The sequence below is a fragment of the Mesocricetus auratus genome, unplaced genomic scaffold (genome assembly GCF_017639785.1).
Source record: "Mesocricetus auratus isolate SY011 unplaced genomic scaffold, BCM_Maur_2.0 Super-Scaffold_100023, whole genome shotgun sequence".
Classification (NCBI taxonomy): Eukaryota; Metazoa; Chordata; class Mammalia; order Rodentia; family Cricetidae; genus Mesocricetus; species Mesocricetus auratus.
Genome location: NW_024429204.1, coordinates 19,776,020 through 19,920,198, shown reverse-complemented (window position 1 = coordinate 19,920,198; position 144,179 = coordinate 19,776,020). Strand labels below are relative to the sequence as shown.

Genomic DNA, 144,179 nt, shown 5'->3' with positions numbered 1-144,179 from the left:
ACATACACACATACTTCACACACACACACATACCACACATACACAAACACACACTACACACCTACCATACACACATACCATACACACATACCACAGACACACACAGATATGCTCACATCACATACCACACACCACACACACACACAAATACCACATACAGATACACACTCAGACACACATACATGCGTAGACACACATATACGCAGAACATACACATACCACAAACACATACACACACACATAACATAACACATGCCATATACACACATACACGCTACCCGCACACATACCACACCACACACACACACACACACACACACACACGATTCTAACTGTGGGATCCTTAAGGGTATTCTACGATATTTTAAAGCATCTTTGTAGAAGCACGTTTAAGGATTTGGAGCTGACATACCAAACTTTATGAGCTCTACGGAGACTACGACAGGTAGACAATGCCAATGCCAGCTCAGCATCCATGGAGACCTTGGAGTACAGAGTTCCTCTCTAGGGGGACCTGGGAATCAGCCAATCGTCTCCCAGAAGTCTGACCACTATCCTGCTGCTGTGTGACTTTTCCTGGAGAGACTACTTCTCTTCACCTCAGACAGAAGGCAACGACAGAGCACGGAAACAGTACATCCAAGCCCAGTGCCATGAGCCAGAGAGTTTATGGGTTCCTGCAGAAGGACCAGAGAAGGGTATTTCTGGGTGGCTCAGGCTGCATCACCCAAAAGTCCACTCCTCCATGGGTGGTGACTGACTGGTGTCCTCAGACCAGTCTGAGAGCAGTTACACAGGGGGAGAGGACGCTCTCACAGCAGCTACTGACTACTTCCGTAATTCGGGCGAAGGAGCCCAAAGTCCTGTGAGTTTTGTGAGCTTCCAGAGTCATTCAAGTTCACGAATTCTCTGCGTTTCTTGAGGCTCTCTCCTCCAAGAAGGTACGCTACTCATAGTATCGTCTCTTCTACACTTTGGTTCCTAGTCCTTGCAAGCGGGTAGCACGTGTGGTGTTGCAGAAATTCTGGCTTCCAATACCAGGGATCAGGTGCACCTCATAATGGGCTTTGCAAAATCTGCAACATGCAATCCTCAAGGAGCATGCTATAAAAATCATGTCTAAAATGCAGATTTCAGGAGCAAGACATGGGGGAAGGAAAGGGAAGGGGAAGGAAGAGCTTGGATGGGAATGGAAGGGAACGGAAGGGGAGGGGAGGGGAGAGGGGGGAAGGGGATGGGGACATATGCTTATGGTCAGGCAGCATGTTACTGTACACATGTATACATGTACACATGTGCATGCCAGCCCAAGTAACGGCATGCATGGGGTGTTTTGGGTGGCACTGGGAATTGAACCCAGGGTTGTGAGTATGTTTTCCACTCAGCTATGCCCTTGGTCTCACAGGATCTTCATTAGCAGCCAGGAACTTTTGATCAGGCAGGCCTAGAGTACAGCTCTGTTCTTTTCCCATCTTCCCCATCACCATCTGTTGTGGGCATCCACATCAGAGCAGTTAAGTGCAGGTCAGGAGTTCAAATCCTGCCTGTACTGTTGATGATCAGGGGACTTGAGATGATTTGCTTGGTGTCTCTGAGCCCGAATTCCCTCATCTGTGAACCAGGGACGACGCTCATATTCCTCTGGTGGATTCTGCGAGGTTCTGGTAGTTTGAATGTAATTGGCTCCCATAATCTCACAAGGAGTGTGTGAGATTATTACATTATTAGGAGGTGTGGCTTTGTTGGAGTAGGCATGGCCTTGTTGGAGGAAGTGAGTCACTGTGAAGGCAGGCTTTGAGGTTTCCTATGCTCAGGATGCCGCCCAGTGTCTCAGTCGACTTCCTGTTGCCTGAAAGACGTAGGACTCTCGGCTCCAGCTGCTTGCACAGCACCGTGTCTTACCATGATGAGGATGGACTGAACTCTGAAACTGTGAGCCAACCCCAACTAAACGTTTTCCTTGTAAGAGTTGCCATGGTCACGGCAATAAATCTGAATAAAAATGTAGCATTTGCTTTCGAAGCATGTCTTATCATGGACTGAATATTCTTTGTTGATATCTTCTATAGCATGCCTGAGGCTGGGGGGCTTCTGACCCACTTAAGTTTACCTTGTTCCCCCACTGACCTAACCCAAGAAATCTCACTCTGCCCGTGGGAGTCACGCGGGCAGAGGGCCAAACCCTCGGCCTACTGGCCGAGCCTCATGGTGGGGATGCCAGCTGTATCTCAGAGGCTGTCCCTGCTCTTGGATTCAGAATAGCCAATCTAATAGCTTGGCCTGGTGACCTCAGATTTTGCTGTGAGAGTGTATGCTGCAGGCTTTTCCCAGCTGAGGGCTCGATCAGGTTGTTCTCCAGCCAGGAAAATTCTTTCTCTTCTCTAATGCCTAGCATCCTGCCACACATAAAGGAGGCAGAGAGACAGCACAGTTCAGTCCCTTGATTCTGTATTTAGTCATTGCTAAGGGCCTTGGCCATCCCATGGGGGGGCAGTTTAATGTGCACCCTGGACACTCCCACAGTTGGCAGGTAGGACTGGAGGATGGGTAGGTCTCTACGGGGTCCTTGCCATACCAAGGAGATTTCTAAGAAAGGAGTTTAGCACATGAACCCTGTTGTGGCGAACGTCTCTCCCTCCTTCACAAGGGAGAAAGGGGACCCCAGATGACACAGAGAGATCCCCTGATACTGTTGTCTGAAGGGTAAATTTCCTGTGCCTACCCACTGCTGGCAGCAACAAATTATGACTGAGCCCTGTCTAAGTGACTCACCTAGCTCTGGAGACCCTGTTTCTTTTGCCTTCTTGCTGGTTTGATCCCATGATGTAGCCTGTTGGTGAGATCCTCCGGGTTTGGAGTCCGAGTGAACCAGGCTGGAATCCAGGCCCTACCTAGTATTACCTGTGAAATTTAGGCAAAGTGGCCTTGTGTCTCTGAGCCTCTGCGCACAAGCAAGGGGAAGACAATAGCATCCACTTTGTAAGTTCGCGCGATGGTTGAAGTGAGGGGATGTGCGGATGGTTTAAACAGTTGACTGTCAGTGGTTGCTAAAGCTGTCTGGTGTGATGTTTTAAACTTACTCTGACTCTGAGGAGAAAATAAACTAGGTGTTTGCGAACGACGGAAGTCACAACATGGAAGAAGCTGAGAGGAGGTTACTAAACCCCGCGTTTACCGCCCTGGGTAGAGGTGGGTCTGTTGTTAACTATTCATTACCCAGAATGCCTCCGAAGCTCACACAGTGTTGTTCCTGCTTCCGGGCTGCTTCAGGGCTTGGGATATGCTCCTATGTGTCCCACCCATCCCTGCTGACGGAGGCCAAAGCTGTTCCTCTGTTGCATCAGCTGAAAGAAGAATGTTCCAAGGAATTCTTGGCCTCTCTGTCTTAGAATTCCAAACACCAGAGGACAGAGTCTTCCTTAGCGTTGTGGCTGTAGCAACAGCAAGCTCTGTTGCTGTAGCTACCGACGGATCCCAGGCCGGGCGGCACAGATCTCGGTTCTGCTCAGTCCCTGCTCCGGGGCTCCGGGGATTTTGCTGGAGCCCTTTTGTCTGTTTTAATTGTTTCCAAAGAGCGTTTTAGTATCGAAATCATTACAGACGCACAGGAAGTTGCAAAGGTCATTCAGAGGGGACCACGTGACTTCCGTCGGCTTCCTCAGTGATTATATTTTGCATAGCTACTGTACAGCAGTGACACCAGTAACCAAGTGGCCCTAGCCTGGTGTTGTATAGGGTTTGTGTAACCACCACAGTCAAGACCTAGACTATCCCATCATCCGATGATCTCCTTCTTCCTGGCCCTTCCTTCATGGTCACACTCAGCCCTCTCCACGCCATTCTTCCCTTGCCTATTACCAGTCTGCTTCTTACCCCAGGATACTGGTTCGGGTGAGAGGATGTCATTGGCCATCACTTACTATTCAGGAACAACGGGGGCATTTGGGCTCCCAGTTAAATGACTGATTTGGATGATGGGGAGTGGTGGGGTGTGTGTCTGGGGGTGGGGTAGGGGGTGAGGCTCCCAGTCAAGACCTTTAGCTGTCTGTGGGCGAAAGGGGCTGCCAAGCACTGTCTGGGAGACGCTCTCCTGGGTCTGTGGGAGCTTGCCCTGCTGTCTAGGACATGTCCTCAGCGTCCAATCACTGTCCTCTCAGCCCCACTTCTTGTAGGAGCGCTGGCCTTATGCCCTCTGCCCTCCACCGGGTCGCACCATAGGTGGCAATCCCTGGAACCACCTCCGACACATCATTTCCACGTGTTTCTTCTACGCTCTGTACAGATTTTTGTTTGCGCTTTTCTCCCTCAGCCGGTCTGATGGTCCTCAGCATGGATCCGTGCCTGGCTTGCATAATGAGGCCAGAGCTCCAATAACCACCTCGGAGGGAGCCCCAAGGGTCTGGGCTTACCAGCAGGGGCAGGAAAGCTTTGCTCTTTAGTTTGCTTCCTGCATGTTGGATTGGTGCTGTATCCAGACAGGTGCGCCGTGCCTGGAGAAGTTCTCTGTCCCTCTCAAGTCACTGTTTTCTGTTCCTTCTTTCCTTTTTCATGTTTCATTTCAGTTCTCCTGTTGTCCCACTCACTTCAAAAAAATTTTTGTCTGGTATTTCACTGTGGTTTTCCAGGAGGAGTGCCCTGGGCAGCAGGTGGCTATGATGAATGTGTCTGTGCAGGCACTGGGTGGCTAGGATCCTTGAAGTTTTTAGTGACAGCTTTGGAAGCCACATTCTTTGTGGAAGTATTTCTAGTTTCCAAATCAGAATTTTTTGTCAGTTCTCCCAGAATTCACCATTCTTCTCTTTGCTCTGTTTTCCCTCCAGCTCGTGTGCTAGGACACAGACACTGACATACTTACCGCAGTGCCTTTCCTGTGACGGAGGCTCGGGGAAACATTTGTAACGATGACACCGGCAGGATCTCAGGGGAGTGTATTGTCCCTCTCTGGTTGTCCTCGATATCTGCAGTTTCTAAAATGAGGGACTGTACAGTGAAAATCTTTTTTTTTCTTCTTTTGTCTACTCCCCTAGGGACTGATGGGGCCTCATGGGCCCCTGCCCACTCCCATGTGGGGGTCTCAGCAGGACTAATCTTGTACAGGTCTTTTGAAGGCAGCAATCACAGCTTCTATGAGTTCATGGACAGGCTTATCTTTATGAGTCCTTTCAACTCACGATTTCTTCAAAGCACATAGGAAACTCCCTCGCTAGCTCTCCCCCTTCTAGAACTGCTACTTGGAGGCAGGCCAGGTCCTCCCTAGCTTCTAACTTGCCCCGAGAGAGATGTGAAGCAGGTTCCTGTAATGCCACAGGCATGCACGGTCTTTCAAAAAAATTCAATTATATAAGGCTCCTGGACCAACCAACCAAATCAAGCATGTACATACATTCTACATGTAGTACAAACACACAAGCTTTGTTTGTTCAGAAGGAAAGACTGTTCTACTAAGAGAGGAGTGGTGGATAAAGGAGTAAGCCAGCACACAAGTGTGAGTGTGAGCATGTGAGTGTGAGCATGTGAATGTGAGCATGTGGGCGTGAGCATGTGGGTGTGAACATGTGAGTGTGAGCATGTGAGTGTGAGTGTGAGCAGGTGAGTGTGAGCATATGAGTGGGGTGTGAGCATGTGACTGTGAGCGTGTGACTGTGAGTGTGTGAGTGTGAGCCTGTGAGTGTGAGCCTGTGAGTGTGAGCATATGAGTGGGGTGTGACCATGTGAGTGTGCGCCTGTGAGTGTGAATATGCGAGTGTGATCAGGCGAGTGTGATCAGGCGAGTGTGAGCATATGAGTGTGGTGTGAGCGTGCAAGTGTGAGCATGCGGGTGTGAACAATCAAGTGCGAGCAGGTGAATGTGAACAATCAGGTGTGAACAGATGAGTGTGAGTGTGTGAGTGTAGTGTGAGCATGTGAGTGTAGTGTGAGCCTGTGAGTTTAGTGTGAGCATGTGAGTGTGAGCATGTGAGTGTGGTGTGAGCATGTGAGTGTGAGCATGCTGGTGTGAACATATGAGTGTGAACAATCAAGTGTGAGCAGGTGAGTGTGAGCAGGTGAGTGTAGTGCGGGCATGTGAGTGTGAGCATGCAAGTGTGAGCATATGAGTGGTGTGAGCATGTGAGTGTGAGCATGTGAGTGTGAGTGTGAGCATGTGAGTGTAGTGTGGGCATGTGAGTGTGAGCATGCGAGTGTGAGCCTGTGAGTTGAGTGTGAGCCTGTGAGTGTGAGCATGTGAGTGTGAGCATGTGCGTGTGAACGTGTGAGTGTAGTGTGAGCATGTGAGTGTGAGCCTGTGAGTGTGAGCGTGTGAGTGTGAGCGTGTGAGTGTAGTGTGGGCATGTGAGTGTGAGCGTGTGAGTGTGAGCGTGTGAGTGTGAGCGTGTGAGTGTAGTGTGTGTGAATGGACGCTATCATGTGCTGAGTGCTGAGTGTATCTATTTATGTTCCCTGCTTTGAATCCTGCACTCTTTGCAAATGTTAGTTTAATTATGTGCTGCTGCTGTCCCTTGCTCTCCCTTTCTTTGTAGCTTTTCCCCCTTGGTTATTATTTATCATTACAAACATAACTTGGTTGCTAAGGCGCAAGAAATTTTCTATTAAAATTTGGTACAGAAGGACCTCAGGAAGATAAATTTGTTTGCATTTCATTTCCTGAAAAAAGGAAGAAAGAAAAGACATACTGTCCCTCTGACAACATCCCACAGTCTTTCTAAAATGAAGACTTTTTTTCCTAATTATTCCTGAATGGACATCTTGATCTGTTTCATCTGCATGTGAAAGTGTTGATACTAATTAAGGAAAAAGAAAGACACAAGTAATTAGGGAGAATATTAGAAGTCTTCTTAGGTTTGTATAAAGCCTCAGAGTTAAAAAAGAAGTGCCTCGCCACGAGTGGTTTTATTTAGAGATGCAAACAAACCCATTGGAGGAGTTGTACTGTGTCATGGTCCACATCTTATGGAGGAGAAAACGGAGGCTCAGGGAGCTTAAGCTCTGCCAGTTCACTTAGAGCTTACCATTATCGTTACTGAGGTTTTGGTATGGTGCTGAGGGTGCAAGCCAGGGCCTTGCACACCCCTTGCACACCCCTTGCACACCCAACAAATTGCTTTACTATACCCTCAGCCCTAGTCTATTTATTTTTATTTTTTAGTTAAATGAAATGCTCTGTTCTGTGGGAGTCTTTTGCTGTTGTTTTGTTTTATTTGTTTAACAATTTTTTCCTATATTTTGATCCCTGCCCCATCTTCTTCCATCTCCTTCCTACCTTCCCACATATCCAGTTCCACACCTTACTTCTCTTTCTTTAGAAAAAAAGACAGACAGAACAAACAAACAAAAGCACAAGAAACACACACACGCATGCACACGCGCTCACACGTAACCCCATAAAACCACAAAATCGGATATCATAATAGATAAGCAAAAGACCAGTAAGATTAAAAAAATACCCACACAAAGCAATCTCATGTTGTGTTGGCTGTCTAATGCTGGGCGTGGGGCCTACCCTTAAGTGAGGTCTATGTATTCAGTGAGACTCGTTGGTGAAAATGAATATTTCCTTTGTAGGTTGTTGTCATGTGGATCTAGCTTCTGGGCTGGGGATGGAAGCTCACGCCCACTTTCTTCTCTCCGTTCTGAGACTCCCCATGGCTTGGAGCTATGCAGGTCCCGTGCGTGCACGCTGCCGCAGTCGCTGGGAGTTCACATCTGAGTCAGTCTTGTGTCTGGAAGACGCTGTTTCCTTGGAATTCTCCATCCCCTTTGGCTCTCACCATTTTTAATATTTACGACAGCAGGGACAATCTACACGCTCAAGTCTGTGGCTCTCTGGTAGATAAAACGAGCTATTTCTCACATAGACGGTTCTGGTTAAATCCGTGGGTCTCAGAAAGAAAGACAGTGTGGCAGAGGGATTTGTGTGTGAGACAGGAGGGATGAGGGTGGACTAGAGAGAAAAGGGAGTTGCAGGACCCAGAATGTATTCTATGCTTGGATTAATAGTCAAAGAACAGATTCAGTGAAAGTCATAAAAATTAAGCTTCATTTCACCCGATGGAAATCTATTGTTCCTATCTTCTTTAGGCAGCGATTTGGGTAACTCTGTGGGTTCCTAAATCCTCCTGCGCCCTTGACCAGGGTGTCTGGCTGTTGAGTGACGTCACGCTGTGCTTGGTGCACGTCTACAGGTCAGAGGCCAACCTTGGCTGCCAACTCGAATCTTCCACTTTGTTTGAGACAGGTAATTTGTCGCTGTGTGGTTTGGCTACCTATTCCAAGTCTTGCTGTCCCATGAACCCCTGGGGAGTCTCATGTCTCTGCCTCCCATATCCCTGTAGCAGCAGTACTGGAATTATAGAATCTGGCTTTCCCTGGGATCTAGGCTCTGACCTGAGGTTCTCTTGCATGCATGGCAAGGGCTTTTTTCACAGAGCCTGTCCTCAGCACCAGGTATCCATTTCAGGGGCCGTTGTGGCCATTTACCTGCACAGCCCAGCCCTGACAGAGCCTGACGCTCCCTATCCAAAATCACCAGAGAACTGTGTTTGGAGGAATAATAATGTCTTCCTGCACGTGGCCCTGTGAGGCAGCCTGACAGGTAAAGGTCACCACTGCAGTGAGGGAGTTCCCATCTGTTGATAACTCAAATTCTTCAGCCAACCACTCCAAAATTGAAATGCATATTTAATGAGCTGACTCTCTGCAACAAAGCAATTTAATTCGCAGATAATTATGCAGGTCTAGCTTGTTCTCAGGGTGCCAGCTTCAATCACAGTGTCCTCAGTTTGGCACACTGAAGGCCCCTACAGCTGTCTCCAGCATTGATGTTCCCAGAGATACGATCGTCATTTCGGAAATGTCAGGGATCCGGAGTCACCTTTCCACTAGGTTGGCAGTTAAGATGCAGGGTGCCCACTGAAACTTGAGTTCCATGGAATTCAGTGCAGAGCCGTTTAATGTCTGTCCCAAGCATCTCATGGAATATGCTTTTGCCCGTCACTTCACAAACACGAAAGCTTAATTGGTTATCTTGTATTTTTATCTCACAAATCTGGCAGTGACACTTTCCACAGAGAATTATGATTTCTAATTGGTCACAGATTTTGGCTAGATCTTTTGCTGTGGGAGAGGGAGCCTTGGTGATATGTTGTCTTACCATACTCCTGCATGTATGTTAGAACTACACATTTTATAAATAAAGTCTAGTTTATACCGACCTCCATTTTTGGTAATTATGTGTCTCAGGGTTTTTATTGCTGTGAAGAGACACCATGACCTAGGCAACACTTATAAGGAAACATTTAATTGGGGTGGCAGCTTACAGTTTCAGATGTCCAGTCCATCGTCATCATGGTGGGGAGCATGACAGCCTGCAGGCAGACATGTAGCTGAAAGTCCTGCATCTTGCATGCAACAGGAAGTTGACTGAGACACTGGGTGGTATCCTGAGCATAGGGAACCTTAAAACCCACTCCCACAGTAACACACTTCCTCCAACAAGGCCACACCTCCAAATAATGCCACTTCCTATGGGATTGTGGTGGCCAATTACATTCAAGCTGCCACATTCCACTCCCTGGCCCCCATAAGCTTGTAACAATACCATAATGTAACATGCATCAGTCCAAATTCAAAAGTCCCCATAGTCTATCACAGTCTCAACAGTATTTTAAAGTCCAAAGTCTCTTCGGAGATTCATGCAATCTCTTATCGGAAATCCCCTATAAAATTCAAAATCATAAAGCAGATCACATAATTCCAACATACAATGGCACGGGATATACATTACCATTCCAAAACACAGGTAAGGGAGCATAGCAAGGAAATATTGGACCAAAGTAAGACTGAAAACCAGCTGGGCAAACTCCAAACTCTGCATCTCCACGTCTGATGTCAGCCTTGTTGACTACACTTCTTTCCCTCAGGCAGGCTCGAGACCCCTGTTAGCAGCTCTCCTCAGCAGGTGTCCCACGACTCTGGCATCTCCAACATCGTGGGTTCTCCAAGGCAATCCAGGCTTCACCTTCACAGCTTCACACAATGGCTTCTCTACGAGGCCTCCACTCAGGGACTCCCTGACACATGTCTGGCCTCCGCAGCTGTCCCTAGGTGCAGGGGCAAATTCCACAACCGGTTTCTTCTGTCCTAACTCTACAGCCGGACTATGCAAAGCACCTGTGCTTACCCCAGGACACAGGCTCTCTGAAAACTTGACTGAGGTTGAACATGTGAGACAAGTTAGACCAACCAGATTTGTTTCTGAGGAGTGTTAATTTTCAGAAGTGTTTGAAGTTGAGGAGACTGATTGGCAAGACACCCACAAAAGTAGTATGGCTATAAAATGAACAGTTGGAGGAAGAAGAGGAAAAGGTTGAGAAAGGAGGAGGACATTTTGTTTTCACTTACAGTTCTGGTTGAAGGTTGAAGGATCGCATCTGGTAATGGGCCTTCTGAGGCTGGGCCCGACCTCACCTGGCAAGTGAATGCATGGGAGACTTAATTAAGTTCATAGCAGCCCCAGCCCTGCCATAACTCCCTAGCCTATCCGCCCACGACTTCTGTAGTCATGAATAGGTCAATCCATTCATAAGAGCAGAGCCCTAACCGTGTCATAACCGTATCACAATGTCTCATAATGGGGACCGGTTTCAGTGGAGTCTTGGAGGGCACAAACCGCATTGAGACTGCGTGTTGTCCCTTTCTTTGAGCTCAGCTGAGTGGAATTTGGCACTTGACCCTAAGTGGAGTGTGTCTGAGAAAGGGCACTAAGCAGAGACAATGCTTAACAGAGACATAAGGGAACTATTTCCTGGAATAACAGCATCTTCCTTCTCACACCAACCCTCTCCCAAGACAAGATAACTCCCATTGTCCTTGTCTTGTGGAGTCCTGGTTAGTGATTCAGGACATTTAGAAAATTCTGATTTCCATTACAAAGGACTTTTCCCACTGAAATTGGAATTCATAGACACCGGTCAGGTCAGGGCTTCCTCAGAAACTGCACGGGAGACCCCTCTTCAAAACGTCAGTCCTGCTTTCCTCCCAACTCCACTTGGCAGCCCATCTTTTTTTTTTTTTTTGACTGGGGGATCCTTCCAGGATGCTTCCCATAGAGAGCTTGACAAAGAGCATGGCCTGTGATGCAGTAGTTAGCTGCCCGGATGACTTCCTCTTCTCTGTTCTGTGCACGAGTCACTCACAAGGGCAGTTTTGTTACCGCTCCTGTAGCTTTGGCCTGAGCTGCCTCTGAGCAGACTGACTCTCCGTGCATTCCTGCTAGAGCTCGGTTGTTACCTGCAGACTCATGGCTTTGAATGTGTGGTGGCCAGCTGGGGGCACTGTCTCAGCTGTTCGTGGCCACATTTGGGAGGCGGGGCCTCCCAGGAGGAAGTATGTCTTGAGGGTCTAGCCTGGCCCACTTCCGGCCCACCCTTTGCTTCCCATCTACCCTGAGATGGAGAGAGTCTCATTGTGTTGCAAACTCCTGCCGCCAGGGACTGAGAAACCCCAGCTACTGAAAGTAATAATGGGGATGATAACATGTATAGTAATAGCTTCATCACCCATTGAATGCGTACTGTCTGCCAGGTATGAGATGGTCTCTTCATGATGATTGAACACGCTTACGATGCCAGGAAGACATGTAGTACTTACTAGTGATCCTCAGGGGTGAAGTAGTCAAACACAGGCAGGACAATGAACTTGTCCCAGACATGAGTTAGGAGCAGCGGAGCAGGGGTCCATACCGTAGATGGGCACATTTGGGCTGAAGCTTCCAGGAGGACACGTGGGGCATCAGCCAGGAGACGATGGATGGGGAAGCGGGAACAAAGGCATGCTGGGAAACAGTGGGTCTGGCCGATGGAGGCAGGTGGTGTGTGCTGGGACATGGGAAGCTGGAGAGCTTGGCTGGGACCAGGCTGCAGTGCAGTTCATTTGCCTGCTGAGAGCTTTCTTTGGGCTATGGCGACAGAAAGGTGTCCTGCTAAGTAAGCCCAGACAGGACACGCTCGGACCCACACAATAGGACGGAGAAGGAATCGAGATAAATCGAGATAAGAGAGGCAGCTGTGGGGATCCAGTCAGGGGGTGACCACAGCGAGCTTGGCCTCCAACCTGCCCCGCTGCTCACTTCTTCAGTGGGGATGACTGCTAAGTGAGCCAAGCTTTTCTCAGGGATTATGTTTCTCAGCGACTGGCTGCTCTTCCTATAGATAAACCACGCTTGCCGAGCGGCCCACAGACTGTCTCGGTCTATAAATAAGCTGTCTGTCTCCATTTACCCTATCTCGTCTCTGCTTCAGGTGCAGCCTTTTCTAGAATTTAGACAGCCAGGAAGATGGCCCGAAATCCCCGGGGGTGTTGAGGGGCTCCGGGGAAGTTCAGCTGCTATAGAGATGGCTACTGATGTTTTTGGAGGTTGGTGGTGGCTTCCGGTGTTCAAGCTGGCCAGGATCCAAGAAGAAGAAGCTCAGATGATGCAGGGAAATTGAGGCCTGGAGTTGATGTCCTGGGAATACTGACTCACTATTACAAAGTCCTGCTCCTTGCTTACCTATTCCCTTTGCTTAAAGGTATTTATCCAATGACTCACTTGGGCTTTCTGGATCCCTTTAAGAGTTTGTCTCAACCCTTACCTTTGCATGAGCCATACTGAGATACAATTTCTCAGCGCAAACTGCTCCTGCTTGAATTGCCCTCCCTGCCCTGCTTGGTTTCTCGTTGCCGTGATCTTACCCATTTCTCCTATGTCATGCCATCGGCTCGCTGCTTCTGCCTCCGCCCCTTCACCCAGCACGCCAGCTCTCCAAGGACAGGCTGATTGTCTGTCTCCTTATTTATCCCAAGGGTTTTAGAAAGTGTGCTCTGTAAGTCTTTGCCAGATTTTAAAATCTGTGTTCATGTCAAGTGCTTGGCCACATGCATGAGCATATTTGGGTAGTATACATATGTACGCGCGTGCGTGCGTGCGTGTGTGTGTGTGTGTGTGTGTGTGTGTATGTGTGTGGTCAAGTTCACATGTCTGTGTGTGTGTGTGTGTGTGTGTGTGTGTGTGTGTGTGTGTGTGTGTGGTCAAGTTCATGTGTCTTCCCCAGTTGCTCTCCAACCTTCGTTTTTTGAGGCACAGCCTCTCTCTCAGATCCTAGGAGCTTACTGACTCAGGTAGGCTGAGTAGCCCGTGAGCTCCTGCCATCCTCCTCTCTGTCTCCCCAGTGCTGGTGTAACATCTGTGCTCTGCCACACCACGGTTTCACACTGATGTTGGAGAGCGGAACTCATGTTCCCATGCTCGTCCGCCCAGCACTGTACTGACTGAACCATCTCCCCAGACCCTTAATAAGTGTTTAATGCCCGACTTTCTGTCATCATGGGTGACTTTCAATGAAAAATTTCTACTCGTTTCAGAGAAAACAAACCATTAAAAGGAATGTATATATGAAAAACTTGCTGCTGATAATTTTTATTGTTCATGTTTGTTAATTTTCCATTACATTTATTGATATGTGTGTGTGTGTGTGTGTGTGTGTGAGAGAGAGAGAGAGAGAGAGAGAGAGAGAGAGAGGGAGGGAGGGAGGGAGGGATAGAGAGAGAGAGAGAGAGAGGGAGGGAGGGAGGGATAGAGAGAGAGAGAGAGAGGGAGGGAGGGAGGGAGGGGGAGAGAGAGAGAGAGAGGGAGAGGGAGAAAGAGAGAGAGAGCATTGTGCTATAGTGTATGTGTGGGGGTGAGAGGACAGCTTGTAGAAGTCAGTTCTTTCTTTCTACCACAAAGTTCCTGGGATTGAACTCAGGTCACCAGGTTTGGTGGCAAGCACCTTTAGTCCCTGAGTTATCTCATTGGCCCCTGTGTTGTTCTGAGACATGGCTAATTTCTGTAGCTCAAACTCTCACAGATGGTCTTGCCTCAGTCTCCCAAACCCTGAGATTATATATGATCCAGGGCATTGAGCTGTTAATGCTACTGTTGCTAAATTTTAACAAAGGGCCACAGTCAAATTACTATGGAAGAACTCAAGATCCTGATTCTCATGCAATGGGTGAATTGTCTTTCTGAAAATATTGGTGTTGCTGGACGATGGTGGTGCACACCTTTAATCCCAGCACTCAAGGGGCAGAGGCAGGCAGACCTCTGAGTTCAAAGCCAACCTGGACTACAGAGTAAATTCCAGGACAGCCATTGATACACAGAGAAACCCTGTCTCAGAAAAACAAAAACAAAACAAAAATAAATACAAAAAGACACTAGTGTCTACCGCAGGCAGCTCTGTTCACTAGATTTGTGTCATGAGGTCACAGTGACCCTTTACAATTTCTAATGGCAAAAACAAGGAGTGACATGATTTTACTTTTTTATTTTACCTTATAATGAACTTTATTTAATCATATTTAGACATGGTTTTTGTTTTCGGAAGTTTCTGTCCAGCCCAGTTCCACAGCCATTTAGACCCAAATAGACACACAGACGCTTATCTTAATTATAAACTATTTGGCCAGTGGCTCAGGCTTCTTATTGGCTAGCTCTCTCTTAATTATTAACCCATTTCTATGGATCTGTGTATCTCCATGTAGTCTTGGCTTACCGGTGATGTCTAGGCCTCTTCCTTCCTCAGCAGCTACATGGCATCTCCCTAGAGACACACTCTCTATCTTCCTCCCCCATTTCTTCTCACACAGTAGCCCCACCTATACTTTCTGCCTGGCTACATCCTGCCTGTCCATTGGCCGAAACAACATTATTTTTCAACCAATAAGAGAAACTTATATCCACAGCATGTGGTAGGACATCCCTTATCAGGTTTTAACATAGAAATAAGATTAGAGAGGTATTCCCTTTATTTTTCTGCATACTTACTTTGGTCTAGCCACATTAAAAAAGTACTTTTACTTATGGACATGAAGTTCTTCCTGCATGTGTGTTTGGTGCCCGTGGAGGCCAGAAGAGGGCATTGAGTACCCTGGAACTGGAGTTATGGGCAGTAAGGAGGCACCGTGTGGGTGGTAAGCCTCAAAACTGGAAAGGCAGCTAGCAGTCTTATAACATCAAGCTGTCTCTCCAGCCCGTAGTCTAGCCTCATTCAAAGTGATCAGTGGTCCCAGACACTAGCAGAAACAATAGCAGCCAAGGCAGTCATAGGAGGGAAGGCTTGGGGGATTTGTTTTTCTTTTACTTTAGAAGCTTTTGTGTGAGTTGGTAACCAGGACAGTTTAGTGAGACCGGGAAGAGAGGGAAGATGGAGACCAGGGCATGTGTGATTAGCTGGCTTCACAGGGGTGGGGTGGTGAAACTAGCAAAGGCATTAAAATCGTCTTTTCATAGACTATATAACTGGCAGGGAAATATGGGCATGCATTGAACTTTCTCTACTGCCAAAGAAATGAGTGCCCTTTATATGAAGTTTTGTCTTATACAGTTACATTACTAAAAATGCAAGTGAGGTCAGTTCACTCTTGGATGGCTTGTGGCAATGATGGAGCTACAACAATTTTGGAAAGTCTTTTGAGGAAGAGCTCTCGAGCACTGTAGAAGTGTTAATTGCCCGTTTTCTATAGCTGTATTTCTAGAAATTTGTTTTAAAAATAAACTAAAATGAAGGGGAGGGTAACAATATTAACATGGATCTTTTTCACATTACCTTTAAAGCAAAACCTGGAATTCACTTAAACGAAAAATGAAAGAATTGTATCCATTCAGAAGAATTTTCCGAAGAAAATGCATCAGCATGAGAAATGCTATTGTTTCAAAGATAAGGGGAAAGGAGTTGGATGTGGATTTATCTTATTGTATCAATCTTTTTGTTGCTGTTGCTTTTGCTTGCAACATCCTCAGAAAAACAGTGCCAATCCAGGAAGACATTTCAATGTGCTAGCATCCTGCTCTGAAGAGTTTTCCATTGTAGTGTTTGTTTTTGTGCCGTGCCCACCCACAAAGATTCTGATATTTTAATTGATTCTTCGTAAACATCAGATTTCTTATGCATAAAATGGAAGGTAGTCGTGAGGTGTGGGTTTGTTCATTTTGCTGGGATTAAATACCGTGAAGGATTTATTCTGATCCATGGTTTAGGGAGGATACAGCCCATTGTGGTGGGGAAGGCAAGATGGACCAGGTGTGATTGCACACATTTCTGTCTCCTTACTCAGGTCCCTCTTTGGTCAACAGGCCAGGCAGGCAGAGGCAGGCAGACCCCATGTCTTCCATTTTGCGAATTCCAATCCCCTCCTGAAACCTGTTTAGAAATTGCCCCCAAGGTAAAACAGGAGCCCAACTGCCTTTTAGGTAGTGGGAGGAATTTGTATCACAGGCATCTTGGATACTCTCTTCATTTCTGTTTATGACAGAAGTGTACAAATCCAAATAAACTAGCTTAGAACAAAGACTAGCCACACCTCCTGGATGGTCAACAATAATATCATTATAGTTCTACATATATGGAAAAGAGAAAAATGTTACAGTAGTCTACAACCTCACACTTCTTGATTTACTTCTATGTAGTGTATGGCAAGTAGCTTTGTTTTGTCAACTGTTCATTTTTCCAAATCATTTAAATAAATAACAAATAATAAATAGTCATTTAACATCGAGGCATATTCTTCTACGTGGCAATGGCCTATTGCTGGACAGGGAGGCTAATTCTGAGCTTTTGTTTCTGTGAGGCAGAGTTTCCACGGATACCTTGTTAGCTCAGTCTTCGTGCCAGCACGCATAATGATTTCTTCAGCTTTCTTTCCTGTTTCAAGGCAGCGAGAAGGGGACTGCAGAACAAATAGGTGAGTTGAAGTAGGTAGCTCAGGAAGAGAAGAAAGTGCGGATAGCGTACGGAGATTCCAGTGGCAGAGTCCTCTCGCCCTTTCTGTGTGAGCACATGGGGGTTGGTGCAGATGCAGGAAGCAGGCGTGACTGCCTGGCCGGTGAGCCCCACAGACCCACCTGCCTCCACTTGAGTGCTGGGATTACACGTGTGGACCAGCGCTCTTTATGCTTGGCTTCTGGGGATGAATGCATGCTTGGAAGGCAAGCACTTTACTGATGAGCCCCATGCCTCGGGCTCATGGCTTCGCCTAGACTTTTTGCCTTGCCAAGCCATGGCAATCCACAGAGAGATCACTGGAAATGCTATTCCTTTGAAAATAAGCATCCCTTTCTATAAATCCCACCTTCCAATGCCCACTCTCTCAAACATCTGACTGCGAGTGTGTATTTACCTGCCATGAAGTTCCTGTCTTTTTTTTTTTAACCCCTGACCTGGTCCTCATGCGGAGATGCTATTGGGAGGCTTTGTGCCATGTGCTGTGGGATTTCTGCTCATCCCACCCTTTAAGCAATGTCTGATGTCAGGCTGAGCGCTCTCTACATTGTGATATGCTTAGGGAGCAAAGCTGATTCCCAATCATGTTTATTTGACTTTGGACCCTGTGTCTGCCCCCCCCCCCCGGGCTGTACCAACCGCAAGACATATACGGAGAAATTTAGGGGCACTTGTGACTTCTTGAAGAATGGGACAAACGGTCTTTGGTCTTGGCACAACTTCACAATTCTTTGTCACAAAGTCATGTTTGGAAGGAAAGCGAAACATTTTGGAAGAAAGCAGATTACACACCACAGCTTGACACAGAGAGGGCTGGAGCCCGGCAGAGGCAGGGGCTCAGTGGTCCAGAGTATTACGATGTGCTTGTGCCGTTCACCGTTTGATGGGGCACTCTGAGAATGGAAGGGAAGACCAACTTAATGTACGCATTCTTAAACCACACCCGTAGGCGGTTGCCTAAGGAGGATGTGGTGTAAGGGGTCAGACCACGTAGATACGGTGCTGCTGGTGGACTATCTAGTTGGGATCAGGAAGGCAGGCTCTGAGGTTCTGCCACTACTTGATTTTTTTCTTCATCAAGGACTAATATTCTCAACTTTTCTGATCTGTTATGGAACGTAATTAGGATGTCTGGTTTTAAGAAGTGTGGCGTGCTCTCTACTCATTAGATTTTGGGGACCATATTGGCTTGTCTTCATTGTGACAAAATGTTGATGAAAACCAGCTTAGGGGAGGGGAGGCTTATTTTGGCTCATGGTTTCAGAGGTGTCTTCAGTGCATAGACCTTTGGATTAGTGGCTTTGGACTTACAGTGAGCAGAACATCACTGTGGAACCACAGGGGAGAGGAAACATGTTCCCCTTTTCACACAGAGAGAACACCACCCCGCAGACCGACTTCTTGACCAATGCTTTCATATGAGCGACAGAGGAGCCAGCTTTGAGTGGCCATCTTCACGTTTAAAATCTTACTTCAGAAAATCCAGGGGTTGGAGAGTCGGCTTAGCAGTTAAGAGCATGTGCTGATCTTCTAGAGGACCTGAGTTCAATTCCCAGAGCCCACACAGGTGGCTCACAGCTGCTTGTAACTCCAGTTCCAAGGAGATTCAATACCTTTGGCCTCCATGGGCACCTGTACACACACACACACATACACACACACACACACACACAGAGAGAGAGAGAGAGAGAGAGAGAGAGAGAGAGAGAGAGAGAGAGAGAGAGAGAGAGAATCTCCACCAGGATTTTCCCCAAAGCTCCCTGCCTTCATGCTTCCACATTCCTTTCTGTCTGTCTGTCTGTCTGTCTGTCTGTCTGTCTGTCTCTCCTTCTCCTTTCTCCTGCACTTTCTTTCCACACTGCAGTCATTTTAAATCCTGTCCTGCCCCTCTGGAACCACCACTTAAGATTAACACTGAAACCCACCATTTTGCACAATTAATGAACTCTAATGAAAATAGCATGTTGGAATTTAATCACCACTGTGCTGGTAATAAGAGGTGAGACCTTCAAAACATGACCGAGCAATGGGTGCAGAGACCCTGTGAGTGGTGCTGATTTCTTTAAAGAAAAGCTTGGAGGACGTTTTGTACCTTTTCACCATTCGAGGACACAAATAAGGGCACTGTCTTTCAAGAAAGGAGATAAGCCTCTCCCTTTCACTGAGAGTTTGTTTGCTGCCTTGAACTTCTCAGCCTCCAGAGCTGTGAGCGGTCAATTAGTATTTACTCAAGATAAAGCCTCATGAAGCTGAGGCTGGTCTAGCCTTGGTTACATAGCTGAAGATAACCTTGAACTTCTGATGCTTTGGGGTCCACCCTTCCAGTGACGAGACTGTAGTCATGTGCAACCGCACCCCATTTCCGTGGTGCTGATGCCAGAACGAGGGCTTCGCTTACCCAAGGAAGAACTCCATCAATTGAACCACGCCCCAAGCCTAGTTTATAGAACTTATGAGTCACTCACTGTAGAGCGTTTGAACCACGCCCCAAAGCCTAGTTTATAGAACTTATGAGTCACTCACTGTAGAGCGTTTGGTCCTAACCACTTGCTTGGACTGGGATATTTAGAAATAGGCTCTTGCAGATGTAATGCAGCTAAGGGGGTGGTGCCCTTATAAAGAGAAGAAAGGGGCTCGAGTCACACTGCTACCAGTCAAGGAATATCAGCATCCCCCAGAATCTGGAAGAAGAGATGAATTATCCTCGACTGGATAATTTCTGCTGGAGTAAGCAATGATTGGTCCACAGCTGGACCCCAAACTGCCATAGACTGCAAGAGAACAAATTTTTGTTGTTAGCCAGAGGTAACCTAACCCTAGACTATTGGCATAGTGGGTAGATGGTAACTAGTACTACCTCCCAGGGCAAACCAGGCATAGTGGCCGGCATGAAATTAGCTCATCTCATCTCTACAACTCTACTGATGCTACTGCAGATTACAGAGCAGGGTGCTACACTTGAGTAGCTGTAATGATTTGTCCAGGATTCTGTGGTAGGGGCCAGAGTGTGCATCCAGAATTTCAATGCCAAAGTCCTTATCCATGGAAAGAGCATGAACCCTGCTCCCTCTCATAGCCTCAGGACACATGGCCATAGATCCAGCAGCAGGAGTCAGCTTCCTTTGCTGTGGAGGACTCCCTGAAGAATCACTTTTAAAAAAAAGTCTCATATTCCGTGTTCAATTTCAAGCATTTCTGGAAATCACACCATGACTCCCTGAACTTGTAAGAGTGGGACTGTAAGGGAGGAGGTCCTGAGGGTGTAAGTCAGTAGGTTTGGAGTGAGAGGATGGAAACATGGAAGAGAGGTAGCAAGTGGAATTCTACAAAGACATCTAGTACCTTTTGCTTCAGGTGGAGGTCCCATGGAAGGGCTGTTTATAACATCCCGTGATAACACCCAGAAGATGTGGGAATTACACACTAGTCCTAGCTCCAACCTGCTTGTGTCTGTGGGGGGAAGCAGTCAGCTTCTCCAAGTCTCAGTGTCTCCATCGATAGAATGGGATCCGACTCTGTTCTGTTAGCATCACAACACTATTGTGAAGGTCAAGTGGGATTCTACCCATGATAAGCTATTCTACAGAAAGACTTGACAAGAATATGAATGTGTGAAGATATTCATGGCAGCCTTTTCTGTTCCAGCACACACACACACACACACACACACACTCACACAGACTTCCACAAAAGAACCAAACAGCAACAAATATAAAACCAAAATCATCCAATAAGCCTGGAGGAAAATTGTGTCACCATTAATAAGAATAGTTCTGAAACATGTGTAACTCCATAGGAAAGTGCTTGAACAAGTTATATGTGTAAATATATATAGACACACACATATATATGGAATCATATATATATGAGAGGAATCTAAAAATCATATGTGCTCTACCATGTGTAAAGTCATTTATAAACAAACACAAGGCTCCCCTAACAGAAGATAGACTCACAAAGAGCCCAAGGGTTACAGTGAAGATGTTTTGAATAAATAAAGATGTTTTGGTGACATGAAATATTTGGGAAATGCAGCTCAGAGAAAATTCAGATAAGAGACACACGAATGTACACACTGCAGTTCAAAAGGCTGGAGATTTGTCTCGCAGTTCCTGCTGGTGGGGAAGCTCCGAATCGCAGGCAAGTTTGAAGAGACGAAAGCAGTTATGACTATTGGTCAGGTGGTAACAGCTCGGGGCATGAGTTCCTTAGGGATAGGTATTGTGGGGGTCCACACTAGCTGTTGTATAGGAAGTCTTCAGTGAGTCATCTACATGCAACAGACTCATTACCGTCGCTAGCAGCGGGGTCATTTCTGCTTCATGGACTGCAGAGCTGGTGATGAGTCTGAGGTTCCTTGTGTGGGTATCAATGGTGGCAGGCTCCAAATTCTCACTCCACAGGCCAGTGTGTTCCAGACCCCCACATAGTCCTCATCGATGGGAAGGGCCAACTCATGTCCATCAGCCTGGTCTCTCTATCTCTATCAACCAGAGGCTCGCTAGTCCCCAGTGTCTATGATATGTTCAGTCACACGGTGACGGGGAATTAAACTTACCTATGGGGCTCAAACCTGCCAAGCCATCGACATGAACTAGGGTTACTCTTCTGGATTATCCCCGTGGTCCTAATAAAATTTAAAAGAATCCCTGTGAGATGAGGGAGGCTGGTAAAAAGAACAAGAGAGGTCAACATGAGCAAGACAGACTCGTCTTGCTGCTCGTGAAGGTGGAAAAGGGGAACTGAAGAAATGTTAGGGCTTCTAGAAGCCGAAGAAAGAAGAGGAAACGTGTTTTCCCCCAGAGTCTTCAGAACATTCCAGTTCTGCCAACATCTTAATTTAGGCTCGTTGAGACCCAGGTTGTTCTCTGACATCAGAGTTGGGAGATAATATATATGTATGCATTAAGTGACTCATTTGTGGCCGTGAGAATAGCAGCATCCATTACACTGTACACTGGATGTCTCCAGGTTCCTGGCTGGTCACTCTGAAACTCCGACATTGTGGCCTCCTCCAGGGAGGGCAGATGCGTGGGCAAATCCCACCTCAGCTTGAAGTTAGTCACCCGGCTCAGTGTAGCTGCTTGCTAACCCGGTGACTAATGTTTGCATCGGCTGTGACCAACTCTGAAGTCTCTTGTTTAGGTCCCAGATGACGTCCCTAAATAAAGCAGGATTTATACCTACGACGGACAGATACCTGTGTGGATCCTCTGATGTGGGAGTCATCAACCCTGTCTCGTGGCTGAGGAAAACGAGGACCAAGGGTGATGGGAGACAAAGCCCACAGAGAACAGCAGAGCGAGGCTGGAATCCGGGTGCCTGGCCCGGTTCTCCCGAGCTGTGTGCTCAGCTCTGAGGCGCCTTCCTCCGGAAGCCGATGATGGAGGAATGTCATCTTAGAGACTGGTCTCTGCGGCCCTCCACAGTTCTCATCTAGAAGATCACACATGTTGAGTGCTGCTGGCCACTATCTCAGTCCTCATTATATTATACACACTGAGAAGGAGACCCCTCTTCTAAGTTCGTCTAGCAGAGACTTCTTAAATTGCTCAATACTGGAAGTCACTAGAGATGTGTGTTCTTTAATTTGAAGTTAAAAATAAAAAAAATACTTCAACTGTAGAAGTGAGAAATGCTTGCCTGTTTTTGATGTACATAAGAGAAGTCAGCTAGACTTTTGGCAAAGGGATCTCTCTCTCTCTCTCTCTCTCTCTCTCTCTCTCTCTCTCTCTCTCTCTCTCTCACACACACACACCCACGAAGCGCACACCATGCACCCATCTCCCCTTTTTCCCCCTCCTGCTGTACTCCATGACGGTTTTCTATTCCTGGGAGAACCTCTTTACCGCTGCCCCAAACGCCCTGAGAATATTTGTTCTTGTATTTCCGTCAATAAAGTCCTCTAATTACGATCCCCACCCCCTTTATTGCAAATAGTACCACAGAAAGGATCTGCAGCATTGAAGCTGCCCTGTGCTGTAGAAGAAAAGGCTCAATCTTGAAGGCCAAAGACAAGGACTTCCCCAAGGTCACACACCTAACTTCATCCCTTGTTTCGATAAGCCACATACACAGGTGCCCAAACCCCACTTAATGGACAAATTGATGGGCATCCTGGGACTCCCGTTGTTGGTACGATCAACCGCACGCAAAACTGCGAGCATCGAGGGCGTCAGAAGGGCGAGCGTCTGGGATATTTTAATATTTAGTATTTCCAGACTCAGCAGGCAGTGGGCTAAATCTGTCCACTGATGGGCAGGCTCGAATTATGAAACCACTCACGTAGGTGGAGAGGTTGCCCTGAGCCGGGAAATTGTTGCTAAGGGTGTCTGCTCAAGGTGGCTGAGGGAGGGGTTGCTTTGTCTGGGGCAGGACAGGCGACGTGTGGACAGGTGAGGAGTCATAATGGAGATACGGGTCTGGGTCAATCGGGCTGGAAACCTTCCAAATTCTCTGCTCGCCAAGAAGCCAGGAGAAGACCCGTTAGGGAAAGAGGCCCCCCCCCCCAGGATAGGACCAGCCCAGTTTTTTGCAGGGCTGGGGGTGAGACTGCCCCCTGGTGGCTAAGGTTTACAAAGGCGCTGAAGGGAGAGGGGTTTCCGAGCCTACTCCTGCCACAGATTTTGAAATTTCTATTCTCCACAGCGGCCCAGGGTGGTGGTGCTCCCATGAGACCCAAGGCTTGGAGCCAAGCGTGCCCCACAAGGCAAGACAATTCTGCAGACTGGACGTAGGACTGGGGATGGAGTGGGTTTATACTGGGACCGGGGCTGAGAAGGCAGCCAAACTTCCATAGTAAGATTTGACACAGCGCATGAATGATGAGTGTTTGTTAATGCTCTGCCTGTATGTGACATACTAAGCACATCACACATATTTCCTCAATTCTTTGTGTCAGCACTACTTGTTCAGTATCGTTACTCTCAACTTTACAGATGAGAGTCAAAGAGAAGAATTTAAGTAATGTGTTGTCGTTTTAATGTTGGTGGCAGTTTGCAACTGTCACTGCTTAATGCCACACAGGCCCATGACACTTGCTTTAAGAGGCACTATTTTTTAAAAAGATTTATTTAGCTTAGTCTGTGTGATAGTTTCTGATCCCCTGGAACCGGAGTGAAGACAGTTATGAACCGCTGTATGGTTACTGGGAATTGAACTTAGGTCCTCTGGAAGAGCAACCAGGGCTCTTAACCACTGAGCTGTCTCTCCAGCTCCCTGTTTGCTTGTTTTTAATTTCTATTTCCATCATTTCCACTGGGGAAGCTGAGGCTTACAGACATTGTTATCCATTAACTTTTACAGCAGAGAAAACCACACTCAGGAATAGTAACTTAAAACAACCATTGCTTATTTTGTTTTGTTTTGTTTTCCAAGACAGGGTTTCTCTGTGTAACAGCCCTGGCTGTCCCGAAACTCTCTCTGTAGACCAGGTTGGCCTGGAACTCACAGAGATCCGCCTGCCTCTGCCTTCCGAGTGCTGGGATTAAAGAAAGGCATGCGCCACCACACCCATATCCATTATTTGCTTTTTAACGCATGATTGGAGATGTGGCTTGGTTCAGATGCAGGATTCTTCTGGTTGAATGAGTCTGTTGTGTCTTGATGGTCGTGTTTGGTCAGCTAGGCCAAGAGGTGGGGAGTTATGGGGTGCCCATGATTGGTGATGGATCCATGTGCTTTTCATCCATCAGGCCACCTGGGGTCTGTGCTGCCATTTTAAAAAGCAGCACAAGAGAGGACACCATGTGACAAGGCTTGGGCAGATGGCCTTTTGTGGGGGATTGAATGGGAAAAGGGGGTGAAGGAGAGGGGAGACCAGCCTCTGGGGACAGGAGTGGCAGAAGAGCAGAGAGAGGCAGAGAGAGAGAGAGAGAGAGAGAGAGAGAGAGAGAGAGAGAGAGAGAGAGATAGACAGACAGACACATACACACAGAGAGAGATACAGACAGACAGAAACACACACAGAGGCAGACAGAGGGGGGGAGAGGAAGATGAGAGGTGGGCCCTTTTAAAAGGGAACACAGTGAATGTGCACAGGTGGTGGTCTTAGTGGCTGCAGCTGAGGGCGCATCCTGTCAGAACCCCAAGGGCAGGCCAGTTCAGATGCCTGAATACTAACAGTCTGGTCAGGGGAACAGGGGCAGATACACAGCCAAGGCCACTGGGGACTCAGTATGAAGCCATTCCCCTGCCCGATGGTGGCATTATCCCAAGCAGCTCCACCTACACCTGTCTGGACAGTTCCAAGGAGTAGCCCCTTCCAGGCAAAGGAGTGAACCTCTTCCTCCATCGATCCTAAAGTGCCAAAGACGGACCAAATTCATGCCTGGCAGCATGGATGTAGACAAAAATACTTAACAAGGAATAAATTGCATTTGTTTATCGCATGCATCATCGGGGTCCAGATAATAGCTTTCATTAGTCTTGCAAAGGGGAGTAGGGTTAAGCCCAAACAATTTGGCCATGAAAAAAATTACATGACTAAGGCAGTGTTGTTCAGTCCTGACTTCCCAAATGCTCAAGGTGTAAAATATTTAGCAGTGGCTCCAAAGCATCTTCCTTTGAATTCAAGATCTTCTCTAGGTGAGGCATCAAGGTGACAGCGTGTTTGTGATTCCCCTGCATGATGTTTTCTGGATGCCAAAGACATGCTGTGTTTGTGGGAGGATGAGGATGTTCACATGTGATTTGCCCTGGACTGAAAAGGCTCCTTCGTAGGTGGAATGAAATCCATTATTTTTCAAGAGTGAACCAGGTTACTTAAGTTTCTAGGAGGAGGTGAATTTAGGAAAGGACTCTGGTTAGACATCTAAGGCTCAGGTATTCAGAAGGCCTGTGGGTGCCACCAACCAATTCATGACATGATCCAGGACTAATGACCCCACGGTTCTAAACCTTCATTCCAGCATACCGAGTGGGGGGTTGGCAACTGTCAGTGAGGAGTGTGTTGAACTACAATAGTGAGGAATCCAATGGAAGTTTACTTTTGTTGGGAGGTAGAAAACACACAGTTGGTGTCAGTAACTAGAGATTGCTACTTGAGATGGAGAGCTGGCGTCTGTTCCCATGTCCTTGTCCTTGAGCAATAAAGATAGCAGCCACACCTGCAGATGAGGAGAAGAGTGGGTAAAGGGCAGGGTCAAAGGAGAGTGCTGACTAAGATAGTTCTCCCTCATTTTAGGGAAGAAACCCATTTCTTGGGAGTCCTCCATCCCCTATAGTCTTTTCCTTACATGTTATTTTCCAGAACTGAATTATGGTCACCCAGCTGCAAAGAATCCTGGGAAGGTGACCTTTCAGCCCTGGGCGCATTCACTCCTCAATGAAATGAGAAGCCTGTAGATCAAGAAGAACAATAAATAGGATGTGGTCAACAGTCCTGTGTTTTGTGTCCTGGGAGGAATGGGGCTGTCATTTTCTGATCTCCTAGTACTGGGCAAGGAGTGTAAGCTCCCTTGGCTAGTCCTCCCGTTTAATTCCCACAGCATGAATACAAGTAAGCGTGGATTCTATTTGTATACCTAGAGAAAGACACACGGAGGAGAGCAGGCAGATTGCTCACATTGACACGGCGAACTGAACTCAACCTGGTACCTATATCTGCTTGGTCCAAGGGTGAAGGAGGTCTCAAGCCATTGTATCTTATGTTTTTGTTTGCTCGCCCCCTTAGAAGAAGCCCCAAACAATAACTGGTACCCTCTGATACCTTCACCACAGCCCACTGTTAATCCCGACAGCGTATCCCTCCCGGTCTGTACACTGCTTGCCTCTGGGTACAGTTTCCTTGCTGCTTTAGCAAACCTGGTTGAGTGCTCACTCTCAGTTCTTTGGATGAGAGGTCAGGAACCTAGAAACAGCCATCTTAGACCCGAGTGCTGGTCACACCCACACGCTCCTTGTCTGCCTTTCCTTGATGTGAGCTTCGTGACCTAACCTGCCGAAGCCTTCTGTGGCGTGAAACGGACCAAGCCTCTCCATGGTTTCCCTTCCCCTCTAACAAGTGTCTCTGGGGCCCTTTTCAGCGCTTCTGACACTGGAAGACGTGTTTGGGCTCAGGAAGCAGTGTGCCCGGGAGATTTGGGTCTTGACTTATTCTGTTTGAAGACTGCTTTAATTTATTGGTCATGGTGACGATGCTAAAAACAAACCAGGAAAGCAGAGCCTGAAATTCCATTTCCCCCTCCAAATGTGGTGCTTAAATAAAATCCAGTCTCATGGAGCAAACCCAGGGGGGGTAGAAATGGATAGGGTTTCTCCTGCCTTCGAGTCCCAGAGGATGCTGGAAACAGCAGGGTCTCCCTTCAACCAGATGGGCTTCTGGCTCCTAGTGCCAAATAGGCTCAGAAGAGAGAAACTGGCTGCCCAAATCAGGAAAGCCTGCTTGCTGTGACGTCAGCTTATTCTCCCAGATGACTAGAGCTGGGAGACCAGGCAAAGATGGGGAAAACTAACCACGCCGAGAGACTCTCAAATGTGAACCGACCAGACTGGTATTTCAAGTCACAGCTCAAGGTCTGCCAGGAATACAGAACTGGCTGACAGTGGGTCCCCAGGCATAGACAACATGCAATCTCCCTTCAGGGCCTCTGTCGGTTTTTCTGGGCGCTATGAACAGTCTTGAATCTTGTCTGCCACCATTCTTCCTTATAGTGGGACAACCTTGGCTTCTCGAGTGACATCCTGTGCTTGGGTTCTTTTCATTCCCCAACTTGGAGCATCAGTCCCATGGAAGGTCAGGGCAGTGGGGTTAAGGGGTCATGACCTTTGGACTCAGCCTTTTATTGCTCATGACAGCGGGAACCTTCATGCATTTCTTGATCATCAAAAGCTTCCGTTTTTCACCTTTGGGAAGGGCACAGTCATACCTAACATGGCATTTTAGAGAGTCTTAGATGCGGTAGGAAGGTTTCATTTAGTGAACCGGAAAGAAAACGTGCTCACAAAATGATGTTATTCCTTCTTTCCTGCCCTATTGGTCCTATTGTGTATTTATTGTGCCTTAGAATCTGGAGAAACACATGTGCACATGCGCGCACACACGCACACTCTCAAACACACACTCTCTCACACACACGCTCACACACACATGCGTACACACATGCACGCACATGCACATGTGTGTCTGTATGTGCACACATGTGCATACACACACACTCACACACGCTCACACACATGCGCACACATACATGTGTGTCTGCATGTGCACACACACATACACACGCAGGTATATGTGCATGCACGCACACACGCATGCACTCAAGTAAATGTCTAGGACCTATCTCAGCCTCTTTGAATGTACCTGGGCTGAATCTCTGTGAAGCCCAGGGGAACATGATGCCCTCAGACACTACTGAACAAGACTTCTGCTCTGTGCCCAAAGCTGTTGCTGTTCCCACCTCCATGGACATGATGCCCAAAGCCAGCCTATGGTTTGCACTTTACTCTCTCACAGAGTAGACAGTCAAAACGTTTTCACTGGATTCCTCCCATGTGCCTAGATATCCGTTCTCACTGACACCTTGACAGGAGGCGAGCCCCTCTCTGGGCTCGAGGAGAAGGAGGAGGATGAAATGTGCATTCTTCCCACCAGCCTGGTCCCAGAGCCGGGCCAGGGTCAGTCCCAAATGAACACACAGGACGCTATATTAATTATGAAGCTGTTGGCCATTTGCTATGGTTTCTAATCAGCTAACTCTGACTTAATTATTAACCCATAATTACTAATATATATTTTTATAAGGACTCGTCTTTCTGAGGACGCCATCCTGACATGTCCTGTCCCTCTACTCTTTACTACATTTCCCAGAATCCTCCTCGACTCCTAGTCCCACCTATCTTGCTTCCCTATTGGCCAACAGTGCTTTATTGACATATACACAGAAGGACGTCCCCCATCAGGTGGATGAAGTTTTTGTTTTTTTTTCAAGTGAGTTGATTAGAGAACATTGGTGAAGAAGGGCACATCCTTGGGCACCCAAGCTGGGAACCAGAAGGGCCAGGTCAGAGTTGAGAGACTGTCTGCTGGGTTTCTCACTTACCTTTGGCAACGTGGAGGCAGAAAGACAGGTAGCCAGGCTGGGAAGCACCTTCAAGGGACTGGGTGATTCCACGGTGCTGCCAGTACCCCAGACATGCCCATCTGTGGGGTGGGGTGGGACTGGTGCTTTCGGCTATGGCTGTTGGGAGTCTACTGCTTCTCCATCCTACTCGTACCTCACAAAGACCCTCCAACCGTGTCTTCTTGGGCTACCCCAGAGGGCATCTTCAGACCCCTCAGTAGCCTCAGGCTTCCATCGTATCTTTGCAAGAAGGTTGTTCTTTGCGCGTGGAGGCTTAATCTCACACAGAGCAGGTGGTGTCAGGAAGTTGGTGGCATTATTTCCGTCTTCAGCATGGAAGCACGGATGGGGTCCGTTCTGAGGTCATCGTACACTGTTCTCCACAGTGACCGCACACTGGTTTCCCCCACCCTTCCCCCACACCTACTAGAACCACCCTAAAGATAAATCAGCTGGCTCCAAGCCCATGTGTGAGAGTCCAGTTCTGTGGAGAGTGTGTGAGCCTCTGCAGGCTCACCTGGCTGAAGGGAATTTCACACGCATGTCTTTATGGGCATGCGTTATATGAAGTGCCATGGCTAGGATTCTCTGAGAATACATTATGGAGTTCTCTTCTTTATAATTTCATTGTGGGGCCATTCTCTCCTTCTGGAAACTTTGTAGATAGAGAGAAAGAAGTTGTAGTTGAGGACAGTACTTCCTATGCTCAAGTTTTTAGGGAAAAGCATTAAAAACCCATTTTTTTAAAAAAGGAAAGCAATATGACAGGCCAGTGTATCACATGTTTTAAGGGTTTCTTCTGTTACATGAAGCGTTCGCCTCGTGTGTGTGTGTGTGTGTGTGTGTGTGTGTGTGGTGTGTGTGTGTGTGTGTGTGTGTGTGTGTTCACATGGTGGTGAGATGCAGTTCTCAACAGGGTCGTACGGGAAGGTGGCTTCCAGGCCCTGCTGTCGGCAGACCGTTGGGCTCTGTGCTGATGGCAGGTTCATCCTTGCCTCTCTGGCAGCAGATGTCAACATTCCTTTCAAAGGAGGCATGGAGCCGATGCTCCCCACTGCTCCCAGTCCTGGCTGTCATTCTCAATGACCGTGATGGGCCAGTCAGGTGGTTTCTTCAGGGAACTTCAGTTTTAGGTGGAGAAGTGTCAGGTCTGAAAATGCTGAAAATGCTTCACTCCATAGGCTGTTGGGAAGACACCGTGTCTCGGAGACACTGCTCTGCAAGTTTGAACTCTTGATTTTCTTCCCTTCTAAGACCTGGTTGTTCAGTTGTTGGGTTGGTTCTGGGAAATACCTGTGTCCATTCCCTCCCTCCCTTTCTCCTTCTTTCCCTCCCTCCTCCTCTTTCTTATTCCATTCCATTTTTTTTTTGTTATTGCTGGAAACCAAGAGCTCCATTTTAAAGGAATTATCTGAGCCTGATCCTAATACTTTTTGATTTTATGACTGTAGAAAAATCATCTAACTCCAAAGTTTCGGGTTTCTGTCTTACAAGATGAAGTTTGTCCACACACACACTGTGCTAAATACTTGCGTACGGTTTGATTGTATTCATACAGAAAAATATAAAGGTTAGGAATTAAGAGGGTTTGAATGTAGATAGATAGAGTTCTTTGCGGGGTGACAAGACAACTCTGAGTTCTGATTATGACAGTGGCTGTATCACTCTATACACGTGTCAACATTCAGAGAGCATTACATCAAATCATCAGTTTCCCTCATGATAATTTAAAAGCCGCTTCTCATTATGCAGAGTGAGGCTGTGGTTGCCTGTATTTTGACATCCTGTAGACCTGCCCTGTCTAATACAGTAGACATGAGGCACTTATGGGAGGTTTGTGCCAGCTTAAGTGCACCGTGCACACCAGATTTTTAAAATTGAAGGCTTCGTGTGAAAATTAAATATCTCAGCAACACTTTGTGTGTTGGTTACACATGGAACTGCTACTGTTTTGAATATACTGGGCTAAATAACACACGATTGAAGTTAATTTCGCCTTTTTCTTTCTCCTTCTTAACATGTGGTTACAAGAAAATTGTAATTGCAATGTACAGACTATATTTTTTATTAGATGGTATTGCTTAAGTGGCCACCATCAGGGAGGAGTGGGGAGCTCTGGAACATTCTTTGTGCAGGACGCCGTCAGGTGTATCATTAACACCATTCACGACTCAACAAGGGCCACCTGGGCCCGTCTGGCGGCTGCGGCTTCCTCCTCCTCCCCATCTGTCTAGGGAGGTGAAGGCAGCTCTACACCTGCTTATCTGCTGCTGTTCGCCTGGTTTCAGGGAGTCGGGGAAGCAGGTACCGCAGTGGGTCCCTGTGAGGCGGGCTAGGATGCGTTGGGTGTGTAAGTTAGGTGTGTGAGAGCACCCAGGGTCACTGAGGTGTGGGTTAGAGTTTTGTCTTATTGAGATTTGCGTCTGAGAGCTGCTTCACCGTGGATATTTCTTAGCCCGGGGTTTTCATGTGCAAAGCAAAATGAGGTTCATTCCCTCTGCCCCTGTGTCCTCCTGTCCCTCCTTCCCTCCCTCCCCACCTTCTGCTGTAATTTATTTATTTTACCTTGTTGAGTGATTTGTCCCCAGAGCAAACAAGAGTCCGCAAAACACCTGGTAAACCTTCAGGAAACACTTCTGCTATTCCTTCTCCTCAGGTTGCTCCGTGTGGTATTTGTTCTTCAACCTAGAGCTTGGCCTCTCCTCCTCTCCTCCCCTCCTCTACCCTTCCCCTCCCCTCCCTTCCCTGTCCCCTACTTTCCACTCCCCTCCCCTCTCCTCTTCTCCCCCCTTCCTCTCTCCCTCACTCTCTAGGTACCCTGCCCAGCTTTTCTCCCTGATTCAGCACTGAGAAATGCCAAGGCAAGCATTTGCACAAAGGGTGAAGCTGCCTGTCAGCAAACACTCACTCCCGTGTCAGTCTCCCCCGCGTATCAGAAACCCGCCTGGACTCCCCATGTGTCTAAGATGGGCCTGGACTCCACGGAAAGCCCTGAATCCTGTTCAGCTCCCCAGTCTGACTCATACACTGCCGCATGGAAACTCCAGGGCTCTGCTCCCCAGAGGCAACCCCCAGCCCTCAACGGGGGTCCTGGCAATGTTCCTGGATTCAGCTTCAAAGATACAAAAGCCTGTGAGCTCCCAGCACCGAGTCCGTGCAAAAGCTGCCCCTTTCCCTCGCTCTCCTCTGCCTTTAGCTCCGACTGGCTTTTATTAAATTATTCTTGCTGCTTGCTTCCCGCAGCTCAGTGTCGGCATCAAATGCTAGGTAGGCACAGAGAAAATGAATACTTTCCCAGACTTAACAGCTCCGTAAGTTTTCATCAAAGGAACCTATTAAGCGCTTGTCTGGACATGGCCCTGCAGAAAGACATGAGTGGCCTCTCAGGGCTTGTTCATAATGGCGGCCACAGCGGCTACCTGGTAGGGCTGTCTTGATCACCGGTAGGACTTTGGAAGAAACGAGGTCGTGTCATATCTCAAGTCCAGAGGGCCATGTTTCAGAAACAAGCCAAGGGTGCGATCTCCAGCCATCAGAACAGGCCTCTTCAGAGGAGTGGCAGTGTGGCCTGATGGTCAAGCATGCGCATTTCTGAACTGAGCAGTCTAGCTCTGGATTCTTCCGTGTAGGGTCCTCTTGCGTGCATAACAATTCAGATCGCAATACCCACCATCTATCAGTTTGTTTGTGGGAGCCAGGTAGTGGAAGTTTTGAATTGAATTAGAAACAACACCATGCAGCAGAATTGCTCTTACCTTTACTCTCCTCAGTTAAGGGGACCGAGGCTTAGGAAGGATGATAGGTATGATCGGTTTATATAGCAAATGTAGGAGAAGGCATTCAATCTGTCCCCTCTACCCAGCCTGTCTCAGAGACAGGGCAGGGGAATGGAGGCCTGGAGGTGGGGCGTAGGTAGCAGGGAGTCCTCCAGGATGCCTGAAAATGATCGCAGGCAGGATTGTATGAACCCAAACTTGTAGCCCACAGAGTCTATTCCATACAGATACAAGACACCAGCCTCAGGTCAGTAGTTTTTCTTTTGTAGAGATTTAATCTGGAGCCTCCCCACCACCCCATTCAATCTTGTTTGATATTCTTTCTTATTTTAAAAAGTATCTTACTTTATTTTATGCATATGTGTGCATGCGTTTGTGTCGTATATACACGTGAATACAGATTCCCGCAGAAGCCAGAAGAGGCATCAACACCCCCGACCCGGTCTGACCTACAGGCCGTTGCTAACACTTGTCATGGGCAGTGGGAAATAAATCCGGGCATTCTGCAAGGGCCTTAGTGCTCTTAACCACTGAGCCACCCCTCCAGCCCTTCTTTCTTTACTTGAGACAAGGTCTTGCTATCTAACCGGGGCTGGTCTAGACATCTCAGTCCCTTTTGCCCCAGTTTCCTGATTGTTGGAATTACAGACAGAAATATTGTGCCCAGCTTTTCCTAATTGAGAAGTAGTTGCCAGCTTTGTGTGTGTGTGTGTGTGTGTGTGTGTGTGTGTGTGTGTATACTGGCAGCACAGGGGACTTTTCCGTCTTTCGCAAAGCCTCTTGGGACCACTGTCATATGTGCGCCTTGACTGGCGATGCCGCTCTCTGACACAAGACTGTGCTGCATTTCTTAAGTTAGGGATGGCTTCTGCTTACGGATGTGCATGGAAAACCCCAGGGCACCAGCTTAGCTCTAGCGATTCAGGGAAATGGGTGTCTAGATAGCCTGCTTTATAGTCGTCTCTATTTCTTCCATGGCTGCACTAAGGTCATCTGATTTTACAGGGCTCCTTGAGCCCAATGTAAAGAACATTGAACGTCACCTGTCCTTAGGAGGCTGGGCAGTGCTGGGGCCAAGGGCTTCCATCAAGGACCTCAAACACCTGGGCTTATTGACTAATGTTCCTATGATTTCATAGCCATTTGACACTGGAAAAATTACTTAATGCCTTTGAACTGGTTTGGCTGTCTTCAAAACACATACTTAATACATACATTTTAGGATTAAGGATTTTAAATGACAAAAGGAAACCACTCAGCCCAGAGTCTGGTATCTACTCTCCTCTACTAGATATTACCATTGTTATAATATTATGTCATATCTGAGTTTAAGAAGAATAGCCAGCGTTGATGTTTGCCACACACTCTTGTAAGGTTCATGTATGTTTTAGCCTATTCAATCATCTTTACAGGTTTATGTTGCAGGTGCTATTATGTCCATTGTACAGATGACAAAACTGAGACCTGGAACGGCTTCTCATCTGGGTGCTGTGAGCCTAGGGTCAAGCTCCACCTAGCAATCAAAGATTTGCTCTATTACAATGTGCTTGGTGTCCTCCAGCTGGGGGTCGTGTCTGTCATCTTTGAGGACACATGGTATTCTCTTGAGATTACAAATGCTAGGTTGACATGGGTTTCCTGGAGCACCACAATGTGATCGTTTCCAAGGCAAAGCTTGGACTCAGGTAGCAGAGAGAGATGTGATTAATTAGTGATTCTTGCCTTGGGCAAGAGAGTTGGCATTGTTAGCCCAATATATCTGGTAACCCCATTCTATGAAATGCCCAGAGCACAGTGGGTTTAGTCAGTTTGTTAACAAAGGAAGTCGCAGTCAACCAGCACCCCCCACCTTAAAGTATGTTTCCTAGTTTAAAGCCAGACCCTGGTTATGGCAACACACTCCTCTCGTTCAGTTAGCTTTCCTGCCTGGAGATTAAGGTTGGATATATCTCATAAGTCTCTTTGGCAGACATACATTTAGTTGTTAAACCATAAAAATATCAGCTGCAGCAAGTGTCCAGTCTGCCCCACCCACGTTGTCATCCTCAGCTGGGGGTGCAGAGAGAAGTTGGAGGACGGCGCAGCCACGGTGGTAAGAAGGGGCTTCTGATTGTGGAGTTCAATTACTGTGCAAGGAAGAACCCGTCAGCTGGCCCGGGGAGTCAGCCAGCGGGGAACTCAGCTGCTCCATGCACTGTTGATGGAGTTTCCTGCAGGGAAATGCAGAGAGGGTTCCTGGGTCTTGATTTTGTTTCCCCATCCTTGGCCTCCCTTCTCGACTTTCCGTCTTCCATGCACGCATGTCTCCCTATCTTCATACTCTTCTCTCTTTTTTTCTCCCCAGATTCTTTCTCAGACTTTTCTGGCAACATTCTGAATTCGTTCTCTGTGTGGAAGTAGAAATGCCAACTAGGGGGCTTCGAACCTGGAGGGTAAGTCAGTTTCCTGCTCTAGGCTAGCTGTGGCCCGTGGTTCCGGGCTGCTGAGATGCTGAGCTGAGAAGGACTGTGATGAACTTACCGTGTGTGTGTTGGGATCGATTAGTGATGTCTGCTCTGGGTGTGGATAAGGGGCCATGCTTCTGCTGACTCTGTCCACGTGGAAAGCTAGCACCGTTTTCCTGTTTGGTTTGGGGGAGCGAGCATGCTCAGGCTTCACTTCCAGGAGGCACTAGATTCAATCCCATGCTCTTTTGTGTGAATCTTGCATGAGTAACAGCCTGTGTGTCCCAGGGATGTTTTCTCAGTCTGAATGAAATGGGAATTAAAATAATCCTTATGAAGTGGTTGTGAATATTGCAGGCACGATGCCCATTTATTCAGTTACTCATCCTACGAGTATTTGTTGAATTCTGTCTATGTGCTGGTCATAGTGTGACAGGATGCTGGGGGTATAGTGGGGTAATATGGGTGTAGTCTATTCACTTAGAGCTCAGAGTCTAGTAGGGGATATGTGTTAGTTTTCCGTTGTTGACTAAGGAGTTGTGACAAACTTAGAGGCTTTAAAGAGTGGTTTTCTCTCATTCCTGCCTAGCTTTGTTGATGAACAGATACGTGAATGAACTTTACAGGGAGGTGTGTTAACTCTAGCCAGCAGCAGAAAGCGTGGAAAGGTAGGGATGTGAGAAGCCATCACAGTATGTCTGTGCAGGAGAGGGAGAGAGAGAGAGAGAGAGAGAGAGAGAGAGAGAGAGAGAGAGAGAGAGAGAGAGAGAGAGAGAGAGAGAGAGAGAGAGAGAGAGAGAGAGAGGAATGTGAGACAGCCATCACAGTATGTCTGTGCAGGAGAGGGGAGAGAGAGAGAGACAGACAGGGACAGAGACAGAGACAGAGACAGAGAGACAGAGAGAGACAGAGAGAGGCAGAGAGAGAGAGAGGCAGAGAGAGATGGGTGCTAATGTTCACCTCTCTTCCTACCCCTTTCCTCACTATTCAGTCAGATGCCGCTGTTCATATTTAGAGACTCTTTCCTCTTCAGTTAAGCCTTTCTGGAAATCTCCTATAGACAAACCCAGGGGTGTGCTTTTATGGTGATCTCAAGTCCAATCAAGCTGTCAATGAAGATTCACCACCACAGCCGGCTTCCTACTGACAGCATGAAGGTTGCAGGCAAGACGCCTACTGATCTGTGTTCTCCTTTGGAAGCTTGCCTCAAGGAAAGTTGGCTTTGAACCTTGCTTAGCTTGCTGACAGAATTCTCTTCCGACGGGATGGCTGTGGCCCTGGAGTTTGGCTGTCTGTTGGCTAGATTCCACTCTTGGGTTCTGGGAATCACTTAAGTTAGCTGGAAATCCCCCGCCGCCATGCCGTATGGACTTCTCTGGGACCCCCATTTGTTCCTCTAGCTGGCATCAGGGGTGTTTCTCCCTTGTCTGCCAATACAGTATTATGTCACAGAGTGTTAGTACTGAGGGTGACATTCCCTCACCTTGTTGATTAGAAGCAGGTCACAGGTCTTGCTCATTGGCAAGCGAAAGGACACCCTAACAACATGAAGTAAGAGTCATTGGGGTCACTGTAGAGTCTTTCCCACAGGATGAAGTGACAAGAAAACATAACAGTACTGAAAATTGCTATGAGAGGAAAGATTCCGAGACAAGGGAATGTGTGTTGGTTGAGGTGCGTGCAGTCTTGATGATGCCAGGGAGGATGCCCTAGAGGAAATAACTTTTAAGTGGAAACTGATCATATCTATCATTAGCTACAATCCAGATGTTGCTTTATGTTCTTTTTATTAGCATATGGCATTCAGAATGGGAAAAAGCAATTATTTAGATAAAGACTTGCCATTCCTGAACACAGCAGTAGTCCTATCCTTGCTATGGAGACTTCCCCTCAGAGTAGGCTTCTAGTCTCAGGCTTGGAAGTAGAGGCAAAGACCAAGCCTGTGGGGGTGATGGGCGGTTGGGAGTGGGATTTCAGGGATGTCTCTGTCAAGTCAGTGTTGGTGAGGGAAGCTGGTGGTGGCTGTTTGGACAGAGTGGGAAAGCCTCCATCTGCTCCAGATGGTGCCTATGGTTGAATATATAGACTTCCTTCCCCACATGGGCATTTAAGAGCAATAATAGTTATCACTCAAGGTCATGCTACAGTTTGCTGAGCTTTTAATAGGAGCTATTTGCTGTTACTGGGCATCCTGTGCCATGTTTCTGAACATCTGCTATGTGACGGGCACTTGTTCAACCCTAAGTGCTTGGATTTCTCCTTGTCACCTAACAGCATTAGATGACACGGTAGAGAAAGGAAGGCTGTTTTCCTTGTTCCTCACTCTCTGGTTGGTTCTCACTGTCTTGCACACTCTATCCTATCCCTCATAACAGTGGTTCCCAACCCGTGGGCTTTCCCCTTTGGGGTCACATATCCGATACCGTACCCATCGCATATATGTTTACATCACGATGCATAACGGTAGCAAAATTACAGTTACAAGTCGCAATGAAAATCATGTTGTGCTTGGGGGCCGCCACAACATGAGGAACTGTGTTAAAGAGTCGCAGCATTAGGAAGGTTGAGAACCACTGCCTTATAAGAAATTTGCAACGACTGTGGTAGCGGATAGTGTCAGTACCGCTTTGATGGTCAGTACCGCTTTGATAGTACATCAACTGACAGGATGTGGGATTACCCTGGAGACAAATGTCCTGGTGTGTCTGTGGGGATTTTCTGATTGGGTTCCTTAGGTGGGGAGATTCACCGTTAGCTCGGACAGCACCGTTCTACGGCTGGACCCTGGACTAAATGGGGAAGGCAGGCTAAGCACTTGTTTCTCTGTTTCCTGACTGCAATGAAATGACATCAGTTGTCTCATGATTCTGTCTTTACTGCCATAATGTAGCCAGTGTCCCCTTCCTTCCCGGAGTTGCTTTCTTCAGGTATTTTGACACAGAGATGGGAAAAGTAACTGACACAACCACCCACTTTATCCTTGAATTCTCTGCCACCTTCTCTCACTTAATCACGAGAACCAGGGCATTTGGTGACTCTTTACCATATGCGCCTTCCTTCGGCCAGCCTGACAATGTTCAGTCCTGTCTCTCCCTGGAGTCATTTCCTCTACCGTCTGCCTCATGTAGATGGCGCCTAACATACCGGATGGTCCAGCCCAGCTCATACACCGCTGTCTTCATAACTCCACTCTTATGTGTCTACCCCACCTCTCATAAATGAATTTAAATTTTTAAACTTTATTATACAAAGTTACAAATAAAAAACACATACCCAAATTAACCAAATCCAAAGACTATACAACTCAATAAACATATATATATATATATATATATATATATATATATATATATATGAGGCTGGGGGAGCAGACAGATGCTGCTTTGTGGCACGTACATGTCCACTACTGCTTTGCAGACACACGTGTGTTCTGTCTTCTACACAGTCATTTCTAGCCCCGCCTTATCTCCCCACACTGCTAAGACTCTCCATCCATTGACAAGCCTGATTTCTGTCCTAGGAGACAGAAACGACTCTGAGGGCTCTCATGCCTCCCGGCTCCCCTGCCTTCTCCTCCATCACTCTGTGTTACTCTTACCTACATTTCCACGCCCCTTTGGGGGATGGAGTTGTTTTTCTTTGTGCTCTCTCTCCTTTCTAACAGTCCTGCTATCGGTGAGTCTTTGTCTATTCTGTAAACAGTCGCTGCTTGCTCGTTCTCATCATGACTTCATTTGCCTCCTGGAGTCTCTGTGTTTCTGGTTGCCTTCTCCTGCCATCATATTCCAGCAAATACTCACACAGCTTCCCCCTTAAAGGCATTTTATTCTTACACAAATACAGTGTGACCACACTGTTGAAAACTGCAAAACTTCCTCCTTCTTAGTTTCATTTTACTTTTATTTGTAGATTTTGTTGGCTTTATTTAATGAGTATGAGTATATACCTGCATGTATGTACATGTGCCATGTGTGTGCTTGGTGCTGGAGGGTGCTAAAATCCCTTGAAACAGGAGTTACAGACAGGTATAAGCTGCCATGTGGGCTCTGGAACCAAACTTGGATCCTCTGCAAGAGCAATGAGTGTTCTTAATCTCCGAGCCATCTCTCCAGCCCCAAGCGTCATTTTATTTGACTTCATAGTACTGGCCATCACGTGACAAGCCACATACCTATTTTGCTTTCCATTTGATGCTTTGGTGTTATGATATTTCATTTTTTTCATTGCCTTATTCTTTGCATGCATCATGGTTCCAGACCTGTAATAAGCCTGCAGTGAATGTTTGCTTAAAAAATACCACATGCCCTCTCTTTCTCAGCATTCTTTCTTGTTTATTATAGTGATGTGTTTTTCCTTACCAAAAGCAGCCATTCGGAACATCACCATCTCCATCTCTTTCTGGGACTCTTTAGAGCAATGCTTCTTCCGACTTAACGTGTCCCGGGTTAACTGGAGGATCTTGTTAAGGCACAGGTGACAGTTCAGCAGGTCTCTTGTGGTCCTGCCTTTCTCAGAAAGTCCATAAATCATATACATGCAGTGGATGTAACCCACATCTGGAGAAGGAAGTCTAGTTTGCTCATGTTAGACCTCATTCTTCTTTTAAATGGAGCCTAAATATTTACACAGTGCATTTGCATATTTACAGGGTAAACATGGTCCAGAGTCCAAGCAATCCTGTGATAAGTGCCTCTTCAGCCACAGGTTGCATCGTTTGCGTAGACTGCTCCATCCATCTCCACACATACGTGTTCCAAGAGGGACTGTTTCAACGAGGCTGTTTCATGCTCATTACCCATGTTTGGGCAGAATTAATCTACTCTGAGCACATGTGCAGGGATATTGTTATTGACGATAGTGTCTTAGCAGTTTGCCATATTATGATATGAATCAATGAGAAAACAAGTCCTGCTTTTTGCTCCAATTATTGTCCTGTTCCTGGTTCTGTCTATAGAATAATATAGTTGCTGTGATAGGCATGCTAACAATTGGTTTTAAAAGTCAGGGCAGGGTGCTTCCTGCATAGTTTTCGTGGCTTATGCATGTTGGAATGGGGGGGTCTACCTAGCTTATCTTTGCCAAAGGCTTAGGTTGCACAGTTGGTCTCTCCTAGAAAGGGTGCCCTTTTGCAAACCGAGCTAAGGTACCTAATGTTTGATATCCTTGACCATAAAGCTACATGGACCTGCAGAGGAAAATAGAGAGCACCAAACACACTGTTTTCACCTGAAGGATGGAATAAAGACCAGTGTGTATCAGCATCATCAACATGATTGGCATCTAACATTTACTGAGGGATTAGGAGGGGACCCAGGGATAATTGTCTGTCTCATTTGTTCTCCACAAAGGCAGGCAGGTCATAAAGTTATTTTTTTATTTACTTCATTATACTAATATTATCCAGATGTGGAAATCTGGAGAGATAAGAAACATGCTTAGGGTCACAGAGTCTAATTGTAATTTTGTTTTTTTTTTCTTTTTTGTATTTAAATCAGAAACAAGCTTTTTTTTACATGTCAATCCCAGTTCCCTCTCTCTCCCTTCCTCCCCTGATCCCCATCAGCCCCCTACCCCATCCCTTTTTTGCTCCCCAGGGAGGGTGAGGCCTTCCATGGGGGATCTTAGAAGTCTGTCTTATCATTTGGAGCAGGGCCTAGACCCTCCCCTGTGTGTCTAGGCTGAGAGAGTATCCCTCTATGTGGAATGGGCTTCCAAAGACCACTCGTATGCTAGGGATAAATACTGATCCACTACCAGAGGCCCCATAGATTGTCCAGGTCTCCTTACTGACAACCACATTCAGGGGGTGTGGAGCAGTTCCATGCTGGTCTCCCAGCTATGAGTCTGGGGTCCATGAGTTCTCCCTTGTTCAGGTCAGCTGTTTCTGTGGGTTTCACTTGCCTGGTTTGACCCCTTTGCTCATGACTCCTCCCTCTCCGCAACTGGATTCTAGGAGTTTGGCTCAGTGTTTAGCTGTGGGTGTCTGCCTCTGCTTCCATCAGCTACTGGATGAAGACTCTAGGATGGCATATAAGGTAGTTATCGATCTCATTATCGGGGAAGGGCATTTAAGGTAGCCTCTCCACTATTGCTTAGATTCTTAATTGGGGTCATCCTTGTAGATCTCTGGACATTTTCCTAGTGCCAGATTTTTCATTAAACCTATAATGACTCCCTCTTTCATGGTATCTCTTCTCTTGCTCTCCTCTATTCTTCCCTCAACTCAATGTTCCTGCTCCCTCATGTCCTCCTCTCTCCTCCTCTTCTCCCCTTCTCTATTTTCTAACTCTCTTTCCCCTCCCCCATGCTCCTAATTAGCTCAGGAGATCATGTCCCTTTCCCCTTCTCTGAGGGACCATGTATGTCTCTCTTGGGGTCCTCCTTGTTTCCTTGAACTCACAGAGACCCGCCTGCCTCTGCATCCCGAGTGCTGGGATTAAAGGCGTGCGCCACCACCACCCGGCTATCCTTTAGTTTTGTAGTATTACATTGAATGTATATACCAGAATTTGTTCTAACATTCACTTACCAGTTAGTATATACCCTTCAAATATTTTGTAATCATGAACAAAGTAGCTGTTTATATTTGCATATAGGCTTTTAATTGAAAATATGTTAGCATTTCTCTGGGATAAATATGCAATGACTGGGCTGTATAGGAAGTGATTATTTAGTTTCATAAGAAATTGTTAAATTACGTACGATGGTGACTGTAACATTTTATATTCTTATCGGCAGTGTGTGTAAGACCCACTTTCTCTATCTTCATTAGTGTTTACTATTATTTCATTATTTTTTTAAAATTTTCTAAGAGATGGGTAGGTGCATGTTTTTGTGGCTTCTATTTGTGTTTTCTTATTGGCCAGTGACATAACTCTTCCTGTCTTTGCTAGCCTTCTGTCTCCTTGGTGAAGGATCTGCTCATATCTTCTGGCCATTTTAAAATTGGATTGTTTGTTTTCCTGTTGACATCTGAGAATTCTTCGCATGTTTTAGACATATAGCATTTGTCAGATATGTGGCTTCCAAATACTTCCCTACCTGTGGGCTCTCTTTTCACCTTTCAAACTGTCTTTCACAGTCAGCCATAGAATTCTCTCTTTGGAAAAGCCCAGCCTTGCCTTGAGAGTCCTGTGCATAGCTGCTCTGTTGTCTGCTGCTCCTGAGGGTAGGCTGGGGAAATCCTACATGGGTGAGCCCACTCATGGCTCAGCCACCATGGTCTTGGCACCATAGGGGTCACTAGCGAATATGTTTCAGGACATAACAAAAGTGCTCCCCAAAGCCAAAAAGAGTGTCTGCTACTGACAGAATAATTTTAGAATATTCCCAAATGTGCCTTCTTCAGTGTAGAGCCAGATCTACTATTCAAATGTTAGGAAGCTCTCAAGACACTTCATCCCAGCACATGGTAATTGGCAGACTTACATTACCAATCCTGACAGCCACACCACACACCTGGGATTTGAACTCTGAGCAGCCACGAATGCGACTTGTTCAATGCTGCCAGATGAAAGATGGATCCTTTCAGGGACTGCTCAGCCTGTCTGGGCCTGCGTGGTGCTGCCATGGAGATCATAAACATGGGGATTTTGTGACATAGTGCATGGATTGCAATTCTCCATCATATGTAAATTTCCACCACAGGGAACAAGATTAAAAGGAAAATAATTATGCATTAGTTATTTTCATTCTGGGTAACATAAGCCTTTGATTCCTTTTGGGAAAAATAGTCAAGGCTACCCTGTCTCAAACACTCACTTGTACATTTTGCAGGCATTCCAGATTTGCCTGTTTTTTTCTCCCAACACATACACTGAGATATGTTGTCAAGAGACTAACTTTCCTTACACATGCAACATAAGCTAACTGCTCAGACACAAGGAGTTAAGTAAAATTGTGCTAAACTCGGTTTCTGGAAAGGACAGGGGCTCTCATCCTTGCTGCTTTTCCATATCCAGATGGTACCCTGTGTCCTAAGCACACCTGCCTGTGAGCCCAGAGAGAGTTGAAAGTCACATGCATAGATTAGGTCTCTAGAAAGGTGGGAGATAACCAGGAGAGGGTGGCCACCAGAGGGCATTTGATCTCTTGGGAGTGTTGCCAGTGCTCTTGGGTGCTGTCATTTGCCGACGGGGGATGTCCTTCTGTATGTATGTTTCTCTCATTGTTTGCCGAATAAAACACTGTTTGGTCAGTAGAGGCAGGAAGATAGGAGGGGCTAGGAGATAAGGAGGATTCTGAGAAAGGTAGACAGAGAGAGAGATGGAAAAAGAGGCATCATGTGGAGACCAGGAGGATGTGTCAGGTGTTCTCTGGTGTTCCAAGACCACATGGAAATACATAGATTTATAGAAATGGGTCAATAATTAAGACAGAGCTAGCCAATAAGAAGCCCTAGCCATCGGCCAACAGTTTAATAGTTAGTATAGCATCCGTGTGTTTATTTGGGGCTGAGAAGGATGGCAGGAACTGGCAGGATAAGAAACACCAACAACAACCCACCCCGGTTTAAAAACGTGCTTTGTGGCTGTGAGTGAGTGAATACAGCAGGTTCCCTTAGCTCTTCATTTGTCATGGAGTTGAAGGGCATCAGAAACAGAGTTAGAGAGTCCTCAGGAACGTTTGAATGGTATATACCCTGACTCGGATGTTTCTGGTAGCAATATTTACTGTAATTCAATACTCGTTTTTAAAGGTGGCTCCCTCTCCCTTCCTTATCTTCAGAATGGTTTTCCCAGTCCTTCATAGGCTGGGATATCTTACCTTGGTCCCTTTCTTTTTCCGTACCCTCTCTAATCCCTGTTACCTCTTATTCATTCTCTTACGTCATGTGCAGATTTATCTCTGCGCTCTATTTTCCTGTGTGCGCTTTCACCGCCGCCAACTACAGGACCCGCCCAAGTCCTCACTACTCACCCAAAGTGACACCATCACCCCCCAGTGTGTTACCAAGTCAGGGTACCGCACCATTCTGACTCAGTGAGATGCACCTCAGCTGCATTTGGAAGAGTCGCCATCGCCCATGCTTGGTTCCACGTTTCCTTCCTTCCCGTCTGAGGTACCATTTGATTCTTACTTCGTTCTTAACTCTGACCTTCCTTTTCCCACGCTTTCCCATGGTCCCTGGGGTTCTGTCCTCTCATCACCATGCGTCTGTTCCTCAATCCTTCTTACACGAATCCTGCACTTCAGAGCATGAACATTGTAGGGTGCAGCCAAGCCAACTTCTGTTAGCAGTGTCAGGAAGAACGTTGTCTTTTCTTGAAGACAATTGGTTTTAAAATATTTATTGTTATTAATGATTATCGTTCTTATTATTATTTGTACAGGTGTTTAGGCTGGATGTAACCATGTGTGTGTCTGGTTACTCTGGAGGCCAGAAGAGGACTTTGGGTCTCCCGGAACTGGAGTTACAGCCAGTTGTGAACCAACAGGTGAGTGGTAGGAATTGAAACTGGGTCCTCTTGAGGAGCAGCTCAACAAGAGTGCCCTTAACTACTGAGCCATCTGACCAGCCCAGACAGTTGACTTGTAAGCTAATGCTGTCAGAGATCCTGTTCTCTGAGCGAAAAGCCTGTTTGCAAATTAAATGCACAGAATAGAAAGATGGTTCTGGTTTGGATATGGAGTGTCCCCAACAGGCTCATGCTTGGCTTCCAGTGAGTGAGTCTTGGCTTAGTGTCCAGCCAGACAGAAAGTACTCCTCCCCCACTTGCAGCCACAGTTAGAACGCAAGCACTGTGTGTCAGCCAAGCAGAGCACAGTTGCATTTGGATTTAGGCTCCTGCTTCCTTTGTTATCTCTGGCCTAAGCTGCAGGCTCAGGGCTTCTGGACACAACGTCACAGGGTTTTTGAAAGCAGTCCCCTGAAGCATCTGGAGACTTCCTGTATCGGGTCCTCCCATCAGCCTGAATTGGCGCCCATGACTTCTTGCCTGGCTCCCAGGCTTTCGCTCGTCCGGATCCTCCGTGTAGAACCACAGGTCACACCCTGTTTCTGACCTCATCGTCCCCTCACCAAGTCCTTTTGTTCCTCAGTTTCTATCTAAGGCGTGCCTACTCCGGCTTGCTGTGAACGGCTGCAACCTTCTCACCCAGAATGCATGCCAGATCATGTTGACTGCTCACTTGCGACCGACCTCCGTCAATCAAGCCTGAAAATACCCATCCTCCTTTCCCAGCATGCCTCGTCGCTAAGGTCTAGGGACGTGATCTCATTCTGCCCCAAGGAATAATATGGTCACCAGGCAGCAGGATTCTTAAGAAAGCATTTTCCCCATGACAACAAAGGAGCGGTTCTTTTCATTTCTGCCTTGGAATGTAGTTCTCCGAGGACGAGAGGCTTGGTGCTGTAGCAGTCTGCACCCTGGGTGGGGGCTGGTGGGGCAGGAGGGGCGGGGGGAACCTCATGAGGAGAGCAGAGAGTAAGCCACATTGCTGCTGTTCTCAAGTACAGAAACAGCCTAGGAGCCTTTTCTCCAGGTTTCTGGGCATGTGAAATAAGGTAAAACTCCCTTGATGCCTATGTTGTATTTGGACAGGGTATTCTGTCTTGTGCAAGTGAAATACTGTAAATAATTCAGCATGCTATGTTCACATTGCTTATATGCTTTTCCCTTTTATTATTTTATAAGTTATTTGTGGGAGAGTTGACCTTCTTGTCCCCGGTGCTTGCAGCAGAGTCAGAATTCAGTAGACTTTCATTGTAATTTTCCCATCAAGAGCTACAGACCAGGGTATGCCTTAAACGTCTGTCCCACTCTGGAGATAGCCTTGGAGTGTTATGGAGTGGGTACTGCATTAGTGGATCTTAGATGAGAAGCCCACCTTTTATCTAAGATAGAATGTTCTATCATATTAGCATAATTAATCAGTGCTTTTGAAACTGTTTATTCAGACTCTGCATAAAATCTCACTATGAAGCCACGTATACATGTCAGATCAAAGTACGTACGGCACATTGATCAAGGAAGGAAAGGGATGATGAACGCTTGTAGGCCCCTTATCCATGCAGGGAATGTCTCATGTCCTGCTCGGGGCTTTGGGTTACCTTGGTTAATGGGTGCTGAGCCAAAGAGCTGCTTGAATGACCTGTGGCCCATCAAAAGCCATGGCTTTCCTTGGTCCTATCCTCTGCCGAGGACTATTAGCCTCTTTTGATATTCCACATTTATTCGTGTGCTTAGGGACCTGCAGTGGCACTGGCTGAAAACGGTGGGTGCACTGGACTGAAAACTTCAGGCTCCTTTGGAGGATGCACTGGGCAGTCCTGGTGATGTGATCACATGCACTTAAATTTGTGGCTTGTTGCACAAGCCAGCGGAATCTTTGTTGTACCAGTGGGAGCCCTTGCAATCCAGAAAGCCTCTCCCAACCAAGACTAGACAGCTTACACAGGCTTTGGGCTCTTATGTTCTTACTATCTGGGAGGAAAATCACTTTAGATTCGTACAGAGACTTACAGAGAGGCCACCTTCTTCTCAGGTTTCCATGCCCTAGTTACTGAAAGCCCTGCTGTCTTTGGTCTTCTCAACAGTGGTGTTTAGGCAGCAGGCCGGCTCTCAATGTGTTACAGTGTCAGGCCAGGAAGGGAGTCACACAATTGCATTCTGCTCATGGAATGTCTGTGTGAGGTGGCCTGCATTACTAATCATATCCGTATGTGTAATGATCACTCACGGAGGACCAGCGTGTGAGCGTGCTAAGGAGGGCGTGTTGATTAGTCGTCTTTGTTAGCCTGACTAGATTTAAGATCATCTGGGACACACCCCTCTGGGCACATCTGAGGACATTTCCAGCGCCCTTTAAATGAGGCTTAAATGAGGTGGGAAGATGGATCCTGGACATGGGTGGCACCACCCCATGGACTGGGGTCCTTGACTGAACAAAAAGAAAGAAGCAGGTGGAGAGCCACAACTGTCCTTCTGAGGCAGATGGTCACAGGCAGTCTGACTCACACTCCGGCTACCATGCCTTTCCAGCCATGAACCACGCCCCCAATGAATGACCCAGAACAATCCCCTTCTTCCTTAAGTTGCCTTCTCAGGTGCTTAGTTACAGCTAGGATACAAGTAATCAAGACAGGCGAGGATATCTTTCCCTTTGCACAGCGGTCTGCCGTCCACTTTAACTTCAGAGAAGTGAATTTATGCCTCTCAGACTGGAAGGATTGTGACTTAAGACCTCTTATCTGAGTTCCTCTTACCTTTGTGGATTCTTTGAATCTCATCTTTCCCCCCAAGGTAACAGCAGCCTTGAAGCTTTCTCAACTGTGGTCTTTTCTTTCTCCATCCATCCATCCATCCATTCATCCATCCATTCATCATCCATCCATCCATCCATCATCCATCCATCCATCATCCATCCATCCATCCATCCATCATCCATCCATCCATCATCCATCCATCCATCCATCATCCATCCATCCATCCATCCATCCATCCATCATCCATCCATCCATCCATCCATCCATCATCCATCCATCCATCATCCATCCATCCATCCATCATCCACCCATCCATCATCCATCCATCCATCATCCACCCATCCATCCATCCATCCATCCATCCATCATCCATCCATCCATCATCCATCCATCCTCTTTACTTCCAGCTATTGTTCTAGCATCCAAACATACAGAAGCGAGTAAGCAAGCAGGCCTCTTGTGTCATCAAGTTCGCATCTTAGTTCGGGGATAGAATCAAGTAAGTAAGTACAAACACACTGTCTGGGAGTTAAGGAGCAATGAAGAGAATTGTGGGACCACGAAGCTAAGCCTCCCAGATCTCATACTGCTGGTGTGGAGTGACTGGAGATGCAGCCACACAGAGTTATCACTGTTTACTCTTAGGACCATGCTTCTCTGGATGCTCCCTGCCAAATAAAGAGGGAGGCAGGAATATTAGAGCAATCTGCCACTCACTGATGGTGAACATTGGCTTGGGTGTCTTTTGAAAGACATGCTGAAAGTTTTTGTCTTTCTCTCCTTCTCTCTTTCCTGCTCTCACTCCCTTCCCCATCTGCCTGTCTCCCTCTTACTAATTTTCTTTTATTCTGACAGTGCTGGGATCGAACCTAGGACCTCACACATGCAAGACAAGCAGTCCACCACTGAGTTACATGCCCAGCCTTTTCTCTACTTTTTGGTTTGAGACAAGGTCTCACTAAGTTGCACAAGCTAGCCTCAAAAGTGTTTATAGCTCAGTCATGCCTTGAAATTGTGATCCTCCTGCCTCACCTTCTTGAGGACTGGCTTTATAGACCTGTCCCATCAATCCTGGCTTTGCATTATTCTTAGACACATATCTTGGTGCAAGACCCCTCATCTATTCCTCCCCCTTTTGTTCTCCTTACCCACCACCCTTTCCCCTCCCTTGATCCCTCATTCCTGTTCTCCCCTGTCTCTTCATTATTTGGAACTGTTCTCCATTGCAGTTGGACAGCCCCTTACCTCATTTTAACGCTCTCTCTCCCCCTCTTTCCCTGCCCCTCCTAACTCCTCCTGTATTTTCTCTAATATGAGTTTCCACGTTTGTTTTTGAGATGGCACTGCACTGTAGAACACAGGTTGGCCTTGAACTCCAGATCCTTCTAGCTCAGCCATTTTTGAGGGCGGGTCTCACAGGCATGTGCCATCACACTCTAGCGTTTAGTCTTCCTGCTGCCGCCCGGGTCCTGTTACCGCTTTCAGCTCCCAAATAACACACAAGACACAATATTAATTATGAAGCTGTTGGCTGTTTGTTGTGGTATCTAATAGGCTAGCTCTGACTTGGATTATTAACCCATAATTACTAATACATATTTTATAAGGACGTATCTCTTTGAGGACTCACTCCTAAGCGCCCGTTGCTCCCGGGAGATCACATGACGACGACTCTCCTCACTACATTTCCCAGAATCCTCCTAGACGCCTAGTCCTACCTATTTTGCTTCCCTATTGGCCAACAGTGCTTTATTGACATACACACAGAAGGACTTCCCCCCATCAACACTCAGAACATTTTGCATTTCTTATTCCACCTTCGTGTTTGTGTCTCCGAAGGCCTGGACTCATTCTAACTAATGCAGCTCAGAGAGAGAGAGGGTGACAGACAGTAGGGGCCACGTTAGATGAGTGGCCGTGGAGAACGCACGGACGACAACACGTGCTGACTGACCGAATTGAACTGAGGGCATGGGTACCTACGGGAAGACCAGAGGTAACCCTGGCAGCAAAAGAAGGAAAACAGCATACCGGAACCATCGCGATCATAGCTCTGTCTACCCCCAGCCCTAGTTCACACCAGCTCCCTCCTGTCTGAGTCACTGTAACGCTATGTGACTTGCATAAGTAGCTCCATTTAAGTTCCTGTGAACAAAGAGCCCCAGGCTGGACATCAAACTGCTCTTGATGCTTTTCCTCCATCCGTGTGACATCTTGTCTGATGTCTCTGTCAGGCCTCGGCTACGGGGACAACGAGCAGGGCAGAAACAGACTCTGCCTGGAAGCCTAATTGTTCCACAGTGACACTGGATTCGTGTAAGGCAGGTGTAGGGAGGGGGCCTGGAGCTCGTGTGCTGAGGATCTGATGGATTGGGTCTGCGACTGGAGGGGACAGCCTGCTGATGTACAAAGCAAAGCTCTGTGAGCCCGTTTGGACATCAGCCAGAGGAGGGGCTCTGTCTACCACCCAGAGGAGAAGGAGACCAAGGACAGCCATGGCCGCTGACGTTGCACAAGCAGGTTCAAGGGGTGTTTCCCATGTAAAATGGAGTTTTGAACCAGCGGAGGGTAACAGCTGTGCTCAAGGACTTTGGCTTCTGAGTATAGAATATTAATATCGCCCAGGAGAGTGACAGAGTGTGCCCATTACTACTAGAGGTCGACAACTGAACGTAGGCACATTTCCTAGAACTTCTTTTTAGTGGTAAAACAGCATCGCCCTGTTCTAAGTTTTTGGTGGAAACAGGCTGCAGGCTGCCAACAGCAGTGCAGAAACGGAGCTGGACATTGAAGGCTCCCTGTCTTTAAAGGCTGTGCTGGGAACACCCCAACTTCTGGAAGGATATGAATGTACAATGCCCAGAGATGAACATGTGTCCACCCAGTGACCTCGAGGAATCTGTGGAGGTGTGCTTTAGGGTTTAGTCCGCTTATCAGCAAGAGGTCCAAATGCAGTAGCGTAAGCATCCGATGTCCGTAGTAGTCTAAACAGCCTTTGAGCGAGATGCTATAGGACCGCTAAGGTGATTTCGTGAATTATCGAAGATTCGGGAACCTTATGTCTTTCTCTTCTGCGTGCACCTTCCATCTTCATAGGCTGAGTTGGCTGTTAAAACCCCTGCCACAAAGTCAAAGGACACAGAGCAAAGAGAAGAAATGGAAGACACGTGCCGTCCCTGCGGTGAAGTTGTACCCGTGCTTGTCTGTAAGGAAGCCTGAGAAACATAAGCCAATGCCCCTAGCTTGAGTTTTGTTTCTTAAAAGAGGGGAGTGATTTCTGGGAGGCAGCCAACTGCCTGAGCAGACGGAAGTACACACATCGGAAGTACACACATCCAAAGTAAGACGTATTATTCATTTATTCACTCCGTTCACAGCACCAGTCATTAATTCCACAGTTAGTTCTACCATTAACCCCACAGTTCATTCTCTGGTTGGAGAATGAACTTGGCCCTGTGTTGTGTAGAATACGTCCTTCAAATGCAGAGACCCAGATGGCCGTGTGAGAGAAGTTGTCTAGAAGGTGATTTTCTGCACAGTGGCGGTCGCACTCCCTGTGTGACACTCGCTGTGTGACTGTGTGGACTTTGAAGAAAAGGGAACAAGTGAAGCGAGACTTAGAGGTGGGGTAGGATTTCTTCGAGGGCAGCCAGGGCAAGGCCATTGCAAGTACAATGGTTGGCAGCATCTACTGTTTCTTATTTTAGTTTAATTTATTTCAATTAGAAACCAGCCTGCTTCATATGTCAATCCCCACTCCCTCTCCCTCACCTCCTCCCATGCCCCCCACCAGTCCCCCATCTCATCTTCCCTCCAATCTCCAGGGAGGCCTTCCATGTGGGATCTCCAAAGTCTGTTATATCATCTAAAGCAGGGCCCAGGCCCTCCCCCATGTGTCCAGGCCAAGAGCACATCCCTCCACATAGAATGGGCTCCCAAAGTCCATTCATATGCCAGGGATAAATACTGATTCACTACCAGAGGCCCCATAGATTGCCTAGGCCTCCTCACTGATACCCATGTTCAGGGGCTTTGGATCAGTCCCATGCTGGCCTCTCAGCCATCAGTCTGGGGTCCATGAGCTCCCCCTTGTTCAGGTCAGCTGTTTCTGTGGGCTTCATCAGCCTGGTCTTGACCCCCTTGCCCATCACTCCTCCCTCTGTGCAACTGGGTTCCAGGAGTTCAGTGTTTAGCTGTGGGTGTCTGCCTCTGCTTCCATCAGTCACTGGAGGAAGGCTCTAGCATAGCATATAAGGTAGTCATCCATCTTATTATCAGGGATGGGCATTTAAGGTAGCCTCTCCACTATTGCTTAGTTTGCCAGTTGGTGTCATACTTGAAGATCTCTGGAAATCTCACTAGCATCAGATCTCTCCTCAAACCTATAGATACTGTCTCCCTCTATTATGGTATCTCTTATCCTGCTCTCCTCTATTCTTGCTCTGACTCAACCTTCCTGCTCCCCCATTTCTTCCTCTCCTCTCCTCTTCTACCCCTCTCCTTCTCCCAGCTCCCTCTCCCCACCCCGCATGCTCCCAACCTGCTCAGGAGACTCTGTCCCCTTCCCCTTCTCTGGGGAACTATGTATGTCTCTCTTAGGATCCTCACAGTTTCCAGGCTTCTCTGGTGGTGTGGATTGTAGGCTGGCAATCCCCTGCTCCATGCCTAAAACCCATATATGAGTGACTATAAAACATGTTTGTCTTTTTCTGACTGGGTTACCTCACTCAGGATGATTTCTTCTATTGCCATCCATTTGGCTGTGAATTTCAAGATTCCATTGTTTTTTTTCCAATGAGTAGTATTCCAATGTGTAAACCACATTTTCTCTATCCACTCTTCAGTTGAGGGGCATCTAGGCTGCTTCCAGGTTTTAGCTATTACAAATAATGCTGCAATGGACATAGTTGCACAGATGTCCTTGTTGTATGAAAGTGCATCTTTTGGTATATGCCTAAGAGTGAAATTGCTGGATCTTGTGGTAGATTGATTCCCATATTCCTGAGGAATCTCCATACTGATTTCCAAAGTGGCTGTAGGAGTTGGCACCCCTACCAGCAGTGGAGGAGTGTTCCCCTTTCTCCACGTCCTCTCCAGCACAAACTGTCATTGGAGTTTTTGATTTTAGCCATTCTGACAGGAGTGAGATGGTATCTCAGAGTTGTTTTGATTTGCATTTCCCTGATGGCCAAGAATGTTGAACAATTTTCTAAGTGTCTATTGGCCATTTTAGACTCCTCTATTGAGAATTCTTTATTTAGTTCTGTACCCCATTTTTAAATTGTATTATTTTGTCTTTTTGAGACTAACTTCTTGAGTTCTTTGTAAATTTTGGAAATCAGCACTCTGCCAGATGTGGCGTTGGTGAATATCCTTTCCCATTCTGTGGGCTACCATTTTTTCTTGTTGACTGTGTCCTTTGTCTTACAGAAGCTTCTCAGTTTCAAGAGGTCCCTTTTATTAATTGTTGACCTCACTGTCTGTGCTACTGGTGTTACATTCCGGAAGCAGTCTCCTGTACCATTCATTCAAGGGTACTTCCCACTTTCTCTTCTAAGAGGTTCAGTGTGGTTGGATTTATGTTGAGGTCTTTGAACCATTCGGACTTAAGTTTTGTGTATGGTGATAGACATGGATCCATATGCAGTCTTCTACATGCCAGCACCATTTGTTGGAGAGGTTTTCTTTTTTCCATTGTATAATTTTAGCATCTTTGTCAAAAATCAGGTGTTTCTATGTGTGTGGGTTAATATCAGGGTTTTCTATTCGATTCCGTTGGTCTACCTGTCTATTTTTGTGACAATACCAAGCTGTTTTCAGGACTATAGCTCTATATAGCAGTAAGGGATGGTGATGCCTCTGGAAGTTCCTTTATTGTACAGGGTTGTTTTGGCTATCCTGGGTCTTTTGTTTTTCCATATAAAGTTGAGTATTGTTCCTTCAAGGTCTGTGAAGAATTGTGCCGGTACTTTGATAGGCATTGCATTGAATCTGTAGATTACTTTTGGCAAGATTGCCATTTTTACTGTGTTGATCCTACCTATCCAAGAACATGGGAGATCTTTCCATTTTCTGGTATCTTCTTTACTTTCTCTAAAGCTCAAAGTTCTTGCCATACAGGTCTTTCACTTGTTTGGTTAGTGTTACTCCAAGATATTTTATGTTGTTTGTGGCTTTTGTAAAGGGTGATGTTTCTATGATTTCTTTCTCAGCCCATTTATTTTCTGTATATAGTAGGGCTACTGATTTTTTGAGTTAATCTTGTATCCTGCCACTTTACTAAAGGTATTTATCAGCTGTAGGACTTCCCGCGTAGAGTTTTTTTTTTTTTTTGGCCACTTATGTATACTATCCTATCATCTGTAAATAGTGAAAGCTTGACCTCTTCCTTTCCAATTTGTATCCCCTTGATCTTTTGTTGTCGTATTGCTCTAGCTAGAACTTCAAGTACAATATTGAGGACAGCCTTGTCTTGTTCCTGATTTTAATGGAATTGTGTTGAGTTTCTCTCCATTTAGTTTGATGTTGGCTGTTGGTTAACTGTATATTGCTTTTATTATGTTCAGGTATGTTCCTATTATCCCTGATCTCTCCAGGACCTTTATCATGAAGGACTGTTGGATTTTGTCAAAGGCTTTTTCAGCATCTAGTGAGATGATCGTGTGGTTTTTCTTTTGCAGTTTGTTTATATGGTGGATTACATTGATGGATTTATGTATGTTGAACCATCCCTGCATCCCTGGGATGAAGCCTACTTGATCATGGTGGATGATTTCTCTGATGTGTTCTTGGATTTGATTTGCTAGCATTTTATTGAGTATTTTTGCATCAATGTTCATGAGGGAGATTAGTATGTAGTTTTCTTTCTTAGTTGTGCCTTTGTGTGGCTTGAGTACCAAGGTAATTTCAGCTTCATAAAAAGAGTTTGGCAATGACACTTCTGCTTCTATTGTGTGGAATACTTCGAGGAGTATTGGTATTAGCTCTTTTTTGAATTCCTGGTAAATTCTCCACTGAAACTATCTGGCCCTGGACATTTTTTTGGTTGGGAGACTTTTGATGACTGCTTCTATTTCATTAGGGCTTATAGGCTTATTTAAATTGCTTATCTATTCTTGATTTAATTTTGGTAAGTGATAACTACTGAGGAAATTATCCATTTCCTTTAAATTTATGAATTTTGTGGAATATAGGTTTTCAAAGTATGACCTAATGATTCTCTGGATTTCCTCAATGTCTGTTGTTATGTCCCCCTTTTCATTTCTGATTTTGTTAATTAACATGTTCTCTCTCTGCCTTTTGGTTAGTTTGGATAAAGGTTTGTCTTATTGATTTTCTCAAAGAACCAACTCCTTGTTTCATTGATTCTTTGTATTGTTTTCCTAGTTTCTACTTTATTGATTTTAGCCCTCAATTTGATTATTTCCTGGCATCTAATCCTCTGGGGTGAATTTGCTTCTTTTTGTTCTCGAACTTTCAATTGTGCTGTTAATTTTCTAGTGTGACTATTCTCCAGTTTCTTCATGTGGACACCTAGTGCTATGAACTTTCCTCTCAGCACTGCTTTCAAAGTTTCCCATAGGTTTGAGTATATTGCGTCTTCATTCTCATTGAATTCTAGGAAGTCTTTAATTTCTTTTCTTTCTTTCTTTTTATTTTTTTGGTTTTTATGAGACAGGGTTTCTCTGTATTGTTTTGGAGGCTCTCAGTCCAGCTTGGCCTCGAACTCACAGAGATACACCTAATTTCTTTTTTTATTTCTTCCTTGATACAGAAATGGTGCAATTGTGCGTTGTTCAATTTCCATGAGTTTGTAGGGTTTCTGCATTTTGTGTTGCTGTTGAATTCTAACTTTAAACCATAATGATCTGATAGGATGCAGTGGGTTATTCCAAATTTTTTTGTATCTGTTGAGGTTTGCTATGTTGCCAAGTATGTGGTTGATTTTAGAGAAGGTTCCTTGTGGTGCTTAGAAGAAAGTATGTTCTTTTGTGTTTGGATGGAATGTTCTATAGATGTCTGTTAAACCCAATTGGGTCATAACTTCTGTTAGTTCCTCTGTTTCTTTGTTAAGTTTCTGTATGGTGTTCCTGTCTAGTGGTGAGAGTGAGTTGTTGAAGTCCATGACTATAAGTGTGTGGTGTTTAATGTGTGATTTTAGTTTTAGTAATATTTCCTTTACAAATGTGGGTGCCTTTGTATTTGGTGCATAGATATTCAGAATTGAGACTTCATCTTGATAGATTTTCCTGTGATGAATATGAAATGACCTTCTTCATCTCTTTTGATTAATTTTAGTTTGAAGTCTAATTTGTTAGATATTAGGATAGCTACACCAGCTTGCTTCTTAGTGCCATTTGATTGGAAAACCTTTTCTCAACCCTTACCCTGAGGTAATGTCTGTCTTTGAAGTTGAGGTGTGTTCCTTGTATGCAGCAGAAGAATGAATTCTGTCTTTGTATCCATTCTGTTACCTTGTGTCTTTTTATAGGTGAGTTAAGACCTATAAATATTGACGGATATTAATGACCACTGATTGTTGATTCCTGTTTGTTTTGGATTTATTTTCAGGGGTGGTATTGTGTGTGAGGTTTCTGGCTTTTGGTAAAGTGAGATTATCTGTTACCTATGCTTTTCTGAGTGTAGTTGACTTCCTTGGGTTGTTTTCCTTCCAGAACTTTCTGTATGGCTGGATTTGTGGATATGCATTGTGTAAATCTCATTTTGTCATGGAATATCTTGTGTTCTCCATCTATAGTGATTGAGAGTTTTCCTGGGTAAAGTAGTCTGGGATGGCATCCATGGTCTCTTAACAGTTGTCAAACATCTATCCATGACCTTCTGACTTTCAGGGTTTCTATGGAAAAGTTGGGTGTAATTCTGATAGGTCTGTCTTTTTATGTTACATGGTCTATTTCCTTCACTGGTCTTAATATTCTTTCTTTATTCTGTATGTTTGGTGTTTTAATTATTATATGGCAAGGGGAATTTTTTTTTGGTTCAGTCTATTTGGTGTTCTGTAAGCTTCTTGCACTTTCATAAGCATGTCATTCTTCAGATTGGGAAAGTTTTCTTCTATGATTTTGCTGAATATGTTTTCTGCACCTTTGAGTCAGGCTTCTTTGCCTTCTTCTGTACATGTTATTCTTAGGTTTGGTCTTTTCATGGTGTCCCACATTTCCTGGATAGTTTATGTCAAGGATTTGTTGGATTTAAGATTTTGTTTGGTTGGTGAATCCATTTCCTCTAGTTTATCTTCAGCTCCTGGGAGTTTCTCTTCCATCTCTTGTATTCTGCTGGTTATGCTCACATCTGTAGTTCCTGATCATTTACCCAGCTTTTCTATTTCCAGCATTCCCTCAGTTTGTGTTTTCTTTATTGTCTCTATTTCAGTTTTCAGGTTTTGGACTGTTTGAATTGTTTCCACATCTGTTTGATTGTTTTTTTCTTGGTTTTCTTTAAGAGATTTGTTGATTTCTTGTGTTTTTTGGTTTCTCTTTTCCTTCCATTTCTTTAAGAGATTTTCTTATATCCTCTTTGAGGACCTCTATCATTTTCATGAAGTTGCTTTTAAGGTCATTCTCTTCTGTTTCATCTGCGTTGACATGTTCAGATCTTGGCGGTGTAGAGTCCCTATACTCTGATGGTGTAATATAAGACTTTCTGTTGCTGGATGAGTTCTAATTCTGTTGTCTTCCCATCTCTTCTCCCAGTGGGTATAGGTGGGATCTCTCCCTCTTCTGGTGAGTATGGGTCCAAGGGTCTACCCTGTCCTCACTCCTGTATGCACTTGTTCTATGCTGGCTTTCTTGCTTGCTCAATCTACCGGAGCATGGAGGGGAAGGCAGGAATGGCTGCCTCCAGGTCCCTCTGCAGGATTTGGTGGCATCTGCTGTTTGTATCTCATCTCATGGAAACCTGTCTAAGAACCCCCAGAGCTGCTGGAACAATGCTGAAGAGTGCTGAGGGTGAGCCCTTCCCTTTTGCACTCTGCTGAAGACCCATGGGTGCAAACTTTATACATAGCAAGCCTGTTTCTATGAATGGAGATGGATGGTGTAGGGCATTAAGATTTTCCTATGTAGATAACTTGAGGTTCTTGACTAATGGAGCGTGGGCTGACATGACAGTGTTTGATTGACAGTTTGGATTCTCAGGAGACAGCTATGGTATCTGTTGGCCTCTGTGGAACTTCCCTACAATAGGAATCCACCTTTGGGGCCCTCCTTTGTCGGCTACAAAATGAGATGCATGAAGCAATCCTGACTATGACCAAGAACCCAGAGCAGAACTATCCTAAGCACTTCTCAAAGGAGTGAGCAGCAAATAGATCTGGAATTAGCCTGGCCCTGGGATCTTCAGTGGTTACACAATGTCACTATGGCCAACACCTGGTCATCCATCCACAAGGGCAGTGGATCCTTCAGAATTTCAGACCGTGCATGTTGGTCAGGGGAGCATCTAAAACTACCCGTTCCGTACATTGGGTGAACTCAGATGGTGGGAGGGAAATGCCACACATTATGCAGCAGTGTGAGCACTTATCAGGATGGCACAGTTGGCCTCTAGGGAAAATGCCAGAATTGGAATAACTCAGGACCCCCCAGTCTGAGAGCTACTGGCGTTTTGTTGTAAGGGTCTGTCTAGTGGATGGGAATTTAGAAGCATCATTGATTCTGTTGATTCTTATCTGAAAGCCACCTTGCATCTGTGTGTGACAGTTAAAAATGTCCCCAGATGTGGCCAAGTGAATGCTCTCAATTAACCAGGAACCACTAATTTGGTGAGTAAGGCTTCAGTTCTTCTGTCAAGGCTGAAAGTGATAGTGACATCTTTTGTGGCAAATATCATGCTCTAGGCATTGTTGTAAGACTTTTCAGAGTCACTCTGACCTGGAAAGTCCGTGGATGATGAGACTTAGAACAGAGGCGACCTGCTTGGTAACACAGTGTATGATGGAGCAAAGGCCAAGTGTGTGACACCAACATTCTGTTCCCAACAACCATCCCCAGAAACTAGTCCCTGATGTATGTGCAGTGTGCAATGGATTCTCAGAATGTGAGTCTATTTAAACAGTAGAAAACACAGATGTGGACCGGCTTTGACAGGATTCTTGCCTCGCTTACTGATCTGTATTTGAGAAGTGCCTCCTTAACAGTCATGGTCGAGGTACCCCGTCACCTAAAAAGGCTGTATAGCTTTCCCCTCTGCAAGCCTTTCTGGGTGATCCAGCCTGACTCAGCCAAAACGTGTTTCCAGATCTCAGTCTCTCTGATGATAGAGACAGAATGGCTTCAAAAGACTTCTATCTGTTAATTTAGCAATCCCACTTCTTGGAATTTATCCTTAGGAAAGAATCAAATATGTATACAAAGATTCATGCATAGGATATTTGATTTCAGCCTGATTTGCAAGAGCAAACATTGGATAAGATATTGAGCAAATAAATTACAGCATTTCCAGATGGTGGTATGCTCAACTTGCAGATGAATATTTTCTTCCAAGAGAAAAACTTGATGATGTATTATTCTTTGAGGAAAAGATTTGAATACCATGGAACATATGATCCCAATTTGGAAATTGTGTGTGTTTTGCCATCATATCGAACAAGCAGGAAGCTGTGGGATGCAAAGGAAATGAGCTGTAGTTTGGAGCTCCTCGGTGTTCCTGTCAAGCAAGTATGTCCTTCCTTCCTTCCTTCCTTCCTTCCTTCCTTCCTTCCTTCCTTCCTTCCTTCCTCCCTTCCTTTTAAAATCCTGTTTCTTGATAAATGTGACATCAATCAGCGACTTCCCTTTTCACTTCTAGCTGAGAAAAAGCCGTCTTGTCTTTTGGTGCACAAAATCCCCTAACCTTATTTAGTTATGATGGTGTTCACATAGGGGACAAGCCCACCCCCTTCTGGTTTTAATGAAAGGGAGCTTGCGTTTCCATCTTGGCTATACCCATGTGGCCCCTGCTGTGTATGAGGTCGGTGGGCTGCTGGTCCTCAGCTCTCCTCACCCGGGTTTCTGCTCCCTCTTCTGCTTCACAGACTTCCTCTGATGCCTCCAGGATTTAGGAGGGTGAGAAGAGAGGTCACGGATGAATGACTGACCCCATGGGTAGTAGTCTACCTTCTAGATTTGACAGCTGCCTCTCTCATGCAGGAACCTTGGTTGACAATTCCCAGCGCCTCCCTTTCCTGTGACACTGGGGCACACGCGATTTTCTTGAGCTGGGGTGTAAGTCTCTGCTGCCCCTCCACCTGGTCTCCCTCAAGCCCCTGGCATGTGGCAGCACACATCTTGGGCCGCTTCTGGTTTGTGGCAACCGTTAGGCTTCCTTCATCCCTACAAACTTGAGAATCAAGGAGCCTTCATCACTATGCCTTTTGTCTCCCAGGCCTAACAGGCCGCCATCTTCTCTTGACCCTTAGCTTTCTCGTTGTGAGTCAGAAGCCGGACTCCAGAGTCTCTGCCCTGGGGGGCCATGCAGGGGTCTCACCAGGCCTCTGTGCCCACAAGTGAATGGGGAAAAGAGCCTCTCCCCACACTAGAACTGGCTACTCTCTCCCTAGATCCTTGTCTTGCCCCCATGTCTACCTCTCCAACTTCTTTAGCGGTCTGTAGATGAATGCATTGGGATCCTAGAACATATTCTCTACTGTGTCCTTGGTGGCCTCACACCTGGCTCCCAGATAGGGAGCAAATGACTTTTACTACATTGGCGTCTCGGATGACCCCACAAAAAGAAAATAACCTACACACTGTTTATTTTTTAAGGTAATATTTTTTCCTTCCTTTTTTTAAAAATTTAAGTTAGAAACAAGCTTGTTTTACATGTCAATCCCAGCTCCCTCTCCCTCCCCTCCTCCCCACCAATGTGGTGTTTTGCATCAATGCAGACCACAGGCCCCACACAAGCTCATTACTATGGCAGAGGCCTCTGGGGCACAGCAGGGGCGAATGAACCTCATGATCTTCAGGGTAGAGACTGCCCGGTAGCTTGCAGGGGCTGAGAGAAAGCACTCAATATGTTCCCTGGCTGCAGCGGCGAAGGGGCCCGTGAAATGGTATAGGAGCCTGTTGATCTCGTTCTCCATGGTCAAAACACAGCGGCAGTGCAGAGGGTGAAGCCGGCAGGGCCATGCTTGGGAAGAGCTGTGTGTCTCAAGAGCATGCAAGCCTCGGCTTCCTGCCTCAGAGGCAGCCAGAGCAGCACTGGGTGTTCCCAGGAGGAGGCGGCTTGGCTGTCTTGAAGCACCTCCTCTGGGACACTCGGCACCTTATTTGTTCTTTCAAGCTTGACAGGAAGTCACCCCAGCTTTGTGGCCAGTGGGAAACTTGGTCAACACCTCTTTTGGCTCTTTGTCTTAGAACTGGATGAGGCTTCGGGAAGTGAGACCTTCCTTATTCACTCAGGGAAGTGAAGTTTCCCCTCTGTTCTTGATTCCTGGACACGCGCGCGCACATACACACACACACACACACACACACACACACAAACACACACACCACATATACACACACACACACCACATACACACACACACACCACACCACCCACGTGCACCCTTAACCTCCCCCACACCACACACACACACACACACATACACCACTCACACATACACATACCACACCATACCACACACACACACCACACACCACACACCACACCCACACACATGCATGTACATACACACACCAGACACATAGTAACACACACACCACTCACACATACACACACACTACACTATACACACACACAGCACACACACCACACACACACACACACATACCACATACCACACACACACAGCACACAGCACATATACCACATAGATACATACACACACCACACACACACACACAGCATATACAGACACATGCACACCTCGCCCCCTTCCCCCACATACGGCTTGTCCAAGAGGCTAAGGGACATGCTGGTTGTTCAGGGTTAGAGCTTGACTTATAGATTTCAATGGCAGGTCCTTCTCTTCTAACTCCCTTGGTTTCACCAGTGTGTTGGAAAGGAGTTTGCTGGATGTCCCAGGTCTGCTGGAATTTATGATGTGGCATGTGGGCCCAGGTCCACCTTGTGTATTTCAAGTTCGGAGCCTCCTGGAAGAGAAGCGAGTCCTCTCCCAGGCCGGGAAATGCAACTAGGGAGACGGCTGCACCAGGCTCTGATCCTGTTGAGCAAAACCCTTTCCTGTCTAGTTTTAATGGATGTTTGCCCTACAGTCCAGATGTCCTGGACTAAGGTACTAGACATGGAAATGAGCTCCTGAGTTAGTTCTCCAGGAGAAACCGGGAGCCTTGGCCTTAGGCCTGATTAGAACCCCACTTTCCTGTTAATGTGATGCAGGCAAGAAGGCAGCCATGCTGTCATCAGATTCTTACACAGAGACTATCTATCCGAACTCTTTTAGCTTACAGATGGAAAACAAGGCTCAGAGAGGCGACTGATGCCAAACCTCAGACACCCAGATTAGCAGTGGCGTGACCTCTGCCAGGCTTCACAGAGCCACCACACCTGCCCCCTGGGGAGAGGGCTGAAGTCCCTGAAGTCTTGTGTCCATGTTACCGTGTCCTTGGAGCGTCTCTGCTCTTTTGGGTGAACTAGACACTCTGCACTCCACTGTTCTACGGAGTCACGTATCCCTGGAGGGCCAGGAGCATGTCTTTATCAAGCCTGGATCGCAAGAGGACTAATGGTGGGTCTGTAGGGATCCTGTGACCCTGGCATCAGAGACGGGAGTCAGAAGTGCCTTTCCACCCATATTTCTCTTCTCTCTTCCTTTCCATGGCCCCTGAACCCTGAGCGCTTTCTGCTAAGGCTTCTGTTACAGCAGTTATTTTTCCAACTTGACACAATCTACAATCACCCAGGAAGAGCATCTCAATGAGGGACTCCCTAGATCAAGTTAGTCTATGGGCATGCTTGTGAGGCAGTTTTTAAAAATTGGGTTAATACCTATCCTGAACTGAGTAGAACAGCAGTTCTCAACCTATGGGTCATGACCTCTTGGGGTCACATAACAGATATCCTGCATATCAGATACCCTACATAGCAGATACTTACTTTATGACTCATAACGGTAGATTACAGTTATGAAGTAGCAATGAAATAATTTTATGCTTGGGGGGGTCACCACACCACAAGGAACTGTATTAGAGGGTCCCAGCTTCAGGAAGGTTAAGAACCACTGGAATAGAGTAAAAAGAAAACCCATCTGAGCAAGTAGATGTGTGCGCGTGCACTTATTTTCTGTGTGCTCTTCGATACCTGGAGTCCCTGCCTTGATTTCCCCACAATGGTGGGCGGTCACCATCCCAGCAGCAGAAATGAAACCAGGAGTGACATTCTCTTGCTGATCCTGGGAGCTCTTCTGGGCCAGGGGTGTCCAGTTTCCAAATGCAAAAGACAATTGGAGAAGTACCCGGGAGGATTGCTATCTAAGAGAATCCCCAAAAGCAATGAAATTCATCGGTGGCTTGTTTTCAAGCTGGTGTGTCCCTCATACACTCATGGTTTGAATGCGTGTTCATCAGCGGTGGCGCTGTTTGGGGGAGACTGTGGAAACTTCCAAAGGTGGGACTTGGCTGAGGGTTGTGGGTTACTAAGGTCACGACTCCAAATATTGTATGTGTGTTCTCAGCTTCCTGTCTGGTGATGGTATGAAGAGTCTCCACCAAGCTTCGTGCTCCCAGCACCTTGAACAAATCTTTCCCAAGTTGTTTGTGTCAGAAGGTATTTTGGTCACAGGGACACAGAAGTAATGAACACAGCCAGATCCATGTTATCCTACAATTCCTCGTTACTCCATTATAAGGAAGAAACAGAAGGGACTGAAATCAATTTTGATAACATATTGAGTGTAACCAAGATACCCAAGATAAGAACATGTGTACATATTACTGGTAGAAACATTACGAATGAGCTGTTTTGCGTGTTTAGATGAAACGTCAAGAATATGATATGGATTACACTCGCATTTCAATTGGGCCGTACGTTTTCACAGAACACACGTGGTTTTATTTCTGGTGTAAGAACCTTAAGGCTGAAAAATACAAATTCACCCCTGCCCCTTTTTTGTTTCAAACAGACTTCAAGTTCTCCAAAAAGGGAACTTTAGATTAAAAATTTTTCACACTGCAATTAATTAAAAGAAAAGTTCGGTTTCTCAGTGACACCAGCCACCTTTGCAAACACCACACAGGCAAGTTCTAGAAGGTTGGCGGGAATGCAAGGAGGATGCAACTGGACCAGGGAGCAAGCTCCCTGCGGTGTGTGTGCGCGCGCGCGCGTGCATGTGTGCGCGTGTGTGTGCGCGTGTGCGTTTGCGTGTGTGTTTGCGTGTGCGTGTGTGTGCATGTTCTCTCATATTCTCTATGAACGAGGGCAGCATCCTTTATTCATTATTACATTATTCACTATGACCATGTCCAAATACACAACATTCACCTATTTCTTGCAAGGCTTTGAATGCTGAAGACGGGTGACATTCCTGGTCCTGAGTCCTCAGAGAATGTCGCCTTAAAACTGCCGAGGGAGGCCACCCTGCAGCTGGGGTGACGCTGATCTGAGTGGCCTGCATCGCCACCCAGGGCCATGGTGACATCTAGGCCCCAGGCTGCTGCTGAGACCATGTCTGGGTTCATGGCCCTACCGCAGCCAAGGTCTGTGTTGAGGTCCATGACTCCTGTTACCACTGAAGGCAATTTGATTGCCTGGGGTCTGGGCTTCCACCTGGGACCGTATCGGGGTTCAGGGACCACGCTGCTGCTAGGCCCATGCCAATCTGAGAGACCTGCGCTGCTACCAGGGGCCATGGTGACATCCTAGTCAAGCTGCTGCTGCTGGCCATGTCTGGGTCCATGATCCTGCTGTCTCTGGGGTCTACGTTGATGTCCATTGCTGGTGTTACCAAAGGGGCCCTCGGAAATCATGTGTTGAGCATGTGTGAGCGGGCTCCTCCCCTCACTGGCCCGGGGAGAGACCTTGAACCTTGCAGGCCTTGGGATAACAGGTCCTGGTGACCCTGGCATGGGAAAGCTGAGCCCACCCCTTACCATGGCCGTGGGAGAGCCGACTCTGGCCCTCATCCAAGGGGTTAGTCCCTGTGGCCTGGTCAGATCAACTCAGCTCCCACCTGCTCGCACATCTAAGGCTTTGAGTTGACTCGCCCCAACATCTACCCCGTCTATGGCCTGTGGGAGCACGGGAAGGAACTGGTCCTGTGGAACCAGAGTTGTAGGAGCTCCATGATGCAGCGCGAGAGCAGAATTATCAGAGAGGAGTTTCGGCGAGGGTCCAGGATGGATGGAGCAGCAGAAGCCAGAGGCCATGGTGAACCTGACCAACAACACGTTATACCGTGGACATTTGCATGACACACAGCAGCTCCCAATGTCACTAAGACCAGAGAAGGGGCAAGAGAGAGGCCGGACAGATGGAGGAACCGAGTGGTTTTTTTTTTGTTTGTTTGTTTGTTTGTTTTTAAATTAATACTCGTATTTCTTATTTTTATCTCATTTTATTATTCCTTTTATAGTTTGCCTTTGGGGAGGGGACACTAAAAGTGTGAAAAGCGAATATGGAAGGACTGGGAAATAAGTGAAGCTGGGATGCATGTTGTGAAATTTACAAAGAGTCAATAGAAAAAGTATGTTAACAGAACAAAACAAAAAACTGGCAACGGGAGCAGCTGCTCCTCCTACTGGCAGCTGGAGGAATGGCAGTACCGTCCAGTGGAGCGGTGGATGCTCTTGCTCCTGGATGAGGGGTGAGGGTCTGGGAAGGGCTGCTTGGCAGAGCTGTTGACTTTGTCTTATACAAGTGTGAGTACAGAGAAGATCTTAGTGAGAGGAAGGTTATTCAAGAATGTGGTTTCCAGACCCAAGCAAAAGTCATTTGTTTTTCTCTAGACTTCTTTAGCTACCATATACGTGGTATGAATCTGCAATTATCATTTTCAGAAAGCCTTCCCACATAAAATATATATATATAATTTTTAAAATATTTCAAGTATATATATTTATATTGAAATTACATGTGAAATTCCTTCACTGCTCTCTGCTAAATTGTTTATAAGTGAAAATCAGCAATATGCACAGTTAAAAAAAAATCCAAACTTCACCAAATGTACAAGTCCCTGTCTCCCCCCTTGGGTGTGTTTTTCAGGCACTTAAAGCAGTTGGCACACGCTAGCTGTTCAGTAAAGGTTTGTCCCTATATGTGGGTGTTTAAGCACAGGCAGAAACTAACAGCAACTAAGACACAATTAGTTGTGGGGACACAGGACCATGAGTGTGGGTTGAAGAATTTTGTTTGGGAATTTGATTGCCTCGACAGTCATTTAATTTACTCCACTTAATCCTTAGAGAGCTTCTCTGACTGTGTTGCTCTGGGTATGGAGGGGTTGGATTTTGTAGAGGGAGAGCGGAAGGGTTAGGTATGGGTTGTGACGGGTATGTCCCAGCGTAAGGCGGGTAGCTTTGCTTAGAGCTGGGCTCTCAGACAGAATAGACTTGGGGCAATTCAGTTCCGCCCATCAATAATCAGGCTAGTGGGTTGCAATGAAGAAATGCAACCTTTAGTTTTAGGAATTTGCCTCTGGGGATGACCACAAAGGCATGCAGGGAGGTGTCACCGTAGAGCCAGGCAGGGCACATGATGTCTGGAATGTAGATGGGGTCCCCTCTGGTGAGCTCTTCCTAATAAAGTCAGTGGAGACACTGGCCTTTGATGTCTTTGGGAGCCAACGGAGCAGGTCTTGCCTCCTGGGCTTTTGAGCACACCGAAGAAAAGCAAACATTCCTTTGGATAAGGCCCGAGGCTGGGTCCCTGCTAAGAAGTTCAGTAGGGACCTAGCTCTAATTCAGGACAACCGAATTCTTGGATTTGAGCAGGGCGAGTCTGGTTCTTTGTTTTTTCCTCCTCTCGGCTCCTTTCTTTCCAGTTTATGACGTCAGAATCCTCCAGGAGTCAAAAGGCGTCGTACCGTGTCTGTCTGAAACCAGCTCAGGTGGTCACCCTGACTCATCCAGTCTACAGAAGGAGACAGCCATCTTCATTCCTAATGGAGGGCAGGGAGTCCCGGGACGAAATCTGATCGACTTGTCTAGAAGGGTACTACTCCCTGAACAACCTTTCCTCCCACCAAGGACAAAAGACTGGGCAGTCTGATTGGCTAGAGCTGTGTACCCGTCAAGCCCTACCTGGAACAGAAAAGGAAAGGCGTATTTCTTAGAGGGCCGAGGGAAAATAACAAATGGTCCCAGCATGCATTGAAGGGTCAGATGTGTGGAGAGTAGAGGCCAGGGACTACAAGGGGACTGCCACCTTCTCCAAGAAGCCTTTCTGGGCATCCTCACTTACTTACCTTGACTGTAGCCCATGGCGTGAGTATTACTATCTGTCTCCTGGCAGCTTCGAAGGTGAGGGTTCCCGGATTCACTGTTTCCTTCCTTCCTTCGTTCCTTCCTTCGTTCCTTCGTTCCTTCCTTCCTTTGTTCCTTCCTTCCTTCGTTCCTTCCTTCGTTCCTTCCTTCTTTCCTTCCTTCCTTCGTTCCTTCCTTCGTTCCTTCCTTCGTTCCTTCGTTCCTTCCTTCGTTCCTTCGTTCCTTCCTTCGTTCCTTCGTTCCTTCCTTCGTTCCTTCGTTCCTTCGTTCCTTCCTTCCTTCCTTCCTTCGTTCCTTCCTTCCTTCGTTCCTTCCTTCCTTCCTTCCTTCCTTCCTTCCTTCCTTCCTTCCTTCCTTCCTTCCTTCCTTCCTTCCTTCCTTCCTTCCGGTCCTGGGCTTGGATGCACAAACGAAGAAACAGGAGAGATAAAGACGCTGAGAAGGGAAGTCACGGGGAAGATCATGGTTTGCTTGGAATCTTGAATGTGTAATGAAAAATCCAGCAAACCCCAAAATGGTAGTAGAACTCGGTGATGGCAAGGCCTTGAATTTTAGGTTGAGCTTTGGTGGCTGGAAACGGACCCAGAGGAAGCTTTATTTTATTTATTTCACATCCCAACCACAGCCCCCACTCCCTACTCCCTCCTCTCCTGCCACACCACGCCCCTGGCCACACTCTCAATCCTCTCCTCCTCCATATTCGCTCAGAAATGGGCAGGTCTCCCGCGTGCATCAGCAAAGCATGGCTTAGCAAGCTTCTGCAAAACCAAACTCCTCCCCCTGCATTCAGGCTGGGCAAGGCGATCCATCACGGGGAACTGGTTCCCAAGAGCCAGTCAAAGCACCAGGGACGGCCCCTGCTCCCATTGCCAGGAGTCCCACAAGCAGACCAAGCTACACAGCTGTCACATGTATGCAGAGGCACTAGACGGTCCATGGAACCTTTTGCTCCACGCTGTAGGGCTCCGGAACCGGTTCCTCCGAGCCTTGCTTGCTTTGTCATTATTTCCCATTCTGTTTCCTCCACGGTTCTAGGTCAGGCACTCCATCTGACTTGGATTCCTTGGGCTCAGGCTCCGGAGTCTTTCACCAGCCGGTTCTGGGCTCAGTGCACTGGGCGAGGGGGCGTTGACCCTGGTGGTGCCGGCTGGCCCCGGTTGGAAAGTGTCCACTGGAGCAGCTCTTGTCTGCCCTCTTCTGGGCTTTGGTGGATACAGCGCCTGCTCTTCAGAGTCGGGCTGCGCTTACCTCTGTATTCTTACATTGCCATTCAGATTTTCCAGTTATTTATAAATCAGATTTTTATCTGGAGTACTTGTCACGCTTTTGGTTTTTATCAGGTGATATTTTTGTATAGATGGTCTGACATCCCACTGACATAGTTTTCATTCAAGAAATCTAAGCACCAAATAAATGGGGAGACAATTGTTTTAACTGCCTCCCTCCCTCCCTCCCTCCTTCCCTCCCTTATTTCCTTCTTTCATCCCCTCTCCCTACCTCCCTTTCTTCCTTCCTTTCTTCCTTCCTTTCTTCCTTCCTTCCTTTCTTTCTTTCTTTCTTTCTTTCTCTCTCTCTCTCTCTCTCTCTCTCTCTCTCTCTCTCTCTCTTTCTTTCTTTTTTTTTGGTTTTTCGAGACAGGGTTTCTTTGTAGCTTTGGAGGCTGTCCTGGAACTCACTTTGTAGACCAGGCTGGCCTCGAACTCACAGAGATCCGCCTGCCTCTGCCTCCCGAGTGCTGGGATTAAAGGCGTGCGCCACCAATGCCCGGCTCCCTACCTCCCTTTCTTTCACTTGAGTTAAGTTAACTTTTATCTTAGTTGGAAGGCTGTTGGAGAAGCAATGTGTTTGAACTTTCTAACTATGTAATATATATCTGCATTTCCTTGATGGACATCTTCCCCAATGAGTCTTAGCCTGGTGCCTTCATCCCAGTACAGAAATTGACAAGAGCATATTTATTATTTATGACAGAATCTATGCAATGCCCAATTAATTATTTTTCCAGCAAGTAATTGCTATTTCCAGGGAATTTGGGGCTGTCCCATAGATCAGAAACTTCCCCGAGACTTGTTCATGTCACCAAATGATGGACCCAACCTTAGCAGAGCATTTGATTGGAGTTTTGGCTTCACCGTAGGTGACGGAGTTACTTGCTTCTGAATAAGTTGCCTTCTGCAGGTCGTCAGCTAACTGCCTTTGCATTTTGGTAAGCAGATACCCGTGCCTGAAATGCTCGGGTAGACACTACCGTCTTTTCATGGTGCCCTCTTGCTTTCCTGGGTCCACATGTTGAAGCCTCCATGACTGATATTATACATTCAAACCCAGCCACTTTTCTAGACTTTTCCAGACCTCCTTTGCGGAGGTCCCCGCCTCATGGGCTCCCTTTCTCCAAAGCAACACTTCTGTACTTTCACAAAAGTTACAGGCATCATTTTGTAACAGCCTTCAACTTTTTAGCAAAGAAAGGGTATTTATAAATTTGGGCTGCCATCTAACTTCATAGATGTTTATATCCCATATGTTTCCTGGAATAATAAGATCTTAGTGCCAGGATCGTATCATACACTTGTTTTTCCCCAGTTTCCAGAATGTTGAATGTCTATTGCTGTAATCAATAGATGAGCAGCAAGCACCGTTGATTGATAGGCTGTTGTGTCATTTATGTCTCCTATCTCTAATTAGTATATTTGACTGATAAATTATTTACAAAAGACAGATTGGCACAGGCCATCATTAACACTTCCCCGAGATATTTTCATGCCTCTATATGGCTTGCAGAACATGCCACCCAAATGGCTCTCTGTGCATGTGTGCACAGGAAAAAGGGAAGTCACATTAGAATCTGCCTTTTAATTTGTTGTGGATGCAGGATCGTTTCGAAACTTCGTTGCATTTTTTAAAAAATCAAACTCATACATAGCTTTCAGGATCAAGCAATTTCAAAAGGTGAACTGAAAAGTTGTACATCTCAACGTCTCATGCCCCACAATTCCCTGTTTCCTAGAACCAGCGTACTCAACACTTTTAATTGGTTGTTTTGACACGACCTTTGTGTCACTGCCAAGTCTGTGCCTGTCCTTTTTTTCTTTTCTGCTAACTTTAAGGATCATTGCATTTCATCTCCGATTATGTCTGCTAGTGCACAATTACTGATCATTCCCACACCAACACAGTCATTATCCCACTTATACTATGTCTTAATTCTCTCAGGCTAATTCTTAGTCAATATCACATTCCATCTACGTGAACACTATTTGCAAACTACTTCTGTTGTTTTGCATAGCATTCGGGATCTCTCAGAGTTGGTAGTTACTTTACTTTCCCATCTTCTGGTTTGATTTTTGTTATTAGTCAGTCCCAAGATGATTAATAGTTTAAATCTCTCCCCAATACATTAACCCACACCAGACATTCTGTCACCTCTCCTTTGGTCGCCTTTCCGGTGCCCTCTGAGCTGTTGTCACCTGGATTGCTTTTTGATTTCTTTTAATTCTAGTCTGACTTCACAATTATACTGAAACCTTTCTTCCCCTATATCTATGGGACTTCCCATTGTCACTTCCGGGTCCATATTCTTATTCCAAAGCCTCACCATTTTATTTTCCTCCTTGGTTCACCTTTTAATTTTACAAAGATAACTTTTTTTCAGTAGTTCTGGATTCATGTCAGGTGAATGTTTTAAGACTTCATTGGTTCATTCACGTTGGTTGTTACAACAAAGCACCTATGGTTGCATATTTTATTTTAAAAAGAAAGGTCCATCTAACCCACTTTTAGAAGTTCAAGAGCATGGGCACAGGCAGCTGCTCGGCCCTCTTGGTTAAGGCACAGAACAGTGGATGACATTATAATGGCAGCGTGTGTGAGCATACAGCCATATAGGAGGCTCTGCTGGAGTTGGGTCTGCTTTCTTTTATCTACTTACTTATTTATTTGTAACAACTCACCCTTACCAGATCCATGCAATGAGTATTCATTGCTTCTGAGAGCCATTTTCCTCAGAGACTTCATTCGTTCCCACCAGATCTAGTCCATTAGAGGTTCTACCACCTCTTTCTTACACGAGGTGATCCTCAGCTCTTAGGGAACAAAAGAGATCCAAACCATAGCAAGACCCTTCATGTCTGAAACATTTTTTATTCCACCGTACTGTAATTAATGAATTATTTTGATGACCATAGACTCATAGGTTGGAGATGACTTCCTACCGACCTCCAGAGCAATTTTTATCATGTGGTTTCACTTCTAGAGTAGAGGTCTAGACTCATCTTGAATCCCAATAGAAATGTTTAAGACTGTACATTTGTCTTAATTGTCCTGGAAATTAGAGATGACGAGTCTTAACATGCACCTACACCCATGTTAGTGGGCTGTCCTAGATTACACTGGGAAGAAATTTCTAGATTGTTTCTTACCTCTTTCTTTAATCTTAAAAGCTCTCTTTTCTGAAACTTTAATTCTTCAGTCATATTGGATACTTGGGCTGATTTTCTAAGTTCAGGACTTAAGAACTCTAATACACTGTATTCTTTCTAAGGTACAAGCTTATTCCTGCTTAGGTTGGGTTGGACATGACTAGGACTTTGGAAAGTCTCCTTGTGTCTTGATACTCTTTCAACTGATTGTTGGTGAGTAGTTCTAACATCATGTTGATGTCTAGTGGTACCCAGGACCCTGCAGAGCAAACTGGTCAGCTTCTTGAGTTGTTCCCACTGTTGGCTTTGAAGTCAGTATTTTTCCAGGTCTGTTCATTGAGTTCTCATTGGTTTATCTGTTTTCCAGATCTCTAGATTTTAGTCCATCATACTCTTCTCTAACATCTCTGCCATCAGTTCTTAATGTCTTTAGATATATTTCCTTTCACTATGTTTTTATTGAGATGTATGAAGGAACAGAATAAATGCATCCATTCTATCTACCATTGTCACCTGAAACTCTGTAAGCCTCTCCCCTAGCATCGCATGATTTTGTGGCAAGAATGGCGGGGGGGGGGGTGCTGTGGAAATATAAACGCTAAGGAAATATAAACAACATTTGCTGAAGTGGTGACAGGTGTTAGAAGTTGGGCACAGATGCCTACAAGTCTCCTAGATTAAGGCAGAGATCCCTGGAGAGAAGGAGTAAGAGAGACATCTTATGATTGCCAATCAAAGCGTGGCCCCCACTCTAGACACAGAGGAAGAGCGAGGGATGCACTCAGTTATTAGCAAACTGGTGTTGCTTGTGGAAGTCCTCTCTTGGGATCCCTGCTCGTGGAAGTCCTTTCTCGGGAGCCCCGCTAGTGTATATAAGAGAGAATATGGGCAACTGGCCCTTAATCCTCAGGCAGGGGCAATGCCACAGCTCCTGGAAACTTAATGACATCGGGCTTTGACTTTGACACTGTAACCAATGCTCACAGATCTCTTACTTCTCTGGGGAAATCTGGGTAGGGAATTGCAGCTGTAGGAGTTATTGGATCTCTGGGCTGATGCTCATGGGTGTTGGGAATTGTAATTTGTTGAGATAGTTAGGAGAGACTTTTCTTTATATGAAAGCTTCCTGATCAGCCCCCAATGCTGGGAGAGCAAGTTAAACTATCGGTAGTGATCACTGGACTAATATTTTCTTTTAATGCTTAGAATTAAAAACCTCTATGAACTATTACTACCACCCCTGTGGCCATCAAAATGGCTACTATTTATTAAGCACATATTAGATTCCAAGCACCGCACTCAGTGATTGACATGAATCCTCTTATTTCATTCATACATAAAACTGTTTAAAATAGACATTAACATCATTCACACCGGTACTCCAAAAAGACTTAAATGGATAACAGCAGCACAGCAATTCAAGGTTCTTTATCTGCATTGTTCATTCAAGTCTTAAGTTACATGAAGGTGCCTTCCATAAGCTCGTGTGTTTGAACACTTGGTCCCCAGATGGTGGTGCCATTTTGGGAGATTATAGTAGATTTAGGAGGTGTGGCCTATTTGAGGGACATCTGTCACTATAGATGGTGCACGATTTTTTTTAATAGGCCTATCTATCTAGGTTCTATCTAGTTCTTCCCACAGGGTCTAGGCCTACTGACATGGTTTTCAGGAGAATGTGGAAGCATTTGGAGCTCTAGAATGCTGTAGTCAAAGGTCAACGGTCCATTCTACTGGGAAGACCAGAATGCCAAAAGAAATGTGGACAGGGAAGACTATACTTACTAGGTCCCAGGAGGAGGTGGGTGGGAGGGGAGAAGGACTTTAAGGCCATTTATGTTATATTATGGTAGAAAATATGGCTGCATTCTGCTAGTGTCCTGAAAATTCGAATTAGACTGAATTCAAAAATTACGAATTAATTTTGTTGGGTGGAGAGAATTTCAAGGCAGCCTGGTATTCGGGCCGTAGCTTGTTTATTGCTCATTGCATTTGCTGAGATTTGCAACGAGAACTCAAAGCGGAAAGATATGAGATGCGGGCAGTTTGTTAAGGAAAGGGGGGCGGACGTGCCTGGGACCTGAAGTTGCAGGAATGGGTGCCAGCAAGCAGCCTTGGGTGGTGGAGAGATTGGGGCCGTCGAAGAGAAGCTAAGTGCTTTTGCAATGGAAGTACAGGGCAGCTGTCACCGGGGCGGACCCCAGCCACCGGAAGTTGCAGTTGAAAAGAATGGAGATTCCAAACTGACAGTGTCAACGGAGAGGTACCCAGCCGAAAAGGAGACCGATGTCAGGGTGTGATTTCCAGGTTCAGCCGTGAAGGCACAAAGATGCTGCATCCTCGGTGCCTGGAAAAATCCGAAGTCAAGACTTTCATCCTCCACCCCAAGCATCAACAGCCCGCAACCTCGGAGACAGTCATCTAGCAGGATGGGGGTCACTCACTGCTTTGCCCGCTATGGATGTGTGGACTGAAATTTACACAGAATGGCTTTGTCTCTCCTCATCCAGGCTTGAGGCAGAATCTCTGTTAATGGTAGGGCAGGCTGTGAACTTGTTATCCTTTTTAACCACAGAGACACAAGGGAGTCTCGAAAAATAAAAGCGTCTCATTGACTGTCCAGCATCAAGCTCGGGAAATAAAACTCCCTTCCAAGAGGAGAACATTGAATTAAATGAGGAAATTTTATTCCAGGATAACACTCCAAGGGGCTTTCCAAAGCAATAAAGCAGGCAGAAAACTATGAAGTGAGAGAAAGGTGGGGGACAGAGGAGGAAGGGAAATGTGTGTCTGCTAGTGTGGTTTCTGCTTGGCCTCTGGGGCACGAGTGCTGACTCGGGCTGTACTCAGATATACCATGGAGACCTGGGAGGCCAGCTGTCACTCCTGTGGCTCTGCCTCCAGTGCTGGTTAAATCCAGGGCAAGCCAGGTTGGGGTGGCCCCGAAAGCTAAGCTGCGGGGTGTTTCCTATACACTTGGAAGACTTCAGCACCCCCAAAGGTGATTATGACTCTTGTTTCTTACCATCGTGTGCTTCCAGGGAAGCGCGGTATTTTAGATATTTAATAACCGGCAAAGGAAAGGCCTTGAGTCATTGGAACGAGAGCCAGACTAATCAGAACTTCTGAGCCGAGCAGAACCCTCTGCGTCTAAGCAGGAAGAATGGGGACTGTGCCATTGATAGCAGATTAGTTTCATCAGAGAGGGCTCTTGGAATGTGCTATAGCACTAAACGTCTGAACAAGTTACTGTTTTACCGAGCCTCGTTGTCATCACATCCAAACAGAAGAATGTTTCCTTATCGGCGATTTGAAAATGTCTTTCAGCTCTCTATTGCTGGGTAACAAACCCACCAACAGGCTCAACAGGCTTAGGAGATGGTAAAGTTCTCACAGCAGAAGCAAGAGGACTTGAGTTCGGATTCCCAGTGGCTACATAAACAGCTAGGTTAGAAACCAACAGCCCCATGGGAAATCTCCAGTGCTTTGGGGTCCATCCCTGGGGCTCCCTGGTTTCCTGACATAGTGAAATGGAGAGCTCCATGGTCAGTGAGAGACTCTGCCTTAAGAAATAATGCAAATAATAGAGGAAAACACCTGAAGCCTGCTTCTGTCTCCCATTCACGCACACATGTGGACATTCATAGATGTGCATACATCAGACATATGTTCATACACACACACACACAACTTAAAGCAATGATGATTTATATTATAGCTGGATGGGCCAAAAGGCAGACTCGTCAGCCAACTTTTCCACTATAGGTGGCATATGGTGGTTTTCCATAGTCGATGGCTGAACAAATAGAAGAGCAGGCAACAGCTACCAACTTTGATGGAGCAAACAGCAGCTCCCAGACTTGACGGATGGAGACCTACTTATTGTTTTCATGTAGTTGGGTGGCTGGAATAGGATAAAAACCAAAGGTTGCTGGAGTTGAGAAGAGAAGGAACTGAGTGACCAACCAGTGTTTTCCACTTAAACTTCCAGGATGAGAAGAGAAATTGGAGAGAGGCGGAGTAGCAAGTGTTGGAAGTCCATTACAAACTATGAAGAAATAATTAGGGCCAGGAGAAACCAATAGTGAACTGTGATGAAGTTGCGTAAAGTAACTTCAAATGAGTTTGCTTGTTTCACAATGAGTCAAGAAGGAGAAATTGTCCGGAAGAGACAGTGTAGAGGAGCAAATGTCTTTGTTCCAACTCCAGACTGCAAGGCTTAGGGCTATGGAGAGGGAAACAATTTCCTGTGCTTGAGAGCCCTGTGGGACGGAGACTTCTTACACTTCTGGGAGCTGGGGCTGATGTCTGGGGTGTGTAGAGAGGAGATGAGGTTGAAGGGAAACCCTTGTTGGAGAGAGCGTGGCCTCTAGAGGGTTCTGTGCAAAGGCTTTGGTGGAATACAGAATGTGGGGGTGATTGCATTGGAGGTTGCACAGGGACCATGAAGATCTGCTTATGTGACATGGACTCATGAAGATCTGCTTATGTGACATGGACTCATGAAGATCTGCTTATGTGACATGGACTCATGAAGATCTGCTTATGTGACATGGACTCATGAGGAGCCACCATGACCCATCGTGTAAAGATGGTGGAACTGATTCTGCATGAACCTCAGAGGATGCTGTCATCAACTTAGAGTTTTGCCCAGCGTTCACCATAAATCACTCACTATGTGGCTTACGGGGTTGAGATGGGAAGTGGGCCAAGAGACTGGTGGATATCTCACTGTTAGGACTTGTGGGTTGAATGTAGGGTTGTCCTGTCTGTATCTTAGATGGAGCACCAGGGCTGTGTCTAGGGGAGAATCCTATGTGCAGGGCGATCCTCCTCGGTGGGGAGAGAGAGCCTTGTTATTAACCGAAGGGACTCCTCAGTATTCAGGTATTGCTCTCATGGATACTGTGTGACATTGAAGTGCTCTGATTGGAAGCAGTGGACGGTCGGAAGCCATACCAGTGTCAGGATTGTCATGCCCATACCACGACTCTGAAGGAAGTGAGCTGGCCCTATATCCGGATGTCAGAAAGAAAGATGGCTGGAGAAAAACAGAGGAGAAGGGAAGTTGGCAGGCTTGCTAGACACACAAGAGAAGATTTTAGTTATCCTGTGGGAGAAGTGACTCTTGTCTAAGCTTCCCAGGGAGTCCAGGGGAGGCCAGCCTCATTGTAGCACTGGAACAATCAGGGAGAAAGAGAGGAGGGCGGTGCCTCTCCACCAAGTGTTCAGGCAGAATGCTTGGTGCTTGGCAGCCTAAGAACGGAGGAAGGGAGATAAGAGTCCCAATAGTCCCCAGCTGGCCCTTAGGGACTGTAACGAGTTTAACTGTACTATCTAGAAGATATGTCTAAGTCCTAACTACCTAACCCCATGACTGTGACACCAGGTAGAAATAGGGTCTGCATGGGTGTAACTGAGCATGCGTTTCCAAACGAAATCATGAGTTTAGGTTTTATCATTAATTTGGGCTCCAATTCGGATTGTGCTATGGTCTATAGTCAATGCTGTCTTTTAAAAAGAAGCGGGACCAAAAGCTTGGCAGATCAGAAACGTAGGGAGATGGTCCTGTGAGGAGGGGGCAGACACTGGAATAATAAACCCACAAGGCGCCTTCCCAAGGTGGAAGAGGCCAGAAAGGAATATTCCCTACAGCCTCGGACTGCTGGTATTTTGGACTTTTGGCTTCCAGACCAGTGAGAGAATACAGTTCTGTTATTTAAAGCCAGACAGTTTTTGAGAATTTGTTATGATAGCCGAGGAATTTAGTTCAGCGGAGGAGATGTGGAGCCTGTGTTAGCTGCTGGATTAGTGGAGAGCCAGGCTCAAGACAGGCTTCAGTCGGGTGCCAGCTTGTTCGCCACAAAAGATGGGAAGGTTCTCTCTGGGTTCCAGGACTTGCACGTGTACCTGCCTCTCAGAAAAGTCTCTCCTTACCCTTTAAGAACTCATGCATATGATGTCTTGTCAGCAGCTTCCAGGAGATGAAAGCTGTCCTCTTCCCCAGGCAGAAGAGATTCTTAAAAGACTGGGCACTTACCTCCCAGGGACTCAGCTTGAAGGAGGCTCCATTAAACTGGAAAAATTTCCGAGAGTATAGCTGGTGAGCTCCTGCTTGGCCCTGTACCCTCGAGGAGCCGGACTCCCCCAAAAAGTTTAGATCAGATATATAAAATAAAAGAATGACTTTCGGTTCTAATCTATCTCACTTCCTCATCTCAGACAAGCAAAAGGGATTTTCTTTGGAGCCATGCTACAGCTTCCAGCCTGTGAAGAAAGTACACTCAGGCGCCAAAATGTCACGCGTGTGATTAGTTGCTAGGCTGCACGAGCTTGCCTGGGAGAGGTTGAAAGGGAAGCTGCAGACTAGCGGCATCAGGTGGTCTGGGACTCTAGGTCAATTACGTAACTGTCCTTTGCGTTCAGATCCGTTCCGCTTCCACCTGCTACTTTGCTGAAGGGACAAGTGAAATCCCACAGTTCAGTATGCTGGAGTGTGCAAAATGCTAATTGCTTTCCGGAGCCCGCAGAGTGGCACAGAGGGCGTGCCTCTCCGGAGAAGAGATAAGGGAGGTTGCTGCTCAGACTTGGAGTTAGGTGGAGTCCAGCTGACTCAGCGGCCCCCCCCCCCGGCAAATGCATGTCCCTCCTCCGCCCTCTCCCCCTCACCACTCACTGATTCCTAGCGTGGCCTTTCTCAGTGAGCAACGGGAGGATCTTCAGCGGTGGTGTATGTGAGAGCCATAATCAAGAGGATCAAGGTTTGTCTTTGCTGGGAGATGCTAATTTTAACAAGTACCTCCATCTCTCTGTAGACCTGCCATTCTGAGTTCCCCGTTAGACACTGGAGATTGGTCCCTGCACAGTGGCTCTGAGCTTGGCATTCAGCAGATGTTCAGAGGCCTTTGTTAATTGAATTCAGCCCATGCTCCACCCTGCTTATGGCAGGTCTGGGTCTCTAAGATCTAGTCTCTAGACCACTGAACTCTTGCTTTTCTTTCCGTTTCATCTTGCTGCTGGAATCACCAGAGTCCCCTGGAAGGATGCTTTGGCACTCCTGGTAGTTCTCTGGGTGAATGTTGCTATGATACAGTTCTTGTGAAGAGCTGACTGCTCAGAAGTGAGGGCAAGTGCTATTTAAGTTGGGTAAGTAAGAAGGAATGCTGATTTGTTAGATGAAGTTGTTAGATGACCATACTACTTATAAGGCAGATGCCTCGAATATGTTCTGTGTGCATGGAGTGTGTGCAGATTTTAGCTTTGAACAGCTGTGGTAGCCTTTTGCTATTTGATTATGAAGTCTTTCTCTCTTTTTGTTCATATATCTGTTTATCTAATCTCTATCATCTATCATTCTCTTATCTATCTTTCTTTCTATCATCTATTTATTATCTATCTATACTTCTATCATCTATCATCTATTTATCTAATCTCTATCATCTATCATTCTATTATCTATCTTTCCTTCTATCATTTATCTATTACCTATCTATATTTCTATTATCTATCTTCTATGTATCTATATCTACCAAATGAAGAGGGTAAACAGGTGAATATGTATTATATGTCATCTATCTATCTATCTATCTATCTATCTATCTATCTATCTATGTATCTATTTGCCAATAGTGTGTCATATATGCATCTGTCTGCCTGTGTTCACCACTAATCTATTAAAATTAAACTGACTCAGAACTTGAGGGAGTGGATTTTAAGGTATCTCTTCAGATTATGTGAAACTCTGGGGGTGACAGAATGTTGGAATGGAAGCCATAATCTCCAACACTTGTTATACTTGCACCTCTGAGGCTTTGCTACTTATTTTACAGCTTGCCTTCCATTAGTTTTCATGCAGTGTTGTTTTCGAACTCATTAGCTGTTCAAAATATTGTACCTAATTTAGTTCACAGTCACAGGGAGCTTAACCTGGTTATGTTACTGTCCAGTGGACAGTTCAAAGTGAAAGCTTGAACTTCTGAAGTTGGACAGAGAAAGTCATTTGGTCGGGATGAACCCCACTTACTGTTGAAGCCAGTGTGCTGGGCCCAGAACAGACCGAGAGGGATAGAGTGCCTGCCTCCCACACTGTCTCAGTCTTGTTTGTAAAGGTATCTACCATAGCATCACATGAAGAAACAATGAGCAAAGGGGATCCCCAGTAGAAACCAGCATGAAGCTCAGAACACACAGCAGGCTGTAGTGTGACTTTTCCGGGGACATGGGAACAAACATTGCTTCCTTCAGTCCAGCAGCATACAGGTGACAGACCAAAGACATGGTCTTACCCAGGTCTATATTAGTGAACTACAAACAAGTTACAAACAATAGCATGGGTGACTCGAAGGCGGTGTTATCATGGAAAGGTCCATACCAGCTGGAGATGACTCATGAGAGCTGCATCCCGGACTTCCATGCACAAAGTGCAACTTGCAGGCAGTGCAACGGCCATTATTTCTTACATAGCATAGCAGAGGAGCCGTGCGAGCCTTGCTTTCTGAGCCTTGTGAATCTTGTTTGCTTTCCGAGAAGCAATGATTCAATTAGGAGGAAATAGCTACACAACACAGGTATCTTAATATTTAAAAACATCAACACGTTGTTTGGTATGAAATGATTAGATAACATTTATCGTCTTTTTATGTGTAATATGTATCCTGGTGTACATCTTGGGGCACTGATCCATGTATGGTAACAGAGAATTCTGTTATTCAGTTTTGTTCTTTCTTGAAGGCCTGATTTGGGAATTACACTCAGAAAACTAATTCTAAGCTCCAGCGGACTTCTTCTGCCTACTGTTTATGTTTTTAAAGAGACTAACTCAAACTAGGAGGATGAGAAGACATTTTGTGAGCCACTACGCAGCGTAAGACTGTTTTGTGCTTCAGTGGTAATGAAACTCACCAGGTTTGCTGAAGGAAGAAGCCACTGTGAGAATTCTCAGTGAGCTTTTGGTACCACAAGAATCCAAATAACCCTCTGATACAGAGGTCTTGACTTACACTTTTTATCATTAAGGGGAGTCACCATCCTGTTAACATGCCTGCCACATGCATCCTGAAGATACAATACTTGTACTGAATGTAGGATATGGTTTCAATGCCACACTAGATATTATATAATGTAATACTATCATAGGGCTGGTGGAGGGGCAGTCTCCAGATCAGACAGCACGTGCAGGACTTGATAACAGAGTGTTAGAACATTCCTGGGCACTAAGGATTTTGGCTGCTGAAGATGGTTGGCTATACAACAGCCCTATAGTCCTTCTTAACCCAACAACAGAATGTAGAGCATTATTCATGTGGCCTTCTTGACTCTCTCAAAGTTAGAGCATATATAATCCTACTAGAGATGGATAGAGAGAAGTTGATTCATTTTATAGAGTAGACACATTCAGGCTTTAAGGCTAATTCTTTTGCAGAAACTTGACTGCAAATAGATATTAAGAGGAGATGTTCCTCTCAAGTGACTGAGGCCCCATTGATTAATGTGCATCAGTTCAGTCAATCATTCAACCATTCATTACTTTACTTACCAAGCAGATTCACATGGCAGTAGACACTCGCTTAGCATTGGCATGATATTTTAGAATAGAAAATTCATTGAATTATTGTAATATGGAAATGAGAAGTCCAGACATGTGGAATAATTTACTCCAAGGTCTCATTGCTCATTTAAGGCAAGACTTAGTACTGTGACCAAGGTTCCATAAAGAAACAATGGGTCTAGGAAATACAATGACATGCTATCTTATCATAAGGTCAGGAATAGATGACTAATTTCAATTTAAAATTATTAATAAGCTTATTTTTCTCTGCCCACAACCCAAAGGCATAGGTTACAGTCTTCCTATCTGTATTTCTCTAGACAGCTTTATGCCAACAGGAACATTTCAACTGGGAGTTCTTATAGTCCTGGCTTTGGCTTGGTTTGAGCCAAGGGAATAATTTGATCTAGGAAAGTTCCTCTTTCAGCTGTAATTCAAAGTACAAGGACGAGAATGCTGGCCCGTCCCTGGGAAAGGAAAACACTCGCTTGCCATTAGAACCAGCAGTCTGTGAAACTGCTTTTGTCACTATATGTGAAGCCAAACCTTTTGCTAACTCCCCTTCTAAACTGGGACGCCACCACCAAGAGGATACATACCGGGACTCTGGTCCGCTTGGAAGGCTGATTAGAACCCATTCTACCTTCTCTTTCTGCACTAGGACCTCGCAAACTTAATTTTCTCTTTCTGCCGGCACTGAGTTATGCGTCTATTGGGCTGGTACAGTGCCAGGGAGCAATCTGATGACTGACACACACAGCCCAAGTCCATCCCATTTAATTTGGATCTGAGTGATGCCAGTTCTCCATCTTGCAACCCAGTTATTATCACCAAGGTGACATTGCCTGGCATTTGGCTACTGGCATCATGCCAGACATTAATTCCTGTCCCAAGGAAACTCTTCTTCATATTCAGGACAGGGTGTAGAGGAGAATTATTTCCATAGTAACCAGGCTCCAAATTTGCTACCTGTGGATTTAAGCCTTAATTATTTATACTGTCAATTTATGCTTAATTTTTTTTACAGTTTTGCTTTTGTATCAGGTAACAAATCATGGTTGACGGTGGATACTACCCATGATTGCTTATCTATGGGCAGAGGGTTTATTGACCCTGATAAATGGTTTAATTATGGGTATAACAGGCCATAGTGATCATTGGAATCTGGTACTGTGAAGCTCTCAGTGTTGCATCTGGCCTGCATTAGAAGCAAAAGCTTTCTTAATTCTGGTATATCCTTATGCACTCCCTGGCTTTCCCCTGCCCTTTGTAGGGAAGGAAGGTAGGTCATCTCCGATCCTAGACTGAGAGGATAGACAGAGGACTATGTTCAGCTCAGCCTTTTCTTCTTAGAACCCCAGAGAAGATGACTCTTCTTTGTCTCTCCCTGTTTTTCTATACTAGGCAGAAAAGACTGCTAAAATCTGGGTTTCCTTATTGCTTACTTTCCTACAAACAGAATCCATAATCTTTCACCACACCTGTAGCATTATGTCCGTTACCCACATGATCTTCAGATTTCTCAAATGATTTTGAGCCTTGGTAGGGAGAGTAGTATTACTCATTACAATCATTTCACTTCTGACACAAGTCTTTACTGTAGTAGGTGTTTACTGTGTGACTCTGTGTATCAGGTACCCAGAGAAAAGAGATGGTTCCTGCTCTTGAAAAGTCATGGTCTGGGCATACTTGCCTGCTGAGATATCTTCAGGGACTTTTAATAAATCTTTGCTGAGTGAGAAACAATAAAGATCAAACACTATAATATAGAAAATAAGCAGTAGATCTAGAGGCCTTCCCTGTGGACACCTTGTAATGACCAGGTCTGCAGTCTTGCAGTTGCTAGGGATGCTGGATACTGGAGCTCTTGATGACTCTTCAAGAATTGCCAGTGGTGGAAGAAAGCTTCATCCAAGATCCAGTCCCTTCCCCAGGACAGTTTGCAACTGGAACAATATATACTGGGCTGGCTTCTGTGTCTCAATCTGAGAGCCCAGTATGGGCTCAAGTACGGTTTCTGTGACTCCGTGACAGTCCTTCAGTTCAGCCTCCATCCCTGCCCATTCCTGCTTCTCTCATTCTCCTGGGTGTCCACCATGAGGGTAGCCCCTGGCCAACATTCTGATGGGGAGTTTTCATTTCAGGCACCAGTCAAGGAGCGTGATCAGGACACAAGGGCAAACCACTGTGAAGCCACAGGGGAAGAGCCGTGAAAGTAGGGGCAGAAACTGGGGAGTGGAGGAGAGAGTGGAAGGCTGCGTGGATAGGGCTTTCTAGAGAAGGAAGGAAGGAAGGAAGGAAGGATGTAGCTGGAGTGAATGTGGGAATGTGGGATCCTGAAGCAGCAGGGACTTGTGTCTTCTACTGCATGCAAATCTCCCTCCCTTTGTTGTTGACCTCAATTACCCTGACTTCTCCAAGGGTGCAGTGCAGCCAGAGAGGCTGTGTGCCCAACCCAATGGGCTTGAATTGCAGAGCTGGCAGGAAACACTCATATCAATGAGGAAGATTGAGTGTGGAGTTGACAATTGATGGGTTTGAAGACACTGGAGGGGACAGAGTGGAATTTGAGAAGGAATGTCTGTGCAGAGGAAGGGGCAGAATATCACGTCTGACTCTGCCAAAGGCCAGTCTTATCTGGGAAGGGTTTTACGTCCACCTGGGGTTCCCTGACATCATGCCTGGGTATGTATGGAATGCCAGGGGTGAGGGGAGAAGCCACATGCCTGCTGTGGCCAAGCAGACTAGTCAAAACCAGCATCAGCTTCTTCTCCGGAAGGTGCCGGAGCAGAGGGATGAGAGTAAAGCCTGGGAGGAGCAATCTGCCCGGAGGACAAGCGACAGGGAGGATCCTGGTTGGTGAGGTGGCCTGGCTGATATGGGAGCCACTCACTTGATTTTCTTGGTTATTGGTGTAAAATTCTGTCCCACAGCCTGATATGCATAAGAGGAAAAACAAGACATCTTAGCTTTCTAGATGACATCAGTCATGCTCAATGCTTTTCTCTCATACAATTTTGTGAAATAATAACTCAATCCAATGACACTGCCTAGCTGGTACATGGCAGAAGTCATACTGAGTAGTCTGATTGACTTGTTAGTGTTTTACTCCTCAGTATATGTTTTTATTTAAATTAGAAACATGAAAGCTTCACATGTCAATCCCAGTTCCCTCTCCCACCCCTCCTCCCTTGTCCTTCCACCAGCCCTCCCAGCCCCCAACCCAATCCCCACATCATTCCCCAGGGAGGGTGAGACCTTCCTTGGGGTGACCTCCACAGAGTCTGTCATTTCATCCAGGGAAGGACCTATGTCCTTCCCCATGTGTCCAGGCTGAGAGAGCATCCCTCTATTTGGAATAGGCTCCCAAAGATAATTCATACACCATGGTAAACATTGATCTACTACCCAAGGCCCCAGTGATTTCTGTGGCCTCCTCACTGGCACTACATTCATGGAGTCTGGATCAGTCTCCTGTTAGTCTCTCAGCCATCAGTCTGGGATTCAAGAGCTCCCCCTTATCTGGTCAGCTGTCTTTGTGGGTTTCACCATCATGGTCTTGACCCCTTTGCTCATCACTCCTCCATCTCTGTCACTAGGTTCCAGGAATTCAGTTCAGTGTTTAGCTGTGGGTATCTGTCTCTGCTTCCATCAGTCCCTGGATGAAGGTTCTAGGATGGCATCATCAAGGAGGGGCTATTAATGTAGTCTCTCCACTATTGCTTAGTTTGCCAGTTGGTGTTATCCTTGTAGATTTCTGGAAATCTCACTAGTGTCAGCTCCCTCCTCAAGCCTATAATGACTCAATCTATTATGGTATCTCTCATCCTGCTCTCCTCTATTCTTACCTCAACTCAACCTTCCTGCTCCCCCATGCCTTCTTCTCTCCTCCTCTTATTCCCTTCTCTTTTTCTTGATTCCCTCTCCCCTCCCCCGATGTTCCCAATCTGCTCAGGAGATCTTGCCTCATTCCACTTCTCTGGGGTATCATGCATATCTCTTGGGAACCTCCTTGTTTCCCAGACTCACTGGCACTGGGATTGTAGGCTGACACTCCCCTGATCCATATCTAAAATCCATATATGAGTGAGTACATACCATATTTGTCTTTTTGTGTCTGGGTTACCTCACTCAGGATGGTTTCCTCTAGTGCCATCCATTTGCCTGCAAATTTCATGATTCCATTATTTCTTTCCTCTGAGAAGTACTCCATTGTGTAAATTAATACATTTTCTCTATACACTCTTCAGTTGTGGGACATCTAGGTTGCTTCCAGGATCTAGCTATTACATATAATGTTGCTATGAACATAATGGAACAGACATCCTTGTTGTGTGAATGGGCATCTTTTGGGTACATGCCTAAGAGTGGAATTGCTGGGTCTTGTGGTAGACTGAGTCCAATTTTCCTGAGGAATCTCCATACTGATTTCCAAAGTGACTGAATGAGTTGGCACTCCCCCCAGGAATGGAGAAGTGTTCCCCTTTCTCCATATCCTCTCCAGCATAAGCTGTCATTGGTGTTTTTGATTTTAGCCATTCTGACAGGAGTAAGATGGTATCACAGAGTTGCTTTGATTTACATTTCCCTAATGGCTAAGGATATTGAGCACTTTCTTAAGTGTCTTTCAGCCATATTAGACTCCTCTATTGAGAAATCTCTATTTAGTTCAGTCCCCCACTTTTTAATTGGATCCTTTGGTGTTTTGGAGACTTGTTTTTTGAGTTCTTTATAAATTTTGGAGATCAGTCCTCTGTCAGATGTGGTGTTAATGAATATCTTTTCCCATTCTGTTCTCTGCCTTTTTGTCTTGCTGACTGTGTCCTTTGCCTTACAGAAGCTTCTCAGTTTCAGGAGGTCCCATTTGTTAATTGTCGATCTCAGTGTTTGTGCTACTGGAGTTTTGTTCAGAAAGCGGTCTCCTGTACTAATTCATTCAAGCGTACCTCCCACTTTCTCTTCTAACAGGTTCAGTGTGGCTGGATTTATGTTGAGGTCTTTGATCCATTTAGACTTAAGTTTTGTGTATGGCAATAGACATGGATCTATCTGCAGTCTTCTACGTGCCAATATCCAGTTATGCCAGCACCATTTGTTGAACATGCTATCTTTTTCCATTGTATAATTTTAGCTCCTTTGTCGAAAATCAGGTGTTCATATGTTTGTGGATTAATCTCAGGGTTTTCAATTCGATTCCATTGGTCTACCTGTCAATTTTTGTGCCAATACCAAGCTGTCTTCAGGACTATACCGGTTCTTAAAACCCTTCTTTTGTGTAGGAGAAGAATCAGCACAACACCTTGGGTTATTCAGTTGACTGCAACTAAGTTTTGTTCTAAGTAATTTTGGAAATGACCAGAAACAAAGTTTAAACTCGCTTAGGCAATGCCAAAGAAGGGTGGTTCTCCTGGTCTCACAGGAAACCTCTGCCTCCTATCTGTAGAAGGAACAGTTGGAATTCTCACTTCCAACTCCAGTTTTCCTACTTGGGCTGCATCTGTGGGATGATGGGACTGCTTGTTGCCACCTTCAAGATATCACCTATAATAGAGAAAATTTGAGGGCGGTCTTGTGGTGAACTTGTAACAGTGGCCACACCTCCTTCGATGTGGCCTTGGGCAGACAGAAGGGGAAAGAGGGAAGCTTGAGGCTTGGCTTTCCTTGGTGCTTTCTTTCTGGCGGGTCAGCCCATCTGGTAGGAAGGGTAGAAAAATACTCCCATGGTTCTTTGTGTTTTCTGTGTAAATGTTCCCCAATAAACACCCATTTATTATCTATCTTGGGTCTAGTGAAATAATTAAATCCTCGCTTTCAAGGGCATGTGGAATAAAAATTTCAGGATGCATACATGCATGTTTATTTTGGAAAACAGATGCAAATGACAACAACCTTACATCTTTCATGGCTCAGAATAATCCCTGCCTGGCACCCCCAAAGCTCCCCTTACTTGGATTAGCCTTGGGGTAACCCTCTGCCATCATCTTACCTCACACTTATGGTCTCACTCAGCATCCTGAGTCAGAATCCCACATTTACCTGATAGCTCATAGTCAATTCTGGGTCAGTCACCAAGATGGAATTAAAGTAGCAATAGATTAATTGGGGACCGTCTGTGAAGACCAAAGGAAAGGAGACTGGGTGCTCAAAGGGAACTCCAAGATGCTCCGCTGGTCTGATTCCTGTGGAATTAGTGATGGGGAAAGATGGGGTGGAAAAGCTAAAGACTGTTGCATGAGAGTTTTGACCACACCAGTGGAGAGTACCGAGCCAGTGCTGCTCATAAGGAAATCCCCATCATGGGTAGAAAGAGGCTGATTGCAATGGCTGGCTGGATTCAGCATAGGCAAAATATGACCTTGGCATTCATGGAAGTCCGGGCCGAGCCTGCCAGTCATGTTCACTGCAAGTCCTCTCAAAGATCCAAGAGTTGCCGGGAGTTGGTGGCGTCCGCCTTTAATCCCAGCACTAGGGAGGCAGAGACAGGCAAATCTCTGTGAGTTCAAGGCCAGCCTGGTCACAAGCATGTAAAACATAGGGAGGGGGGAGCAGGGAGAATAAAAGAGCTTGGGGAATTCCAAGTCTTCAATGTTGGAATTGGCTGCCCCTCTGGGTTAAGGTCCAGAAAGGGCCAAAGTATGTATCTAGGCTAGGGGTTACTACTTCCTTAGATATTGCTGAAATATTATGCTACACAGAATAGGGATGTCCTAAGATATTTTATTAAGGGAGAAGTCACTTATGTGGGAAGCCAAGAAAACCAAGAGCCAAAGGTTCCGAAGCTACTCTCCAGACCGGAATGCAACCGGAGCCCAAAAGAGAGCAAGTCTCCTCCCCCAAGCTCTTTTATCCATACCCTTACATTCTGCGTCCTAGTGACCACGCCCAAACGCTCTGTAACCGATTGACAATATCAAGGCTTAACAGTACAGAAGGTTATTTATTACCTTGTGTGGAGTCCACTGCGAACCTGCGAATCCCCTGGGCGTTTTCCAGGTGGTGGCTCAGAAATCTGGGTTTTGCAAGTCATGAGTCAACAGGTGCCTTGGTACCTGTGCCAGAAGAACACGGAAAGCCAAACTTCAGTTCTTAAGCGTGCCCAGCAGACCAAGACTCACAGTGACTCCATTCATGTTTCAGTGGTGAAGGAAGGCATGTGGCTTCACCTAATCCCAGAGAAAGAGGAAGGTAGGCATTGCCTCCTGGAACCATTGGTGAGTAGCCCATCCCCCATCCCAACCCGGAACTGACCTTCGACTCAAATTTCCTAGCCAGGTGCACAGTATTTTAATTCTTTGCCTCCTGCTTCTGTTTTCTAGTAAATATGTTTCATTTATTTTTGCACACTGACCACAGTTTCCCCTCCCTGGAAACTGCCCACGTTAAGGCTACTTTGTAATGATTAATTGCTATCCTGAAAACATTCATTTTTCTCCACCCCTTTATTCCACCTTATCTCTTGTCACAGACCTACTCCCTATATCTTCATGTCAGTATTGAATATAGAGGCTCAAGGGATGCTAAGCACCCCAGAGGAAGCCATCACTCATAGGGGTAAACACCCAAGCTGGCTCACTCTCTACTGATTGGCGTACTCTTCTTTCTGTTGAGGTTTTGAAAGTGAGACCTTGTCATCAGCATGGACAGTGCTCCCTGCTCCCCAGGGGTGTTTTCTAGTAGAAGCTATCTTAGATTCACTTAGGCCTCAGACCTCCCTGGATTTCTCACTTTTATATGACACCAAATCCATACATTGGCTCTCTGGGGACAGAGACCATGGCCTGCGTGACATGAGAGAGAGACAAGATGATTAAGACCATAGACACGGGAGAACCATTGGCTGAGCAGAGAGAAAGACACAGGCTTGGCTTATTTACACAGCAGTAACTCCCCAGCCACTGATGGGGTCCGGCAAAGGTTTGAGAACTTGTCTACCATCTAGCTATGGTCTCCTGGCTCAGTGAGCTGATACTGATGTCTCCAACCACCTGTATACTATTCATAAGAGCACAGAAGGCCGCTAGATGTTTGGAGCTTACAACTAGTTACACAATGAGCTGCTCTCTTCCAGCCCAGGCTGGCTGCTCGTTTGTCTTAGGAACTTTGAAGAAAAAAAAAATACGGATGCAAAATCAGGACACCAGTGTGCATCATGAGGTGAATGAAAGATGACATTACTGCATTTCTGTTTTTGTGCCAGGCATAGATATCGCAGTTATCTTACTTAACCTTAAAAGACTGTGGGATAGAGGCTTTGAATGTTTCTAGCCCACCAACAGAGATTGACTAGCTCAAGGGCAGGTGTTCCTTTCCTCCATTTTGATGTATCTCTATTGCCTACACCAGGGTACCGTAGACAGGAGATATCCTGGGTGTATTTGCTGAAAAACACATTCAAAGTCACCGATTGAGCCGAAGAGAGGCAGAGGAGCCAACAGAGGAAGCCAGGTAGCCTGGGTTCAAGGCTCTCCCTCAGACATGCTGTATGGTAATGTAACCTCTTGTCTATCTTTGAAACTCATGAATTCTGATGCATACAGTGTCTGCTAATCATGCTTTTCTGCTACCTTGCCCTGGCCCTGCGCTCCAGATTATAAACACCCAAAAGTCCGAGATGAGACCTCGTTTCTTCCTACACTGCTTGGTCCTGCAAAGCTGGGTAACCAATAGGTGTGAACGCCATGTTGATTGGTTGTCCAGCTACAGTGTCCTCGAGGATGGATGAGGCAGTCACCTTTGGCAGCTGGTTTGAACTTCTTAGGGGGAGTTCCAACTGTCCACACCCCTCTAGGAGGACGTAGAACCCTCAGTGCAGTTTCATTGTTCCACTAGGGGGAGCCAAAATGCAAACAAAACACCTCTCTAGCCCCGCTGAAGCGGTGGCAGCTTGGGGCAACCCTAGGAGGAGACATTGACTGGGCTAACCTTGGAGAACTCAGTTACATGCTCCTGCTTGCTCTGCTCTCTGCTTTCTTCTTGCTCCGTGACAGCTTTTACAGTCAAGGTATTTGGAACTAATTCCAATCTCGCGGAGCCACGACTCCTCAGTTCTATGAGATCCCTGCAGCTTCTGACCCAGCTGAGACATATGGTTTTGTCTCAGGAGTGGCTAGGAGAGACTCTGAAGGGCTTCCAGCCTAGAGGTGAGGCTGCTCTGGTTTTACAGGAGGAAGCCTGAATCAAGGTCTAGCAAGTGAAGGGAACCCCATCTTTCTCTGTCCCCTTCTCTTAAAATGCAGGGCCTTTGCCACTGTCATAGGTCAGAGATGCCATGCAAAGCCGAAACTTCCTTTCCTTTTTTCCCTGCCTCCTTTAAAAAAAAAAAACCTTTGGAAGTTCTACAGCTTTATACAGTGTAGATTGGCCACCTCCCTCCAGCTCCCCCAGTGGCCCTTTGTCTCCCTCCCAGCCTCATGTCCTCTTGTTTTAGGTTTTATTGCTAACCTTCTGACTCCGGCTAGTGCTGCCCGCATGCACATGGATGTGTGAACATCACCAGGGCCTAGGCAACCCTACCAACAGCCACGCCCACAATGGAAGGGGACTCTCCCGCAGCAGCCAGCAACTGCTCACAGCTTCTCTGATAAGGGTGGGGCCTCAGGGTCTCTCCCTCATCCACACCGGAAAGTTGACAGAGCTGATTTGTGCAGGTGCACGAGTTGCATGCATCCGATCCCAACAGCTGTGCATTGTACGGAAGCCATGGCTTTGAAGCTTGCCTCTCATTCACCGGCTCTTACACCCTTTCCACCTTCTCTTCCCTGAAGTTCCCCGAGCCCTGGATGGTTGACATAGGTGACCATCTACAGCTGAGCGCTCAGAGTCACTTATACATGGCACACTGACCACTTACGAGTCTCTACATTGGCTACTACCCTCTGCAAAGAGAAGTATCTCTGGCCAAAAGTTGAGAGTAGTACAAATCTGTGGACACAAACACACCTATTTAGAATGCAGTTTGGCAATATGACCATTGACCAAAACAATAGTAGGTTTCTCCTGCTCCAGGGCCTGTGATATTCCCAGCTATTGGCTTTAGACCAGATTTACAGTGCTAGGGTGAAATCCCCCCATATGAAGCAGGCCTCATATCCAATCAGGAAGTGGTTGAGGAAATGATGTAATTTTATTTTAATTAACATTAATAATAATAATCTTCATACCACTATTGTTAGTAGATCAGTAGAGTCTGGTGCTGGGTGAGATCGTTGATGTCTTTTCTCTTCCAGCATCCTGTATAGTGACTTCTGGCACCATGCAAGCTGGCCAGCAGGCAGAGAATTTCCTGTGAGTTTGAGGTTGCTTTCTTTCCCTTCTTATCATAATGAAACTGGAGACTTGTTTCTTGCAAAAACAACCTGGCTTGTAGAGACAAGAATGATCTATTTTGACAACTTACCTGACAGGGATGGATATATTTGTGTAATGTTGGGCAGTTTTATTTTATTAGTTTGTTTTAGCACTGCACTGCGGATGCCTTTTTCTATGTTTGGACAGCTTGCAAACATGCTGCGAGCACTTGGGAAAATTCTCAGCTAATGTATTTTCTGTAACAAAATCTGATGCAGAGTTATTTCTTCTTTTCCACAGTTTCTAATTAAATTGTCTGATTTACTTTTACTTTTCGTTGTGGAGATGGTATATCTTTTCCAACCTGATGCTTTCCTTAAAGAAGAAAGATGGATGGTCTTAATGAAAGATATTTATTCTGTCGAGGTGTGCTAGTGAGTTTTCTCCATGCTGTGATGCAACTATTGATGAAAGAAACTTAACAAGGGAAGGGATCATTTTTGGTCACAGTTGGAGGGGAGAGTCCGTCATGGCAAAGTTGGTACTGGTGAGGGCATTTCAAGCTGTGGTGGCAGGGGTGTAAGATGTTTACTTATATAGTGTTGGGGGGTGTCTTTCTGTATATATGTTTCTCTTATTGATTGATGAATAAAACACTGATTGCCTAAAAGCCAGGCAAAAAACATAGGCAGGGCTACCAGACCAGGAGAAGGCTGGGGAGAGGAGGGCAGAAAACTGCCACCAAGAGACACCATGTGGATACCGGGAAGATAGGACACGCCAGGCGTTCTCTGGTAAGATAAGGCCATGTAGAAATACATAGATTAGTAGTTATGGGTAAACAATTAAGAGAGAGCTAGCCAGTAAGAAGCCCTAGCCATCAGCCAACAGTTATAAATTAAGTCTTTGTGTGTTTATTTGGGGCAAAGCAATTATGGGACCAGGCAGGACAGAAACCTCCATCTTCAATGTAGTGTTTGCATCAGGAAACAAAAGAGAGATGAACAGTGTGCCCAACTGGCCTCCTCCTTTCCCCCATTTTCATTCAGTCCGCAACCCTACTCTATGAGATGGTGCCATACACAGTGGGGGTAGGTTTTCCACTTCAGTCAAACCTTTGCAGAAATACGGTCATGGACATAGCTGGAGGTGTGTCTCTTAGTTGAGTCTACATTCATTTAAGTTAAGATGAAGATCAACCACCAGGAGTAGCCTAACAGAAGTCTTGGAAATACTGTATCAGTTAATCAGTTACTTTTCTGTTGATGTGAGAAAGACACCATAGCCAGGGTAACTCAGAAAAGGGAGTGTTTAAATTGGCTTCTAATCCTAGATGGTTTAGGTCCATGGTAATGGTTGAGTGAAGGGATGGCAGTGGTAACAGGTGAGATCTCACATCTTAAGCCGTAAACAGGAGGCAGAAAGTGCATACAGTGGGGATGGCAGGAGGCTTTTGAAACCTCAAGGCTTCCCCTCCTCCCATAAGGCCGCACCTGATCTTTCCCCAACAGTTCCACTCACCAAGTATTCAAACATATGAGCTGACAGGCTGAGTGTCCTTCAAACCACCATAAATGCTCATCTAGATTAGGATGGACTCAAACTCTATAGTCACTCGGCATCAAAGATGGGCACTGGATTCTGACTGGCATCGAAGCCAGGTTGGTTTAAACTATTCCATGGCATTTCAGCTAGAGCTTCTCTCACTGACCATGGGCATTTAAATATGCATGGACTGTGTTGCAGAATGGCGGTGACTCGCCTTATTAGGAAGCTGGTTATTTGCAAAGACAGTTACTGGCGAAGCTGGGCAGCTGCAATGTTGGTTAGTTGCAAAGGTGGGCAAAGCTGGATGGTTGCAAAGTGTCTAGTCGTCACTGTTCATCACACACAACTTTTAGGTATGAACCGAAAGGGACTCTAGTGTTTTTCTTCTCCTGGCCTTTTGTTTCTGTATCAGCTTGGCAAGAAGAAAGGTTGAGAGATGAAGCAAATCAGGCTGGGACATGATACAGAAACTTTGACTGCTGTATGATGAAGGTGATACGTTCTGGTGCCTCCGTGCCTGGGAGCAGCAGAAGGTCTGAGAAGCTATGGTGAATAGTTCAGAGCATCCGTCTGCACACCCAAGGACAGATATGAGGTTCTGTGTCCAGGGACAGAGGGCACGCCCAACAATCCCGCGTCATCAATTTTAATGTGACCATTGGAGGGCTGACACTAGGAAACTCTGGCATAGTCCACACTCTTTACAATCTCTAAGAACTTTCCACATATTATCTCTTTAGTCCATGCTTCCTATATCAGCCACGGATGTTGGTTACTGACTCACATAAATATTTTTGGGGAATCACACACAGGCAAGCCATACGACACCAGACCAGAGCTGCCCTTGAGGCAGATGGGTTGTACGGCAGTTCTAGATTCCTCAGGCCTAGCCTTTGCCCTGATAAAGCTATGACTTTTAAATTTGTGTTCCTGGGCTCAGGATGTCTGAGTGAACCAGCCTGAAGCACATGTATCCTTGTAGATTGGGGGATTGTTGGGGCATCTGGTCTGAAGTCCTTCCAAAGCTGTTTCCCTGCAACATCTGTGTACCATTGAGAGGAGAAGTCAGACACAGGTGTCCCATATAAGCTTTGTGAGGTGGGATGCATGATGTAACAGTTACATCTACAAGAGAACCATGAGACCCCTAGGGGTGAAATGAGTTGTGCAAACACAGACAGTCACATAGAGGAAGGAGTGCAAGTCATCATGGCTTCAGGTCCTTGCCTCCCCACTCAGAAGGAGAGATGAATTTTCTATTCAGCACACTGCCTTCTCCTTTCTTACTTCAGGTGCCACTTGCTTCCCACGCATCCTCCACAGGAGGACCGTTGTTTGTCATTCCTGTTCCACTTCTGGACCCCCAACTTTCAAATGCCAATGTATTTTACCCAATGGATCTTAATATTAAAAAAAAATCGTTGCCATTTGGTGTTGTGGAACAAGTACTATCCCAGTTTTACCCACTGATTAGCATGTTGGGGATGGATCTGGATTCCACTGGAAGGAAAAGCCTGGAGGGAAATTGTGTGTGACTGTGGATTCATGGCCCCATTCTGATGATACTTAGAAATCAGTGAACCTTTAGGGCCAATGGCTAAAATAAACAGATAAACATGCACTTGATTGTTGGTAGGAAAAAGAGCCCACATTTTTGTTGCTTAGCTCCAGAATAAATCATTAATGGTACCTGGTATAATTTATATTCCCTGAAGGCTCTACATCTCTGGACCCAGTGAGAAATCACTCCATGATCTATTAGTGATGCCTGTTACTATTAGTGACGTCTATTAGTGAAGTCTGCTGTGAACACAGGAGTGGTGGTGTGTGTTGTGGGTCGGAGGACCCTGATTGAAATTCTCCATGCTCTTCTCCCAACCTCCCGTTTAAAATTTATCTCCCTTTCCTCCTCCCTACTTCCTCCTTTCCCTCCTTTCTTCCCCAGTTGGTATTGCAATGCAAAGAAAAAAGGAAATGGCTGAACTGTTTCTACATATGTAAGGCCAGTGTATAAAGCAGCTAAGAACTGGGTTACCGTAGGGGAGTAATGCAAGAGCCTCCAGTGTCTGCTGTGGTCCCAGGGCTCTGCTTTGGGGTCTGTCCATTGGGGGCCGATGTGTTAGCCACGGCCCACTTCCTGCTGTTCCCTGGAAACGCCCATCTCCCCTACTGTTTGCTTTGTTTCTTCCTAGTCCCTTAACGGATGTCTTGCACAGTTTTCAAGATCCTAGAGGTCCACTTTTACCCCCAACCCTCTCTACCACCCTCTTACATTATGTGAAAGAAACATAGTGTTGTTTTTTTTTTTTAAACTCCCATCATGGCTTTTAGAACTGCTCATCTGCATCCAGCCATGGAAGCTTCCATGTAGGTAGGTCTGTGCTTAATGAGGAAGTGAGACCCACTCAGTTAATTCTAGCAAAGGTGGGAATGCATTTAAACATTGGTTTTTATTTTGTTTTACAGGTGTTGACACCCCCCTGTGTGTGTCTGTTCTAACCTTTCTGGCCACCTTTCGTTTCTGTACAGTTGGGGCGGTGGTATCATTGCCTTCAGAGTTTCTGCAGTGAGGTAGTTTAAGGGATACACGGGCTTACAGTGGTACCCAGTGCAGAGCATGAACTCACTGAACATGACTGACTGCTTCACTGTAGCTATACCCTTCGAGGATAGTAGCACTCCTCTTCCTTGATCCTATGTCCCCATGACTGCCTCCAGGGAGGACTGCATCTGCTGCTCACTCAGATGCATTAGGAAGCGAACCTTCTGATTCTTGGCCCGATGCAGGGCATCTGAAAGGAGAATTAGCCATGGCTTTCTTCACAGTCTGAGAATGCTCAGTGTTGCCCCTCCTGCTTGTAGGAACTTGAATGCAATCAGCGTATCTCACATTGGCTGGCCAAAGAGCCCGACTTCTAACAGCCTTGACAATGCTCTTCACGGCTCAGTGACATCACTGGGAACTGGCTTCTGAGGTGACATTGCTGAAAGGCAGGAGGAAGTCGGGACAGCTGCAGCCTGGCTTCTCCTGGGGTGCGTGTCTTGGCCTGTTCCGGTGTGCGCTGGAAGCTTAGTTGGAAGAAGACTGCTTTATGCTAGAGAAACAGAGCCTGCTACTGAGAGACCGCATGTTAGGATGTGACGTCCTTGCCTCCGGTCCCTACAAGGACTCACAACCTGAACTCGTGGACAATGCAGCTTTCACCTGACTGGGATTGTGCCCCACGACACATTTCATGTTTATTCTCCGATGGCCTTGTTTCTTGTTTGGCTTCCTAATTGCTGTGCAGCGGAGACTCCTGGATTTGGTGTTCTCTCTGGCCTTTGGGAGTTATCCCTTTACTTCATCTTCCATGTCAGCTCTCTGGACTTGTATCCTCTAGCCCCATGAGTCTCTCTGGACACCCCAAACCTCAAGGTGCTCTGTTTAGTCAGCTTCCTCATGCAGTGAGCTGCCAAACGGGGAGCTGATCTGTGACATCTTCTCAGTTTGTAACTGACGATTGGGTGAATGAGAGAATCAAGCATAGATGGTCATTTCTGTTTGTTTCTACTGAATGAGCTTACTCAAGCATGAGAGAGTGAGGAGAGATAGGGAACAGGCTTCAAATATTGTTCTACAGTAGCACTTTTTTATGGTTAATTTGTTTAAAATTAATTTTTATTTAAAGTTAAAACAATCTTAGTTTACATACCAATCCCAGTTCCCTCTCTCTCCCATCCTCCCATGGCCTCTACTGACCCCCTCCCATCCACTCCCCAGGGAGCATGAGACCTTCTATGAGGGCTCATCAAAGTCTGTCATATCATTTGGAGCAGGGCCTAGACCTTCCCTCATGTATCTAGGCTAAGAGAGTGTCTGTCAATAGGGAATGTGCTCCCAAAACCCTTTTGTGCACTAGGGATAAATACTGGCTCTACTACCAGAGGCCCCATAAACTGCCCAGGACCCCAACTGACACCCATGTCCAGGGGGCCTGGTTAGGTCCTATGCTGGTTCCGAAGCTGTCAGACTGGCGTCCATGGGCTCCCCCTTGCTCAGGTCAGCTGTTTCTGTGGGTTTCTGCAACCTGGTCTTGACCCCTTTGTTCATCACTCCTCCCTCTCTACAACTGGATTTCGGGAGTTTGGCTCAGTGCTTAGTTTCTAATCTCTGCTTCTGCTTCCAGCAGCTTCCAGTAGCACGTTATCTCTGTTTTTGGAAGCAAGTCTTTACTGGTGATGAGAGGGACAAAGACTATCTGTTATCTTGACCTTCCTCCCTTTGGGGATATTGAGTTTTTTTTTTTATGGCAGATTTTGAAAGCTACTGTCCTTAAAAAGATAGAACTGTTCTATAAAGAATTGAGAGGAAGGACCATGCTACAAACAGGCTCCTATCCCCTTGCTATCTGTGGCTGGTAGATTGTGTTGCATCTGCATGTGGGGCTGACTGCCCTGCTGTTCTGTTACAGCAAGCTTTCATCACCAAGGCGATCTTACATGGTATGCGCATGCTCACGCTCACTTCTATTTTGGAGGGGAGGAAATGGAGGCATAGGGAGTTAGGTGACTTGCCCATGGGTCCTGTGATTGTGGAGTCAATCCTTGGGTTGCCTGCTGAACACGGAGCAGTTCCATAGAGCCAAGCCGCCGGGGTCTGCTGGCAGGAGGATCCGCCGTCCGCAGCAGTGGGTTTCGATGCCCAGTGCACCAAGCCTTCCCCAGGTGCGGTATGTTACCCTCACTGCACCACCAAGACGAGGGCTATGGCATCTGTACTATCTAAGCTCTACATACTCCTCGGTGGGATAACCAAACAAGCTGCTACCCGTAAGAGGGTCAAATAGAAAAAAACCCTCAAATCTGGTCCAGCTTTTCTCTTCTTTTTTTTTTTTTTTTTTTTTTTTTTTGGTTTTACGAGACAGGGTTTCTCTGTTTTGGAGGCTGTCGGTCCAGCCTGGCCTCGAACTCACAGAGATCTGCCTGTCTCTGCCTCCCGAGTGCTGGGATTAAAGGCGTGCGCCAGGGTCTCAACTTCCTAATTCTGCAACCCTTTAATACGGTGACTCATGCTGTGTTGCTGACCATCCCTCCACCCCCGAGATAAAATTATGCCATTAGTACTTCGTAGCTGTAATTTTGCTACTGCTATGAATTGTAATATAAATACCTAATATACAGGATATCTGATATGCAGCCCCCAAAGAGGTCATGACCTACAGGTTGAGAACCGCTGCTCCAGATGAATCCAGGAGGGTATCCGACACTTTCCCGATCTGGTCCATTTCTGCCTATGACTTGAGTGAAATGCAACCCTGTCTCACAGATTCCCAATGCGCAGGACGGACTTGAGAATGAGCAGCCCAGTGGAAAGTCTGCTGCTTCTCCCAGGGGACCACTCAGAACCTTGAGAATCATCTCCAGCGAGCCTGTCTGAGGATGGAGTCCACTGGTGAAGAGTACGACCTCCCTCACTGCCCTTCCTTCTGCACAAACGCTCCTCCTATGTGTTGTAGTTCTGGTTGTGGTGACAAATTCCCTGACAGTAGCACGTTACGAGAAGGGTTTGCTCTGGCTCACAGTTTGGAGGGTACAGTCCATCAATGTTTGGGAAAGTTCATGGTTGTAGCACTGTGTGGCACTGGCTTCTCACATTGTGGACAACCTGGAAGCAGAGTGTTCAGGCTGTAACTACAAGTGTGCATCACTTCCAAAGGTCCACCCTGGTGACATACTTCCCAGAGCCACACTCTACCTCCTAAGGTGCCCACAGACATCAATATTGCACTACATGTTATAGACCTAGTGTCCAAAACATGAACCTGTTGTGGAATACTCAGATTCAAACCACAACATTCTATTTGAACACCCCTATGTGTTCCCATTTTCCAGTAACTCTGAGTCATAACTCTTAGCTTAGCATCATTAGCTATCATCTTACTGGTAGTCCATCTACACAGAACACATATTCACAGGCTGGATGCATGCTATGGGCTTCTCACAGAGGGGCTGATCCTTCCAGCATTCCTAGCGATTAGTGCCACTGTTGTTAGCATCCTTAGCAAGGCAGACCCCTTCCTTCATCCCTGGCTACATACTCTTTGTATTCCTTGTGTTAAAAGTATCTCTTCTTTGTACAGTTACAGCACAGATCTTTCTTTAGGATCGCCCTGATTTTTTTTTTTTGGTCTCCTTTTCCTCTAGAGTCTAAGATCAATGCAACTAATGCCTCCTGCATGGTTTATGATCATAAGGACATAGTTCTTACCATACAGTCGGTGCTCAATAACTATTTGTTGAATAGATGGTTAAGGCTAAGATTCTGGTATGCGCGTCTTGAAAACATACCAAAGCTTCTCCAACCGTAGCTCTGTGCCTGCTTCCCCAGGCTGTGTGCCCGCATCATCCGTCCAGGAACTGTTTCCCCTTCATTAGCTTTTAACATGTCTTCTAGGCTTTTGCCTGTGCATTTCCCCACATGAACACCTCCCCTTTCTTGATTCTATTTGCTCCTCTTTTCATTTCAAATTAGAGTCAATGTTGACCTATCTATGTGGCTTCGCTTGATTGTCTTCTGCCTGAGGACATCTACTTCAGAGCCTATGGCACTGGTCTGTTTTCCCTTGAGACCTGTTTCTTGCCAACTTTAAGGAGAAGGGATGTTGCTAACTAGCAACTGATCACTTTGCAAGTGGGAAGGGACCTTTTGATTGTGTTCGGTTTAGACCAATGAGATAAGACTTTTGACTAAACTTTGGAAGTGTCCTTTAAAGGAGAAGGCATATATTTCTTCTTTTCTTTTTCTCTATGGTCAAAGGTGTAGATTGGAGCTTCAGCAAGGCACCAAATGCCCTGAGAATCAGAGCTATGCTAAGTGGTAGGGATGGAATTCACTAGAAGAAGCCCAGGTCTTAGACAAGTTCATGTTGCTCTGTCACCATCCCGAAGCTGTGTATTTGTAACTTCTTTTATGTTCCCGAGCAATATGCATATTTTTTCTTGGCTTCTCTACTGTATGAAGCCAGTCTCCATCCCATCTGACAGTCTGGCCCAAGGGAAGCTCCACACATGTTGGGAAGTCCAAAGAAACTGGCTAGTACTGGCGAGATGCTCAGAGGGTGAGGGAGCTTCTTGGTAACTCCTGGAATTCACATTCTTTATTCTTCACATATCCCCCCACTCCACCCACTCTAATTCTAACAATAGATGCAATTTTCAAAAATTAAAAAATAAAAGAAATTGGGTGATGACAGATTGAGGCAAAGTCATCATGATTTAAAAGATGCTTAAGTAATAAACTACTATAGATATTTAAAAAATCGGTAAGCACACATGCTTCCTGTTCTAGACTCTAGACTCAGTTGCATGTGAATTGTTTGCATATCCAGCGTAAAGTCACATTACTTTTCTGGATCTCATTTTCTTTCTTGGGATGGCTGTTGAGCAGATGAGACTAGATCATCACTCTTAAAAGATTATGCCACTGATCTACTTCCTAAGACAAGAATGGATAAAGAGAGAAAAATGGACCCAAGCAAAAAAATGCCTTGGGTAGAGGAAGCTCTCAGACTTTTATATAGTTCTTCAGTGCCATGATCCTTGTCCTCACCTATATTTTTCTGCCTGAGTTTTCTTCAGTCTGTCAGCACAGATGAGAGGAAGCTGGGCGATTTTAGTGGGAACAAATTTTGGTCTGACCCTGCTATTCAATCTTTAGATGCCTCTGTGATCTTACAGTCTGATATCGCTCTCCTGGTTAGCTTTGGATTTCATCTCTGTTAAGTCCAATAAAAAAGTCCCATTCCTAAAAATCTTCTTCCTCTAATAAGCTCCTGACAAAGGCCACACTGTCATGGCCACCAGACTGTTTACAAGTGTCTCTTCCTATACAGACCCATCACACAAGGCCTTTTCTTTCTTTCCTCTTTTTTTTCCTTGAGCTAGGGCCTCACTCTGTAGGTTTGGCTAGCTTTGAACTCACAGAGGTCGGCAAGCCTTTGCCTTTTGACTGCTGGGATTAAAGGCATATGCCGCTATGCCTGGCCTAAGATCTCTTGCTTTTTACAAGTCTTTTGGTCTTTACTTCAGCCAACCTAAATCTGCCCCCATCTCTGTCTTTAAACTGTAAACAGCTGGAGGTATAATAGGAGGACAGACAGCAGAAGAAAAGTGTAATATTCTGAGGTTAAAGCAATCGTCCCTGATTCAGATCCTTAGTTGAAACTCTTGAGTCATGAGTTCTAGATTTCTTTGTACTTGAAATGGCCCCATCCTTGTTTATGGACCACAGAGTCTACAGGATGACAAAACACCCCATTCCTACTCTCATTTTCATTGTCTCCACAGAAACACAGTGACAAGCCAAGCCTGCTCTCCTTTCTTCTGAAGTGAGTAATATCTCACAAATTGTTTTCAGTAGTAGGCCACCTTTACTGGTGAATTAATGTTGGTCCCCAACCACACTTGATGTCTTTGGTGTCCATCAGTGAAGTGTGTTTTTCTCCGGTCAGGATGTATGTCTCATGTCATGTTGAGTAGTGGTGTCCACCTATGGATTATCGTAGCCAATAAAAAAAGAAATGTAACCCCAAAGAAATTCTTAGATGACACTCCTCATTGTAATATTGTATCCTTTACAATTTAGGTTTTTAAGGACTTTGTTTTCCCAATGGAAAAAAAGAACCCTTGGGAGAGGTTTTAGGTGAGTGAGTTCTGAAGGTGTGAACTTTCTTGTGAATAGGAATTAAGAAATCTAACATGCCAGTGATGGAAAAAGCCTGGGATCCAGAATCAGCCTTAGGTTCAAAGTTCAGCTTCTGCTTTCATCCTTGGGAAAATCCTATAGATTTTTCCAACTTTGCATAGTAAAGAATGAAAATTGAATGGAAATGAGAATCTGCTTAGCACCCAGATCATGGCTGTGCTTCAGTAGGAGTATAGCCTTGGTATAGGCAAGTGCTTTACCATTGTATCTTGTGCCCAACTCAGGAATATGACTTTGGGACAGGAATCTTAGCTCCGAAGCCTACTCTTCTCTGTAGACTAGACCATCTTGGGAAATTCCTTGACTGCCAGATGTTCATTTATTCCTCTATTCAATGGTGTTAATAATAATTTCTACCATAGAGGGGGTTATGTTAAGAGAAACATGGATGAATGTCTCATGATAAGTATAGACAATTAGTACAATCACTATGATTGATAGTAACGACTTCCTTTCATATCCTACGCTATGACTGCTCATACCTGCAAGCTAACAGTACCTATCTCTCCAGGTCTCAGTTTCCCTTAGTAGGCATCAATCACCTTTTCCTCCTTAATTTCGGGTCGGTGGGGCTAGCAATGTTCCGAGTTACATTCTGATTTCCACCTGTTAGCAGAAGTGTGCATGTTCACATCCACACCCTTCCATTGTATAGACCACACGTAGATGTGTGATAACTGCACACTAATACCCTTCTCACAGTATAGACCACACATAGATGAGTGATGACTACACACCCATACCCTTCCCACAATATAGACCACAAAATCATTCTGTAAATGGCTCTGCATACAACCTATACAGTGATATATAGTGGCTTTGGCACTGATCTCCCCACCTGTAGATCTGTAGATTTCCTTTCTTAAGAGTATTTCTTTTTGGGTGGGAGTGTAGCCTTTAACTTTCAGCAAAGTGGCAGGATACAAGATTAACTAAAAAAAATCAGTAGCCCTACTATATATAGACAATAAATGGGCTGAGAAAGAAATCAGAGAAACTTCACCCTTTACAATAGCCACAAACAACATAAAATATCTTGGGGGTAACTCTAACCAAACAGGTGAAAGACCTGTATGACAAGAACTTTGAGTCTTTAAAGAAAGAAATTAAAGAAGATACCAGAAAATGGAAAGATCTCCCATGCTCTTGGATAGGTAGGATCAACACAGTAAAAATGGCAATCTTACCAAAAGCAATCTACAGATTCAATGCAATCCCTATCAAAATTCCAGAACAATTCTTTACAGATCTTGAAAGGACAGTTCTCAACTTTATATGGAAAAACAAAAGACCCAGGATAGCCAATACAACCCTGTACAATAAAGGCACTTCAGGAGGCATCACCATCCCAGACTTCAAACTCTATTATAGAGCTATGGTAATGAACACAGCTTGGTATTGGCACAAAAATAGACAGGTAGACCAATGGAATAGAATTGAAAAAGCCTGGATATTAACCCACACACTTATGAACACCTGATTTTTCACAAAGAAGATAAAATTATACAATGGAAAAAAAGCATCTTCAACAAATGGTGCTGGCATAACTGGATGCTGGCATGTAGAAGACTGCAGATAGATCCATGTCTATCACCATGCACAAAACTTAAGTCCAAATGGATCAAAGACCTCAACATAAATCCAGCCACACTGAGCATCTTAGAAGATAAAGTGGGAGGTACCCTTGAATGAATTGGTACAGGAGACAGCTTCCTGAACATAACACCGGTAACACAGACATTGAGATCGACAATTAATAAATGGGACCTCCTGAAACTGAGAAGCTTCTGTAAGGCAAAGGACACAGTCAGCAAGACAAACTGACAATCCACAGAACGGGAAAAGATATTCACCAAGCCCACGTCTGACAGAGGGCTCATCTCCAAAATTTACAAAGAACGCAAAAAGCTAGTCTCCAAAACACCAAATAATCCAATTAAAAAGTAGGGTACAGAACTATTGAGAATTTTCAATAGAGGAGTCTAAAATGACTGAGAGACACTTAAGAAAGTGTTCAGAATCCTTATACATCAAGGAAATGCAAATCAAAGCAACTCTGAGATATCATCTTATTCCTGTCAGAATGGCTAAAATCAAAAACACCAGTGACAGTTTATGCTGGAGAGGATGTGGAGAAAGGGGAACACTCCTACACTGCTGGTAGGAGTGCCAACTCGTACAGGCACTTTGGAAATAAGTATGGAGATTCCTCAGGAAAATGGGAATCAGTCTACCACAAGACCCAGCAATTCCACTCTTACGCATATATCCAAAAGATGCACATTCATACAAGGACATCTGTTCCACTATGTTCATAGCAGCATTATTTGTAATAGCTAGAAGTTGGAAGCAACCCAGATGCCCCTCAACTGAAGAGTGGATAGAGAGAATGTGGTACATTAACACAATGGAGTACTACTCAGCCGAAAAAAAAAAAACCAATGGAATCCTGAGATTTGCAGGCAAATGGCTGGCACTAGAAGAAACCATCCTGAGCAAGGTAACCCAGTCACAAAAAGACAAACATGGCATGTACTCTCTCATATATGGATTTTAGACATGTATCAGGGCATTTCCAGCCTACAATCCCACTGCCAGAGTGTCTGGGAAACAGGGAGGACCCAGAGAAGGGGAATGGGACAGGATCTCCAGAGAGGATTGAGAGCATGGGTGGAAGGGAGGGGAGAGGGAGTTGGGAGGAAGAGAGGGGAGAAGAGGAGGGGAGAGGAGCACATGGGGGAGTAGGAAGGTTGAGTCAGGGCAAGAATAGAGGAGAGCAAGAAAAGAGACACCATAATAGAGAGAGTCATTATAGGTTTGAGGACAGATCTGGCACTAGGGAGATGACACCAACTGGCAATCTAAGGAATAGTGGAGAGACTACCTTAAATGCCCTTCTCTGATAATGAGATTGATTACCTTCTTATATGCCATCCTAGAGCCTCCATCCAGTGGCTGATGGAAGAAGAGGCAGACACCCACAGCTAAACCCTGAACTGAACTCTTGGAACCAAGTTGCAAAGAGGGAGGAGTGATGAGCAAAGGGGTCAAGACTGGGCTGGTGAAACTCACAGAAACAGCACCTGAACAAGGGGAAGCTCAAGGACCCCAGACTGATGGCTGAGAGGCCAGCATGGGACTGATCCAGAGCCCCTGAGTGTAGGTGTCAGTGAGGAGGCCTCAGGTAGTAGATCAGTATTTATCCCTGGTGTACAAATGGACTTTGGGAACCTGTTCCACATGGAGGGATGCTCTTTCACCCTGGATACATGGGGGAGGGCCTAGGCCCTGACTGAGACGATATGACAAACTTTGGAGATCCCCCATGGAGGAGGGATGAGGTGGGGGGGTTGGTGGGTGGTGGGGGAGGAGGAGAGGGAGAAGGATGTCAGATTGACATGTGCAGTAAGCTTGTTTCTAATTTAAATAAAAAAAGTGAAAAAAAGAGGATTGTTAAAGCAAAAGTTCAGCTTTGCTGTCAAGTCTTTGCGGTGTTAGAGGCTGTATTACAATTTCCTCGCCTGAGTCATCAGGGGGCTTTGCAACCATGCAGAGAAAAGAACTGTGAACAAGATTGAAATGTGGGTGACTGAAGTCTAGAACTAAGTGGGGGAAACTCGGGTGTTTGCCTTGACGAAAGGGCCTCAAGTAGAAGTCAGTGTCAGGAGGGGCCCATAGCAATGCCAGAACAAGAGACAAGAACAGTTTCCAATAGTCAGTGTGCACCAGGAGGGCTCACCATTAGCCTCAGATAATGCTGGCTTGGGATATGAGACCAAGTTTCAGTGGATCATGTACTTGCTAAGTGCAAGGGGCAGGAGAATTCAGCTTAGTGCTTACGTGGGCTGAAATGTGTCCCTGAAAATTGACATGCTGCAACAGTATCTTTAATGTGACCATATTTGGAGATAGGGCTTTTTAAGGAGGTAAATAAGGTCAAATAAACATGTAAAGTGAGGTCCTAATCCAGTAGGATAGGTGGGTTTGGGAGGAGGGAAGAGAGAGTTTACACTCACCATATGAGGGTGAAGTGGGAGGGTCACTACGGGATTGTCAACCTTCAGAATTGTACACAATACATTGTTTATTTAAGCTACCCAGAGTATTGTTATTACAGATTACTCAGCTGAGACAAAGGCTTCATAATAAAAAAAGTCAAGTAATAATTTATTTGTAAAGGCTTGCCTTCTAAAGTGAAAGGAGACTCTGTGGAACTGTTCAAGGCTAGTCTTCTTCTGTGAGACTTCCATCTCAAGGTTAGCTCTGGTCCGAGATGCCTGTTGGAGCTGCAGGTATTATAGAAACATCTCCGTAGCAGGACAAAGGATGGGAGGAAGGGCATCAGTTGCTTTAAACAGACTTCCTGGAAGGCCACACCCAGCTGTCCTTGGTTATGGCCAGCTGAAACAGCGGGGAGGAAACTTGGAGTGTCACCTGGATGCATTTCTGATTCTAGTGAACTTGGACTAGAGAAGAAGAGTATGCAGGATATAGACAAGTTGCAGCTTCTGGCACCGTCTGCGTATCTCTGTAGGGCTATTTTGGTTGGAATTACTCTTAAAGACACCGGCAAGGACACTTGCTTGTGCTGGGAGTATAGTTAGCATCCGTTGGCGTACTGAATTGTCATGTCTGTTAAACCATTAGAGGGATCGAAAAGCGGGGGGAGGATGTGAGTTTTCTTTTTGATGGCTTCGCTGTCAGGCCAGAGCAAACATTTGCCTTCATGCCAACCTGGTTTATAGAAATTCAATGGGTCCGCAAACTCAGCAGGGGTTAGAGCTCCATCCTTCCCTGGTTGCCATTTCGAATGGCAGATTTTCATTAATACACTGTACATCGTGGCTGCCGGTGCCATAGGAGAGACGGTCTGACGCAGGAAATCACTTCTCGTCCAGAGATGCATTAAGCTGAGTTAGTGAGGCAATGGCTCCCCCCACCCACCTTTATTCCACGGTGTTACTTGCCAGTAATTGCTCAAGGAAACTTGGCCTTGACACAGCATACCAGCGCTTATTGAATTTTGCAAATTTTTAGGGTCACTCAATAAATGGAAAAGCCGGACCATATGTGTTAGATCATTAGAAATTTAGCTTTGTTGATTTATGCTTTGAAGTGTCAATCATTACAGTCGGAAAAAATTGTTGAACGTATTCTGTGTCATGATTTTCTTTTGGGAAGTTGCCTACAGAGAACGCGTTGTTTGGACGTCACTTACCATTCGGTGAAGAAGGTAGGAATGGAGCGGCAGAATTAAGGAAGGTGTGAGGAGGAGCATAGGGAAAAGACCGTGGGAAATAAGACGGAGGGGCCCAGGGTGAGACTGAGTGGAGAGTGTGTAAAAGGATGGCGAGCCAGGGATGACGGGTGAGTCAGTAAGGAAGGAGGGTGTGAGGGAAGGTGGTTTATGCATTATGCGGAGCTCCTGGGAAAAGCCCTACTCGGCAAATGCGAACACACACCCTGGGGAAAAGGGCCCAATAAGCAAATAAGCCTGGGAAAATTTCAGAGACTAACTAAACATTAGCCAATAGAGGGCTCTGAGAAGGCCCTTTCTCTAAAGGCAAACTGACATTTGTTTAATTTTGTTAAACAAGCAAACAAATTTATGGGAGCAGGAAGGACCTTTCTTACCTGGATCTACTATGTCCTAAAAGCTTTCCTGCCAAGTTAGTCTTGAAAATATTGATATTCCTGGCACAAAGGTTTGGGCTCTTTGTAAATGCTACATAATAGTGACGATTATGCTGAATAGAATATAATAACAGAATTTAATCTTGGCTGGAACGCAAAGAACACAAATGCAGTTTGGAGAAATAATTTTGGAAAGGCTGATTGAGACCCGTCTGTGAAAAGCCTTGAGTGCCCTATGCAGAGCCAGGGTTCTCCAGACAAACATGACAAACGGTGTCTACTTGTGTATAGACTGAGGCATTGGTTCATATGACGGGGCGCTGAGAAGTCCCTGGATCTAGTGTTTGCAAGGCAACAGGTGATATGGTTCAAACACCCAGCAGCCAGATAGTCAGTGGTGCAGATTCTAAACAGCCTTAGGAAGTCAGGGTTTCTTTTGTCTTGAAGGCTGGGGATGCAGTCATCATGCCTGGGGAGGAATGGCAGCAGGAGTGTGAGCAACTGCTCATCCTGTCCAGTCGGAAGCAGAGAGAGATGAGTTCCGGGGTCCTCTGCGTTCTGCTTTTGATTCTGACTGAGACCTCAGATTTAGAGCGTGTCTTTGCCCCTCAATTACATCTCTCTAGAAACACCCAAGCAGACACACTCAGGAGTGTGTCCTCTAGATAATTCTAGATCCCATCAAGTTGATGGTGAAGATTAAACACCATAGCATCTGAAGAAGAACTGAGCAAAACATGTGGCTCTTGCCGTATGGTTTGGTGCCATGCTTCAGAGCCTAAGTGGAAAAAAAAACAGAGGAAGTCTGAGGTCACTCGAATACCAGCTGTCCTTGGTTCTCAGGCCTTCACACACTGTTATGGTTTGAATATGAGATGTTCCCACAGACTCATCTTACATTCCTGGTCCTTGAGAAGGTCCTGGAAACTTGGTGGTCTTGGGTCTTGGGTTTGCAAACACAGATATTTTGTCATGGCAATGTGAAAAGTAGCTAATGAGGTACTGGTCTTCTGCAGACACACCCCAGACACACCCAGACACACCCAGAAACAGCATCTAATTAGGTAGTTGGATAACCCATGGTTCTATCAACTTGACACCTACAACCAAACACCACACGTTGCTCAAGTGTTTGGGTGTAATTTGGTAGGCAGGCAACATCATGTCTACTGCTGTCCCTGAAGTTTGACCTGCATGCTATTCTTTTAACAGTTCAAGAAGATTAATAGCTGGTTAGACTTCCTGGAATGGAAATCAGTAGACTTGCCATGACTGGGTTTGAGTTCCCTAAGAACATGTTATTAGGTTACAGTCATGAGCCCAGGCAAAAGTTTGATTATTTAAATTGAACAAACTTGACCAACATACAAGTTAAATAATTATAGCTGTGGTTTTGATGATTGTATGACATACATACAGATCAAAATGAAAACGGTGGCTTCAATGAGGCCATTTGTATGGGGGACGTCATAGGTTTAAGAGCACAGTTGGATCAAATTAAGATATTTGGGATGACTAGGTGTACAAATCCGGATAACTAGTGGTTTTAAGTGCACAGTTGCACATGTAACTGAAACATTACTTCTCTTCTTCCCCTTTCTGTGGGCGTGGATGTGCATGCACAATGTGCATGTATGTGAAGGCTAAAGTACTGCCTTGGGTGCTGTTTTTAGATGCCTGACAATTTTATTTGAGGCAGGTTTTTTTCCGCTGACCTGAAAGACTAGGTAGGTTGATTAGCCAGCAAACTCAGGGGTCTTCCTGCCTCTGCCTCTCCAGCATATATAAATATGTATGTATACATGCATGCATATCTGCATGTAATATATTGAATATATACATGTAAATATAATATACACTTCAATACATATATTATATATGCACATACACATATACATGTCCACCAAGGTCCTCACTCACATGTAGCCCAGTTTGAAGACTGTTGATGAACACAAGGAAAATGACCTTGATGTAACAGTGGCGTTCTTCCCACACATGGTGTTTCTTTTATCTATTTATTTTTTCATGTTTTTGATTTCTTTTTATATTCAAACCACAGTTCTCCCTCCTACCCCCTCATCTCCTCCCACCGGTTTCACCTCCTCCCCTCAATCATATTCCCCAGACCACTCCTCCTCACTGGTAAGGGTTCCCATGAGGAGTCAACATAGTCTGGCTCAATAGGTTGGCTCAATGCATTAAGACTGAACATGGCATCTCACCATAGGGAATGGGCTCCAACAAGCTAACATATGCTCCAGGAGACCAAACTAGGCCCTCCATGTGTGGGAGACAGTTGTGGAACTTGGACTATCAGAGGGGTCCCTGGCAGTAGGACCATGATACAAACCTGGTACATGAGCTAGCTTGTTGGAGCCCATTCCTCAGGGTGAGATGCTATGCTCAGTGGTAATAGGACCATGCTATAATCCGGGTATATGAGGTAGCTTGGTGTATTCTTTTAAATAAGTTACTTCATCTCAAAGCACTCAGTCTCCCGTTTGGAAGGATTTTGGTGATCTCCAAGCATCCCATTTTGACCCCTGGCTATCTTTCTGGGATGTGGCATGCATAAGCAGAGTATCTGTGTGTGGGTGATCGCACAACTGAAGCTACATTTGTCACTCACTGTATCTCTCTATTAGCCTTCCAAATTGTCAGATCCCAGGACATCTTCGTCTCAGCATTTCAAACAGATTTCTGAAATTAACCTTCGACTTTCACAGTCACTAAAAAGGAACATAGGCAGAGGGAACAGCAGTTTCTGTACTTTCTCTTCTCTCTTTTTTTCTTTTTGCTTTTCTTGGGTTGATTAGATATTTGATTTCTACAGCTTGCATGATTAACTTTTTAAAACAGGTTTCTATTCATCTACATTTTGCTCTATGAGTGTGTGTGTGTGTGTGTGTGTGTGTGTGTGTGTGTCCTACTGTCCTGATTCCCTTGTGTCTGTCTGGCCTCTGATGTCTCCTTTCTTCCCTTGAGCCTAAATTCCTCCTCCTATTTACTCTTATTGCCCGGAAGTTCTGCTTGTACCTCCTCCCTCACTATTGGCTGTTCAGCTTTTTATTAGACCAATCAGGTGCCTTAGGCAGGCAAGGTAAAACAGCAACACGTTTTTACATAGTTAAACAAATGCAGCACATCTTGACATAGTCAAACAAATGTTTTGCCAGAAGCTTTAATTTTCAGTTTGATTCAGTATTAGTCATCTGAATGCCTCAGTTGAGGAATTGCCTGGATCAGATTGACTTGTGGGTGTGTATGTGGAGGACTGTGTTGACTGTTAACTGATATAGAAGGACCCAGGCCACTGTGGGTGCCACAACCGCTAGGAAGGTGGTCCTACCTAAAGCTAGCTAAGCATGGGCCTGTGAATAAGGCAGAGAATGCATAGAATACATTTATTATAGGTCATCTTGCACATCTGGTTAGAATGGGTTAATTGATTTTTCACCAGGAAAGAATTTTGCTGTAATCTTGACCTCTTTGAATCTCCCTCTGGCCCCAAATCACTGTGGAGTCAGTCAGTTTGGAGGTCACTCCATGTCCTATTAACACAGACTTAGGTTGAGTGAGAGGAGTTCTTGTAGCTACAATCAGAGCGAGATCTTTAATGGGAGACTGGGTTTTAACAGTTCTTCCTCCCTGGAGAGAAAATGATGAGCCAGAACACTGGGAGGTTGGGACAGCCACTGAGGAGCAAAGCCATGTTCACCTTCTTAATCAACAAGAGGTCATGGTTCCCCACTTTTCAAAGTGATATAATTCCCAAGGGTTCATGTATAACTGACCCAGAGGAGTGTCCAGGGATGCTTTACCCCCTTCTCCCTCCAACATGACCAGTTTATCCCCATCTGAAGAGCCAACTGAGCCTCTCAGGGTAGACACTGGATAAGAGGCAAGAGGTTGGGAAACCACAGAAAGGGTTTATGTGGTGTGCCAGGGTCTGATTTTCCATTTACTGTTCTGGCTGGAGTCTCATGGAGGAGGTTCAGGTTGCACTGGGGTGATGAACATGTTATGCTAGAGACTAAATCCAGTGACTTTTCCATGCATGCTCCCTGTGTTAGAGCCAAACCCTGACAGCTCTGGTGTGCCATGGAAGCAGTCCCTTTCATTTTAGGGTGGAGATGAGCAAACCAGATTTTGTTTCTGCAAAAGGCTAGTTTTGAGAGCATCACCATGAAGCAATCTCAGTGGACACTGAGCTCCGGACTCAGTTTGGGTTTTTATCACCAATGAGGTGAGGTATCATGTTGGGTGAGTGACTAGACCTAGACTTCTCTCCACTTCTTCCTCACCTGTCAACTAGGGTTGGTATTTCCCTCTACTTCACAGGTAACTATGACAATTCTGTGCCTAGTCTGTGCTGTCTGCTCTCTATTTTGGATTATTGCCAAGACTAGAGGAGGGAGAGCAATAATTAGAGGAAGGGCAGGAGAGGAAGGTGAGTAAGGAGGTGTAGAGGCAGGACATGATGCTCCTACATTAATTAGTAGAGAGGATGCAGTTTGGGCTAAGAAGAGCCTGCCATGCTTGCAGATTACATTCTAGCTCCTGAATCCCCATAATAGGGTGAGGTCCAGGTAGTCTAAAACTGTTTAAGTTTGGTTCCCAAGATTATCAGAGTCTGAGTAATAATGTGGATGCATGGATTAGTCAGTGTGTTCCAGAAAAATACAAGGAATGGAATGCATGTCTCTGTGTTGGGGAAGCAGATAGGGTGGGCTGGGAGTCATTTGTTGTAAGGAATTAGCCAGAGTGATTGCAGAAGTGTGGTTAAAGTCTGCAGGGTCACTGGTGAGGCTGATTCCCAGAGAGGAGGAAAGAGATCCAGAGAGGAGGTAATGCTAGTTTGCTGGCAGATTTCCTGTTTGCTCAACTGATTGGCCCCGTTGTCTCTGCAGCCTTCAGGTCACAGTTAACAGTGACATCTTCTGGGTCTCTTATCTCCTTGTCAGCCTATATTGGAGCATCAGCTCCTGCAGCCATCTGGGTTATGAGTAACCATCTTTATTCAGAACTGCAGAGTAGGGGCTGGAGAACTCAGCAGTCAAGATGGCTAGCTATGCTTGCACATGGCAGAATCTCAGTTCTCAGTTGACATATAACTGCTTGTAACTCCAGTTCTGAGGGATCTGGTACCCTCTCTTGGTTTCCATGGTGACTTCACTCATGAGCATAAACCTGCATTTAGCACACACTTAGATACATAATTAAAAATTTAAAATTGAAATAAAAAGATCAGATTTAGTCAGGCATGATCTTCGACACTGGTAATCCCATCAGTGGGAAAGGCCAAGGCAGGGGATTTCTTCAAGTTCAAGGCTAGCATGGACTATATAACAAGACACTGTCTGTTTAAAAAACAACCTAGTGATTTAATTATTCACTTTGTTAAAAAAGGAAACAACAACAAAAAATCCCGAACTAAAAAAAAAATAAATGAAATCTAAAAACACTGTTTTGGTCAGGTGTCTCTACAGAGACAGAAGGGATAGAATGAATATATAGTCTACAAACAGAAATTCCAAGAATCCAGTAGTTCCTTCATGAGGATGGATGTCTCGGCTGGTCTTCAGCATTCATTGGAATCCTGGAGACATAGGCTCTCATGCCGGTGAAGGGATGGAATTGACAGAGTGAGAACAAGCAGACAAAGAGCCAAAGCTTCCTTCTTCCATGTCCTTTACATAGGCTGCCTAGAAGGTGTGGCCCAGATTAAAGGTGGGTCTTTCCACTTCAAATAATTTAATTAAGAAATATCCTTTACAAGTGTACCCAGTCGCTTGAGTGCTAGTTAATTCTAGATGTAGTCAGGTTGACAAACCACCAAGAATAGCCATTGAAGACACATTCACAGAAACAGCAGAATAATGTTTGACCAAATATCTAGGCACTGCAGACAAGTTCAAGTATAAAGTCAACCACCACAGCAGACTAACTCTCTGTATAATAGGTTGTCTTATATCCGAGCCACACATTTTACAGAGGTATTTCCTTGACTCTGGCAAATGCGTAGACCTTGTGGATCTAACCCTAGCACTTATCCTCATGATTATGGTGGACAAGCTTCCATCATCAGATACCACGGGATAAAGTTAGCTTGCTGGTCTTCACCTCCAGCCTGCTAGCATAAATGGAGCGAAGGGGAATTTTCAAGCACATGGGGGCCTTTGCCTTGGTTGTATATATATGTATGTGTGTGCTGTAACTCATATGATTTTGCAAGTGAGGCATGTTAGGATTTTAAGGGCCTGGCTCTGGGCATGGAGACACCCCCTGCTGTGCCTGGTGATGCAAAACTAAGTGACAGGAGGGTTGAGCTGTAGCAGGTGATGGAGACAGAACCAGGCATGGACAATGATGGACAATGGTCAGAGCATAGGAAAGGGGGCTGGGCTTTGGGCTTCTGTGGCCTAGAGCTTTCATCACGAGCCCAAGGTTAGTCTAGTGTGATCGGATCTGAAATATAGCCAGAAAAATCTATCCCAGACCTGTCTACTGTGGAGGAGCTGTCCTAGTCTAGGATGACCAGAGGATGGGAGACTGCAGGAGGTCTGGACACATTGTTGCCTAGGGCACGAGCACAGCAGGGAGGGGGCACTCCAGATCTCTGTCCTTTGGAACACATGTCAGGGACAGAGTACTTGCTGCTGGGGCAGTGGTGTCTCTCTCCACGAGATGGCGCTCATAGTTTGTCTTTGTGTGTGTGGTTTTACTTAGAGTGAAAAGAAGGAAATAAACTTCTCCATTATAGTCTGTCTTAGAGTCCGTGGCAATACGGGTTGTCTTCCCTAATTTAAGAAGCAGATTGAATGTAAGTTTATGACTTGGAGGGGTTGCATTTCTGATAGCTGATAGCCGCTTTTCTTCCTTCTGGGATGTGGTGATGAAGGGAGGGAAGGGCGTCTGTTACAGCCTCCTGCTCCTGCCTGGATTCCAAATCCTCTCTAAGGAGTTTACGGTCTACTTAGAATTTAGATTCATCTCTTCTGGTTTTAAGGGAGGGCTTTGAGAGATGCTATGCTACAGGGGGAAAAACTAGAGGATATTACTGGGTGAGGAAGAAAAGATGAATTCTGTCTAGAAGTTTACTTATTGAAGGCGAGAAAAGCAGTCTGTCATGAAAAAAAGGAGAACACAGATTTTCTGACATCCAGGATATCCTGGGGGCAAAGTTAGGCATCATGGATGTCTTCCTAAGAGCTAGGCTGTGGAGAACACATTTGTGAGGAGGGAAGCCTGCAAATTTATGAACTGCAGGGACCTCTAGAAAGGAGATCATGTAAATATGAAAGAACTTTGGCAACTGACAGGAAATCTGCTCCTTTGAAGTTATTTCTGGAGTTAATAAGAGGCTGTAAAAATTTACATCTTCGTCAGGCTTGGTGGCGCACACCTATAATCCCAGAGCTCTGGAGTCTGATGCAGGGGGATTGCAAGAAGTTCAAAAACAAACCTGGTGGTTTCCCCCAGTGGAGTGCTGCTGTGTATACCAACTACATTTTAGGCCAGGCCTTGTGCCCATGAGCAGCTGACCCACACAAAATGAACTCGGTGGCATTTTGTGGACTTTTTTGCTTTGTTTTGGTATTTTTGTCTTAGCGGTCTTTGGTTTGTTTTTATTTTTGCTTTTTTGGGTAATTTGTACTTTTTATTTTTTTCATTGAGAAATAAAGATAGAAATAGAGTTATAGATAGTGTGTGGGAGAGACAGAGAAAGAGAGATGCAGAGACAGTAGACACGGGGGGGGGACCAAGAGACTCAGAGGGACAGAGACAGAGATACAGACGTGGAGACAAAGAGAGACAGAAATGCAGAGACAGAGATAGAACATAAAACTGGGTGGTAGGGAGGTGGGGAGGATTTGGGAGGAATCAGGGGAGGAGAGAACATGATCAAAATACACTATATGAAAAAAAACAGCCTGGGTCACATAGTCTCAACGTTTGAGAACAACGTTGACGGCAGCAGCAGCGAGAACGGCTGGGGATGAGAAGATGGCTCCCAGTGGACAGAAGCACTTGTTACACCACGCTGCAGCACCTGAGCTCAGATCCCTGGACACGCCGAAGAATCCAGATGCTTTAGTGTCCATCTGTAATCATAGCACATGTGGTTAGAGAACACTAGAGACGTCACCAGAGAACCAGAGAATTGCCCAGAAGCTTGTGGGTCAGGGAGCCTTCATCGTGTGGCAAAGAGAAAACACGATTCAAAGCAGGGTGGGAGGGGAGAACTGACTCCTCCAAATTGTCTCTCTATGGCATGCTCGTGCCTTCATGCTCACACCACCACCACCATCACCATCATCACCACCACCATCATCACCATCACCACCACCACCACCACCATCACCATCACCACCATCACCATTACCACCACCACCATCATCACCACCATCACCACCATCACCACCACCATCACCACCACCACCCCCACCATCACCACCACCATCACCATCACCACCCCCACCCCCACCATCACCACCACCATCATCACCATCACCACCACCACCATCATCACCATCACCACCATAACCACCACCAACCTTCACCACCACCATCATCACCATCACCACCATCATCATCACCATCACCACCATCACCACCATCATCACCACCATCACCATCACCACCACCACCACCATCACCACAACCCACACTATCATCACCACCACTTACACCACTACTACCATACCACCATCACCCATATCACCATCACCACACCACATCAATACCATCACCACTGCCCACACCATCACCCACACCATCATACCACACCATCATCATCACCATCAATCACCACCATCACCACCACCACCCAAATAAAAGAAAATCAAAGGAAGATAGAAAAAGAAGAACCATCCTGGAAATAGGTAAGTAATTAATAGCACATACATCATACTTTTTATTTTAGGTACCAAGATCACAATTAGGAATTTTTGATATTTCTTTTTAACAGATGAGAAAGCAAAGGTTTTGAGATATGACATAATTACATGCATTCTTTTATAATCTTACACCTGGAAGTTCTCACAGAGAAAATGACAGATGCTGAAAAAAATGAGAGAGAGGGGACTGTGTGTGTGTGTGTGTGTGTGTGTGTGTGTGTGTGTGTGTGTGTTGTGTTTCCTTCTCATGACTTGGATGTTGAGAGGGTGCTAGGTCCTAGAAGACCTGAAGGGACCTATGTGTTTTGGGCCCCATCATGATTCCTTAAATTCATATGTTGGTGATTATTACTTCCGTTAGTTTGGAATGACACTTTATTTTAAGATTGACCATTTGAAGATACCAATCTACTTGGAACTTAACCTTGGACTTTCTCCAGAAGGATGAAAAATAAATGTCCAGTACTCAAACCGTCCATTCTGGTGTTTTGTTGTAGAGACTCTACCAAACAAATATAAGTGAGGTTCATTTTTGTCTTCTTTTGGAGAAGGGAGAGCTGTTGTGGATTTTTTTTGTTAGATTCTTTATGACCCTGGGAGCCTCTGACTCTAAGACATGCACTGCTATTTGTGGGGGTTTTCCAAATCCCGTAAGGATTAGCTACTGTCCCATGGTTAGAAAATAAAGAAAGCTTCATTGTGATGGGAACAGAAGAGCCCCAGGGAGGATCTTGGAACTAGATATAGGTTTCCCATCAGTGTCCAAGGGGGCTCAGCCTGGGAGAACTGCCCAGTTGTTTGTCTCTCACATAAGGGGGATTAGAAATCTCAAACAGGGGTCTGTGGAATGACAATGACACATATGCTTCCACTGGGGACTGAGGGAACTCTTTTCAAGACTTTCCAGAGGACAAGTGGATCTTTAGGAATTTTCCCCTTGGAAAGAGTTCACTAGAGCCAGAAAAGCCACAGGGGTGCTTTCAACTGCCTGTCCTCATTGCTCTAGTCAGAGGAAAGTCCCTGCCTTCCCTTGAAAGGGAAGCTCATTCTAGGCTCATCTTGCTCTTTGGGCTCTCATCTTGTTTCCGAGACAGAGGGTCTGAAGATGTGACCCTGAAGGTCCTTGAAGACCCAGGAACCAGAACAAGGTGTTTGAAGCTTTTGAGACATTCATGGACACCCCACTTCCTGAGCACCTTCTCACCTGCATAATAGCTGCATTGTCCTGTAAGCCAGAGCCTCTGAACAACAAGATCCTGCTGGGGGTTTATTGGTCCATTCCTCTTCAATGGACAAAATCTGCCAGAACATATTGAAGGGGTGTGTTTGATACCTCATCGCTCAGCTTTTTGTAGGGAGCCATCTGCTCAAATTCATTAGCTAAAATTACTTGAAAATAACTAATCCAACAAACATTTACTATGCATTTAACTCACATTGCTTATAGTTTTTTTATGATGGTGAAGAATGGGAAAGAAACAGACACTAAGGTGGTGGTGGTTGGTGTGTGTGTGTGAGAGAGAGAGAGAGTGTGTGTGAGTGTGTGTGCACCTATGTTTGAAAAGATTAAAATGTCTGACCAGAAGTTGTTAATGAAATGAATGTTAAGCAAATGAATGAATGAATGGTGGAACAGATGAATGAATTTCCTACCTTCGTGTATCAGTATAAAACCCTACCAGAATGTAATTCTTCGTTCCCATGGAAGGTCAGCTTTGTATTAAGAGAGATATTTTTTCTTTCTATTTTCCAATACTGGCCAGCACACTCAGAGTAATATCTGACACAAAGTAGACAATCAACCAGTATCAGCTGAACTAGTGAGTGAATTATCTCCAGAAATAGCCGATCTCTTCATGTCCCATTCATTATTTGACAAATCTACTAGGTCTTATGTATGTACTAAGGAAACAGAGATGGTCAAATTGGCAACAACAGCCCAGAGGCAGAGACCCTGAAGTAAGGGTTATGTACACATGGGAAAGAAAGAACTACAGAGTGTCATAGAGCCATATAGGGATAAGAATCTTGGAGATGGTAGTTCTAACAGTTGGACTGTGGGTAATTTATGCGTGTAAATAAGGTAGACAGATGGAGGTGAACACAAAACTGTAAGGGAACTACTAATGGGACTTCACTGCCATGCTAAGATGTATGGACAATAACATAAACATATTGACAAGCCATTTAGACAAGGAAGGTCAAGGTAAAAATTGCGTTTGAGAAAGAGCCTCTGTAGAATGGAAAATGGCCTCCAAACAAAAAGCATAATGATTAAAGGTGATGCCGCTCTAGCAATCAGGTAAGAAGTAACTTAGCATGAAGCAAAAGACATGGAGAGATTTGGAGGAGAAAAGACAGCATATAGTAACTGATCATCTGTGATGGTCAAGTAAAAAAAATCCAAGGAAACTGCTAGATTTCTGCATTCAAATGAATGGGTGCCAATAATAGGAAATGGGAAAGACCACTCACCAGGTGCAGATAGGCCCCTGGAACTTAGGAGGGCAGTCCGGATTGACTACACTGATTCAGAATTGTTAGTAAAATCTACTCACTGGAGTCTGAGAAATATGGAATTGTGTGTGTGTGTGGGGGGGGTGAGAGCATTCAATGGGGAGGAATCAAAGTCTTATTTAGATGCTGAAGAATAGGAGGAGCCAGAAGCAAGTAACACAGACCCTATGACACAGTCACCATAGGCCCCCAGGTGCTGCAGAATCTAACCCTGAGTCATTAACACGCGCACCCGAGACGCACTGCTACCTGCCTACCCAGAATGCCTTTTCCTTGTGCTTTTCCCTCTTACTAGAATCCCCCTTCACTTAGCTGTGCACTCTCTTCTCACTGACTCACGATAGACTTTGTAGATAGACCTTGACCCTCTTGCTACTCAGTCAGCATATGGCGAACCTTAAGAGAACCAGCATGACACGGCCTAAAACGTCCCTAACTAGAGTGAAAATGGGCATTCCCACCCCACGACGGAGGTGTACGAGGACTCAGGGCCTCAGGGAGCAGCTTGTGCTCTGGAGCAGTGAGGCAGAGGAAATGGAGGTCTCTGATGAAGGGGACTGTCTTAGTCCACTTGGACTTCCGCACACACTCTTAGGCTTTGTGTGGAACAGTGAGGCAGAGGAAATGGAGGTCTCTGATGAAGGGGACTGTCTTAGTCCACTTGGACTTCCATTCTATTATGAAGACATAAAGATCATTCCTGAAGAGAGCCCTCCTGTCTTAGTAACTTTCTAAATACATACCTCCAAACCTTAGGCAATAATGATAATAATGATAATAATGATAATAATAATAATAATAATAATAATAATAAGCATTAGTGCCATTAATGCCATTTGACAGTCCTGTCCTACCTCACCTTTGTCACATCGAGTCACACTGTTGGCCTTGGCCTTGTCAGGGAGGCAGCCTTTTGCACCAGAGACTGTGGGCAGGTTTCCATTTGTTCTTTATAAAAAGAAACTTTTAGTTTTTTAGTATGCTGTACTTCTTCAGCCTGGGCCCTGGAATTGAAAATAAAAACTGATGGGAACCAAGAGGAGATTAATTGAGACTGGGCAAGCCTTGCTGAACCCTCAAGAGCCCAACCAAGCCTAGTAGGCAACGTCACGAGTGAGAACTAAATGTGTGCTATTATAGGGCATGTGAAGCTCTTTTGTTATGCAGCACAGTCTGGCAAAGACTGACCATAACAAGGAGCTGCTGAATCATAACCATCGGTTCAGGGTGACTCAGTGTGTACTCGTGATAACCAAATAAAATATCCATCATTTAAATCCTGGAGGCAGGCTTTCCTGTTACTTTCAGACAAAGCCAGCTGCCCCAAGTACTTGAGATTGCATGACTGTCCTTCTCTAGTTCTCCCCCCAACCATAAGCATCTTGGACTTTTAAACATAATCTCTTCTCTATGGAGAAGCTCTTCTTAGAAAAGTTCCAAACATGCAAGCATGGAGCCAGACGTGACTCCCTAGTCCCACAGTCTCTCTCTCTCTCTCTCTCTCTCTCTCTCTCTCTCTCTCTCTCTCTCTCTCTCTCTCTCTCTCTCTCTCTCTCTCTCTCACACACACACACACACACACACACCACCTAAGGATGGGAAATACACAGGGCACCAGCTTTGTTGACTTTGAATTTTAAAAATGCTATTGTATATAAAAAAGTAGCTGCTAAGAGACATTGTATTATGAAAACTGCCAATACGTTACGTTAAACCAACTAATAAATATTTTAAGAATGTCCTAACTTCAAAATAGAAATCAAAAATATGTTGCTTTGGGGGAGAGTTTATGCCTTTGTTTCCACATGAAACAAAGTTATGCTTCTCTTTAAAATTAATAAAGATCAGAGCTGGCTGGGAGAGAACTTCTGGAAATCTAGACTACAGACATGAAGAAAGACTACAGGACAGGTGATGTATATGCTGATCTCTCTACTATGGGAACAGCTCCGGGACTGGGTGATGATAAATCTTGTTGTCTACAGAGTCCTCATGACTTATCATTACATTCCCTCCTTTCATAATGGCATGTGTAGAGGTTTGGTTATACAATCCAAACACACTTATAAAGTTAACAGATTCCTTTTACCTGCTGAGACATGAAACAAAAGACCTGTGCACATTGCACATTCCATACTTGTGTTAGTGCAGACATATATGTTACTTTTAAAAGTTTATGTGTTTTCAGAACAAAAGGACCAGACACCAATGAAGGCAAGTAGCCCAGGTGATCCAGTCTCTCAGAATGCCTCTGCTGAAGTTTCTTCAAAATTCTGCATCCTAAACAACTTCAAAGCTACTGGCTGAGATGGTCCAGTCTCACTGACAAAAGACTTCAGATAAACTCTATACTTTCCCATTGCACAGAGACTAAATGAAAAAGTGATACAGCTAGCTGTCCAGGACTTGACCACTATCCCAATTTTTTTCAGGGTCCCCCAAAATGGTGTTGCCCCAGGCATCAGGAGACAGTCTAGAGAGCATGGTGTTCACATTCCCAAGAGGTGGGGTGGGTGGCTTTTGGTTATTCAGTGGGTTATGGATATTTGTAATCACTTAGAGGGGTGGTTTCAAGTTGTTACTGGTCATGGGGTGGGGGGAGCTAAGCAAAGGAGGTTAGAGTCAGGGATTTCTTTAAGAAAAGAAAATATGGGGGATATAGAAATGATAGGGTAAAAGAGTAGATTATTGAATCTACTTTTGAACTAAAAAAGCAACTACTAGTCCTAAATATTTTACATTGGTATAGGTTTTTGTATATTGATACAAATTTAAATTATTTTTGTTATACTATATATATGTTTCTACTCTTGTTTAAGGCATTGCACATATGCAGATAATTTTAAAATGCAATGTAAAACTGTAGTCTTTAAAGGCTGTTATTATAAATTATTTAAGATTACCAAGGTTAGTTGCTAGTCATCTATAACAATCAAATTTGTGGCCATATTAGGTATATTTTCAAGGTAAAGTAGAGATATATTTTAGAGAGACAGATGGTCTTCAAAAACTTCAGAGTTATATAAAATATGGCATTTAAAATGTTTTAATAGTGTAATATTTTTCATGACAGCTAGACATTTCTGCTCCTGGCAGCACCAATTTACTTAAAAACAGGATGATGGGCATCTAAGAACCTCCATATGGAGTCTGCTTTCTATGTAGCAATGTTAGTCACTGGGAAAGAAACTGCCCTTGCCTCAACTGCTGACAGTATGCTGTTCAAACTGGACAAACAGGACACAAAAGAAAGAGACTGTTGAACTTTGCCAAGGGAAGGTAGGGAAGTTTTTCAAAATTCCTGTTTCACGGAAAAGTCTGTCAAATATTCTAGGCCAAAGATGGATTCCCCAACATTGCAGAGGAAACTTGGATGACTGTCCAGGCAGTCAGCTGTTTCTGACATTTCTATAGTTTTGGAAGTTGCTTGCTCTGCATTTCCTGTTTACTCAGGTAATATTATACCCTTTTGGGGCCTGTTATGGAGTTGAAGATTAGATAGTTATAGTTGCAGTTTTCCTTGTTATCAAATTCAGAAAAGAAACTCACAAAGAGGTGTAAAGTGTATGAGGTTGAGAGACCTAAAAGCTTAAATTGTTTATCTAAGAAAATGTTTTGAGATCCAAAAAAAAAAGTTTTGGGTTGGTAATACAGGTTATGATAGCAAGAGAATTAGGAACAAAATTTTGGACTCACCAAGATAGGATAGATAATGGAGTATTTCCTCTGAATTTGTCAAATGCACATAGACTAGACATTGTGAATGCAATTCTTACTTGGTAATTGTTCTTACAATATATACTTTTACCATGCAAGAGTTAAAAGTCTTTCCTTTTTATTTAGACAAAAGGGGGAAATGTTGTGGGATATTTGTACACTGTGTGAAGATGTGGTGCCGTGATTGGTGTAATAAAAAAGCTGAATGGCCAATAGCTAGGCAGGAGAGACAGGCAGAGCTTCTGGGTAGAGGGAGAATGCTGGAAAGAAGAAGGTGGGTTACCAGACAGACACGGAGGAAGCAGGACATGCAGGAGGAGAGGTGACAGCCATGAGCCACAAGGCAGGATGTAGAGTAATAGAAATGGGTTAATTTAAGTTGTAAGAGCTAGCTAGCTGAGACAAGCCTAAGCTGTAGGTGAGCTTTCATAACTAATACAAAATATCTGTGTCATTATTTTGGAACTGGCTGGTAGGATAGGGAAAGACTCCTTACAATTGCCCCATTCCCATAATTATCATTGCCAAGACTATATGAATTTTTGGTCATTTGCCTGACAAATCTATGTCATCTTGTGGTCAAATGGTTTCCACTTGCACTTAGCATTGATTTAGCTCTGGATTCATGAGGTGTTTCAAATGAAATCCCTTATGGAACCAACTACTCATTTTACAGATAAAGAACTGAGGTAAAGAGAGGCAACAGACCAAATTGAAGGTCCTAAAATTCATGATTCACTTGGAGTTTCAGCTCAGATTCTCTGGCCCTAAGCCCAATCATTTATTTATCTTCTGGCCTATGAAATAGAAATATCATCTGCAATAATCTCTTTCCACAGTTTTGGGATCACATGGGATAATATAAATAAGATTTATTTTTAGATACTATTAAAATAGCTATACTTTTTTGTCTCACTATGTAGCCTGACTGGCCTGGAGTGTACTCCACAGACCAGGCTAAACTTGAATTCAAGGAGAGCTGCCTGTCTCTGGCTCCCAGGTGCTGAGAATAAAGGTTTGTGGCATCATAGCTAGCTACTTGTTGTCTTTAGGTATCTGAAATCTAGTAATCCTTACCTAGAGTTTGGTTTTCAGTAACTTCAAGTGATGGATCGAGGAACACAGAGATTCTAAAACTATATGTTACCAGTCGGGAAACCTATTTGGTGGAGAATATGGATTGCTGAGCTGCCACTCACATTCTGTCATGGATGGAGATGCCCACCCTTCAGTGTGCATTGTAATATTTCCACCGATGTCCTCATGGCTAACAGGCAAGGGGAAAAAAGAGCTATCATTTACTAAATATTCCTGATCCTGCTTCTTTTTCCAAAATTTTATCCTGCCACAAAATATGTCTTATTATTTCTCTTACCAGAGAAGATGGTGAGACTCAGAGAGGTTAAGCGCTTTACCCAAAGTAACACAGGCTACAAGAGGCAGAGTTGGCTCTTGAATTTAAATACCATGCTAGCCCTGTGCATTGTTATTCTTCCACCCAGTGGCTCTCAGGAGTGCTTTTGGGGACTTCCTCTCCCCTTTTGCATTGTTACGTCTTACATTCTTTTAAAAAAGAGTCAGTATATTTTATTCAGTGGAAAACTGTGTTTCGACAGTTGTGCTGTGTACATTTGAAGACATGGTTTGCACTGGCATGGATTTGGAGGTAGGTGTGTGTGTGTGTGTGTGTGTGTGTGTGTGTGTGTGTGTGTGTGTGTATGTGTAGACTTTTTGTACCTGACTCTATATGTAGGTCAAATGAGGACATTCGATGGTTTGGAAGTTGAGTTGAAAGCAAATTGTGAGTTAAATAAACTTTAAGTAAGTAGACACTTGAGACTCAGAAAGGCAAATGGACCTTGTTGGCCCAGCAGCTGAGGACACAGGCCAGGCTGACCCGCTGTGGTCTGTTTGTAGGTCAGTCTGGCTCTTGACTAACCCTTATGGGACAAGAATGCTCTTAATGTTTTTAAATAGCTGGGAAAATAAGAAAAATGTTAGTTCATATATAATCTGATAATGTCTGATGGAGCGTCTTGCCGCGTTAGACCTGAAAGAGTCAGATCTGGCTGTTTGCCAGCTTCCATCCTGGTCACACCCTGGCGGGGCGGGGCAGATGCCAGGGGTGCGGGGTTTGCTCAGAGGTTCTTGACCTCTGTAGAATTTTCTCTACCAGAGGGCAAAGGTTCCGACAGGGATGGAAGAACAGTTCTTCCTGACGGCATCCCTTTACCTCACAAGTGCTGGGAGGAGTCTTCCTCATTTGTTGGGGGGAAAAGAAGGACATTCTATTGGGCGGAGCATTTGAAGAGGGAAATTCTGAGGAAAAGCTTTGTGTGCATCGAGAGGAAAAGGGAAGCCATTGTTGAAATTGCTGCAGGCAGATCCATCTCGGTTGACCGGATCCAGGGGATCTGCAGTGGCGCTTTGAGTTCCAGGATCAGTTGAAGCTACCTGCATACTCCTGTGCGCTCTCTCTCTTCTGAATCCTAGATGTTTGATGTGGGAGGTGGGTGTGAGAGCACAAAAACTTGTCGTCTGTACACAGTGCCCTCATCTCTCTATCTAAATGGGACCAAGCCAGCAAGAAGTTGAGCAAAGCACAGGAGATGTTTGCATGCGGTGGCTCTGAAGTCGCTCCCCGCCACCCCCACTTTCCTTTCTGCAGAACCCTACTCTCCTAGGACAACCTTTCTTCCCTCCCTGCTCACATCATGCTCCGGTACTCTTCTGTGTGTGTCCCTCTTTGTCATTGTTTTGTGCTCCTGGGATTCGCCTCATCTGTTAAACACTCCAAAAAACAAAACAAAACAAAACAAACAAAGACGGGCTAGGTACCCCCACTTTTCCTATTCTCACTGTAAGTAAGGCATTTGCACAACACATTTGTTCTCAGGAATATGCTTGTGGTGTGTGTGTGTGTGTTTGGTTGGACAACACTGGGTGAATATATTCTGAACCCATCTGAGAGTAAATGGTTGAAACCTTGGTGTCTCAATCTCCAAGCAGCAGGTACATGGCTTTGCTCCCTTCTTCCAGATGCCCCGAGGACCTCCTTCTATCCTGTAGGGAGCCCCCACCGCCAGTGTGTTCAGAAGTCAATCCTGTTCATGCTGATTGTACCACTTGCTTTTCCTTGATCTTGTGGTTTGGTCCAGCCTTGGATTCTTTGAGGTGATGCCTCATGCTTCTGTCTCTGAAGCTAGGTTGAATCTCTACCAAGGCCGCTATTGGTTCCAAATTATGTAGCCTAATGGCTATGAAGTGGAGAGACTTCCTCTGTTCAACTTTAGGGTCATTCCCTATCACTTTGTCTCAAAGCAGAAGCCATGCATAGTGATACAAGAAGATTTGTTGTGGAAATTGTTCCTTTGTTTCATTTGGCCCCTACCACTGTTGTCTCTAACTGTAATGTTTCTCTGTCTGTTGCTCAGTGCTGAGGCAAGGAGCATGGGCTGTGTTGTGCTACTTTCTAACCCCCAAGAGACCCATTGTTTAGTGCATAATAGGTACCTAGTGAACACTTGGTGGCATAGATGTCACAGAGGAATCTTTGTGAACCTGAGCACTCTGAATTTAATCAGGAATGGGGAAGTGGTCCAGGAGGGGGACTTGGGCGTCTAGGTAGATCTGTCAGAGGAAAAGCACAAGTCCAGAGGAGATGCGGAACGGGCCGGAGGGTTATGGGTGCGTCATGGTGGGCTTTGATATTCAATAATCCATGCTTTGATTTCTATGCATGAAACTCAGTTGTGGCTTCCATGTATAGACTGATCTGGGGAAGGGGAGGAGCCCCTTTTCAAGTAGGGTTTTTAATAAAATCTGTAAGTTGAGGACAGAAGTTAAGCTTAGGGTTCTGGCCCCCTTCCTGGACACATTTCAGAGGAGATCCCCGCAGCGGTCAGGGGTCAGCAAAGCAGAAACATGGCTGCGGTTATTAATGCCAGTCAGCGGAAGCTGGAAAGCATATGCTGGCAAGCTCTGGTGGTCAGGATTAGGATTTCCTTCCAGAGCTCATCAAGGCAGCCCATGGCACTCAGCCAAGGACAGGGTCTGTGGGCCTGCAGCAGAGAGGAAACACACTCACTCTTCAACCAGAGAGGTACATGTGACCCCCTGGAAGGGTGAAGCGACTGTCAGAAGGAGAAATCTAAGTCGGGATCATTCAACCATTACTTCTACTGTCTGTGACAGTGTAAGATTATACATCATCACCACCACAGCCAGTGAAATGACAACAAAGAGCAGTTTCTTATGGAGACACGTGGGAAGTATTCACTCACTCAGGGTGCCTCTTGCTGCCCCATGCCCATATTGTAGACATATGGATGGTGCCAATCACAGCTACAAGCATTAAGGTGAGAGGTTGTCTTACTGTTGAACAAGAGCTTAATCTGGATATTTGCTACTTAATGTTATTATATTAGAGGTAAAACATTGAGACCAGTAAGAAGTTTAGCCCTTCTCAAATTAGGTCACTTTGGGGTTATCACTGTGTCCAGATGAGGATAATCAGTTAGGAAACCCAACTTTGTACAACACACTGTATTGAGCCATGGTCTGATGGCAGGAACACTTGAAGGAGATTCTGGTCTTACATGTGTTATCAATTAGCCATGTGACTTCGAATAATAAATAAGGTTGTCTCCTCACATCTGCGGACTCTGCATGCATGGATTCAACACATCACAGATTGAAGCTATCTCAAAAGAAATTACATCTGTACTGAACATGCAGACTTTATTCTTGCTATCCTGGCAACAGTACACTATAACAAATATTCACACAGCATTTACATCAAGTTGGTCTTATGAACAATCCTAGAGATATGGAAAGTATACTGGAGAATGTGGGGAAGTCACATGCACATAGACATGAGTGTCTTTGTAGTTTGGTATCCTCTGGAACCAACTCCCTATGTGACTAATTCCCTGTGGACACCAAGGGATAACTATCTATCACAATGGAAGTTTGCTTCTTGTTGAAAGATTGTTGGGGGGAAATTCTTGGTCAATTTTGTGTGGTTATAATAAAATACTTTTGTAGCTTAAGCAGAGAATAATTTCTCACAGTTATGGAGGCCAGGAAGTCTAAGATCAAAGTGCTGTTTGGTTTTTAGTGAAGGCGTTTTCTCAGCTTGTGGAGAAGAGGTACTCACAAGAAGCAAAATGGAACTTTCTTACAGTGTGTGTGTGTGTGTGTGTGTGTGTGTGGTGTGCTTATAAATGTATACTTGGTAATGTTGGTGCTTGAGACATACAAAGGTTGGCATCAAAATGTCAATTCCGAGGTTAATGACCTTGTAAGAAGGAACGTCATGGAGCTTGGAAGATGGGCTATCAGTGCTGTGGGAAGTTGGGGTGATGGAGGTTTTCTACATCATTGTGATAGTGACAGCAAGCTGAGAGACTATAGAAAGGAACCACGGACTGACTACATATCTTAAAAGGATCCTCACCCAGTGATGCATATTTCCTTCATCAAAGTTCTACCTCCCAAACATCCAATCACCTCTCAAAATACTGCCAGCCACTGGGGAGCAACCCTCATTCCAAACACATGAGTGTTTTTGAAGGACTCTTCATATCTGAACCACAACAGGTGAAACAGTTATGACCAATTCCTGAATGCAGGCAAGTTTCTGTCCTGAGAATGTTAGGTTGTTGGTATATTGTTGAGCAAAACAAGTGCCTCAGGCTTGGTTGGGGCTGTGTCTCTGTGTCTTTTATTGGATTGTGATGAAGAACAAATTCATATGTGTGGCCACTCTGGGAATGGGAGTGGTTAGGGCTTCAGAACCGTCCTACTTGGATGCTATGTCATAAGAGAAGAACGTGGAAATTGACATCCTCACACCCCCTGAGGTTGTGGAAATTGGTGCAATCCATATAGAAAGCAACTTGGCATGAGTATAGAGAACCATCTAAAGACTCATATCCTTTGACTCACTTTACTTCTGGGAGTTTATCCCAAAAAATAACCTCGAAGAAAGAGCAAGTTATTCATGAAGGTGTCGAGGGAGCATTGTTTTCCAAGGGATAAAATCCAGGAAATGTATAAGCCACAGGTTGGCAAGACTTTTCTGTAAAGGGCCAGATGATACACATGTTAGGCTTTGCAAACTGGGCATCATCTGTCTCTAATACTCAAATCTGTATTGGGGAGACACCATGGATGGAGCGTAGGCGTGGCTATTGTAGGGCAAAGCGAAAGCTTCCTGATGTGCTTGAAGGTTTGGTGCTTGGAATGGGTAATACACTAAGCAGGAGAAAAGGTGAGCAAACTTGAAAGTCACTGAGCTGAGTGGGGGTGGGGACAGTATGGGGGATGGGGTGACTGTTGACCAGACCAATGTGACGTAGAAACATGTGAAAATGGGCACTGGCAGGAGAGCAGCGAGTGATCTAGGGAGAGCCTAGCGAGTCTGGAGAACACACAACAATGTGGAGTAAATTCTGGTGAAATAGAATTCAGTGGACCAAAGTCTGTCCAGCTGTGTTGGCAGGCGTCAGGCTTACTGGAAATATTGAATACTCTTAGTGAAAGCTCAAGGAAGGTGCTGGAGGTTTCTGTGTCTTAGGTGCGTTTTCACCTCCGGCAGCAAAGGGAACTTGGCAGAAAGCCTCTCTCTGGGCTTGTGGGATGCAGGTGAGAGGCAAGAAAAGGTCTGGGGTGGGGGTGGGGCATCGATGCCGACTTTATGCCTTTTCCATTTTCACGTGTATGGTGCGCATGCAATGTCTTCATGTGTGTGACACATCGAGGTGTAGTGTGTATCCATGTGCGCGCGCGCGCGTGCGCGCGCGTGTGTGTGTGTGTGTGTGTGTGTGTGTGTGTGTGTGTGTGTGAAGGTTTGGAGTTGATGTTGGAGATCACTGTGGATGAATTCCACCTTATTCACCGAAACAGCATCTCTTAGTCTAATCCAGTGCTCACCTATGTGGCTAGTCTTGCAAGGCAGCTTGCTTTGGGGATCGCCTATTTCTCACTTTCAGGGCTGGAAATGCGGGCGGGTTGTGGTGCCCATTTGTCACTAATAAGGGTTCTAAGCTCACAACTCTGCTCTGAGCTTCATGATTGCAGGGCAAGTGCTTTAATTAACCATTAACATGAATTTTATCAGGTGTAGTTTTAGCTAATCCCTAAATTAAGTCCTAATAAAACTTTATTTATGGAAAGTTAAAGTCAGATGCCGTATAATTTTTACATAGTAGGAAATATTCTTTGACTTCTTTTCCAGTTAAAAATATAAATACAGTTCTTATCATTGCAAGCCACATAAAAATATGTCTGGCAATATGGCTGAGCTGGCAATGGAGCTTGCGGCACAAGCCTCACTACCTGAGTTTGAACCTGGGAACTGGGGTAAGACAGAAAGAAAGAAGAGTTTCCACCTTACATCTGCATACTCACTGTGCCGTGTGTGCAGCCCCACATCAAACATTCCTCCCCATAACAAAAGAAGAGAGAGAGAGAGAGAGAGAGATTGAAAGTAAATAAAATATACTATGAGCCAGGTTTGCTTTAGAGATTGTAGTTTGTGAACCCTTCACCTAAGTAATACGGCATTTTAAAATCATTTAAATATGTAATAGAGTGTGTTTGGTCAAAAGATAATGAAGAGGACCAGGTAGTACATGAGTTTCATATATAATATATGAAAAAAATGAAGGGTGCAAAATAGCAAATTCACTTTAAGATATTGGAGATGAGAGCAGCTGTAATTAGGACAAAGTGATATGACTGAATATGTGTTTTAACTGACTTTTCTCAGGATTTTCCTGCATGTATCCCACAGTCTGACTAGGTGTTTGTTGGGTGTTCTCTCTCTGTTTTCCATGTTTCTCAACACTGGCTCGTGTTTCCCACTCCTTCTGTTTTCCACTCGCAGGGATTGCTTTCTGTTAGCATTTTTGGCTTACTCCCATATCCACTGTGTTAAAAAAATAATGTGCAATCTCCATAGCAGGACGCCATTTTCAGGGGGTCAGCCCGTGGCATTTAGAATGGGCTGAGTATAGTTCAGCCATCACGCCCAACGTAAACATATTTGTTACCCCAAAGGGGACCCTACACCATTATGCAGTCACTGTCCATTTGTCTCAGCTCCTTCAGGTCTTGGGAAACATTTGTCTGCACTCTGTATCAATTTACCTAGTCTGAGAATTTCCTTTCTTTTTCCGTTTGGAAATCTTGTTACATAGCACATGTTGCTTGAGATCCTGAGTGCTGGGATGACATGCCTGCACTAACCAGCAGGCCCAGCTGAGAATTTCCTAAAGATGAAGCCATGTGATATGTTACGCTTTCAGGGTTCATCAGTGTTCAAGCACATGCCAGTAGTTCATTCAATGTTGCATTGGGTGTATATGCCACAATTCACTTATTCAGTTGTTGATGACATATCCATGGATTTTTTTTTGTTAAAACACACAAGCAGGCAAGTGTTTAGCAGCTCACATAGTTTCTGAGGCTCACAGTTTTTGAGCTTGGATAGCCTGGATCAGGTAATCAATAATAAAACACCAAAAGGAGCATTTCAAGAAGAGAAAAACCAAGATTTAAAGCGGTAGTTTAACTTTTCCAACATCTACACTAGAGGATCCAGGTCTCCAACCCTATTTCTGATTATGCACTATACTATTGTAGCACTACCTGTATCAATAAGGGCTTCTCTAAAAACAAGTACTATATATATGTGTGTGTGTATTGATATGCATATATATATGATGTAAACACATATGCATAAATAAATGTGTATGTAAGTAAAGAGAGAAATTTATTTAAGGAATTAGTTCAGGCAGTTGCAGAGCGTTGGTAAACTCTAAACCTGCAGATGTAACTGACAGACACCCAATGGTCTGCAGTTCAGGTCCAAAGACTGTCTGCTGGCAGAACCCTTCCTGCTCAGAGGTGGTAAAGCTTCCTGTCCGGAGACCTTCAGCTGACTGGATGGATCCCGCCCGTATTACATGCCTTCTGCATTATGTATTTCAGTTCCAACGTTAATCTCACCTAAGATGCCTTCCTGGGAACATCTGGAATATCATTTGATCAAATACCTAAACGTGGGGACTCAGCTGTAAGTGGCCCGGGTCAGTGTTTTATACAATAGTGATAGTTAGGGTACTGAATACTATACTTGAATTAGTGCTTGAGAAAAGAAAACCACTCTGGGATGAGGTGAGATCTCCAAGGTATTTTAACTTCTAGTTCCCTAATTTTGGGGGATGATGGAACCTTTTTGAGGTGTGTCTGAGCCCTTTTTACTTCTTCTCTTGAGAACTCTGTTTACCACCCTAGCCAAATTTTGCTGGACTCTTTGTTTTCGAGTTCTTTGTATGTTTAGCTGGTAAAATTTCTCTAGTTTGTGGGTTTCTTCATCGCTTATCTGGTTGTTTCCTTAGCTGTACTGAAGCTTTTGTGTTTTATGAGGTCCCACTTGTCAAATTTTGGCCTTCATTCCCGGGCAAATGATGTCTTATTCCGAAAGCCCTACCCTAACCCTATATATTGAAGGGTACTGCTTATGCTTTCTTCTAGCAGTCTTAGCATTTCAGGTTTCAAATTCAGGTCTTTGCTCCACTTCGATATAATTATTTTTATGCAGGGGTGTTGGGGAAGTCCTGTGCATTTGTCAATAAAGAATAAAGCACTGTCTGGCCAATAGGGAATCTAGATAGGAGGGACTAGGAGTCCAGAAGGACTCTGGGTAGGAGAAACACAGGAGAGTTCGAGATGTAACGCCATGGGGTAGGAGCCCGGAACTATTCTCCGGTAAGAGACATACTTAGATTAACAATTATGGGGTAATTACTTAAGTCAGAGCTAGCCAGTAAGAAACAAGCAAGGCCAACAGCTTCATAATTAATATAGCCTCCTGTGTGTTTATTTGGGGGCTACAATGCGACAGAGCCCAGGCGGCTGGCGGGGGATAAACCAAAGCGGCTAGCAAAGAAAAAGCTTCTTTTAACACAGGGGGATAAATATGGGTCTAATTTGATGGTTTTTCCTGCAGCATTTGCTGAAAGATGGTGTCTTTAGAGTATGCTTTTGATCTCTTTGTCAAATAGCAAATGACTGTAGTTTTGTGTACTCATGTTTGGGTCTTCTATTTTATTTCATTGGTCTACACGCATATTTTTGTGCCAATGCTCTATTGTTTTTATTCCTATATCTTTATAATATATCTTAAAGTTTGGGATGGCAGTCCCCCCAGTATTATTCTTTTTGCTCAGGGTGCTGTTGGATATATAAGGTTAATTCTTGTTCCATATGAATCTTAGGATTTTTCTTTTGCGAAGAATGTCACGGATGTTTTGACTGGGAATACATTGAATCTGTAAATTGTTTTTTTGTAGGATGGCCATTTTCACATTAGAAATCCTCCTGATTCATGAGCATGGGACGCCTTTCAATTTTCTCATGTCTGTCTATCTCTTTCTCCAGAGATTTCAAGCCGTGACACCTAAGAATACATCCATGATCAGCATGGCAAGATATCCATAAAAATGTGGATACCCAACTTGGTACTTACATGTTTCTGGTAACCGACAGCTGTCTCGGTGTAATTAAGGCCCACTTAACAGGAGAGAAACCATGCTTGGTACTGACAACTTAGTCAACTCTCATGGGCTAGTGAAGTCATGGGTCCAAGAGCAGAATCTGATGCCACCACTTTGCCAGACAGCACAATTCATTAACAACACTGCACATCTTTTTTATACCAACGGGTAAGTGCAGCTGTCACTTCTTGTTAAATAAGCTCTTCTCTACAGCAGCTGGAGATCACCACAGAGGACCACAGCTGGGCACAATGCAAAGATCAATGGACTGCATGGAGCCCAGGCCCGCTGGATGCACCTGAAGCACAGCTTATCCATCCCTGGCCCAAGGGCCATTGCAGAGGAGGCGGGAGAAGATTGTAGGATTCAGAATACCAGTAAGCCTGTTGTGAGATGGCATCTTTTATAGATGGCCGCATTAAAAAAATGACAATGTTGCTAGACACGCTAACACAGGTGGGGGAAACTCTCACAGGGTCCAACCTCTAGACAAAGAACTACGGGAAACTAGTGACTACTGAGAGAAGGAGAAGGAGCTGTTTCCAGGGACGAGTCTCATGCTTTGTTATCTAATACAAATCAGTATTCGGGTCAGTCCTGAAACCATAGGCACACACACAAACAACAAAAATGGGCTCAGTGGGCTGAACTTCACACACACAGACACACACACACACACACACACACCAACAACAATAATCAGAGAAAAAGAGGCTATTAATCTGAGAATGGGGGGACACGGTAGGAGTTGAAAGGAGAGAACATGAGATGACATGGAGAGAGAAAATGGAAGGGGATTAGTGATGTAATTATTTTAAAAGTTGAGTCGGGGAAGAATAGAGGAGAGAAGGATGAGAGATACTATAATAGAAGGAGCCATTATAGATCTGAAGAGAGATCTGGTACTAGTGAGATGTCCAGAGATCTACAAGGATGACGCCAAGTGACAATCTAACCAATAGTGGAGAGGCTACCTTAAATGCCCTTCTCTGAAAATGTGATTGACGACTTCCTTGTATGCCATCCTAGAGCCTTCATCCAGTGGCTGATGGAAGCAGAGGCAGACACCCACAGCTAAACACTGGGCTGAACTCCTGGAACCCAGTTGCAGAGAGGAAGGAGAGATGAGCAAAGGGGCTAAGACATGACGGGTGAAACCCACAGAAACAGCTGACCTGAACAAGCGGGAGCTTATAGACCCCAGACTGATAACTGAAGGGCCAGTATGAGACTTATCCAGACCCTCTGAATGTTGGTGTCAGTGAGGAGGCCTCAGCATTCTTTGGGGCCTCGGGCAATAGATCAGCATTTAGCTCTGTCATCCAGATGGACTTTGGGAGCCCAGTCCACGTGGAGGGATGCTGTCTCAGCCTGAACACATGGGGGAGGGCCTAGGCCCTGTCCCGGATCATATGATAGGCTTTCGAGATCCCCTATGAAGGGCCTCACCCTCCTTGGAGAGTGGAGTGGGGGGTTAGGGGAGGGGTTGGGTGAGGGTTGAAGGGGGGTGGGAGAGGAGGGGAGGGAGCTGGGATTGACATGGGAAGCAAACTTGTTTCTCATTTCAATTAAATAAAAAAAGGAAAAATATTAAAAAAACCCAAACCAGAAAGTCATTCTATTTTTAGTGTAAACAATGAAATTAGTAGAATTGAGGAAGGCAGGACTCAAGGCCAGAAGGCCAGTTAGTTAGGAGGCCGTTTCCACGGGTCAGGTAGCTGAGGTTCCTGACTGAGGGGTTGGAAGGCCCAAACACTGGGCACAGGGCTTTTACCAGCATGGGATGAGGTGGTGAGTGTGAATTATCAGGGGAACACACGTGAATGACAAACAGCTAGGGAGCAGGCCTGGGGTCTTTGAGTTTGTGACACCGCCAGACAGAAGAGTTCACCATCAAAAGAGTGTCGCAGGCTCTGTCTTTAAAGATAAAGACAGCAAAGAGCATTGGGCTCCTCCTGAGTGTCTTCTCATGCTCCTGAACCCCTGACTGCCTGGTCACAGTGGGCTTTAAGATGATGATCCCACAGCTAAGCACTGAGCTGAACTCAAGAAAGCCAGTAACAGAGAGGGAGGACTGATGACCAAAGGGATTAAGACTGGGCTGGTTTAACCCCCAGAAACAGCTGACCTGACAAAGGTTAACTCTTGAATCCCAGGCTGATGCCTGGTAATCCAGCATGGGGCTGATCAAGACCCCCTGAATGTGGGTGTCAGTGAGGAGGCCTAGGTAATCTATTGAGCCTTGGGCAGTAGATCAGTATTTATCCCAGGTATACAAATGGACTTTGGACTCCCATCCAACAATGTGAGATGAACTCTCACCCTGAACTCTTGGGGAAGGGTCTAGGCCCTGCCCTGGATGAAATGACAGACTATGGATACCCCCATGGAGGGCCTCACCCTCCCTGGCAAATGAGGGGATATTGGGGGGGTTGGGAGGAGGGCACGGGAGGAGGGGAGGGAAAGGGAGAGGGACCTGGGACTTGTGAAGCAACCTTGTTTCTAATCTAAATTTAAATTTAAAAATAAAATAAAATAAAAAAAGATGATGGAGCCTGGCTGCTTGCAAAGCAAAGCTGTACCTGATTTCGGGCTTTCTGTGGGCGTGTCCCCTGTACTCATTTGAGTGGGTCCTAATTATGGCAGTAATCACCCAGCAGGCCTATGAGAGAAGCCCCTGGGACAGATTGGGGGAAAGGTTCCTCCCAGAGTCACTGTTGGGCGTGGGTTGTGGGTTGTGGAAAAAGCTATCTGGTCTGGCTGACCTCAGAGGTAGCGGTGGCTGGAGACCGGTGATGGTGACCAGGCTGTTTCTGTGCCCTCTGTTACATCCAGTGTACTCCTTGTGACCCAAGCCACGGGAGTGCTGCATGCAGGGAGGCTGATGAACTATTTCTCTGGGGTCTCCCGAGTCAAGGCTGGAGACTGATGCTTGGTGGGCGTGAAAGGGAAGCCAGATCTTTAGACTAGCAGGAATTTGTTTCCTGATCTAACTGCAGCCACATGTGATGGTATTGAAAACATATGTGCCTCTGATAAAAGATCACAGTGAAAGACCAGAAAGGAGCCAACACAGCGTCCTGTTTCCCATCAGGCCCCATGCCCTTTGCTTTCTGACGCATTGTGTTACCAGAGGATGTTTAGAAGCATTTGAGTAGGAACAGGCTCGGGTTCCAGCAGGGCCTTTTTCAAGTTCTATTACCTAACATCCTTACCTAGTGAAATCAGTCATGTATCATAGCTGTTTCCAAGCCTGCAGCCGCTCAAACCCCAGGAATCAGAATCCATAGGAATGGCTACCAGATAGCGGACTGATTCATATGCAGTTGCCCTTGAACACCTTCTGAACTAAGAGATGAAAAATCCCAGGTTTGTACTGACTATGGACGAATAACCTGCTGAGCTCCCGAGGGCAGGGGGCGGGAGGCACACAGAGTTATAGAACTATAGGCAAGGAAAGGGATTGGCTATGAACAGAGGGTGGATGAAAAGACAGGATTTTGCAAGAATAGAGGGTCATGAGCAGAGCAATAAACACACAGAAGGCATTGGCACTGACTCTTTGAAATAATAAACTCAGTAGCTGCAAATCTCCATTGTATAATGCAAGGGGCACCTTGTATCCAATCTCCCAAGCAAGAAACTGACTGGCATCTACAACTCCCCCTTTGCCTCTCTTCCTTCTTCCCATTCCAAGTTATCAGAGAGTCTTATCCTTGAACCACGTATGTGAGCCACAGCTGGCTGTCTGGCCAGCAGCCCGCCCTCCCCGACCCTGGCTGCTACATCCCTGCATTGACTTAGGAATCAGGAATCTCTGTGCCCAGATGGACTCTCAGCAGCCTCTTCATTGGTCTTTTGGTCCACAGGCTGCTCTCATTCATCCTCTCCACGCTTTGCTTTGGGAGTGAGTATCCTTAAACATCCTACTAAACTTGCCTGCTTAGGGAACATAAAACAAAGACATTTTGAAAACAGGATAAAACGCAAACATCTTAGGATGGTCCCTAAGGCCTGTCTCAGGTGGCCTGGATTGCTCCTCCCAAGTGATTTACGGACAGCAGTAACTACTTAATCATCCTCTCTAGGGGAGTCAGGTCCCAGGCCGCGCCTGTTTCAGGGTTGATTTTACGGCTGATTTTTACCAATGCAATATGGTACAGGTGATACTTGGTAAGCTCCAGACTCGAGTCTTTAGAATCTTCCATTCTTATCCCTTAAAATTCCCCATACCCCAGCTGTCCGCTCTAAGCTCACACAAAATTTCTCACTGCGCTATGGGGATAACTCCATTTGTACTCAGTTACTGTGTGTATATGTGCATGGGCACGTTCATGTCTGAATGCATATGTGGGTGTGGCAGATGTGTGTGTGTGTGTGCTCATGGAAGTAGAGATGAGCTTTGGGCGCTCTTCCTCAGGAGGCACCTACATTTGTCTTTTGACAGGGTCTTTCACTGGGACATGGGGCTTATGACTAGCCAGGCTGCCTGTCTGGTGAGCTCCAGGGGTCAGCATGTCTTCCCAGTTTTCCAAGACTGGGTTATGAATCCCCACCACCAAGCTTTTTGTTGTTGTTGTTTATTTTTGTTTTACATGGGTGCTGGACTTGAACTCAGGTCCTTACGTTTGTATGACAAGTATTTTTAACAACTGAGTTATCTCCTTAGCTTCTGTGCTCAGTTTTTAAGTTTTAGTTCACCATTGCCATTATGCCAGGCTTGTGAATGACGTCATCTGTACTCTACAGCCTAGTCTGCCAGGAGGCCATTAATGAGTGTTTGACTGCAATCATGCTGTTTGGAACACAAGAGTCTCCCAGCTAGTGGACTGGAGGTGGGGGCAGAGGGAAGTTGGGGAGGAAATGGATGGAAAGAAGGGAGGGGAAAATGCAGCCAGGATGTAAAACAATCAAACAAACAAATTAATTAATTTCCCATCTGAGCCCTGCTCAACTTCTTAATCCAAATGTCATCATTGTTTGGAACCATTATTGCTTTAAGCCTCTGAGTTTCAGGGATAATTTGATATGTAACAACTGATGATTGGAACAATCCCTTGTCTATCTTCTTGAGCAGCCTACACACCAGTTCCAAATGTCTGTTCTGGAACATAGAGCTTTGGGCCTTCACATTTTTGAAGATTCAGTCATATTCTCCTGGTTCTTTCACTTAGGATCACATATAGGAGAAAGAGAGAGAGAGAGAGAGAGAGAGAGAGAGAGAGAGAGAGAGAGAGAGAGAGAGAGAGAGAGAGAGCAATTGGTTATTGGATTTTTATTTTTTGTCTTTTGTGAAACTGAAGACTTGGATAACAAGTTGGGCATGCTCTTACGCACTCTCTATGAGAAGAGCCTTTCCCCCTCTTCCTTCATCCCGAGAGTCCCTGCTCCTCTTTGGACATGGATGCTAAGTTTCTCTTGTCATTGGTGGACAAATGAACAAAAGAAACCCTTCTTGCTCCACCCTACATTGTCACTGTTTGGGGCAAGTAAATCTGTTAGAGCAACAGTGTTGAGTTTATTCAGTATTCATCTTTGTAATCGATCATTCCTGGAGGAGAAGTGCGTATGGTATTTTGCCATGTGAAGGGCTGAGAACAGAATCTGCTGAATCTACTGTGTAGTGGGCGCACACCAAGGTAACATGCCCAGTGAAGAGAAGACAATTAAATGAAAGTATGGGAAGCAAGCTGGACTCTACGTTGTTGAAGATTCAGTCACTCAACGGGTCCTTTCAGTTAGGGACACGTGAAGCAGAACCGTAAATTACTGGTCTTTTTGATCTTTTGTGAAGCCAAAGGGGTAAGTTAGGTGGATGGAAACCTCTATTGCGGAGTCCCAAGTCCTGAAAAGGTCACAGGATGTGATGCGAGTAGCATCATTGTCTAGAGGGTTCTGAGTTCTGCAACTGAGGGGCTTTACCTCTGTAGGCCTATTTCCTTTTGTGGACAGCTAGCTTTGGGAGGGGGTGGTCATGTATCTCTGCTCGGGCTTCCTTTAAATATGGCAGTACCCCCAATTATTCCACCTATGGTATCTAGGAGGGATGGACAGATCCTATGTCTTTGCCTCATTTTTCGTTTCTAACTCTGGATCTCTTTGTGCCATGGTGGTGGTTGCGGAGACTCCTCTGCTTCTGAATAGACGGTTCTGTGGGAACCACACAGCTGTCATTATTCATGGGGATTTCTGTGCAAAGTTCATTTGAGGCATCTCTATAAGCATTTCCCAGCATGCTTTCATCCCTTCCCAATGTGCACATTCCACACAGGCTTGCCAGAAGTCTGCAATTCTTATTTGAACTATTTTTCTTAGAACTTTGAAGGCCCTCAGTGAAAACACAAGCATCGCTAATTCATTAACATAATTCATCACTAGACACTAAGCCTCTTTACAAATAGGGCTGCTATATCAGTTTCCTCACACTGATTTCTTTAGAGGCTTTGAGTTTATTATTCCCATCCAAATGTGTACAATAATTCACTTTATTCAAACATCCACTTACTTTTATGAGTTTTATTCCTACTGTAACCTTCTAAAAAACTGTACTACTCTTACTGGGATTCTATCTATCTATCTATCTATCTATCTATCTATCTATCTATCTATCATCTATCTATCTATCATCTATCTTACATACATCAATCTATCATCTATCAATCCATCCATCCATCCATCCATCCATCCATCCATCCATCCATCCATCTATCTATCTATCTATCTATCTATCTATCTATCTATCTATCTATCTATCTATCTATCATCTATCTTACATAAATCAATCTATCATCTATCAATAAATCCATCCATCCATCCATCCATCCGTCTATCTATCTATCTATCTATCTATCTATCTATCTATCTATCTATCTATTGTGTGTATATGTGTTGGCACACACCACTAAGCACATATGAGGTGAGAGGGCGCTCTGTGGGAATTGGTTCTTTCTTTCTTCTGTTGGGTCCTAGGACTTGAAATTAACAACAAATTCGGTGGAAAGTGTTTATACCCCTTGAACCATCTTGCTGGCACAAGACAGTTACATTTTGATGAAAAGGAAAAGAAATAGAACATCAAGCACAGCTCTGGAGCTTGAGGAATCATTAGACTAGAAGTGAAGGGTTTGTATGAGAATACAGTCTGTGCCTTGAGTCTTTGAGAAGGCTTAATGGAGGGGCATAGGGAGCCCAACTTGGCAAATGAATCTTAAAGAAATCACTGGAGTTTTCTGAGTCAAGTTTCTTCAAGAATGCAAGAAGAACCATGCACTTTCACAGTGTTGCACACCAGTACCTCTAGCCCCCAAATGCTTTCATCATCCCCAAAGAAGATGGCGTTCACTGAACATTCTGTCTCTGCTTCAAACTCCTGTAACCACCGACATACTCTAGTCTATTGTTTGTCCATGGATTTCATGTCAGTGGAATTAGAGCCTTTTGTAACTAGCTCATTTCCCTTAGCATACTCGTAGGTTTATCTATGGTGTAGCATTATCAGAACTTTAGTTTTTGAGTGATAAAGTAGAATACATGCATGCATTTGTGTGTGTGTGTGTGTGTGTGTGTGTGTGTGTGTGTGTGTGTGTGAATTTCACAAAAGCTTTCTTTGGATCCCACATCTATTTTAGCAGAGGAGTCCTTGCCATATCCCATGTACCTGAACTAGGAAATGTTCTAGGTCTTTAGTAACTCTGCTGAGGGCTCTTACAATCAGGAGACTCTGTGTGATTTGCCACAGAAACTTTTGCCCATCCTTTAGCAATATTGTAGGAAGGAGGTCTGGATGGTAGACCTAGGGAGAGAGAAAGTATATGAGCTTTCTATCTGTATAGCTCCCTGGGGTCAAATTGACGTATGAAAAAGACAACAAAAATAAACTTCACAGCAGCCTTCGAACTTTCCTTGACCATCAGCCAGGATATATCCCATGGAAGGAGGATGGCTACACAGACACCATCATGTTAAAGAGGTGAATGAGCACTAGTGTGTGTTTGCTAAGCAGTGAACATCGTCTGTGGTTGGATCAATTGCCATTCTCCCTCTTGAATGTCCTTGAGCATCACTAGAGAGAAGTCTCCACAGACTGCTGTGTGAATCAGAGTCCAGTGAGAACCATGACCCTCCAGACTCTTGCATCAGTTTTTTGCTAATGGAGACTTCCCCCAGCAGAGAAGTACCCAGTTAACTGGACAGTGGGTTTCTGTCTGTGACCTTTCACTGTGATCTGGGTTCTGTGCTTGCTTCCGTTTGTCACTGAGCCAAAAGGAATGGATTGCTACTATTGTCCTCAGCCAAGACAAGGACATCTAGACTCAAGGAGCTGAGATAGCATCCAAGAGCTCACAATTAAATGGCAGAGTTAAAACCTAAACCTCAGGAGCGTCTCTGCAAAGGTGATGCTGCTTTCCAGGCTTAGGGAAGAGCACCTACTCTTGGTGGCTGGAACTCTCAAGGGCTAAAAGAAACACTATTTTGATTCTAGCCTTCTCACATCCAAATGTGTTATTTCATTCTGCATCTGAGGGAGCTCAACTTTTTTTTGTCTTCTGAATTTCAGAGGTGCTTCTTCAGACAAGAAACAATACAGTTTCAATTTAGAAGTTGATTAATGCATTGGGACAAGGAACCCTGATGTACAGCTGCAGAGAGGGAATGCCTGCCAGGAGAGCCATTCATCTGGGAAGTAATTGCATATTTTACTTGGCTTTGGATTTCTGGAATGAGATCTTTGGGAAAGGGCTTTTAAATTTTACGTAATTTCCAAAGCAGTGGTGTAGACTGGATGTTTGCATGAGTGGAGATAAAGACATTTATCTCAATGGAGAATGTAGAGTTGATGAGACATTAATCCCTCCACTCAGCACCTTGTGTCGGGTTTTTCTTTCTGGAGCTGCAGATGGGGCTGAGCTCTTATGAGCAGTTACCAAGAAGAGGCTGCAGCCAGCAGTGCCTGGAAGCGCGCTGTTGGCCCTGGCGGGATGTTGGGATCCTTCTGGGAAAGTCTCTTAGCTACTTTTTCTGTCTTGCAGCAGGTGAGTCCTGTGAAGGGAACTTACCCTGGCTCCCTTAGTCTCCTATATCAATGTCAATGTCACATGACAGATCTGTGAAGTCACCAGTCTTGTGGAAACCTGCTCAGTCGTCACACCTCTCTCTCTAGTAGCTCCTTTCTCGAGTCTTTATTTCCTTTGGAATATTTCTTTATTAATTTTTTTGAGATTGTAATATAGCTATACCATTTCCATTTTCCCTCCCCTTTCCCCATGTACCTCCTTGCTCTTACGCCAGGTCTTGATAGATGCAAGAGTGGCCTGTGATAGAGATTTGCAGAAACAATGCCCAGACATGGCCAGGTTGCTTTTACTTTATTCCATTCCAGACAGCAGACCAGTGATCCAAAGAATGTTACTGAGATATAGGACATGTGATCATGCAGAGCGTGGTTTCTAGAGACCCTCTTGTTTCCTTGCCACATTGAAGGACCCAGTCAGGCCAGGAGATCCCAAAACTTCTTGATAACTTCATCATTTAAAGAGTAGATGAAAATCTCACAGACTGGCCAGTGTCAACTGGACCTGACCATCAGGTTCATAGTTTGCTATAACATCAGAGTTACAGAATCAAGAGTCTTTGTCCTCCAAACTAAGCAATAGAAGAGAGACTACCTTAATAGCCCTTCCCTGATGATAAGATTGATGACTACCTTATATGCCATCCTAGAACCTTCATCCAGTGACTGATGGAAGCAGAGGCAGACACCTACAGCTAAACACTGAACTGAACTCCTGGACCCCAGTGACAGAGATGGAGGAGTGATGTGCAAAGTGGTCAAGACAGGACTGGTGAAACCCACAAAGACAGCTGACCAGACAAGGGGGAGCTCTTGAACCCCAGACTGATGGCTGAGAGGCCAGCAGGGGACTGATCCAGACTCCCTGAATGTAGTGTCAGTGAGGAGGCCTCAGCAATTTCTGGGGCCTTGGGTAGTAGATCAGTGCTTACCATGGCATACGAATAAACTTTGGGAGTCCACTCCACATGAAGGGATGTCCTCTCAGCCTGGACACATCAGGAAGAGCCTAGGCCCTGCCCTGGATGAAATGACAGACTTCGGAGATCCCCCATGGGGAATGGTGTGGGGGTTGGGTGGGGGACTGGGGGTGGTGGTGGAGGGGTAAGGGAGGAGGGGTGGGAGAGGGAACTGGGATTGACATGTGAAGCATTCATGTTTCTAATTTAAATAAAAACATACATTGAGAAAAAAGGGTCTTTGTCCTTTATTTCTTGGTCTTGCTATACTGTCTGGTTTCTTTGACTATTTAGTACAACAAGGGTAGCCATGCCCTCTCAATGCAAACACTATACTCTTAAGTGAATGTGATGTAAGGGTTGGGGGGGGGGAGACTTACTTACTGTCTAACAGTTGGATATAACAACAGATAAACTTTTCAACTACTTATCATAATAGTAATAGAATTATAAAATTTCCACATTTACCTTTACACATTACATATTCTTAAGTAATTAGAGATGGAATACTTCAATTAAAAACCCAAGTGACCATAAAGTGTCCTAGGACAATGGGCGAGGCTCAGGTAGCAGAATTTCTAATCTTGAATGAAATGGAGGGTAAAGGAGAAAACACAAGGTGATTGATGTATGAAGAGTTGCACTACCCACCCATTCAAATGATTGAAATCATGACTTACAGGAGATTCTAATGTGGGAAGCAGAGGGAAGTCACAGAGCTCATCTTGTCTTAAGGCCATTTGGTTATGACATGGATGTATGAAGAGTTGCACTACCCACCCATTCAAATGATTGAAATTATGACTTTCAGGAGATTCTAATGTGGGAAGCAGAGGACAGTCACAGAGCTCATCTTGACTACTGATCTTAAGGCCATTTGGTTATGACATGGATGTATGAAGAGTTGCACTACCCACCCATTCAAATGATTGCAATTATGACTTTCAGGAGATTCTAATGTGGGAAGCAGAGGACAGTCACAGAGCTCATCTTGACTACTGATCTTAAGGCCATTTGGTTATGACAGCTAAGGGCTAGGGTAACAGCTTCAAGTCCTAGATCCATCCCTTATGATTTTTAAGACCTTGGAAGATTTACTTAACCCCTCTATACTTCAGTATCCTTAATTTAAGGGTAATAATTGTGCATACTTTAAGCGGTCATTCATGACAAGGATTCTAAGAGGTGATTTTTTTTTCATGCTTCATAAACGCTGGGTTATAATTTATGTTAAGGATCTTGACGTAGGTGGAGCCTCTTGGCTGGTTGTGGTCTTTGGTACCCATAGCTTCTTCAAAACTTGTACAAGACTATGAGATATAAGGGAAAACAAATTACCTAAATCTATAGGGTCAGACTGAAGAATCACCCTGCAAATTTCTCATTTACTAAGATCACATTCCAAGCACCATGACTTTTTAGAAGAACTTAGAAAGTCATCCAAACAACCATGTTTTTTTCCCAAATAGATTTGAGGCATCTTGAAATAAAGGGCAATTGTACTAAAAGGCTAATAAAACAGAAATCTAACATTAAGACCAATGAAATGAAGGACACCAGTTGTAGACTAAAAAAGCTGTGATCACTTACCAAGACA

At 45.3% G+C, this 144,179-nt stretch overlaps 4 long non-coding RNA genes across 14 annotated transcripts; 3 read left to right on the top strand and 1 right to left on the bottom strand.

Annotated features, from left to right (window-relative positions):
• The first annotated feature begins 16,707 nt into the window (after window positions 1-16,707).
• LOC121133725 lies at window positions 16,708-22,421 on the top strand. The gene is made up of 2 exons (XR_005870699.1): window positions 16,708-16,758; window positions 21,942-22,421. It is a non-coding gene; the product is annotated as an uncharacterized LOC121133725 (long non-coding RNA).
• Window positions 22,422-28,732: 6,311 nt separating this feature from the next.
• Window positions 28,733-45,686, top strand: LOC110343286. Of its 4 annotated transcripts, none has more exons than XR_002385524.2 (5): window positions 28,733-28,865; window positions 34,979-35,066; window positions 43,918-44,139; window positions 44,411-44,515; window positions 45,120-45,686. It is a non-coding gene; the product is annotated as an uncharacterized LOC110343286 (long non-coding RNA). The 4 variants fall into 4 exon arrangements; XR_002385526.1 differs by lacking the exon at window positions 28,733-28,865 and adding an exon at window positions 31,098-31,162; XR_002385523.2 differs by lacking the exon at window positions 43,918-44,139.
• A 26,819-nt stretch (window positions 45,687-72,505) lies between these two features.
• On the bottom strand, window positions 72,506-77,609 carry LOC121133656. The gene is made up of 2 exons (XR_005870603.1): window positions 77,133-77,609; window positions 72,506-73,439 (listed from the first exon to the last, which is right to left on the bottom strand). It is a non-coding gene; the product is annotated as an uncharacterized LOC121133656 (long non-coding RNA).
• A 120-nt stretch (window positions 77,610-77,729) lies between these two features.
• LOC121133655 lies at window positions 77,730-142,331 on the top strand. 8 transcript variants are annotated; one of them, XR_005870596.1, is made up of 8 exons: window positions 77,740-77,853; window positions 78,122-78,238; window positions 87,777-87,850; window positions 88,983-89,124; window positions 90,866-90,923; window positions 132,438-132,721; window positions 141,111-141,585; window positions 142,274-142,331. It is a non-coding gene; the product is annotated as an uncharacterized LOC121133655 (long non-coding RNA). The 8 variants fall into 8 exon arrangements; XR_005870598.1 differs by having other exon boundaries at window positions 141,111-141,236; window positions 141,450-142,308; XR_005870602.1 differs by having other exon boundaries at window positions 87,777-87,824; window positions 141,111-142,307.
• Window positions 142,332-144,179: the final 1,848 nt, after the last annotated feature.